The sequence below is a fragment of the Ascaphus truei genome, chromosome 8 (assembly GCF_040206685.1).
Source record: "Ascaphus truei isolate aAscTru1 chromosome 8, aAscTru1.hap1, whole genome shotgun sequence".
Taxonomy (NCBI): Eukaryota; Metazoa; Chordata; class Amphibia; order Anura; family Ascaphidae; genus Ascaphus; species Ascaphus truei.
In genome coordinates this window covers 25601594-25745772 of record NC_134490.1, presented here as the reverse complement: position 1 = coordinate 25745772, position 144179 = coordinate 25601594, and the positions used below count along the sequence as shown (strand labels likewise).

General features: G+C 42.9%; 1 protein-coding gene and 1 long non-coding RNA gene across 2 annotated transcripts; one reads left to right on the top strand and one right to left on the bottom strand.

Moving 5' to 3' along the window:
- The first annotated feature begins 48213 nt into the window (after positions 1 to 48213).
- On the top strand, positions 48214 to 122074 carry COMP (cartilage oligomeric matrix protein). The gene is made up of 19 exons (XM_075610875.1): positions 48214 to 48419; positions 60557 to 60642; positions 64707 to 64758; positions 76674 to 76849; positions 78027 to 78164; positions 93518 to 93592; positions 94276 to 94431; positions 95924 to 96028; positions 96737 to 96844; positions 98988 to 99147; positions 107881 to 107999; positions 110411 to 110463; positions 111611 to 111804; positions 111905 to 112083; positions 116323 to 116371; positions 117218 to 117414; positions 118767 to 118939; positions 119422 to 119561; positions 120626 to 122074. The coding sequence occupies exons 1-19, from the start codon at positions 48350 to 48352 to the stop codon at positions 120670 to 120672; spliced, it is 2277 nt and encodes a 758-aa protein (XP_075466990.1). The 5' UTR covers positions 48214 to 48349; the 3' UTR covers positions 120673 to 122074.
- Positions 111324 to 117796, bottom strand: LOC142501250 (uncharacterized). The gene is made up of 3 exons (XR_012803449.1): positions 116969 to 117796; positions 115810 to 116003; positions 111324 to 112090 (listed from the first exon to the last, which is right to left on the bottom strand). It is a non-coding gene; the product is annotated as an uncharacterized LOC142501250 (long non-coding RNA).
- Positions 122075 to 144179: the final 22105 nt, after the last annotated feature.

The following is a 144179-nucleotide window of genomic DNA, read 5'->3' as shown; positions in this document are numbered from 1 at the left end:
CCTGGACGCGCGTGCAGGGGGCGCACGCTCCCGAAGACGCGTGACCGCGCGTCTATGACGCGCGGCACGCCGAGGGGCGGCCTCTAGCAAGCCGGGAAATCTCCCGGCTTGCGGATCTGGCCGCAGTGTAATAAACTGTGTCGCCAGTGTATATATATATATATATATACTGTATATATCTCTCTCTCTCTCTCTGTATATATATATACAGTATATATATATAGTTGCATGATGAAGCCACTGTACAAATTCATGGGTGAAGGGTGGGTTTCGGGCCAGTGTGGCTTAACCCCTTAATCACCTTTGCGGTTATTATCTGATAAGGTGTTTAAGGGGTTAATTGATATCTGAATGTACTTGCAATGTATTGGCTTTGTATTTGCTATGTATGTTGTGGGCAAGACAAGGATGTTGCTGGTGACGGACACTTCGTATTGATGAGGTAAGTAGTACTTTATTTATTTGAATATGCTAGTTAATGTTTTTAATAATGGAAATTAATCTATTATCTATATCTGGACAATAGTTATTTTCCACATTATTGTACTGTAGGTGTTGGGGGGGAGGATGTATGTATTGAAGGTATAGGCCAGGTTTATTTTTTTTACATTCAGGGTTGGTTCCGTGGTTCTGCGTGGGACCTCTGGAGACCACCTGTGGCTATCCTCGGGTATCCCAACGGTATCAGGCTGGTGGTTCCACGGGTGACACATGCGGGGATGATGATGTGTGGTCCCACTTCTGTGGGGGCACCGCGGACCCGTAGTCTGCGGGGATGACGATGTGTGGTCCCACTTCTGTGGGGGCACCGCCGACCCATAGGTGCGGGGATGATGATGTGTGGTCCCACTTCGCGTGGGGCTGCGTTATGAACCCTATATGTAAAAGGATAAATCTTGTATTTATGGGGGGGCATAGGGGGTGGGTAATGTATTTAATAAATATAATGCTGTTTATTGTGGGTCACTGTACTGTTTTTATTGTGGGTACTGGTCGTGGGGGGGGGTGCCCCAACGGTATGTGGGTAGGCCTTCCTTGTGGGTACTGGGTGGTTAGGCCTCACAGGGGGGGGTTAGTGTGGGAGGGTATGTAGGCATCCCGAGTGGTGGGTGAGGGTGGGTTAACCCCTTAATGACTGTAGCGGTTAATAACCGCTATGGTGATTAAGGGGTTAGGGGACATTACTTTGTATGTTTTAATTTTTGTCTCTTTTTTGCAGCAGCGGAGGGGCCATGTGCAGGTGGGAAGTGGGTAGTGGGTGTGGGTGTGGTTATTTACACGGGATCCCCCTCCCCACATTTACATACAGTACACTGCACTCACAGAAAACACAGGCCAGGCAGATTTAACTGACACAATAGGGGGAGGGGGGCTTACACAGATTAGTCAAAGCAGGGAAGTTTAGCAGACACAATAGGGGAGGGGTTTTTACATAGATTACAGTGAAGGCAGGGAGGTTTAAAACACACAATAGGGGGAGGTTTTTTTACATAGATTACAGTGAAGGCAGGGAGGTTTAAAACACACATTAAAAATATGTATGTAATGTATTTATTGTTTATTCTGCCTTAACCCTTCATTGCCTTAGCGGCTATACGCTATGGTAATGAAGCAGCATTTCTGTATTTTTAATAAAATTGTGCAGGAGCAGGGGGTTCCCTGAGCATTAATTTCTGGCTCAGGGAACCCCCTGCTCACTGTACAATATTATTAAAATACAGAAATGCTGCTTCATTACCATAGCACATAGCCGCTAAGGTAAAGAACGAGTGTTTATTTATATATGTGTTTTATTTATACTGTACATGTGCAGAGGGTCTCCGGAGCAGAACCGCTGTGGTTTTAGGTCCGGGGACCCCCTGCTCCCCGAGATACAGGCCCCTTTAGGGGGTGCCGGTATCCCTCTGCATGGTTTACAGGTCGCGGTCACGTGATCGGGACCTTTAAACGCAGAGGGATACCGGCACCTCATAAAGGGGGCTGTATCTCGGGGAGCAGGGGGTCCCCCGACCTGAAACCAACGTGGTTCAGCTCCGGAGACCCCCTGCACATCTACACTATAAATAAAAATGTATTTCAAATGTATTTATTTATAATCATTTATTTATTTAGATTTATTTATTTATTTTTTGGGCGGCTGCTGTGTGTGATTTTTTTTATTGTGGGTAGCGGGAGTGGGTGAAGGGGGTATTAGCCCCAATGGTGGTTGTTTAGGGCTTGCGGGGGGTAGCGGGAGGGCTTAACCCCTTCATGACCGTAGCGGTATTAACTGCTACGGCCGTGAAGGGGTTAAGTGCACCCGCAACCCCACCGCAAATCCTAAACTCACACCAAGGACCAAATACCCCCTTCACCCACCCCCGCTACCCACAATAAAGCGGGCACGGTGAGTTAACCCCTTCATTGCCTTAGCGGCTATACGCTATGGTAATGAAGCAGCATTTCTGTATTTTTAATAATATTGTGCAGGAGCAGGGGGTCCCCTGAGCATTAATTTCTGGCTCAGGGAACCCCCTGCTCACTGTACAATATTATTAAAATACAGAAATGCTGTTTCGTTACCATAGCACATAGCCGCTAAGGTAAGGAACGAGTGTTTATTTATATATGTTTTTTATTCATACTGTAGATGTGCAGAGGGTCTCCGGAGCAGAACCGCTGTGGTTTTAGGTCCGGGGACCCCTGCTCCCAGAGATACAGGCCCCTTTAGGGGGTGCTGGTATCCCTCTGCTTGGTTTACAGGTTGCGGTCATGTGATCGGGACCTTTAAACGCAGAGGGATACCGGCACCTCATAAAAGGGGCTGTATCTCTGGGAGCAGGGGGTCCCCTGACCTGAAACCAATGCGGTTCAGCTCCGGAGACCCCCTGCACATGTACACTATGAATAAAAATGTACAGTACTGTATGTTAGGGTTTATAGGGGACGGCTTTAAAGACAACAGCTCGCAAACGCCCCCATGCGTTTTTACACGGCATTGCAGTATTGCAGCCAGCGGGAACAAAATGCTTAAATCACAGCCGTGAAAATAACGATATATACCCCGGAGAAAACGACACAAAACCGCACATCAACGGGATCTTCCGAAATACGCGGAGCTAGCCAAGTAAGAATAAAGTTGGTCGCCAGTGTATGTATATTTTGGGCACCTTTTTTCCCTAGCCTGAAAGGGAATCCCTCATGGTCAGTAGGACCGAGACGCTTTCCTAGGAGGCGGAGTCTGGATGGAATCAATGTAGCAGTGACCCGCTGTTTTTGGGTACTGGCGTTTCAACGCCGCCAGACAATGACAGCCGTCCATCACATTGAAGGTCTCCAACCAGACGTGCTTGTTACATTATTTGAACTTGATTTATGTCTCGTATCATGGGATCTGGTCTATAAAAGGAAAAAAAGAAGAAATGACTGTTAATGAATACATGCTGTTGCAGGATTCACAGTGGAATAGGTGCCACCACATATCCTAAAGTCTAGTGTGTGCACGGCCGACGGCCCAGCCGCAATCATGTCTCATGCTTCCTATGCTAGACTGACACAGGAAGGCCATGCTTCAACAGTCAAATATTCCTTACTTCTACAGCAGGGCACTCGTCATTCTGGAAGTGGGGTGGATGTAATGAGCACAAATGAATTATCTAATAAGTGCAAAACAAAAATTAAACAAATAAGTGATGTCTGGTGCAGCTCTCAAATAGACAAAGTTCCTTTTGTCTATGTGAAACAGAGAAAAAACAGATTTTGGGAGCGCAAACAAACGTCTGGTATGTGTATATATGTGATTTAATACGTGAATAAAAATGGAAGAATGGCTTACATAATAAAGTTTTGGCATTCTGGATCCACAAATCTGCATAGACTGGCAAAAAAGGGGGGGAAAGAAGACAATAGTGTGATACCATCAAACAACAAAGATTGTATTGAGAAGAAATGGCAACTCACAAACGAAGAATAAATAACAGCATCAAGGTATTGTGATCCAGGAGAGGTATGGATTTGAATCCCTCCTGGCCCTTGGTATGGATGTCGGTCGAAATCCGCAATGTTTTCTGGCTTCCCGCCAGAGTTTCACAGCTGTTTCTTGCCAGTCGGTCCTGTGTCTCTCCGTGTTCAGAGAACCTCCTCCGCTCTGCTCCACTCCTCCAGACAGGCCGCCTGGGAACGTGACGTCGATGCGTTGTGTCATTTGGAACTCGGGTGGTACTCGTGCAGTGCAGGAGGACAGACAGAAGGTACACAGGGCTGCAGGACACCATGGGACCAAATATTGCTGACACCAAGCCAACGCGTTTCACTCAGTGATTGAGCTTCCTCAGGGATTATGGGATGTCGTGTTGTGCTTCTTTATGTACCCATTACCTTATGATGTCACAAGTCCATCTCCAATATTATGACTTTAAATAACAGCTTAACACAATCAATATTAACATTAGAAACATAATGAAAACCTTTGATAGATATAGTAAAATAGTTGATACTCAGAAAAAAATCACACACCAAAATGTATTAAAAGTTTGTAGATTATATGTACACTTGATGTAATTGGTCAAAATGCCACAAGATGGAAGTGGAGAGCAATAGTAACTAATTAAGGAACTCCAATGCAAATACAGTACCAATACATATAATGCCAATGCATATAATTGTATACATCAGTACATATCTCAATGTATATATTAATGAGAGAAGAGAAAAAAAATGTAATTAATGAAATAATTGACATCAATGTCTATATTTAATCCCTTTTTGGATGTAAGGTATTTAGATTGTATATCCAAAAGGACTCCCTCCGTGAGAGATTAGAAGTTCTGTTACCTCCTCTCCAATTCGGAGACACCAACTTTATCCCGATGTATGTAAGGCCTTTTGGATCCGATTTGTGACATATTTTTTTAAATGTGAAAGAAACATTGTGAGTTTCCAAACTCATGATTATATTGCGAATATGTTCCAATATTCTTACCCTTAATGGTCGTGTGGTTCTGTCCACATATTGTAGACCACAGGGACATAGGAGTAAATAAACCACATGGTCAGATTTGCAATTAATGAATGGTTTCACTTTAAATAGTTTTTTTTGTAACATTCGAACAGAAAATATCTGTCTTACTCTTGCAGAACTGACAGGCTTTACATTTTTTTTTGTTTAAAATAGTTTTATTAGGCAATTATACAGCATGAACACATCTTACAAAATATACAGCCTAATACAAAAACATTTTTGTTTTTAGGGGAAAAGAGTGACAACCATAATTGTCATAAAGAAGAGGCCTTCAAGGAGAGAAGGCTAGGAAGGAAAGGATATAGGGGAGGGGAGGGGGGGGGGGGAGAGAATAACTTTATTATTTTTAAGAGCTGTTGATGCTAATTTTATATTTTAAATTGTTTGCCTTTGAAAAGATAATCTGCAGATTTTTCGGTATGAATTCTTTGAGAAAGTCGTCATTCTGTAGTATATGCCAATATTTTCTGATCATTCGTTTAATACTATGAGATTGTTTATTACATTTGGTTATAAAAGGGTTAAAATTGTCTGGAGTTTTATTTTTATGTCTTAAAATTCCATTTCTTTCGGTACCTAAAATTTAGAGTTGTGCCGATTTTGACTAATGATTCAGGATATTTCTTTTCCAGAAGCCTGTTCCTTGTAAATGTTTATATCTGTACAATTTCTCATCCGTCTGCCTACTCATAGAATTCACCGGTCACATGGCTCGCCTGTGAATAGAGCAAGAAGGTACATTCCAGGGAGGTAAGAACACTTAGGCTAAGATTATACTTACCACGTCGCGCACGCCTGCCGCTCCAGCGATTTGTGAACTGTAGGTTCAGGCGATGGGGAGGTGTGGTAGAGCCGTGGCCGTGATGTCACGAAGCTGGTTCGCCCTCATTGGCTAAACTGCTTCGCGTGACGCAGCCGTCGCTTGGAAAGAATATTTTGTCTTTCCAAAACGTAGTCGCGCTGTTGCGCCTCATCGTACGCGCACAATGGGCGGCCTCATAAGATTGAGACATGTTGTTCGTGATGCGCGTGTACGCACATGCGCCGTCGCGGCAACTATAATCACGGCCTTACTCTGGAGACCTGCTCATGTCATACAGAAAGCAAAATGATACATGATACAATGAGACACAGTTAGTGAGTATAAGGCTAATATTTCTATTTGTTTATTACTGTTTGTTTAGTTCTAGGTGACAAAAAGGACAACAGCATACACAGTGTACTTATTCTTGTTCTGACCATCCTTTGAACGTTTGTCCTAACTGTTGCGTGATTCCAGATGCAATCGAGTATTACCTGGATAGCCCCTCGCTGCAGCGACCTCTGCATCCTCAATGCTGGACATCTTCTCGTGCACATCTCATCCAGGAACATAGAAAGAAATAAAGAAATGACAACAATAGTGCAACACTATGGGTCAATCTGAAACAGGTTTAGATTCATCTTTAAATGTTAGACTCACGTGTTCCACGTGACAAACAGGCAGTTCGGTTATATAGAGTAACCAACTCCGAAATCATCCAGGTAAAGTGCATGAATCGCTCCCTAGGATCTTCTCAATCAACGTTGCTCCCTTCTTCCGTTAGCACACGAGAACACTTATCTGCTCCCGGGATAACAAGCCTAGGTTTGTGATCAGAAGCGGCAGTCATGGTCAGCCCCTAGAAAACAAGTAAATGGCCATGATATACGTCACTCGTTATAAGGGAATCTGGGCTGGCACTTTTCATGGCATGCACTGTACGTCATCGGGGCACTTGAGAGGTTAAGCATATGATTGAAATAGTAAAATAAAGCAGGCGTAATTGCAGTCGGTACTATGGGAAAGCGAGACAGGCATGGCGCCCTTTGATTTTTTTAAACCGCATTTCACATTTTGGCTCATGTGTTGCTATACATTATGACTGCCACATGGTGGTGCTGTGGTTAAACACTATTGCGCATGCGTGCCTTTTGTTAATGGCGGTGGGTAGTACACACGTTTATAGATACAGTTGTGTAGGTGGGCGCCTATCTTATCTGTGCAGCAGGAGTGCACATGAACGAACACTTTCACCCTACCTTTACAATCCTTGCGCATGCGTCAGTTTTGTCTGTACAATTCAAGCATGTTACAATTAGAGCAAACCCATGTAGGAGCACTCCCATTGTTTTACAATTAGAGCCTGCTACAGTTAGAGAATGCGAATGACAAAACACTCACGTGCCTGTAAAATTAGACTCCATACAACAGAGCGGTTTAAAAACTAGTGTAGCGCTGCTTCCCTCCTCTCCCCTCCCCCTCTGGGAGATCTTGCCTAAGCTACAGGTCTGTGTGGTGCTTGTTACCTGTGAGGGTCCAGGAGAGATGAGCGTCCGCTATGGTAAGGGGAAACAGGACAGGCTTTTTGTGATCCTTCAGGTTCTTTTCGTGGTGTCAGCGCCCTGATGAAGAAACCATGAGGTTTCGAAACGCGTTGGAAAGGCTTTTTGAAGTATACTCTATTGAACTCCTCACCCCACGGCTGTGGGTTCACCCGGTTGCTGGAGATAAGATCGACGCGAGCTGCAGTGTCGCTTCCTAGTGACGTCATAGACCCGGAAGTGAAGGATCGGAGGGCTGTGAGCTTGCACCCAGCCGCTGGAAGGACTTACCCGATATAACGACTCGATCACGGGTCTGCTGGACTCTCTATCCACAGGAATTGGACTATCCAGGATTCCTATAGTTTGGCTTGGGACTGAGAGATCCAGAGACGGGGAACTGCTTATACCACCACTGATGACATCCCATCTGGCGATCTGTCTGGTGCATGGGTAACATTAACCCCTGACATGCTTGTTTATTTTCGTTTTGATGTACGCTCAATACTTACCTTTTATATCTGGTATTATTAATATATCTTTTAATGCACTATGAGCGTTGTGCACTGTGTTTTTGTGTATTCTGTCTAAACTTTTAGGGGGTGTCTTGAGCCATCCCTGGCTTCACAGCTGCAGACGCTCCACTACTCCAGTGTCCACAAGGTCACGTAATTAATTTAATTACCACTGTTTATCACTTCATGCTTGTGTATTGAGTGTAGTTGCGCACTTTATTTCACTTTCTTTCACAAAACACTCACGTGCCTGTAAAATTAGACTCCATACAACAGAGCGGTTTTAAAACTAGTGTAGCTCTGCTTCCCTCCTCAAAACCCTCCCCCCCCCCCTCTGGGAGATCTTGCCTAAGCTACAGGTCTGTGTGGTGCTTGTTACCTGTGAGGGTCCAGGAGAGATGAGCGTCCGCTATGGTAAGGGGAAACAGGACAGGCTTTTTGTGATCCTTCAGGTTCTTTTCGTGGTGTCAGCGCCCCCAGTCATAGCAGGCTCCAGGGTTCCTGGAGACAGTCCCCACCATGACAGACTTCTCTCATACCCGTACCCAATAGACTGTTGGGCAGGGGTATATAAAAAGGGTTCTTTATTGAAGCAGCCACTGCAGTTGGTATTACAGCGCATGCATCATATTTTAGAATGGGTCCCAGACCTCTGGATGGTGCTGGCCTTCTTGCAATATTGAGGCCTTGTGCTCTGCACAGATCTTGGGCTGCACTCAGCTCCAGGAGCTGAAGGCATGTCTCAAACCCAGGAGGGGCTGAGCTGGACTGAATACAAAGGCACAAAGAGGAGGGCACAGTCTGCACCTTGATTGGCTGTACACAGACTCAGTTCACCTCCACCACCGTCACTCAGAGAGGCAGTATGATGGGGGGATAAACACACAGGATAGCCTGTCACTGCCTGTAGCTACTTGGGCTTACGTGACTGGGAGGCAGAAAGATAGCCAGGACCAGCCATGGCAATAATAGTTTGAAAGTATTATAAAGAATACTGTATAGTTTATTCACTGATACAGCTTCTACGGTCCCGCTTGTGTGTGCAGTATTTTACATACAGTATAGTATGTCACTAATATATTTTATTGTTGTACATAGGTAAATCTTTTCTGTAAAAAAAAAAAGTGTGTGCCGAGCACGCGCATTTTAAGTGAATTTTCTTTGTGTTTTGTCACTGTTTTGTCACAGAAATTGTATTTGTGATGGTGATGTTTTTAATAAAAAATCAAAACAACATTTCAGTGCCAAAATGCAAAGAAGTTTGACTTAGAACGTGTGTTTTAGCTATTTGCACTTCTATATTTATAGTAACTGTGAATTCCTTGTGTGTGTGTGTGTGTGTGTGTGTCAGTGTTTCAGTCAGTGTGTGTGTGTGTCAGTCAGTGTCTGTGTGTCAGTCAGTGTGTGTGTGTCAGTCAGTGTGTGTGGTCAGTCTCCATGTCCAGCTGCTGGTGCGCCGGTGCCTTCTGCGCAGGCGCGCCCATCCAAAGCCAGCGCCTACTGCGCAGGCACGCCCAGCCGTCGGCAACGGCTCCTGCACATGCGTGCCGAGCGCGGGAGGCCTTCGCATACACGCTGAGCTGGCGACACTGACGGCCTCTTCTGCTAGCAGCGACGCCACTTCCGGGGCTGCACTTCCGTCACCATGAAGGTGATTTACTCCAAGGCAAATTTTCATTTGGTAGGTGCCAGCATAGAAGTTTCACTTCAACAATAAACAATATAATGCAAAAAAACATTTTTAAAATACATCTACGTTTCTAAAATACATAAAGATAGGAGTCTCCTACATAATGTCAGTAAGCGACTTTCTATTTAATCAGAAGTTTATTAAAACATGTATACAACAAACGACAGAGAAGCCCAATGCTACATCCAATATGCCAAAAATTCACAGTAAAATACTTATACATTCTCTTGAAAAAGGGTCATTCAGTTTAACCCTTTGGCCAAAGCGTTGTAAGCTTGCGAGCCACGACAAGGCAGACACCCGTTTGCAAGTCCTAACACTACCAGATAAAATACTAATATACCTCTAATAGGATTAAAATTCTCATTTACCTCTATTAGGAGGGAGAAAGACCACATTGAATCTGAGTCCAGTAGAATGAAAGGACCTACTCACTTGGGAAGTGGGGAGGGGCGGGGTTAAAACCTGGGAGGGAGGAGCCACTAACCTCCAACAGCTGAGACAGCTGAAAATAAGCTAAACCACACATAGAACCCCAGCAAGCTCTTTTAGGGAACCCCTGAGCCCCCACAAAATATATATGTATATGTGTCAAAAAGGAGAGCTATTGAGCGTGGCGATTGTATACAACAAGCGACAGAGAAGCCCAATGCTACATCCAATATGACAGAAATACACAGTAAAATACTTATATATTCTCTTGAAAAAGGGTGATTTAGTTTAACCCTTTGGCCAAAGCGTTGTAAGCTAGCGAGCCACGTCAAGGCAGACACCTGTTCGCAAGTCCTAACACTACCAGATAAAATACTAATATATCTCTATTAGTCCTGGGTCCCAGGAAATCTGTCGGCTGCCCTGCATCCATCCATACATTTCTGCAATTTCTCTATTTCAGACATGTCTCTAAACCGCCTGTTTTTTCCAATGCTCTAGAATCAGATGCAGGAACCTCTTGATCTTCTAGATCTGGCTCTACTGTATGTTGTATATAGTAGTAGAGTACCCCGCTACAGCAATGTGGTTTGAAAAATATTGTAATGGGAGTGGTGCCTTGGGTAGGGGTATAACCGTATGTACAAACAAGAAAACTAGAAACCCAATTAGGCACTCAATTCCCAAAAACTGAGTGTTATATGATTGAATTAAAAGAAATTTTATTTATTCATCAACTTAAAAGAATGGGGGTTAAAATCCACTAAAGGACACACGCATAACAATCCAATGTCGAGTACTGGGTGTACTCTGGATTGAACAAGAAACAAAACAATTTGAGGCACGCGCACGGTCGGCATCAGCGTGGCAGCATCTAGTGTCGCATAGCGGTCAGCTGCTAGACCATGCGAGTGTAAGCACTTGACCTCAAAGAGATCCAGGTGTCCATTCTTCTTCACAGTGAGTACACACACTGCTGAGTGTATTTTGTATCCCTGTTGTATGTGGCTCTGTCCATTTTTCATATGGACTTAGACATATCTCCAGCAACTCTGTGAACCTCAGTAGGGCTTATTGCTCTCTAGGTTAACAACTACTCTATTAGGTTATACACCTCCGATAGCATTGGAACTCTAACACGGGCGGGTAACCCATTCATTAATATGGGCTTAGGTATTCACAAACCAAACCGAATCTCCAGTGTTTTGGCAACCATTGCCTTTTGAGTTTATCACACATTTGACAGGTACTGTAGTCCTTACCACTTGACTTAGACCATAGGTTTGCATACATGCAGCAACTATACATCTCATTGATTGGTTGATTTGCATAGATCATACAGTAGGTGTGCATATTTATGCATTAACTATGCTACTCACAGATTGGCTGTTTTTCAGTATATACTGCTAGTGATAATCTGCACTTTTCCTATGTGGTCACAGGATTTTATTACCCTAGTGGTTTAACTATTTATATGGGCTCCTACATCTACACTCAGTGTTTGTGTGTATCTCACTGTTGAAGTAACACCTTTAATTAGGTTAACTGAATACCAGTACCTCATTCGAAACATTGATCTAATCCTACTCATATTGTTTCGTTTCTTGCTCAATCCAGAGTACACCCAGTACTCGACATTGGATTGTTATTCGTGTGTCCTTTAGTGGATTTTAACCCCCATTCTTTTAAGTTGATGAATAAATAAAATTTCTTTTAATTCAATCATATAACACTCAGTTTTTGGGAATTGAGTGCCTTATTGGATTTCTAGTTCTCTTGTTTGTATCTACTGTATGTTGTCTGTCAAATCAGCAGTGATTGCTATGTTGTGAAGAATACAACAATCAATCATTTTCTCAGGACTACACTGTTGCACACTGCAAAATTATCTAAACACCTGCTGTGACTTTTTAACACTCACAATGGCTTCTCTATTACAGAACACGTAGATATGTGTGCCTCATTATACTGTTGTTCTGCTGGAGCCGAAGGATTAGCAAGGGGGGTAAGAACTAGGAAGCCAAGTCTGCCATCCATATCCCATGTCACCTGGGGGGAAAATACAAAAAAATTTTTTAAAAAAAGGTACAAATTATTCCAACATCACAAGTTTTTAACTCCACAGGTAACTCCACTGTCAAGATGTGCTGGCGCTCTGGTCTTCATTCTAAATAATATTTAGGTTTAGTTTTGGTTCTTAAAATCAAGGTTTTGATTTTGGTTTAGGAATGTATGGTTCTGGTAAGTTCTAATTTCACACACCCGGTTTTACCCATTTCTGATAGAGATGTGAAACATTTCAAAGAAAAAAAAATGTAAGATACTGTTTTTTCCATTTTCTTCGTGGTATCAATCAGCAACATTAAATATGTCACAGTCCTTCGCTCACTAGATCTAGACAGGACTATCTTTTTTAAATGTAGTTCTTTCCTCCCTAATTCCTTCTCTCTGTATTAGCCATTCGACCATTCTGCTCATCAATACTGTAATTTAATTGGTCTTACCGTGTTATCCTACAATTCCCTAGGATAGACAAATATGCAGTTTCTAAGGAAAAGCTTACAGATGCAGCCATAAGTATTCTAACACTTGCCTTGGAAAATCTGGGGCAATCTCCCAGTAATGCTGCAACATTTCTGTGACATTTCTGCAGACAAATTAATGGCCCATCGGATTAACACAGCGGGGGTCCCTGGCAGTCCCATTCAAACTGACCAGGGATCCCAGCTGTGTTAATCCGATGGGCCATTAGTCTTTCTGCAAACATTTCAGAGAAATGTTGCAACATTACTGGGAGATTGCCCCAGATTTTTCAAAGCAGTGTTAGAATACTCGCAGCTGCACCTGTACTCTTTCACAATGCTGCACACATGAGTGAAAGAGCTTTACTGCAACTATTGCTAGAACTAAGGAGTTGAACATTCTGTGACATCACAGTGGCCGTGATACATGAGTTCGACATCAGAGCATCAAACTGGCAGTTGATCTATTTCCATGGATATCAGATGAAGATTACAGCTAATCTTACATTGCGCATATCAGGGGCAGCCAACGCCAGTCCTCAAGAACCACCAGGACAAGTTTTAAGGCTAGCCCTGTTTCAGCACAGATGGCTGTCGTTGACTGAGCCACCTGTGCTGAAGCAGGGATATCCTTAAAACCTGACCTGCTGGTGGCAGGAATGGAGTTGGCTACTCCTGGTGTATATGAAATGACATATTGAACAATATAAGAATTTTCTAAGAACAAGATAGAAGACAGCTATACAAAAATATGTAACAATATAATACTGTGCAATTCGAATTATACCAGTTTCTCCAGAATGTTACCAGAATTTCACAACATTTTGCAAAAAATGTAAGTAAATAACAGTTTATAAAGTATATGACCTCGCACACTGACTTTGATGTTTGGCGAATTATTTTTGTGAAGCTTCCTGTTTTTGCCAAACTTTTGCGAATAAAAAATGATTTGCAAACTTAAGTGAATGTGCACCCTCTTTACCCGGGAGACTTTGATAAATGACCCCCTATGTATCAACATGTACAATTCAAAACATGTCAACCAGATATAACACAGAAAAAGTCTATTGGCTGCAAAACGGAGGCAAAAAAGCCGTGGGAATGTCATCTTTAATAAATCTAGTGCAGCGTTTTTCACCTAGGAGACTTTGAAGCATGGGGCATTTGTATCAAGGCACAAGTGGAGAAATTATTGGGCAAAATATCTGCACCTTACAGTATGTACCAAGTAGAAAAGTCCCTTTTGTCTTTCATACACATGGTGCAGTTATGTTGCCACCAAATTACCCCACTTTCCCCTTGATACAAAGCCCCATGACCCCCAATGCTGTTGCCTTAATAATTCTTGCCGATTTTGCTCCAGTGCAGGGGGTGGGCAACTCCAGTCCTCAAGAACCACCAACAAGGTCAGGGTTTTAGGATATCCTTGCTTCAGCACAGGTGGCTCAATCAGTGGCTCAGTTGAAGACACCTGTGCTGAAGCAGGGATATCCTGAAAACCTGACCTTGTTGGTCGCGTTTGAGGACTGGAGTCGGCCACCCCCTGCCCTAGACTTACAGCGAAATATTTTGAGGGTGGTTCACTAAAATCTCTAGTCCATGCTACAAAACTGGGGACAGTGCAAAGAACGGCCCTACGATTTATAAAGGAAAAGGAAGCCTAGATTTGTTTTCTTTAAAAATGTCAGTGCAATTCTTCTGTGCCGGTTTAGCTCTAGTTTGGCAGCTGAGAGACTTTAGTAAATAAACCCGTGTACTTATTTTATGTCACCTTAAAAGGGTCATTTATCAAGGTCAAAGGGCTGCCAAACTGGGGGGCATATGGCAGCCATTTTTAATATGTGCCACAGAAAAGGGGTTGCAACAGTAACTCTCCAAAACAGCAAAGTATTGAGTCATTTCAAGAAAAATAGGATACAAAATGTAAGTTAATGCAACTTGTAAATAGTTTTTTTTTTTTTAAATTATTAATAATTTAAATAATGCACTGCAGGGTGTTGATTACCATTTGATGGCATATAGAAATGCAGCTTGTTACAACAAACTCTGTACCGAAGGAGTTAATTGTAACATAACAGAAATGGTTTTACCTTTTCCTCTTCCTGGAATTGACTTTATATTCTTGGAGGAATTCCCTGAAACTTCGTGTTTGCTTCTGAAAATGTTCTGCACGCAATGTCCCTGCAGATAATATCAGGGGATTATGTTGTACAAGTAGGTTGTTATTCTGTATAAATTCCCTCTACATCGTTTTACTGCGCACCGCTTAACTACTGGAATTGGTACTTAACTTGGGTGGTGCTGCGTGTGAAAGGGAATTGGAAGACAAATGGCCTAAGGCAAAATGGTTTGTAGGCATGAAGTATCCCCACTCCCTGGCCATTTCCCTGTGTGACATCAAGATAAAGGATGATGCACTGTATCGATATAGAGCACAAGTGTGAAGGGAGCTGTAATTCGCGTGGCACCGACCATCGGCAACCGATTTCGGACTGATGACATTGAGAACGGGGGACAGTCCTCCCCCCAGCACTCCAAACAGGAATTGATGCTGAACTGGCGCTAACTCTTAATGATACAAACATTGTCAGCCGATAAGAACTTGCCCATTTTCCTATCGTTTGTAGAACCTTAGACCCTATTTTGGGGATGCTCCATTCCGGTCCTCAAGTCCCCCCCCCCCCCCCAACATGTCAGGTTTTCATGATATCCCTGCTTCCGTACAGGGACTGAGCCTCTGATTGAGCCACCTGTGCTGAAGCTGGGATATCTTGAAGACCTGATGGGGGGGCTTGAGAATGGGGGTTGGCTACCCCTGCACCATTTGATCGTTGACCTTTTATAAATATTCTTTCAGATTTCTTGCACCTTGGTATACTGCTTTTGAACATTTCAATAATATCCCCCGTCTCTCGTCCCAGGTGCACGTATATGGCCACAATTGAATAAGTTTGGCAAAAATATTTTGCGGCAAACATGTTTGAATGTTGTTAAAATATTGATGAATGTTTCAACACAAACAGAAAAAATAAGATACCATAGAATTTACCACTCTAACGAACATTACAGTGCAACCATAAAGCCATGCTTAAAGCAAAGATACATGGCTGCCGATCAAGTGTTTATCTGCTCTTATCTGCCCTGTTTTTAGCCGAGAACCAATAAAAGTGATGGGGAAGAGCGGGAGGGAGAGGGTGAAGTGTGGGAAGAGGGGGAGGGGGGGGGGGTAATTTGTCTGGGAAAACTCTTGTTCAGCACATAGTAATGTCACACAAAATAGAGTGGCCAGAGGAAATCAAACCTTGCCCAACTAACCATATGTACAGACTAACATTTTGGCCCCAGTAGTATGGATGTACCGAGTACCCGGAATTACCCGGTACCCGGCGTTACCCAGCACATTTTCAGCTACCCGGACATTATCCGGACCCGGCAAATGATAAGTGGGCTCGGCGCCGGGTAATTCCCGGCGTTGGGTAATGTTAGGGTAGCTGAACATCTTATTACTTACCTTTCAGCCAGCGTGGGAGGTGGAGCGGAGGAGGAGCGGGCGGGAACAGAGATGGAGCAGAGTTGGGGGGAGCGGAAGAGGTGCACTGCAGAGGTGGAGTGGAGGAGGAGCGGAGGTGGGGCGAGCGGAAGAGGAGGAGAGGTTGGGAGGAAGCGGAGGAGGAGCATGCGGGAACGGAGGTGGAGCAGAGTTAGGGGGAGCGGAAGAGGTGCAGAAGCGGGGATGTAGGGGTCACCGCAGGGATTTCGGGGTTACTGTGGGTTTGTCAGGGTCACAGCTGGGATTTCGGGGTCCCAGCAGCGATGTCGTGGTCACAGAGGGGATGTTGGGGTCACTGTGGGATAGAGGATATTTGGACTGGGGCGCTCCCTGGATTTCGTGGCTTAAAAAGTTGTTGTAACGCCTTACTCTGTTAAAATTAATAAAATATACAAATATGGTTTTGTGTTTGTGGTGCAAAAGAGTATATAAGAAAACATATACTGGCCCTTTTTGCTGATTTTTGTGGTTGCTGCTTGACCTTGGAGAAGGGAATCCCGTATCCTTCTCAGCGTGGCAATAGTGGTGTGAAGATGGTCAGCGCGAACCTCGTGGACCTCACGAATATGGTGGATCCGGATGAAGTATCAATGGAAAAATAAATGAGAATAAAACACAATATTAGTGTATCGTGTCCACATGTGGGGGATGGGGGGATGGGGAGTGGGGGGGGGGAGGGGGAGTGGTGGGGTGAGGGAGGAGTGGACGATGGAAGGATTGATAGTGGGTTCCCACTAACTAATCACAGAATACATAGAGTATATGGATTCAGTGACTCACACGGGCTTGTGTGGTGTCTCTCCCTCAACGCTGACTGGAGTGGGTTAATACAGACTCATATGCTGGAGTCTCAATATACATAAAACTCACACGGCCTGATGTGAGTCCTTGCCCTCAGAGGGTGATGTCCTTTATGGATGGTGTTTTGTTGTTTCTGCAGAGTTGTCCCCCGATGGGTGTGGTGTGTGGGTGTCTCCTCTCCCCGTATCCCAAATGACCAAAAAAGGAGGTGTGCAAACCAAAATATATTAAAGGTCTTTAATGGGTTAACAGTGAAGACATGTGCATACACTATGCATACATGTTGTGGTGCTTTAAAAGGTATAAAACAATATAGGACACAATGACACAATGAACTAGACAGTAGATGATACACTGAAGCAAACACAAAGAATAGACACTCACACTAAACAAATTTACTTGCCCAGCATCAACCGCTCTAGACACTCCTGCACGATTTCCTCCTCCGTTCTTGCTCCCACTGGCGCGTCCGGCAGCGGAACCGGAAAGGGAGATCTGTACCGGATGTCCTGCAGTGTGCTGGGTCCCTCTGTCAATGAGCTCCGGCAGGGAACTACGCGTTTCGCAATAAGCTTCGTCAGGTTCCTGCCGGATGCTCATTGTGTGCTGCATTTATAGGTGCCCCCATTAGTTAATTGGAGAATCACCTGCATCTAATTAAATGTTTTAAAATTGAACGGATATACATCTCTTTATAGGAGCTGCCTTTGAAAGCCCCTAGATGGTATCGGTCTCCCAATTGTTCATGAACAAGTTGGCATAACTTGGTGCGAATTTCGTACCCATCGCTGTGCCACATTTTTGTAGGAAATATGTTCCATCGAAATTAAAGAGGTTATGCTTTAGAATAAAATTGATACTTTCTAAAATGAAGCGTCTCTGTACACGGAGCTACTCAGAGATTCCCAATCTCGCAAAGAACACAATCAAATTCTAAGTACAACCCACTTTTATCAACCATAGAATGCTTCTAGAACTATTACATTGATTATTTTTAGGATTATTGCTTCAATTGTTTTAATTTGTTTTAAAGTGTATTGATTTTAATATATACTGTTCGAACCCATCATGTGTATGTAAAGGCACATTCCATTATCCCTGACACTAGGGGCTTTCAAAGGCAGCTCCTATAAAGAGATGTATATCCGTTCAATTTTAAAACATTTAATTAGATCCAGGTGATTCTCCAATTAACTAATGGGGGCACCTATAAATGCAGCACACAATGAGCATCCGGCAGGAACCTGACGAAGCTTATTGCGAAACGCGTAGTTCCCTGCCGGAGCTCATTGACAGAGGGACCCAGCACACTGCAGGACATCCGGTACAGATCTCCCTTTCCGGTTCCGCTGCCGGACGCGCCAGTGGGAGCAAGAACGGAGGAGGAAATCGTGCAGGAGTGTCTAGAGCGGTTGATGCTGGGCAAGTAAATTTGTTTAGTGTGAGTGTCTATTCTTTGTGTTTGCTTCAGTGTATCATCTACTGTCTAGTTCATTGTGTCATTGTGTCCTATATTGTTTTATACCTTTTAAAGCACCACAACATGTATGCATAGTGTATGCACATGTCTTCACTGTTAACCCATTAAAGACCTTTAATATATTTTGGTTTGCACACCTCCTTTTTTGGTCATTTGGGATACGGGGAGAGGAGACACCCACACACCACACCCATCGGGGGACAACTCTGCAGAAACAACAAAACACCATCCATAAAGGACATCACCCTCTGAGGGCAAGGACTCACATCAGGCCGTGTGAGTTTTATGTATATTGAGACTCCAGCATATGAGTCTGTATTAACCCACTCCAGTCAGCGTTGAGGGAGAGACACCACACAAGCCAGTGTGAGTCACTGAATCCATATACTCTATGTATTCTGTGATTAGTTAGTGGGAACCCACTATCAATCCTTCCATCGTCCACTCCTCCCTCACCCCCCCACTCCCCCTCCCCCCCCCACTCCCCATCCCCCCATCCCCCACATGTGGACACGATACACTAATATTGTGTTTTATTCTCATTTATTTTTCCATTGATACTTCATCCGGATCCACCATATTCGTCACTGTGGGATGTCAGGGTCACAGCATCATCGGTTCACCAGGGGAGAGGTGAGAAATTCTGCCAGAGGTGAAGCGGAGGTGAGGAGGTGGGGCGGGCGGAGGTCAGGATTGAGCGGAGGTCTGCGGGAGCGGATGTGGGGCGAGCGGCACAGGTGGAGCGGAGGTGAGGCAAGTGGAGGTCGGGATGGAGCGGAGGTCGGGCGGGAGCGGAGGTGGGGCGAGCGGCAGAGGTGGAGCGGAGGTGAGGAGAAGCAGAGGTGGGGAAAGCCGAGGTCGGGCGGGAGTGGAGGTGGAGTGAGTGGAAGAGGTACAGAGGAGGTGAGGAGGAGCAGAGGTGGGGTGAGCAGAAGAGGAGCGGAGGTTGGGAGGGAGCAGAGGTCGGGTGGATGCGAAGTTGGGTCGGGCAGGAGCAGAAGAGGAGCAGAGGTCGGGCGGAAGAGGAGCAGAGTTGCGGAGGTGGGGCGGGCAGGAGCGGAGGCTCAGTGTTGGGGCGGCCGCTGATGACACCTTCAATGCTGCCAGAGGATCGCTGCTGCTTGTCCAAGATGTCGCCGCCACCCTGCAGGTAAGTGTCAAACCGGGTAGCCGGGCACCCGGCCGGGTAGAACCATTGATTTTGGTCGGGTACCCGTTACCCATTTTTTTTTAAATCACTACCCGTTACAACACTACCCAGTAGGGCCTGCACTTTTTAAAGGAGCATTCTTTAATATGGATGTTCATCATTTCAAATTATTCATCAATATAATATACATTTATTATCTTTATTATTATCACACTGTATTAATTATAAAATTTTATATTTTATACATTCATTATTATATTGTATAAGCTTTATAATTTCTGTATCAATTATATATTTTATTACACTGTATTAGTTATGTGTTTTGTATATCATGTCCCTTATGGATTTGTATTTGTTTATATGTTGTTGTTTGTTGATTTTTGTATTATGGACTATTATGTTATGTAGCTGTTTGTATTAGCATTGTACGTTTTGACAATGCGCTAATTGGTTGACTTAATAGTAATATCCTGGTATGTTCCTGATTGGCAAGAAGGCATGAGCCTTCTGGTACTTAAACCCCGCCTCAGGATTCTATAGTCCACCCCCTGATTAGGCGCAATCAACGCGCGAAACGCGAAGGTGTGACGTCATTACGTAGCACGTAAACCCGTGACGACAGAGAACCGAAAGCTGCTGTTTACCCGCTTCCACGATCCCAGGGGGATCCCATGAAGAAATCACTTTGTGTGAAGAAACACGTAGGGTAACACTGTGCTGCTGAGCAAAGGCGTTTACATGCAGTTACCTATTGTAGGAGCATAGGACATCCGCTGTTCCATTAAATTAGTTCCCTGCCCGGAACTAAACCACACCGGAGGTTGGTTTCCGGAGGACCTTTCTGACGGCTGTTTTGCACTGTGGGTTCCTGCTGGACGGTGGCGCAGAGTAAACAGTCCGGATGAGCAGAGCGGAGGAACAGGGGAGCGGAGTTCCAGCGACCTGACTGGGGCATGAATATATATCTCATATAACGCCTTCATATTAATTTTGTTTGTGAGTTTGAATTTGTGAAGCTTTGGAATTTATTACATTTATCTTTTAGACAGAATGCACTAGGATCGGGCGCTTTTTCTCTGATGTTTTAATGCAGGTTTTGGCAAGGAAAGTCGTTGGGTCAATATAGAAGGCTGCCAGTATCCTGTTTAAAGCATTCAACAATTGTAAACACTTAATCAGTGGTCTCAAAAGCATATGGTTTTTCATTTTGGATTTTCTTATATTCGAGAGATACTGATTTTTTTTATTTTTCACTCATCCAATTGCATTTTTATTTTTTTATTTTTTCCATTTTTTCACAATTTTATATTTTTTCAACCATTTTTTTCATTTGGGTTTTTATTATATTGTCACAAACATTGTATTTTTGTTATCAGCAACACATTGTTTTGCATCATTTTAGTCATTTTTTTCTATCAGTAATTATAAGACCTACAGTATATTATAATTTAATTTGTTAGTGTAATATATCAGCCCAGTTATAAGCGGCTTTAGACTATAATAACAACAATCATATCTTATCACCAAGCGCAGTCTTTTTTTCTGTTAGTATATGTGTATATATATAAAATCAAAAGTGAATAGACGATGCCGTTCTGTGGCTAACTAAATGCTTTTATTTGTGCGAGCTTTCGAGATACACTGATCTCTTCTTCCGGCGGTGTTACATTGAATAAAGCGAGCAAGGGTTTTACTTAAAAACATTATCATACAGACAACCTCATAATCTCAAGAAAATGATGGTGAGAAGTAAAATATTCAACAGTACAACTGAATGCGGGACAAGACCGTGCCAGGACGCAAGATGCAAAACCTGCGCAATGCTCCACACAGTGGGCACAATACAAATACCACACAGGAATCTGTAGTACAAAATCAGAGGAAGGTTCACCTGTTCCTCCAGAAATGTCGTGTACCTCATCATGAGCATGAATTGCCCAGGGGGCTGCTACTACATAGGTGCGACTAGACAGGGGCTAAAGAAGAGAATGAATCTACATCGCTAGAGCATCACACGCGGAACAAGAGACAGTCCTGTCGGCGAACATTTCTCTGACTCTGGCCATAAGATGAATGACCAGAAGGTGGCCAAAGGTAATCTTAGAACACCGAAAGAGAGACGGCTGCATGAATACAAATTTATGCAACTCTTCGGGACACTTAGCGGTGGCCTAAACCGAGACTGCAGTTTCATGAGTCACTACTGTCATAAGAGAACTCTCTTCCCAATGAGTGCTAAAGGCCATGTCTATACATAGAAAAAACTGTCTATACATACTGTGTTATATGAATGTACACACAGCTGTCTCTTACACATACAAATACACAATGTAATTCAATCCCTATATACCAATAGGGACCACATAGTATCTACACACACTGTTAGGAATGCAACAACCTCTTACATTTCCACACCTACCCACACCATTGATATTTACTCCCACTCCACACACACCTTTTGTAAAGCGCTGTATACATACACACACACACACACACACACACACACACACACACACACACACACACACACACACACACACACACACACATTTACTTCACTAACATTCAGGGACTATTTAACACCTCAAGTCATAAATCGCATACTACACAGGGGTGAGGGATAGGTTTCAGTCACAGATAACATTCCAAGCTGCACTGTTTTTAAGTAAAACTCTTGCTCGCTTTATTCAATGTAACACCGCCAGAAGAAGAGATCAGTGTATCTTGAAAGTTCTCACAAATAAAACCATTTTGGTTAGCAATACAAAAATACTAAAACAAGAGCTAGACCTAAAATCAAACAGTGCAGTGCACAAATGTGAGCAGCCTGGTAATCTACTAAGGAATATCTCAAAATAAACCCAAAATACAATATAAAAATACAAATATAGAATCAAAACCTGGCGCGTGTGTATATATAAATGAATAACTGTATATATAGTCCAATAAAGGATATAAGTGATGATGTGAGTTAAGTACTTATTCTTTCAAACTTGAGTGGTTAGCCGATGAGAGATAGACTCAAACTTCACAGTTCACAGAGCAAACAGTCCTCTTCACAATGTAATGCTACCCTGTAGATATGAGACAGAAAGCAGGGAAAAAAAACATTGCGCAGTATTGTTTTACAGCCAAATGCACCCTTAATCTTGAAACTCAACAAATTGCCTACTTACTAGAAGGTAGGTAGGTCGCATACAGGGGAGAGAAACTGTGTTTGGAGTCTTTCAAGTCCAAGGAGCTTTGGGTATAGCACGAACCCCACGTGGTGTCCCCAACTTCAATGGATGTAAGAAGGATCTCCCTCTCAGGAAAAGATGTCTCCTGAGCCTGTCTTCGGATTCCTGTATCTTATTCTCCAGCAAGGGATGAAAGAAGAACAGAGGATTGCGCAATAATAAAAACTTTAATGACGCCTCCAAACCTAAAACAGTAAAATACTCACAATGGGACGTGAGTTTAAAATCAAATTAGAAGTGCCCGACCCAGCACACCCAGCAGCAGTGTTCAGCCACCGAATGTCCTTTCCGGTATCGCGTGTACCTCGCGTTGTTCCGGCGCGGATAGGATGACGTCACCGTCTCCGTTCTTGACTGGCAGCTGGATTAGTGTCTACGGCAGTACCTCCTTAGGCTCATCCCTATGCGTTTCGTGACGGGGAACGTCACTTCGTCAGGGGATTGTGGAGCCTCAGCAATCCTGTGTGTGTTTTATAGCCCCATGTTAACCCCTTATGTGAAGGAACCACATGAGACTAACAATAGCAAAGTGAATCTACTGATCCTGATGGCTGGCACCAGTGGGGTTAAAGTAGCCACTTCTGAAGTGAACAAACGGTTCAATTAGGAACACATTAAATTCACATATAAAATAAAATATAAATTACATCAATTGAGACATAAATTGACAGATTTAGAGAAAATGGTAAAAATGGAAAAATGATAGAACAAAAGGCAGCGAACCAAGAACAGTATTTGTAAATGTGAGCAAAACAGGGCCTCTTTAGAGAAAAGATGCTAGATCGAAATCAATATTAAGCCCTTTGGGGGAGAGGGTTTTTAAAGTATAGATCCAGAAGGTCTCTTGTTGAGAGACCCTCTGTAGTCTATCTCCCCCTCTGGCGCCAACTTTGGGGCAATCTATGCCAATACAAGTAAGTCCCTCGGGTGACATATTGTGATGTGTCTTAAAATGGTTGGATACACTATGTGTCTCCAAACCATTCTTAATGTTGTACACATGTTCAGCGAATCTTCTTTTCAGTGGTCTCCCTGTTCTGCCCACATACTGTAACTTACAAGGACATTCTAAAAGGTAAACACAAAAGTTTGATTTACAATTAATGAATGTACGAATTTCAAAGCTTTTACCGGTAACATTGGACCTAAAATCTTTGCATTTAGATACATAGCTGCAACCAATACATTTCTTACAAGGGCAATAACCTTTAAGGTCTTTTAACCACATGGTTTGACCCAACCCCTGATGTTTCTTAGGGCAGCTAGGGGCCAGTTGTGATTTCAAGTTTTGAGCTTTTTTATACAAAATTTGTGGTTTCTTAGGTAATATTGATTGGAGAATAGGATCTCTTTGTAGGATCCCCCAGTGTTTATTAAACACCCTAGAGATATCCTTAGACATCCCATTGAATTGTGTGATAAAGGGGAGGAATACCTTATTTGTATCCACATTCACTTTTTTAACTGGATTAATTAAGGATGCTCTTTCCGTATTGTTTGCCTGATCAATGGCATTTTTAACAAGCCTCCCATTATATTTCCTGTCCTTAAATTTATTACCCAAATCCTCAATCTGTTCTTTATATACTTCTACTTGTGAACAGTTTCTTCTTACTCTTAGAGCTTGCCCTTTAGGAATGTTCTTGATCCATTGAGGATGGTGATGACTGGATGCTAGAACATAGGAGTTGGCATTCACCTCCTTATAGTATGTTTTGGTCTGTATCTCGTTGTCAGCTATATACAGAGTTAAATCTAGGAAGTTAATAGACTGCGGACTAGTGCTAAATGTAAATTTAATATTGTATTCGTTAGTATTCAAATGCCTCCTGAAGGCCTCTAATTCCTCATTGGTGCCCCTCCAGACGCACAGCACATCATCGATATAGCGTTTCCAGAGCACCAGGTTTGCACCATATGGGTTGTGGTTCCAGATGTAATTTTCTTCCCACATGCCCATAAATATGTTAGCATAACTAGGTGCAAACCTGGTACCCATCGCAGTGCCGCACGTCTGGAGGTAATAACAGCCATCATGTGTAAAATAATTGTGGGTGAGTATATAACTTATGGCCTCTATAAGAAAATTTCTAACTGAGGGTTCCATGTTAGCATCTTTACTCAAAACCCACTCTATGGCCTTCAGACCCATTGAATGGTCTATAATGGTATAAAGAGATACCACGTCGCATGTGACCCAGACAAGACCCTCCTCCCATGTGAGGTCCTGAATGGTCTGCAACACATGCGACGTGTCCTTGAGGTGCGATGGTATTTCTACCACATACTTTTGTAACAGATGATCCACAAATTGAGATAAATTCGATGACAGGGACCCAATTCCCGAGATGATGGGTCTACCCGGTGGTCTCAAGGGATTTTTGTGTATCTTCGGGATGAAGTAAAAGAGTGGTATCTTAGGCTGTTCTATTATCAAAAATTCCAACTCTTTTTTACTAATGATCCCTTCATCATACCCTTTTTCCAACCATTTAGATAACATAATTCCATATTCGTTAGTAGGGTTGCCTTTTAACGTAATGTAGGTATCCCTGTCACCAAGTATTCTTTGGGATTCTTCCTGATAGTAGTCCTTATTCATGACTACTATCCCACCCCCTTTATCCGCTGGCTTTATCACTATCTGGTTATTATTTGATAATGATTTAACAGCCTCTTTTTCAACTGTAGTCATATTCTGTTTTTTACATTTAAAATCTTGGCTCAAGGTTTCTAAATCTCCTATAACCATTTCTGCAAATGTATCAATAAACTTGCCTTTGCACATCTTGGGATAAAAAGTAGAACGATTTTTAAATGCAGTCAGTGGAGTTTTCCCTGTACTTGTACTTATAGTACTCATATTTGCAGCTCTAGTGACAGCATCCTTAACGAAATACTTCTTGAGTGTTAGCTTTCTAACATATTTATGCGACCTACCTATTTCTAGTAAGTAGGCAATTTGTTGAGTTTCAAAATTAAGGGGGCATTTGGCTGTAAAACAATACTGCGCAATGTTTTTTTCCCTGCTTTCTGTCTCATATCTACAGGGTAGCATTACATTGTGAAGAGGACTGTTTGCTCTGTGAACTGTGAAGTTTGAGTCTATTTCTCATCGGCTAATCACTCAAGTTTGAAAGAATAAGGACTTAACTCACATCATCACTTATATCCTTTATTGGACTATATATACTGTTATTCATTTATATATACACACGCGCCAGGTTTTGATTCTATATTTGTATTTTTATATCATTTTGGTTAGCCACAGAACGGTATCGTCTATTAATTTTTTATTATTAAAGCTCGGCTAACACGGTACAGATACCTCTACATATATATTTATATATATACACACACACACATACATATATACATATATATATATATATAACTATATATATATATATATATACTGTACACACATACATATATATGTAGCAGGCTTCCAAGAACGGGGACCCCCGTGGTATGTCGGGGAGCTGCGGGGGCAATTGCGTCACCGATGAGTTTGTGCATGCGCGGAGGTTCGTGCGTGCGCAGAAGAGTTGCGCCGGCCATTATAGTGAGCACGAAGGGGCAGAGATGGCACTCCGTAGGTCGCGCATGTGCAGAAGAGAGCAGTGGCGGCCATTACAGCATTGCGCACACGCAGCAGACATAGCGCACACGGCCCCAATAATAGAAAGGCTCTCCAGGGACTACAGTTCCCAGCAGCCCCGGGGGCTGGAGCCCAGGTGACACAAGGGAGCTAATGTAAGAGTGAGATTCTCCTGAGCAGAGAGATATACATTGTTGCGAGCAGTGAGAGTGTCAGTAGGAGCTGGGACACAGAGAGGGGAGGGTGTGTTTGTGCATGGAGGAAAGTAGCCTCCTGCACTACGCCAGAAGTATTCCCCATAGGCCCCAGCTAGGCCCACTCACCCCCAGCTTGTGGTTACTGCAGGGGCTCACCTGAGATAGGGACAGGGTCTTGTAGAACCTAGACAAGTGAGGGTCCAGCCAGGAAACGTAACTATCCTGGAAATTGCTGTGAAGGTGAATTGCTGTGAAGGCGAATTGCTGTGAAGGCATAACATCCTCTGCGTTAGCAGAGATAATAGACATTATCAAGGTGGATCACTCCATGCGGGAGTTCATTGTAACATCGCCAGAAGAAGAGATCAGTGTATCTCGAAAGCTCGCACAAATAAAAGCATTTCGTTAGCCACAGAACGGTATCATCTATTTATTTTTTGATTATATATATATATATATATATATATATATATATATATATATATATTTATACTTAGGTAAGTTATGGTGGGTAAAAAATTGACAACAACCCTCCACAGCAAAGCATATAGCAAATGGAAATATTACTGTATGCTCATTTGCATGTTTACCTGTCTTTCACCATTATCACCCAGCTTCCACTGGAGCAAGGGATTCTGGGAAATGACATGCAAATTCGCTTCAAATTTGCTTCAAAACCATATACATGGACAAAGACATGCAAATGAGCATACAGTAATATTTCCATTTGCTATATATATATATATATATATATATATATATATATATATATATATATATATATATATATATATATATATATATATAAACCATACGATACCGTTTGAAGCACGAGATCAGGAGACAGCACTCTGGTAAGTTTGATCACAAGTTTTTGTATTGAAAAAGACACATAAACCGACGTTTCGGTCCCCCAGTGGGACCTTTCTCAAGGTGGTGCAATGAATGCAGTGCAGAGTACATATATATAGCCCAAAACCCCAGTGCTGCTGAAAAACACCAATCAAAGAAAATTAGCATCACCTGCCTGTGTGCCTTACAAGCAACCTATCACAGGGAGAACGGTGGTCATCTTGAATATATTAAACTGGTAAGTAGCACTAATGTATTAATGAGCATGCGTATAGTTAATGACCCATGTGAAATAACTGTTCGCGGCGAACAGGCTGATGGGCTGAATGGCTGGCAGGGAAGCAATTACCGTCGAACACCTAATGTGCTCACCAAAATAGTGCAGAGAATCGTGTAGGGATAAAAAATATATATACAAGGATGACGTGGCTGTATGGAATTACTTGTGCGCTGAATCCATCAAGTATTGGGCATGCAATAGCTAACAGTGTGTAAAAGAAATTGCAATATGTATCAGTAAAGCCCACAAACACAGCTCCAAAGGTCTTAATTGGGGATAGTGCACACCATATAAATAATGGCACAATTTGATACATTTAGAACCAATGGGGTGTATAAATAAGTGATATGGGACACAAATAATGCAGTGTCATCACACATATAGTAAGGCATTGCCCAAAAGATATTCTGAAATAGTCTAAAAGCATGAGTCCAGAGTTGCTGTTGAAGATTAAGAGTGTAGCAAATAGAGATAACGGTAATCAACCACTGACCAAACAAAATGATATGCCTATGCCTATTGTCAAGATCAGATAGGTGCAAGTAAGAATAAATTGCATATTAGCAGTTGTACATATCAGACCTAATAAAGCCCAGAGAGTGCATTGGTCTGTTAAGGTGCAGATAGTGGCCAATGTCACACAGCACCCAATAAAAGTCTGCCAGGTAAAACATCCATCGAAGGAATGTGCTTAGTCTGCTGTGGTAAAGATTCCTAGCATCAGCGGGCCAATCTTGGGACAGGTATACCTTTATAGGAAGCAACTGAGTTAAAAGTCCTCATTTAGGCCTCGAGGGCTCAGAGTACCCAGGCTGTGAATCAGTCTTGCTTCCAGTTGCAACAATGCTCTGTTGCGGTTACCTCCTCTTCCAGAGGTCCGAACCTGGGCGATTGGCATGCAGCGCAAGGTGGATAATCCATGCTTCTTCTCTTTGAAGTGCCTGGCCACAGGTTGGTGTGTCAAATACTCCTTATCTTCAGTGTCGGCCAGTGCCTTCCGGATGGCCGACCGATGGAGGCACAGTCGCTCTTTCAACATCCTCATTGTCTTGCCCACGTAATATAGGCCACATGGGCATCGAATGAAATACACTACATATTTCGATTCACAGTTCATTATGTCCTTGATCTTTAGCCGATTTCCATTATGCGGATGTGGATATGCATTTCCCAGTATCATATACTGGCAATTTATGCAACCGCGGCATTTGTATACTCCTGCTGGTCTCGTCAGCCACGTTGGTTTTACTGCATACTTGCCTGTGGGGTCTGCCTTCATAAGGTAGTCCCCCAGGTTCCGGCCTCTACGGTAGCAGGATCTGGGTGGTTTGGTAAAATCTTTGCCAATAGCCTTGTCGTTGGTCAGAATATGGCTGTGTTTCTGAATGCTCCTCTTAATGAAACCAGAGGCTGTGCTAAAGGTGCTTCTGATGTTAAACCGGTTATCGTCTGTTTTTTTGTCTTTGTCTGAGCAGAAGAATTGACTTACTACATCACAATACATTGTGTAACATTTACAAACGGTGCGAATGGATCAATTTGATGACGTGGCTGGAATCTTTTCTAATTTGTCTGAGACTGTAAGCTACAGTGACGCTGAAATTTCTAAAATTCGGTAGACTGAGGACATTGATGCTGTATTTGGACCTGATAAAGCAGTAGATGTATTTAATGATCTGATTAAATTAAAGAAAAAGGAGGTTGATGTTTATCTACATGGTGTGACCTTATTCCATTACCACAGAGAAAAATTATTGCCTGGGGGTTTTCATATTAAAAACCAACCATTGGCAGAGGGGACCCTGAATTTCTTAAAAAATGGATAGGTATACTGAACAAATGTTCGTTTGATTTGGTCATTTTAGTAATAGAACAATCCAGCAAGGAGCTTGCAAAAATTAAACTCGAAATAGACACTATTACCAGCAAACACGGTGACATTCTCAGTACAGACACATCCACTGAGTGGGTTGACAAAATTCAGACGAACATTGACGCATACCACGAGAACATTATTAAATATAAAAAAGAAAAACTGAAGATTGTTAAGACAGATTACAAAGAAAGGCGGGTGTATAGGTGGTTACTAGGGATCAGTGATACCTCACAGACCAAACCATATAACAGACGCTACTTTAATAAATCCAAAAAAGCAGGTGCAACTCACAGCATATATAATACCAGCGATACAGATCACTCTGACAATTCTGATAATACATCAGCGGTGCCTTTTTTAGGGCAGGGCAAGCCCCCACATTCCACACGTCCACCAAAACACCCAGACACAGAGGGGAGATCAGGAGAGGGGGGAGGAAGCAGCAGATATCCCTTACGACAAACAATAGAGGGGAGCAAAGGCAAGACGTAGATACTGTAATATTCAACATGTCCGACTATGTCCTTAATCCTGCTGAAATAAGTCTTTTGAATAAAGGCCTTTCATTTGTCCCCACCCACAAACAGGACCCCTTCTGGTGGGAGGTAGACCTGTACAGGCTTAACCGCCAGCTTAAACTAAAGGACTTTTTCAGCAGGTCTTCAGGGTCTGACAATATTGCTATGGTGAATACTGACACATCCAGCATATTCAGACCGCCTAGTATTTTCGATCCACAAACACACAACCACAATATCCTCACCTTTATGAATTTAGTTGAAAATGAGACCAGACCTAAGATAAAAATTTATCCCACCAGTTTCTCAAATCTGACAAAAGAGGAACATTTGGCATTAAAGTCCCTACAGGGCAATAATGATATTATCATTAGGTCAGCAGATAAAGGGGGGGTTATTGTGGCTATGCCATATACCTATTATAGGGGTGAAATACTCAGGCAACTATGCATGACTTCTCAGTACAAGCGTTTGATGTCGGACCCCACGATAAACTTTAAAAAGGAAATTGATTCAGTTATAGATCTAGGTATCACCAACAGGTGGATCACGGAGACAACAGGGAATTTCTTAAAACAGCCATTTCCCATCATCCCCGTTATCTATATTTTACCCAAGATACATAAATCCACTTCCGCACCACCAGGCAGACCAATAATATCGGCACGAGGCTCACTGATACATTCCATTTTGCAGTACATCGATTATTTTTTACAGCCTATGGTCACCAGAATGCAGTCTTTTGTAAAAGACACTACTGATTTTATTAATCAAATCAGCACCCTATCGGGCATAACGGACGACACCATTCTGGTGACCATGGACGTGGCTAGCCTATACACAAATATCGCCATGAGGAAGGAATTGAGGCTAGCAGATGTCATTTTGAACAATTCACCAATCACCAGGGTCCCCCTCCCGATTTCTTATTATTAATGCACATTATTCTTAATAAAAATTATTTCAAATTTGAAAATCAGTTTTATTTACAGCTAATGGGAACAGTGATGGGGTCCAACATGGCCCCATCATATGCCAACTTATACATGGACTCATATGAGCAGAAGTATATTATGAATAATAATGCATTTAATGTTAACATCACCAAATATCTACACTATATAGATGACCTGTTCCTGATCTGGGATGGCTCAGAGAATGACCTGCTTTTGTTTGTGGACCAACTTAATGCAATACCTTCCATGATACGCTTTACTGTCAATTTCAGTAATAAAGAGGTGTCTTTCCTTGACAAAATAGTCTATAAGCACAACGGGACACTAGCTACGAGACTTTACAAAAAACCCACCGACAAAAATACCCTTCTATTGGCCACCAGCCATCATCCGGCGGCACTGAAAAAAGGCTTACCATATTCGCAATTTTTGCGTGTAATACGGATTACCAGTGATCCATTACAGCTGGACCAGGCCTTGATTGAGATGAAGGATCGGTTCCTGATGCAAGGATACGGCTACAATGATGTCTCTATGGCCCTGGAACAGGCCAAAAGCGTTGAAAGAAGCAGGTTGCTGATACCAAAAGACAAAAAAACAGACGATAACCGGTTTAACATCAGAAGCACCTTTAGCACAGCCTCTGGTTTCATTAAGAGGAGCATTCAGAAACACAGCCATATTCTGACCAACGACAAGGCTATTGGCAAAGATTTTACCAAACCACCCAGATTCTGCTACCGTAGAGGCCGGAACCTGGGGGACTACCTTATGAAGGCAGACCCCACAGCCAAGTATGCAGTAAAACCAACGTGGCTGACGAGACCAGCAGGAGTATACAAATGCCGCGGTTGCATAAATTGCCAGTATATGATACTGGGAAATGCATATCCACATCCGCATAATGGAAATCGGCTAAAGATCAAGGACATAATGAACTGTGAATCGAAATATGTAGTGTATTTCATTCGATGCCCATGTGGCCTATATTACGTGGGCAAGACAATGAGGATGTTGAAAGAGCGACTGTGCCTCCATCGGTCGGCCATCCGGAAGGCACTGGCCGACACTGAAGATAAGGAGGATTTGACACACCAACCTGTGGCCAGGCACTTCAAAGAGAAGAAGCATGGATTATCCACCTTGCGCTGCATGCCAATCGCCCAGGTTCGGACCTCTGGAAGAGGAGGTAACCGCAACAGAGCATTGTTGCAACTGGATGCAAGACTGATTCACAGCCTGGGTACTCTGAGCCCTCGAGGCCTAAACGAGGACTTTAAACTCAGTTGCTTCCTATAAAGGTATACCTGTCCCAAGATTGGCCCGCTGATACTAGGAATCTTTACCACAGCAGACTAAGCACATTCCTTCGATGGATGTTTTACCTGGCAGACTTTTATTGGGTGCTGTGTGACATTGGCCACTATCTGCACCTTAACAGACCAATGCACTCTCTGGGCTTTATTAGGTCTGATATGTACAACTGCTAATATGCAATTTATTCTTACTTGCACCTATCTGATCTTGACAATAGGCATAGGCATATCATTTTGTTTGGTCAGTGGTTGATTACCGATTTCTCTATTTGCTACACTCTTAATCTTCAACAGCAACTCTGGACTCATGCTTTTAGACTATTTCAGAATATCTTTTGGGCAATGCCTTACTATATGTGTAATGACACTGTATTATTTGTGCTCCATATCACTTATTTATACACCCCATTGGTTCTAAATGTATCAAATTGTGCCATTATTTATATGGTGTGCACTATCCCAAATTAAGACCTTTGGAGCTGTGTTTGTGGGCTTTACTGATACATATTGCAATTTGTTTTACACACTGTTAGCTATTGCATGCCCAATACTTGATGGATTCAGCGCACAAGTCATTCCATACAGCCACGTCATCCTTGTATATATATTTTTTATCCCTACACGATTCTCTGCACTATTTTGGTGAGCACATTAGGTGTTCCACGGTAATTGCTTCCCTGCCAGCCATTCTGCCCATCAGCCTGTTCGTGCGAACAGTTAATTCACATGGGTCATTAACTATGCGCATGCTCATTAATACATTAGTACTACTTACCAGTTTAATATATTCAAGATGGCCACCGTTCTCCCTGTGATAGGTTGCTTGTAGGGCACACAGGCAGGTGATGCTAATTTTCTGTGATTTGTGTTTTTTAGCAGCACTGGGGTTTTGGGCTATATATATATGTACTCTGCACTGCATTCATTGCACCACCTTGAGAAAGGTCCCACTGGGGGACCGAAACGTCGGTTTATGTGTCTTTTTCAATACAAAAACTTGTGATCAAACTTACCAGAGTACTGTCTCCTGATCTCGTGCTTCAAACGGTATCGTATGGTTTATTATTGCTTTATGGGACAAGCACACAATTTTTTCTACTTGCAAGTGGAGTGCCGGCTGCTTCTGTGGATTCTATATATATATATATATATATATATATATACAAATACAACTGTATGCTCATCTGCATGTCTTAGGCAGGTCTGCAACCCCGCCTTTCCCCATTATCACCCAGCATACAGCACTTCCACTGCAGCAAGGGATTCTGGGAAATGACATGCAAATGAGCACACAGTGTCACTTTTTGCCTCAAAAACCATTTTTAACATGGTTCCCTATAGGCTTAAGCTTGCTGCATGGTCACAGCTCTGAGCACAGCTCAAAGCTGTGACCATGCAGCAAGCTTAAGCCTATAGGAACCATGTTAAAAATGGTTTTTGAGGCAAAAAGTAACACTGTGTGCTCATTTGCATGTCATTTCCCAAAATCCCTTGCTGCAGTGGAAGTGCTGTATGCTGGGTGATAATGGGGAAAGGCGGGGTTGCAGACCTGCCTAAGACATGCAGATGAGCATACAGTTGTATTTGCATATTTGCTTTCCTGTGGAGGGTTTTTGTCACTTTTTTACTCACCATAACTTAACTCAGTATTATGGTATGTATATATACATATATATACATACATACATACATACATACATACATACATACATACATACATACATACATACATACATACATACATACATACATACATACATACATACATACATACATACATACATACATACATACATACATACATACATACTGTGACAGAAACCAGGGGATGGTAATAAATTCCGTATATAGGGCTCCCAGGATACTAGACAGTTTCTATCCTGTTTGGCCTGGGAGTGCAGCCTTATAATACATACACTCCATCCCACAGTTTGGCAAGCGCTGGAACTGAGGGATGAGAGATCCAGACCAGAGTTTGTCTGCTGCCTGATTTCTGTCACCTGTCATGCTAATTAGGAATCAGGTATGAAAGACTGATTTCCTGTTTGCTCTGGTCTCCCCACAAGAGCCAGGAGGCTGGAAGGCTGCTGAACTACAGAGGGGAGAAGCCTCTTCCCCAAACAGGTTCAATCTTTCTGTTCATTTGTGTAAGACTGCAAAAGTACCGTGTTTTGATGTTGGAAGTGGAAAAGCCACTTCCAACCCTGAGTCAGGGATATCTAAGTTAAGTTATCGCTCAGGTGAGCAGCTTTTGTTTTGATCTGTTTTCTGTTGTATGCACTGTGGCAGTCTCAGTGCCTGGGACTGAATAAACCAGGCATAGCCTGTTTAAAGGAACAGTACGTGACGCCTCATCATTTAACCTACCCTAAAAGACCGTGTTCTAAACAGTCCCGGACAAACGACGGAGCCCCGGAGTAAGCCGTTTGTCACATATGGTGGAGAATGCGGGCAGAGCACTAGGGGGTCTGCAGGTTGAAGAACTTTGAAAAAAAAAAAAAAAGTTTTTTTCCTCCTCTGCAAACAAGATGGAAGACGTGGTGGGTGCACTGGTACGCAATGTCGCTGCCCAGAAAGACACGAATGAAACCCAGCAACAGCTGTTAATAGCCCAGCAAGAAACTAATGCAAACCAGCAGCAGACGAATGCAGCCCAGCAACAGCTGCTAATAGCCCAGCAAGAGATTAATGCCAACCAGCAACAGGTGAATGCCAACCAGCAACAGGCGAATGCAAACCAGCAACAGACGAATGAAGCCCTGCAAAACGCGAATGCAAACCAGCAAGAGACAAACCGCTTGCTGAGAGAGGAGCAACAGCGGTTCGCTCAGGGCTTACAGCAGGAACTCGAGATCCTGAGGGGGACTATCAGTAACCTTCCACTGGCAGTGGCAGCCCCAGTTCCGAAAATGACCAGGGCAAGCCACTACCTTCAGAAGATGGGACCCTCGGATGATGTGGAAGCCTATCTTCTCACGTTTGAACGCACGGCACAGAGAGAGGGATGGCCAGAAGCTGAGTGGGCTGGTCTAATCGCACCCTTCCTAAGCGGCGAACCCCAGAAGGCTTACTTTGATCTAGAGCCAGCCGAAGCTAACGTCTATGCAAAATTGAAGTTCGAGATCCTCGCCCGCCTCGGCGTAACCATGGCTGTTCGCGCCCAAAGGTTTCACGCATGGTCCTTCACGATGGATAAAGCCACCCGAAGCCAGATGTATGACCTCATCCACATCGCCCGGAAGTGGCTACAACCCGAGATCAACTCAGCCAGCCACATCGTGGAACGGTTGGTCATGGACCAGTTCTTGAGGAAACTTCCCTCTGCCTTACGCCGTTGGGTCAGTCGGAGTGACCCCCACAATGCGGATGAGCTTGTGGCCCTCGTAGAAAGGTACAATGCAGCAGAAGAGCACCCGCAACCCACAGTCGTGGAGCAACCCCACTACCCGAGGTTCCAGGACTCTTCCAGAGACGGTAAAAGGGTACCGGGGTTAAGGGGCGCTGAAGAGCGGCGACCACCTTCACGCAGCACCAGCAACAGTGGTCCGCACACTAAGGGCAATAGCCAACATGGGGAGCCGGGAAAAGGCTCTAAGTGGGACACAGACTATGTACCTAAATGTGTAAATTGTCATGAGAGGGGCCACACAGCAAAAATCTGCCCACTAAATGATGAGCCCATGCAATGCAACAGCGTGGAACCTTATTCGCTGTTGTCCCAATGTATGGGCCCTAGCCCAGAGGACCCCTTGAATAACCATCTGTGGGCATTTGTAAAGGTTAATGGTAAGAGGGTTCGGGCACTTCTTGACTCTGGGAGCATGGTCACACTAGTGTCCGAATACCTCTTGCCCATTAAGAAGAAACAGGGAAACAGTTCACAAAGAGTGGCAATTTGTTGTATACATGGGGATAATCATGAATATTCCACTGTTGATGTTTTTTTTGAAACAGAGTTTGGTTCTTTAGATTTCAAGGTGGGTATTGTACCCAAACTGGCACATGATGTGTTAATAGGGACCGACTTTCCCCATTTTCTAAAAATGTGGTCCCCCGCTCAGAATAGCGCCCAGAGTTCAATAGCGGACCATAACGAAGTATTAGAAGAAACAAATCCTTTCCCTTTTTCAGAAATGGAGGTTGACGAGGGCCCAAATAAGAAGGGGGAAAAGGAGGAGTGCTGTAAAATTCCCTTCCCCATCACTACTTTGGTAGGGAATACCCCAAATCAAGATGTTGAGCAGACACTTACCAACCCAGAACCCGATAAGACCCTCGCTGACCTAGAGGTCAGTCCTGGGAGTTTTAAGAAGGCCCAGTGGGAGGACCCCACATTAGCGGTAGCAAGGGGAAATATACGGGACCAGAATAGTACTCCTGGCCAACCAGATAGGTCACTTGCTTACCCCTACTTCGAGGTAGAGAACGACCTAGTATATCGGGTTGATAAAAGGAAATCAGTTACAACTAAACAATTGTTGGTACCACGGACATTCCGTAACGTAGAATTACACCTCGCACATAGTCATCCATTGGGGGGACACCTAGGGGTGGAAAAGACAAAAGAAAAGGTTCTCCGAAGCTTCTATTGGCCTGGGGTTCTGGCAGAAATTACGAATTATTGTTCCTCATGCCCAGAATGTCAGATCACCGCCCCGTTCAAGGCGTACCGCAGCCCATTGGTACCCCTTCCCATAATAGAGGTACCATTTGACCGGATTGCTATGGATCTAGTAGGACCCCTAATAAAGTCTGCTAGGGGACATCAGCATATATTGGTAATATTAGATTATGCCACCCGATATCCGGAGGCAGTTCCCCTACGTAGCACCTCAGCTAAAAACATAGCAAAAGAGTTAGTAGTTCTGTTTTCCCGGGTCGGGATTCCTAAAGAGATTCTATCTGACCAGGGAACACCATTTATGTCCCAAGTAACGAAAGAGCTATGTAAACTCCTAAAAATCAAGCATCTCAGAACCTCAGTCTATCATCCACAAACAGATGGTTTAGTGGAAAGGTTCAATAAAACCTTAAAGAGCATGTTACGGCGGGCGGTTGATAAAGATGGGAAAAACTGGGATTGTTTGTTACCGTACCTGTTATTTGCCATTAGGGAAGTTCCCCAATCATCCACAGGCTTCTCCCCGTTTGAACTATTGTATGGCTGACACCCAAGGGGCTTACTGGATATAGCCAAAGAGACTTGGGAACACGAGGTTACCCCTTACAGAAGTGTAATAGAGCATGTTGCCCAGATGCAGGACCGCATTGCTGCAGTCCTACCCATAGTGAGGGAACACATGGAGAAAGCTCAAGAAGCACAGAGGAATACATATAATAAGGGTGCTAGGGTCAGAACTTTTTCTCCAGGTGATAGGGTACTAGTTCTGGTTCCCACCGTGGAGAGTAAATTCCTTGCTAAATGGCATGGGCCATATGAGGTCTTGGAAAGAGTGGGAGAAGTAAATTATAAGGTAAGACAGCCAGGTAGGAGGAAACCTGAGCAAATTTACCATATAAACCTACTCAAGCCCTGGAAAGATAGAGAAGTCTTGTTAACCCTAGTACCCCCAGGTCCGTCAGAGAATCAAGAAACTGACCCAGAGGTTAGCATAGCTGAAACCCTGTCTGTTCATCAGAAACGAGAGGTTCAGAATTTAGTGAAAAGAAACAAAGAAATCTTCTCTATACGGCCAGGTAGAACTAGCGTAATTGAACATGACCTAGTCTCTGAACCGGGGGTCCGAGTTAACCTTAAACCGTACCGAATCCCAGAGGCCAAAAGAAAGGCTATAAGTTTAGAGGTTAAAAAAATGCTAAAACTAGGTGTAATTGAGGAATCCCAAAGTGGGTGGAACAGCCCTATAGTCTTAGTCCCAAAGCCAGATAGTACAACAAGGTTTTGTAATGACTACCGGAAACTAAACGCGGTGTCAAAATTTGATACTTATCCTATGCCCAGGGTAGATGAACTTGTAGAGAGACTGGGCAAAGCCCGATATCTCACAACCCTAGACCTAACAAAAGGGTACTGGCAGGTTCCCCTCACAGAAAGGGCAAAAGAAAAGACAGCCTTCTCAACCCCAGACGGCCTCTTTCAGTATAAGGTGTTGCCTTTTGGCTTACATGGAGCTCCCGCCACATTCCAAAGAATGATGGATAAAATTTTAAAACCACATGCTCGGTACGCTGCCGCCTACCTGGATGATGTGGTAATCCATAGTGAAGATTGGCAATCCCACCTTCCAAAGGTCCAAGCTGTGCTTGACGCAGTCCGGTCTGCTGGACTAACTGCTAACCCCGCTAAATGCACTATTGGTCTGGAGGAGGCCAAGTATCTGGGATATTCTATTGGCAGAGGTTTACTCAAACCCCAAACACTCAAAGTGGAGGCGATACAAAATTGGCCAAGGCCAGTTACAAAAAAACAAGTAAGGACCTTTTTGGGGTTAATTGGGTACTATAGACGGTTTATTCCCAATTTTGCAACTAAGGCAACCCCACTAACTGACCTCACAAAAGCAAGAGGACCGCTAATGGTAAAGTGGTCCCCCGAAACCGAACAGGCCTTTAGAAGCCTGAAAGAAGCTCTCTGTGCCCAACCAGTGTTGGTCACACCTGACTTCTCCAAAGAGTTCGTAGTCCAAACCGACGCATCTGAGGTAGGGCTGGGGGCGGTACTCTCCCAGGAGTCTCAAGGTGAGGAGCACCCCATCCTTTATTTAAGTAGGAAACTAAATCCCCAGGAGAAAAATTACTCCATAGTAGAGAAAGAGTGTCTCGCAATAAAGTGGGCTGTAGAGACGCTCAAATACTACCTGTTGGGGAGAAAATTCCGGTTGGTCACAGATCATGCACCCCTTACCTGGATGTGTCAAAACAGGGAAAAGAATGCTAGAGTGACCAGGTGGTTCCTAAGCCTACAACCCTTTAAATTTTCTGTGGAACACAGGTCAGGGCACAAACATGGCAATGCTGACGGGTTGTCAAGGATGCACTCCCTAATATCCATGGTCGCTCATCCCTCGAGGTCTGAGCTGGGGGGGAGGATATGTGACAGAAACCAGGGGATGGTAATAAATTCCGTATATAGGGCTCCCAGGATACTAGACAGTTTCTATCCTGTTTGGCCTGGGAGTGCAGCCTTATAATACATACACTCCATCCCACAGTTTGGCAAGCGCTGGAACTGAGGGATGAGAGATCCAGACCAGAGTTTGTCTGCTGCCTGATTTCTGTCACCTGTCATGCTAATTAGGAATCAGGTATGAAAGACTGATTTCCTGTTTGCTCTGGTCTCCCCACAAGAGCCAGGAGGCTGGAAGGCTGCTGAACTACAGAGGGGAGAAGCCTCTTCCCCAAACAGGTTCAATCTTTCTGTTCATTTGTGTAAGACTGCAAAAGTACCGTGTTTTGATGTTGGAAGTGGAAAAGCCACTTCCAACCCTGAGTCAGGGATATCTAAGTTAAGTTATCGCTCAGGTGAGCAGCTTTTGTTTTGATCTGTTTTCTGTTGTATGCACTGTGGCAGTCTCAGTGCCTGGGACTGAATAAACCAGGCATAGCCTGTTTAAAGGAACAGTACGTGACGCCTCATCATTTAACCTACCCTAAAAGACCGTGTTCTAAACAGTCCCGGACAAACGACGGAGCCCCGGAGTAAGCCGTTTGTCACAATACATACATACATACATACATACATACATACACATACATACATACATACATACATATACAGTATATATATTTTTTTTTTTAAAGCGTAGTCACAAGGAGTGCAGCTTTGGCCATTGGGGAAGAACCATCTAATTGTTTGTTTTTTCCCTCGTATCTCAACAAACCTACTTGATTAAATGAGTTTACAGTACTTCACTGTATTGCATGTGATACATATACACACAGACATGAAACAAGGGATCAGTATATAAACACATATGAACACCACATTGAAAGGAAGCTTCCACAGTCTGTGTAAACAGGGCAGGCTTGTAACACTTCAGCATGGGTACAGAGAGATATAAAAGCGTTCCAAGGAAAATAAGTAGACGAAATGATCTCATCCTTTCCGAACAAGTCGTCCTCTGTGTGCCCCAGAGAGCTAAGAAACTATTTCCCCAATTTCATTTGGAGAAGTAAGTGTGATAATAACAACCTTTGCAGAATGCATTGAAGAAATTCTCATTGCTGCCAGAGGGAAGCGTGACAAATTGTGAAGGGGTTTAGCACCTTGATGTATTGAAGGTTAAAGACGTATGTTTTAAATACTTCTCTAAATGTCATTTTTACGGATTCTTTTTTAAAATGAGTCTCATTATATAGAGCTCCCTCTGTATCTTTGGGGATGTATTTTCTCCTTTTATGCTGAGACAGAAGCTCAGCCAGGTCGGGGGCGAAAAAAACCTCCCTTGGTTACAATCTAACAAGCGTTTCACATTTGAGGCAACATGGGAATGTTCTTTAAAGGTGCAGTTCCCCCTTGCTGATTTTTATTTTATTGAACAAGGCCCGAAGCCTGCAGTAGAGTGTTTACATGGCAACTCCCGCTGTGTATTCTCACTTACTTCACTCCACTCCACCTGACCGCACAGAGCTGTTTTCAATGCAGAAATGAGAAGGTCTTATCAGAAAAAAAATGGCTTATCTCAAAATTCTCAAATAAGGTTTACTAATGTTATTAAGTGAGCCGCCGTATTCATTTGGGTTTTGTGCTCACTTTTTGGGAATAAAATATACAGTTTAAAAAAAATAATAGTCAGTGAGCATATAAGAGACAATACAGCATCGTGTTTGATAGTATTGAGAAGAATTCTCAAATAAAAAAACTCAACATGCAGGAATAACCACTGAAATAAATCAATTAAAGCTAAATTCTCTTTGCTCGGCCCACAAATTAAGCATCCCAATAGCCTGGGCTCATGGCTCTGTCCCTCACCCCCAGTCACTCCTACCACCCATTGTGGCCAAGCACTGCCACCTACAGCACTTATTCCCTCACCTGCTATCTCTGTAAGTTTCCCATCAAACCTTAGAGTGTAAGCTCTTCGGGGCAGGGATTTCCTTTCCTATGTCTGATTTTGCTGCACTTATTGTATTATTATAATTCCCTTTTGGCGCTATATAAATAAAGATAAACATACATACATACATGCTTAGCTTTCAGGTAAGTGTCAACTAGATAAGAATCTCCTCTAGCGTTCACAGAAATGTTCTGTCACTTCCTTGTGTCTCATTATTTTTAGGTGTTTGAGGCTTTATATATATTTTTATATTGTAATCTCCATCAATCACACCTCAGTATGGGCACGCAGCCTCCCATTACAGCACGGGGGCCAATTATGTGAATGGAAGTTCACATTTAATATGTTTTACGTATGAGACGGGTTTTCATTCTTTTCCACGCACTCGTCAGTTGCAAATTTAATTGGAAAATCCTATTTCTCATGGTAGATTCATGTATTTTTTTTATTCTGAAACGAAGAAGCACCGGTATTTACATCAGGATATATAATATATATGAGGATATATATATATATATATATATATATATATATATATATATATATATATATATATACTGAGTTAAGTTATGGTGAGTAAAAAAAGTGACAAAAACCCTCCATAGGAAAGCAAATATGCAAATATAACTGTATGCTCATCTGCATGTCTTAGGCAGGTCTGCAACCCCGCCTTTCCCCATTATCACCCAGCATACAGCACTTCCACTGCAGCAAGAGATTCTGGGAAATGACATGCAAATGAGCACACAGTGTCACTTTTTGCGGTTATTGAGGCAAAAAGTGACACTGTGTGCTCATTTGCATGTCATTTCCCAGAATCCCTTGCTGCAGTGGAAGTGCTGTATGCTGGGTGATAATGGGGAAAGGCGGGGTTGCAGACCTGCCTAAGACATGCAGATGAGCATACAGTTATATTTGCATATATATATATATATATATATATATATATATGTATATATCCATATAGAATAACTAAGTGCGCAATTAAAACACTGTAATCAGACAATGTACCATTATATGCTGCCAATGTGTTAATATTATACACAATAGTAATGGAAATATAGACAGAAGAGAAAAAACACAGGCGCAAATAGTGATAAGTGAAAACTGTTGCAAAGTATCAGGGAAGAATTAATAGCATACGGACGAAACCAATGAAGATGAATCTGAAATAATAAAAAAGAAGCAAAATATGGTGAAATATGCTTGTATTCTTCAGAATGCGCAAAAGACAAAAGGCTACTTACAAAGTAGCAGATAAAACAGGCATGTAGGATATCAAGATCCTCTCCTCACTGCTGATCTGTATGGCGGCTAGTTGGTTCTGGCTCCACCTGGAACGCCGAGACTCCGCACAGGCTCAGATGTGTCTGCAGCTGATAAAGTCTTTTTCAAGACGATACGCGCAGGGTGGAGGCTGGAATAGCATTTCCTTAAGGTCTCCCTGACTCTCTGAGTTCTTAGCTCTATCTGGCAATATTGGTCTAGTATTAGCTGGACAGTGTATGCCGATTCCTCCCTTCAACGGATACAACAACGCGCTGACGTCATACTCGCAATCCCGCGAGACTGGAGGGATAGCCAGGACAACGCTGGAGGCAGCTGCAGACACATCTGAGCCTGTGCGGAGTCTCTGTGTTCTAGGTGGAGCCAGAACCAACTTGCCGCCATACAGATCAGCAGTGAGGAGAGGATCTTGATATCCTACATGCCTGTTTTATCTGCTACTTTGTAAGTAGCCTTTTGTCTTTTGCGCATTCTGAAGAATACAAGCATATTTCACCATATTTTGCTTCTTTTTTATTATTTCAGATTCATCTTCATTGGTTTCGTCCGTATGCTATTAATTCTTCCCTGATACTTTGCAACAGTTTTCACTTATCACTGTTTGCGCCTGTGTTTTTTCTCTCCTATATATATATCCATATATATAATATATTATATGTAGATTATAGTAAATCAAACAGAATATATTTAGACATGTTTGTGTGTGTTCTTTTCTTTAGACAATGTATTAACATTGGCAACACGGCCTATGTAATAATATGTCTTGTGCTCTCACTATATTCATTATATGTCACAGAATATAATTAAGTCTGCATTTACTAGTCTATTTGTAAACTTGATATAAGCGCAGTGCATTTTCCTACAGTATTTACTATAAAAGATGTCTTGACTAAACGTTTGAACGCTAAAACTCCCTCTAAGTAAATAGCCCTCTTAATTAGCTTTGATGAAGGAGGACAAACTTCAACCTCAGAGGTAAAGAACTGCCAAATTCTTGAAGGTGCAGGACAGGAACTATTATAAAGTGCTGACAAACATTGACACATGCAATGGCAGAAAAATGTCAAACCTTTCCTGGACTGCAGACACTCAGACCCAGCATCCTGATGTGTTTCTCACTGAATCCTAGACGTTCATTCAAAGGATACAACTTATCAGATGATTAAGTAACATCCTGTGATTGAGCAAAAAAACAAAAATCCTATTATTTTCTATGGGATTTTTTTTCATTGGTATACAGTACTAGCTGAGAGACCCGGCGTTGCCTGGGAGTACAATTTCCCACTCCCCCCTCTCTCTCCACTCCCCTGTCTGTTTCTCCGCTCCCCCCTCTCTGTTTGTGTTCCCCCTCCCCTGCACAGCTCCTTTCCCCCCCCACAGTGTTCCACACACACACACAGTCCCCCCCCACACACACACTGTTCCCCCCCCCCACACACACACACTGTCGTCGTCGTCCCCACACACACACACTGTGCCTCCCCCACACACACTGTGCCCCCCCCCACACACACACACTGCCCCCCCCACACACACACACTGTCGTCGTCCCCACACACACACACACTGTCCCCCCCACACACACTGTCCCCCCCACACACTGTCCCCCCCCACACACACACTGTCCCCCCCCACACACACTGCCCCCCCCACACACACTGTCCCCCCCCACACACACACTGTCCCCCCCCACACACACTGCCCCCCCCCCCACACACACACACACTGTCGTCCCCCCACACACACACACTGTCCCCCCCCCACACACACACACACTGTCCCCCCCCCCACACACACACCCTGTCCCCCCCACACACACACCCTGTCCCGTCCCCCCACACACACACACACTGTCCCCCCCCCCCACACACACGGTCACCCCCATACACACACACACTGTCCCCCGTCCCCCCTCCACACACACACTGTCCCCACCCCACACATACACTGTCCCCCCCCCCACACACAAAGCCCCCTCCCGTGTTACAGGAGTCACAGCACCGCTCCTCTCTCCCGCGCTACTCCGATTGTCGCGCGCCTAGCCCTTCTCTGCTCTCCCTCCTCCCGTCCGGGGAGCGCTGCGCACGCGCCCCCTCTCTGCACCTGTGAGCGCGAGCCACCGGGAAACGTGCAGCAGGGAAGGTGCGGGGCCTGTCCTCCTGAGGGGGGAGAGTGACGGCCACCAGGAGGGGAGAAGGTGCGGGGCCTGTCCGGCTGAGGCGGGAGAGTGACGGCCACTGGGAGGGGGGAAGGTGCGGGGCCTGTCCGGCTGACGGGGGAGAGTGACGACCACCGGGAGGGGGGAAGGTGCGGGGCCTGTCCGGCTGACGGGGGAGAGTGACGGCCACCGGGAGAGGGGACGGTGAGCTGCGGTCCGGCTGACGGGGGAGAGTGACGGCCACCGGGAGGGGGGGGAGGGTGGTGTGTGTGTGGTGTTGGTCAGAGGCGCACGTGGTTACGGTGTGAGGAGTGTGTGCGTGTGTGTCTCTTCTCCCTGCCTGGCTCCTCCCTGCCTGGCCCGCAGGCCAATGAGCTGTCCAGCAGACATACACACAAATATTATATGAGACTTATATATATAGATCTAACTAATCATACTTGCATACATACACATACACACATACACATACACACACACACATACACACACACATACATACACATAATCCCTTTTCTGTATTCTGTTTCTTCTTGCCCTTGTCCCAATTGATCTCGTGGTCTCTTCAAATGTGGATCGTAGTTAAGTAATAATCCCAGAAGAACAGGGCATTATTGGCCAGTAATGCCCTGTTCTGAGGGGATTATTACTATTATAGGCTGTGTAGAGAATGTGAGTTATGTATTAAATAATACTTTTAAAATAAAAAAATTTAATAAAAATAATTTTTATTTATTTAACTTTGACACACACGCATACTCACACGCACACGCACACGCACACGCACACACAGACACACACACACACAGACACACACACATATGCATACATTACAGCGCCGGTAGCAGCGCGAAATCATTCATTTCCTCATCTTCTCCCTCGTCGGTCCGCTCCCATCTCCCTGCCGTGCTCATGCGGCCCTATTATAGAATGGCTGGCTATACTCAGCCAACTAAAACTGACGCGCGCGCGCACTATAGAACCAGCCTTACACTGCATTGCACCACTTGGTAAATGTGACCTGCTAGTACTAATTAAAATGCATTATAAAGTACAATGTGTGTTATGTTAAAGTCTCCCGGATGCAAATACCAGGGTAAAGGAATTGTGCTACATTTTTCAAAGGAAAAAAACTCCAATAGAGTAAATAATAAATAAATAATATACCACATAATTCCTAAATATCATTAATTAGTTGATTTAGAGTCTTGAGGCCAATATACTGTATGTCAAGGTGAAAGTGGGGCAATTCTGGGGCTAAAAACTGCAGCAGATGTATCTAATAATGTTTTTTGCATATCTCTAGTCAGGGCCATCTCACAATATTTAGGGCCATACAGGTATGTTTCAGGCAAAACCGGAGCAGATGTACAAACCTTTCACATGATGTCGCAAACCATGCAGTATTGGCTCTTTTTCTGTCCCCAAAAAAGCAGAGGCTCAGCGCTAGGACATTTGGCAACATTTTGCCGCGACCAAGTTACCGCCGGCGTTTAGTTGCCACTCATCTCGTCGCACAGACATCTCGCCGCCGGCCGTTTCGCCACTAAGGTAAGCCTCTAATCTTATCCCTTACCCTAAAACCCCCAAATCCTAACCCCTAATACAAAAGCTACCCTCTACCCTAAAATCTTTAACCCCTTAGCCTAATTCCCTACCCATAAAACCCTTTAACCTAATTCCCTACCCTATAAACCTTAACCCCTTACCATAAAACCCCTTACCCTAATTCCCTACCCTAAAAACCTTAACCCCTTACCTTAAAAACCTATTACCCTAATTCCATACCCAAAAAACCTTAACCCTTTACCCTAATTCCCTACGCATAAAACCCTTTAACCTAATTCCCTACCCTAAAAAACTGAACCCCTTAACCTAAAACCTATTACCCTAATTCCCTACCCTAAAAACTTGACCCCTTACCATAAAACCCATTACCTTAATTCCCCACGCTAAAAACTTGATATCCTCACCCTAAAACCCCTATCCTTAACCCCCTACCCCAACCGCTAAAACCCTTTAAATGCAGCTTCCCTTATTGGCGAAATAGCCAGGGGCTTTGTGTCCAGTGGTGAAGGGTTCATCGGCGGCAAAACGCCAGCGCCAACTCGGTCCCGGCAAAATGGCAGCGGCCAAATGTCCGAATCCGGAGGCTCAGTCAGAGGGCTATTTACTTAGAACCAGTATTAGCATTTACACCTATACAGCTGTAGACACGCCCCCTTTAAATACCCTGATGTTGCTAGAAGCGCTACCTGACACGGCGCGGAACGCAGAAGTCAGTGCAATAGGGTGAGTCCCCAGTCAGCACTGTGGCATGCGCACCCGGCGGGTGGGGGGGGGGGAGCGGCGCGTGCACAGCGCTACACCGCGATCTGAGGGGAGAGGGAACGTTTGCGACGGGAGGGGGCATGGCGGTGGGTTTGCGGGGGCGTGGCCATCATGTCCCTCGTCTGGTTCGCCCTCATTGGCTGAACCGTCGGCGGGGGCGTGGCCACTCCTCCGTCTCAAACTTTGAGTTTAAATTTCACAGCCTGCCTGAAAACCTGTCGCGCAACGCTGGGGAAAGGTGACAAGGACCGGCCTGACTGGGGGGCGGAGGTTGAACGCACAGCGCACGCCAAGGCCTGCGCTGTAGCAGTCACTGGGACCGCAGCCTTAAAAGCAGCTTCACACATGCCGGTCTGCGGCTGCACAAGGTATTGTACGGGTTTGTATATAGTCCCCAGGGTTCGCAGGCAATTCGTAGCGCGTTAAGTCAATGGGGGCTATTCCCTAAAACTTGACTTCAGCGTTCACACCTATATGCTGACACATGCTTTTTTACTTAATTAGCATGATCAAACGGTTTCTGTTCAAACGTTATCCAAAAGTGTGAGCATTGCTTTATAAATCGCCTGCTTAGCAAGATTAGTGCGAAGATAACCTATTGAAGAATATTGACCCTCTACGAGGTGGCGGTTACAAAACGGGCAAAGCAGAGCTGCCAACGTTAACTAATTAGATAAGTAATCTTTACTGCTTCACCAGACAAAACTAGGGTTGCCAGGTGTCCAGTAAACAAGCCAGTCACACCAGCCAGTGGGAGTTGCCGTGTGGACAATTAAAAATAAAAATAAAATAAAAAACCACTAGGAAAAAAATAAATAAAGTTGGTTAATCTGGGAATCACATGGAACTCACTTATGAAATAGGGCATATTGGGTGGGAACAGCCCCTTTAAAAGAGCTATTAAACCTATAAGGACCAAAATTGTTGATGTTTGTGTTCTGGACCAAACAGGTGACATTTTATAACACAGTATTGAGCAGTGTGACTATTGAAATGAATGAGATGCTGATGCTACAGAGCAGCGAGACGAACTCCAAAGCAGTGAGGCTCACAAAAAATGAGTGAGAGGTGACGTCTGCTTTAAGCATTGTAGCCAAACTTGTCTTCCATCCAACTCACTATGAAAGTTCATCAGGGGAATGAATGTAACCTTATAAACACTCAGCATCAATCAGGCAGAGGGCAGAACAGGGACTCTTAAAGAAGCCTCTGAACACTGTGCTAAGGGAGCATTTCAATATGTTTTTGGTAGTGTTCGTCCTAAGTTGCAATATATTTTTCGGATCATGCCAGTTGTTATCCGGAAGAGGTAAGTTCATTTATAAATTAACAATATACAGTAAGCTGAATTGCATGTACACCAAAAACGCATGATTATAAATATTGTTATTATTACTCTATTAGATGTGATGGTGTATTCTAATATACAATATATAATATATTATATTACATAGTATTATATTACATTATATTTAATAATATTATATTTCAGTATATTGCAATATATTTAACATTATATCATGGTATACTACAGTATATTACAGTATATTACAATATATTATAATATATTTAATAATGTTATATTTCAGTATATTATCAGATATTTTACATTATATCATAATACTGTAAATTATATTACATGGTATTATAATATACTACAGTATATTACACAATGTTTCATTATACCATACTATATTACATTATTTTATCATATACTAGTTTATATTAAATTATTATTTGGTCAACTGTCAAATTCAGGAATCTAACCATGAATAAAGTCACATCATGTGTATCTTCATCAGCACAGAGCATCCTTCTATGGGATAATTGATGATGCTTTGTTTTCAGTTCATTATTTATCTTGTGGTGAATAAGAAAGTGATTAGACATACAGATTGAACCCAAACATTCCACTTGCAAGTTCGTGTAAATAATGAATTAATAACAAGCATTCTGGCAGCAAAGGGGTTTAAAGAGCACAGTAACATATCTTTTGAGGTCTCTGGGTTCTATTTCTCAAAGACTCCCATCTGCACAACATCAGCATCAGATACATTACGGGGGGAACGCCCCATTACTTTCGATCTGATATCTCTTGTTTGATAAAGCTGATGCTGTTGTGTTTGGACCGGTTTTGCTGACGTGAAACCTTGATAAAGGACCATCTGTGCGGGCAATATGTCAACATCAAGGGAAGTTGTTGTTTTGACATATTGCTCATATTGATTCAATGTAGAGCTTTTCTTACATGACACGCCAATCGTTATCCAGAACATGTCCCTTCACTTCAGACCCGGCAAAGTTTTTTGGACGCAAATAAAAAATTACGGCGATACAGAGTTAGATCATCTCATTATAATCTGTGACAGGTAACATACATGGCGCAAAGCTTGGAACAAAGACCTTTCTACGTTAACGAAAAGAGACGCAAGATAAAAATGATACATCCCCTTCAGAATGTCATTATAATCTGAACCTCGTGTAGCTAAATGCACAGTGGGCAAAAATTGGAGCATAAACCTAGATACATTGGGGTATATGTATCACGGCAAAAGCGGAGCAATTTGGGGGTAAAAACATTGCGCAGGGTGTATGAAAGAAACAAATCCTATTGATTTCAATGGGATTTTTTCATTTGATTAACGTACTGATTTCATTGCACCACTTTTGCCTTGATACATATAGTCCATAGATGGAAAGAGACGCAAGATGAAAACGGTGAGAGAGATGTATCAATGTAAAGAGTGTGAATAGAAGTTTGTTTTGACGCACCGCTCCATTTTCTGTTTGCGTTGTGTCTGAGACGCATAGCTGGACACTTCCGCCATTTATAATCTGCACGTAACTTCTCCCTAACACCGCCTATTGACTCTCCCCATATTGCAAGCTGACACACATGGAACAACATCTTGCTATAGGGTCGCAAAGAGACACAACATGAAAATGACACCGTACATGTCAGTTTTGATCGAAATTTGCCTTGATACATCACCCTCTTTTTGTGCACCACTTAAATATAAGAAATCCCCATTGACAAAATAGAATAGCTGCTTTAGCTCCAGAATTTCCTTATTTTTAGTGGATGACAATTTAGGCAAATCTGGGGCAAAATTGACACACAGAAAGCGATGTATCAAGGAGTAAGAGTAGCACATGTTGCGTCAGTTTCATCTTGCCACTCTGTGCAAACTGTAACAAGGTATTTTCTTCACGTTTTGCACCGCGTGCATCAGCCTGTGTTTTGGGAGTGTAAAAAGGAAGCAGTTGCATGGCATCCGACTTGATGTCTCTGCGCGTCACTTTTTTTAAATCTTGTTTTAGGGATCAAAAAAATCCACCAGGTCTGAGGTGGTGTGACGGAGCGGCCTTGTAGGTAGGGTCAGGAAGGAGCTCACCCACCACTTTCTAGGAATGATAGTCCTTTATTCCCCGTGTCAGGGGCTGCAATAATCGGGTAACAAAAACAGAATAGTCTTTAGAGTATACAGCATCAGTCTGCAAAATAACAGGACAGTCCTTAATCGTCGGTATCCCAAAGGGAGTTCAGGTTCTCCCCCTCACAGGCTCTCTGCAACCTGTTCCCTCACAGATAAAGAGTAAAGGAAGAAATCTGCTGTCTGCCCTTTTAAACCTCCCCTTTCCAATCAGCTAGCAGACCTACAGTACAAGCTAGTGTGTGCTATTTTGTGGTCTGCTCAAGTGAGAGTTTTTAACCTCTTATATACTCCCTCGCAGGTGGCGAAAAGTTTTGGGTAAGAATTTGCATCACATGTAGGAAACGCTCTTACATTTGACGTAAACGCGAGCAGAAAATGCGTTAAAACAAACTTTCTTTTGCACTCTCTTTACTTTGAAAGTTTTAGTGCCATTTATTTGAAGGAGGGTAAAATCTTCCCTGACACGGAGAAGACAACTTCACAGCATATTATGTAGGGACAAAAACAGCAAATTCAAGCGCAAATAACAGTAAACGTTGAAAAAAAAATGTAGAAAAGGAGTATTAATAAATGAATCAGAATAGTGAAACAAATCAGTGAAAAAATTTGGTGAAAACACAGTGAGCAAAAAATATCCACAATATAGAAAAATACAACCATATGGAATAGTGCAGCTCCAAACGTCTTAGATACACATAGAGCATGGTATACTCAACGCAAATAGTCCCAAGGTATATATGCAATAAAGAAAAGCAGGGCAATATAGTGCAACAATGTAAAAAATTAATTAGTGAAACCACAATAAACATAGGTCTTCCCACTCATGGTATCTGGATAAATGAAGCAGATTGAGGATGTAAGAAAAAACAGAACCCATGAGTTCCAATGTCAGTGCTCTAGACTCTAGAGTGCACTAAAGAATTGTCCATAGTAATTTAAATGTAATGCATATGGAGTATATATCACTAATGTATTAGCTTTTAGGTTGTTGATGGTATAGTCATACTCATATGTATATGCAAGAAGAAGTCACAATTACTTCAATTGTGAGGAGAGGTAACAATGTCAGTACCCGGAAGGGATATCTGCGGAACCCACAAGGGTGGAGAACCCAGACCCCCTCAATAACTGAAGAAAACTCTCCCCTGGAGTTAGACTAATGTCCATGAATATCCTTATAGAAAATGGTACTCACGACCTCGTTTATTGGAAGCCCGAAGTCCGTGTGCTCCTAGCCTGGAAAAAGTTACAGGAAGTGGCATCCGATGGGGGATAGGTTAGGCGGTGCACTGCATTCAGAAAAAGATGAGGACGGAGGTTGGATCGCTCAGGAGATAGAAAAAACTGTTTACTAAATCTTCCGCAACATTGTAGCAGCAAACGAAGAACTTGAAAGGAAACTCTGACGCGTTTCGCACATGCGTGCGCTTTGACAAAGATTGAGGATATAACCTCCTAACCAGTAAGAAGATTGTCAGTAGGTGATTCGCTTTCAAGAGATAAAACCTCTGCTCATAAAGACAGAAGAGAACAAGACAGTGCAAAATTGCTTTATACTGAATAAGCACAAGGTAAAATAAATAAGTATTAGACTCACAAACGGTGAATAAAAGCAAGCATTTAGGCCACCATGGCTTAAATTGAAATACTGGAACTATTCTGTGACAAACACCGCCCCCCTTCTTTCCTCCGAAACAACCACGATGTCACTTCCAGAAGAGACGTCACTCATGGACCTGTGGTAGAAGATCTCTTTTATTGGGTAAAGTTCAGAAGTCTAGAATTTGACTGCACATTGGTTCCCTACGCGTTTCGCTCATCACAAGCTTCCTCAGGGGATATGACTCATCAAAGGGTCAACCCTTCTTTAAATAGTCTCAACATATGATGTCATGGCGCAATTCAAAATATAAATCTTACATATAACATAATATTTAATCAATTGACATGAACACTATAAATAAAATAAAAGAAAAACAATTAGTATAAATACACAGTACCAGTTTCTTGTTTAATATATGGAATTTAAATGTCTGCTACTGGATCCTTAATAGCATCTTATATCCAGATGTGATTATATTAGAAGCGCATCATAAATGGTAATTCCAATACTAAAGTGATATTAGAATCTAAATGCCAAGTACAAAATGCAAGAAAAATGATCTCAAAATGGATCTCATAATGGAATTAAACATTCTTGTTTAGAGAATCTTGTTTCAAATATTGATTTGAGCTACTTAATATTATACTATAAAATGTTTACAGAACGACTAAACAGGGTCAGAGACCAGCTGATATAAAATAAATATGTATAATTGTCAAATTGGAAAAAACAAATGGATGTAGTAGGAAATTAACTTAAAATAAGCCCGCAGGTTAGGTTTTCAGGATATCCCTGATTCAGCACAGGTGGCTCAATCAGTCCCTGCTTCAGCACAGATGGCTCAATCAGAGGCCTAGTCTCTGACTGAGCCACCTGTGCTGAAGCTGGACTATCCTGAAAACTTGACCTGTTGGGAGGGGGCTTGAGAACTGGAGTTCAGTACCCTAGCATAGAGGGCAATCTCCCTCTATTTTAACTATGCACCTGAAGGGTGAATGCTGATTGCCCCCTATGCCTATAGATGCTGATTGCCTCCTATGCCTATAGATGCTGATTGCCCCCTATGCCTATAGATGCTGATTGCCCCTTATGCCTTATTTTAAGTTAAGTTCCAACTTAATCCAATTGTTGATCAAAGGGATCCCATTGAAAGCCACTGGACCTTTTCCTTTGATAAATCTGGTGCCATTGTTTTGCACTGGTTCTGCCCAGCTTGCAGCCAAGAGACTTGAGTAAAAAGACCCCTATGTGCCACTTTCCTCAGCTGTTTTAGAATCATGTAAACCAGGGGTGCGCAAACGTTTCCCCCTGCGCCCCACTGCCTGCACCCCCCCCCCCCCTGCTCGCTCCCCCCTCCTTACCTTGTCTCCGGCGTCATTTGCCGCCATGGTGACGCGTTGTCAAAGACAAGGTAAGGGAAGTTGCAGAGGCCTCACGCGATCCCCCAAGGCATTTTAATGGCATTTAATTTAAATGCCTTGGGGAAGAGCGCTGGGCCTCTGCAACCACCGTGCCCCCCCTCCCCCCCTGGAAAATCTAAACCACTGTATTTGAACTGGCACGATCCCTGCTTCTGTCAAAAGTATGCACCATTAATTACATACAGGGAATATTAAATACATGTCAGAGACTGGCGCAGTCTGCTTTTTACATAGCCACCTGAATGTCTCGATGAACCATAATTATGATTAACTCTGCCCTTCCAGGTATAATTTCCCGCTTTGCCCACACAGATTTACAGTGCATGTATTTAATTGCTGCCAGTAGTTAAAACCACCAGTTGAAGGTTAACGGTCCAATCGAGTTGTCTGTAAATTATTCTGTGAATATGTTATGATAAAATAGACTACCCTCAGTAGACAATGTTGTATCTTCATTTAAGATATGAAAGTAGTGGGTGCTCCAACAGTCCTGGAATTATTGTTATTAATTATTTTCCATCAATGAATCATAGAAATGTGGCTTTACTATGGAGTGGCTATACTACTAGGTGAGTGGTTAAAGTCTAGTACTTCTTAAGCTTCTTGAAGGTAACAGAAAAAAATGATACTCTCACTTCGCTGCACCTCGTTGGAGACAATAAAAGGCCAAAAACTCACCAAAACTTGTTGTAATTCTTGTACTCTATTTTAAGTGAAATAATTCTTCAGAATATCTTACCCACTCCTGGAGCCAGCTAAATTCTTTGAAGGCGTATTCAGCCGCAGATACAGGTCCAAACAGCAACAAGACATGCAAAAAAAATGCGCAAATGCACATTTTTTGCATTTCTTGTTGCATCTTCATTTAACCTCTTCTAGCACAAATCACAGTGACTTTAAAGGAGGCAGTTTCCTGTAATATGTGTATTTTGAAAGTGAGTTCTATAATGCCCCCACAGGCAATGCTAGTCGCATGTTAAAAAAAAATTAGATATTTTTTGTTTTAGTATATGCAGCCTTTGATTGCCTTTATTGAAAAGGAATTACCTACTGTAAGCTGCCGATCGATGAGTTCTCCCGTGGTCGATCGCAAAGATCCTGTTTCCCTGGGTACATTAAATGTCTCCCTTTCAGTTTCAATCAATTCTTTAAGCAGCAATACGGATTAGCTTTAAAAAAAAATTATATATATATATATATATAATTATATTATTACGTTTGAAGCAGGGGGTCTCCTGAGATGATCCCCATTAATTTAAGCTCTGGGACCCCCTGAGAAACTGGCACCTCCTACGAAGGTGTGTATCTCTGGAAGCAGGGGTTCCCTGGAGTTGTAATGAACAGGGTTCAGCTTCGGAGACCCCCTGCTTCAATTATGTAATACAAAATAAATATATATTTTTTAATACTAAACTATGTTGCTGCTTTTAGTCAGTGTAACTCAACAGCTACAATGTATTCTTATATTACTAAGGTAACATTATCTATTGTTACAGTTTGCAGCTGAAACTGCTGGGAATATTGGCAACAAATGATCACAAACAGGAAAGTGTTACAAAGATCTTGCACTGCTGGGGAAGTGTGCTAAAACCTGCTATAGAAATCAAAGGATGCTCAGTATATTGAAACTCATAAAAAATGGCATTAAAAGTTTAATTTAAAAAAAAGTAGTATTTCTTATCTAATACTACAGAATTTATTTATTTAAAAAAAACACATATGTAGGATATTGCATGAATTGCACCTTTAAAGCAGATTACAAACATTATTGACATTTTTATTTTTTATTTTATTGCTTTTTTTGGCATTTGGCTTGAAGCAGGGGATCTCCGGAGTTGAACCGCAATCATTTCAGCTCCAGGGACCCCATGCTCACCAAGATACATACATCAGAAGGAGATGTCGGTATCTCTGTGCAGTTTAAATGCCCCACATCACGTGGGCCAATAGGAAGCAAGGGATGGCGTCACGGCTTCCTATTGGCCCACTGGACATGGGACATTTAAAGTCGCCCTTTCGATTGCCCAGACTAGCCCAATCTGGGCTAATACTGGCACCCTCTTCCGAGCTAAGTATTTCGGGAAGCAGGGGATCCCTGGGGCAGAAATGAATGTGGTTCAGCTCCAGCGACCTCCTGCTTCAAACTATTTTTTTTTATAAGGCCGAAGCCTTGAGTAGAGTGTTCACATGACAACTCCTGCTGTTTATTTTCACTTGCTCCACCCCACAAGGCAGCACAGAGCTGTTTTCTATGCAGACTACCAAGGATATTATGAGAAGAAAATGCCTTATCTTAATCTTCTCATATAAAGTTCTGTGCAGTCTATTGAGAGAGGCTTAGCAGGCATATGAATTGAGTTTTTGGGCTATTTTGTTTAGGAATAAAACACAGTTTACAAAATCCGTGAGCAGGGAAGAAACTTGAGAAATGAAAACACACCCCACTGTACAACATTTAGACAAAATCTTTAATAATGAAACATGAAGGGGGAAACCTCCCTACATTTATTAACACAATTTTGCATACAAACCAGACAAGTGTGTTTAAGTCATTTTTTAACTTTTAATGTTGTCATAGTAACCAAATACTGTGGTGAGTTTATACAATCTTCACATCATCTCTTTTGCGATATAACACCGTTTGCAATTCTATTATCTAAAATTGGTTCTTCTGAATGTCTTTAATCTAATCGCGCTTTCCAGAAAGTAGTCTCACAAGGCATTATTCTATTTTTTTGCATTTTATTGCAGAAATCTGGACGCACTAGATTGCAATAAAATGCAAAAAAAAAGGAAAAGAATAATGTCTGGTGAGACTACTTTCGGAAAAGTGGGGTTACTTAAGACTTCAGTTGTTATGCCGATTTGAAATGATGGAGTGGAAGTTTTAGCCATACTTCCAACACCGGCTCCGGCTGATAATAAAGAAGACCTACTATCATCTAAGAAGTGCAGAAAGACCATATATACATTAATGCCTTTAACCAGGCATGCCACAAGCCGCACGATGTAGTAAGTACAGTATGCCACGACCTATGAGCGTTTGCTAGGAGACATCGCGTTCGGAATGCTATCTAAATGGAAGAGATTTTGCCTCTTGAGTTCTTCACATTAATGATATTGCCATCATGGGATTACCTTGGAGGAGGAACCGCATGATGGTGACATGCAGGCAAGGGCGCTGGCTCCACGGTCACCCTCTGGCATTCAAAGTGTTAAAGGTGCTTCCCACCTGGAAGTATAGTAAACTAATAACAGTACAGGAGTCCATGTATCAACTTGCAGATAATAATGTTTTGACGCAGTGCTCCGGTTGTTGGAGCATTTTCTCACATCTGATGTGCAATTTTAGACTTACGCCATGTCAGATATGGCGGATTTGGGCAAATATAAAGGGAAAAGAATAACGCAGAGACGCAGAATGTGATAGATTCTTATTATGACTTGCGCAACATGTAACGCCTTCCAACTCCTCCTACTGACTCTCACCAAGGTGCAACCTGGGGCAGAGAGACAGAGACTGTGATACATCTCATTATAATATGTGCGCTGTGTAACTCCCAACTCCTCCTACTGACTCTCCCCCAGGTGCAAGCTGGGGCACAGAGACGCAGACTGTGATACATCTCATTATAATCTGTGCACCGTGTAACTCCTCCCCCAATTCCTCCTACTGACTCTCCCCAAGGTGCAAGCTGGGGCAGAGACGCAGACTGTGATACATCTCATTATAATCTGTGCACTGTGTAACTCCTCCCCCAACTCCTCCTACCGACTCTCCCCAAGGTGCAAGCTGGGGCAGAGACGCAGACTGTGATACATCTCATTATAATCTGTGCACTGTGTAACTCCTCTCCCAACTCCTCCTACTGACTCTACCCAAGGTGCAAGCTGGGGCACAGAGACGCAGACTTTGATACATCTCATTATAATCTGTGCACTGTGTAACTCCTCCCCAACTCCTCCTACTGACTCTCCCCAAGGTGCAAGCTGGGGCAGAGACGCAGAATGTGATACATCTCATTATAATCTGTCCTGCGTGTAACTCCTCCCAAACTCCATCTACCGGTAGTGACTCTCCCCAAGGTGCAAGCTAGAGTAGACAGGGCAAAATAATAGCAAAATACTTTGATACATAGTTGTAGGATGAAAATGCCATGGTTTCCTCCAAAATTGCATTAATACATAGACCCCAAATGTTTTAACTTTCAATGTTTCAATGGTCACCAAATGCTTTTTTGGGGGAGGAGTTTGCAATATTTACCTTTTCTCATTTATGATAATACCCTTTGATGGACCTTGTGAAAATTGCCAGTCTTCACTTTCTATTTTGTTCTTTGCTGACAATAATTAGAATGCCGTATTTAGGCAAAGCTAAGCGCAGAAGAAGATATATGTCTATGACAAAAATACATTTCATAGGATCCAGTAAAAATAAAACATATTCATTTGTCACAGGACACAAAGTACAGTTTTCATTTGAATGGTGATTGAATCTTTCTAAGGGAGTGGTTCTCAACTCCAGTCCTCAAGACCCGCCAACAGGTCTGGTTTTCAGGATATCCCTGCTTCAGCACAGGTGGCTCCATCAGTCTTGGACTGGGCCACCTGTGCTGAAGCTGGGATATCCTTGAAACCTGACCTGTTGGAGGGTCTTGAGGACTGGAGTTGAGAACCCCTGTTCTAAGGGACACAAGTACAGTGATACGGCAAAAACAACATAACATATATTCGTGTATTCTAAACTACAGTATGCTTTTAAAGATACTCACGAGGAAATGGCTGTTTGATTATATATTATGTTGCAACCAGTTTCACAACAGAAGAGTGTTTCCTAACCTAACCTTAGGAATAATACCAGAGTAGCAATTATCCTGATAACTAAATTACAGGTTGAATTTGCGCTATCGCATGAAATTACTGCCTGTGTGAAAGTACTCTCAGTAGATTATCTGCAACATTCCATTACTCGTTACTGAGAGCTGGTATAGAAAGTAGCGGATGACCTTTACTGTACGTTCAGGGGTAATCGGTAGCTATGTCACTTGGCTTCCTACAGTCATATTTGAACAAATATTGTACAGAATCAGGTATCATGTAAGGATCAACAATGCTGCACTTGGCAATATTAGGGGATATGGGATCATCTATCCCAGCTGTGTAACTAGAGTAAGAAAGCTCCAACAAATATATCAAGGAAAGATATTCCCACTGAAACCACTAATAATAATAATAATAATAATAATATTTTCCTCTAGAGATTGTACATAAAGTTAATTGCAGACACGGGTCCCAGCCACGAAGGGTTTACAATCGTACAATCTTATTCCTGGCTCCAGAGACACAGAGAGATAAAGCGACTTGTGCAAGGTTGCCAGGACAACTGGCACACTGAGATTCGAAGCAGCTTCACCCACTTCAAAGACAGCATTCTTACCGCTAAGTTTTTTAATCAAACAGATTGTTGTATTCTCTGACTGTAAATAAAAAAAAAGGTAGTAATTTATACTCGAGATGTGCAAAAACGATCAAAAATGCAATCCACATTTTTAGCGGTTTTTCTAACGTGATTTTGCAAAGCGTTTCAGAAAAACTCAAATGACCCCCATTATTCTCAGATCATTATAACTTTCCCAACTTTTTTTAACCCCTTGCTTCTTGCAACGCATTTTACCTTAAGGTGACTTCCAGCAGTGGAAGGTGTATTATGGAATAGCACAAGTATGGGCCACTATCTTCCCAACAGGGGATATTGCTGCTTTAAGTCCAAATGTAGTTCTAGCTAATTCACATCCATAATTGGAACCTCTGAGCTCTTTTTTTGTTCACTGTCAATTTTATACTGGACCGCTTGAGATAATATTCTTTCAGTTATCCTCTGATATTCAAGGAAGTCAAAACCACAGCCCGTAAACTGTAACTGTCAAACTGAAATAATGTATCGAAGTAAATCGCCGCAATCTGCTAACTATAGTAGTAACAACTCCGATCTTTCTATACAAAAGATGTTATTTATTAATAAAACCTACAATTTCAATTTTTTCAGTAAGCAGAAAATTCGAAGAGTAAAGCTAAAAAAAATCATGATAGCATGAATTCCTTGTATTAGATATATCACAAGGGGCATTTATAGGGATCTCAGAGCTAGTGGCCTGTCCGTTTGTGAAGAAACGTTTTTACAGACTTTGGCTCATATTTGCTAAGCTCTCTTCTACCACAAGGCAACTTCCAGTGCTGGAAGATATCTTGCAGCCCATTTGAGTTAATGGTCTGTAAGGTGTTTTACCAGTGCCGGAAGGTACCTTGTATCAGAAGACTTGGTAAATGTGATCATGTATCCGTTTCCATGGATGTAGATCTGCAGCACCCAAGTACCATGGACCTTCCTGCAACACAACCATGTGATTACGTGTGTAGCGATCACAGGGTTGCTACACGTTCCCTAATGTCTAATGCCATCCTCTTACATACTGATCATGTCCACAGCTCCCTGGGAGCCAAGGATACGATCTCCCCCATAGAAGGAACAACAATGTGATGTCCACTGAACATCACAAGGGCCAACTCTTGTATCACTAGTGCAGGGGTGGCTAACTCCAGTCCTCAAGAGCCACCACCAGGTCAGGTTTGAAGGATATCCCTGCTTCAGCAAAGGTGGCTCAATCAGTGGCTCAGTCATTGACGACTGGAGTTGGCTGCCCCTGCACTAGGGCACTCAGTCATCCAAGGTGTTAAAGTTCATACAAGCAGGGGGATCAAATCAATTAAGAGTTATTGTATAGACTTAGTCAAAGTTCCTTCAAGCTTTACCTTACGGGCATAGAAGACGTCTCTATTATTTAGTGCTTTCTGTACAAGATTTCCTCATAAACGAGACTGTTTGCTACATATATAAGGTGATAACTGAATGTGTATTACTGGCTGCGCATTGAGATAAGCGTGTGCATTTGAAGCCGTTATTCACTATATTATATACTTGTTTTAGGAGGCGATGTGGCACCGCAAATTCTTTCAGAGATAAGGGAAACCAACCTTGTTTTGAAGGAAGTTCGAGATCTCCTGAAACAACAGGTAATTGTCATGATCATGCAATGTAATAACCCGAGTTCCAACTATAATCCATTCTCAGAAAATGAAGAGATATTGGGCCAAAAGATGTGTTACTTTATAAGACACTTCCATGCTAGAGGACACGTAATGGCCAATTCAAGTGAATGGGCCATATAGGGCCACAATTACTAAGGGGCGTTACTCCATAAGACAGTATGGCACCCCGCTGCCACTCCCAACCGGCGTTGGCTCGTGTCACTACAGTATGTGTGTATTTCAGTGTGTATCTGTGACACACTGACACACACATTCTCACACACAAACTCTCTTACACAGACACACACACTGACACTCTCACACAGATACACACACTTACACTAACTCACACAGACTCTCACACACGCTCTTACACAGACACTGACTCTCACAGACACACTGATGCTCTCTCGCACAGACACACACAGTTATAATCTCTCATACAAACACTGATATTCTCTCACACACCCACATACACTTACACTCTCTGAAACTGACACAGATACTCTCTCACACAGACACACACACACACACATACTCTCACACACACTGAATCTCTCAGACACATACTGACATTGTCTCTCACACACACACTTACACACTCTCACACAGACACACACAAACACTCATACATACACACACACACACACACACACACTCTCTCTCTCTCTCTCTCACATGGCTGCTGCAAGGGTTTTTGGCGCCCTTGGTGAACCTTCAGTATTTCCTCCTCCCTCATCTCTCCCGTCCTCCCTTATTCTCTCCTCCTGCCTTATTCTCTCTACCCCAACCCCCCCTCATTCTCTCCCCCCCCAACCCTCTCTCATTCTCTCCCCCCGACCCTCCCTCATTCTCTCCCCCCGACCCTCCCTCATTCTATCCCCCCCTGACCCTCCCTCATTCTCTCCCCCCCTGACCCTCCCTCATTCTCTCCCCCCTGACCCTCCCTCATTCTCTCCCCCTGACCCTCCCTCATTCTCTCCCCCCCAACCCTCCCTCATTCTCTCCCCCCCAACCCTCCCTCATTCTCTCCCCCCCGACCCTCCCTCATTCTCTCCCCCCGACCCTCCCTCATTCTCTCCCCCCGACCCTCCCTCATTCTCTCCCCCCGACCCTCCCTCATTTTCTCCCCCCTCAACCCTCCCTCATTTTCTCCCCCTCTCTCATTTTCTCCCCCCACTCTCTCATTTTCACCCCGCTCCCTCATTATCTCCCCCTCCCTCATTCTCTCCCTCCCTTCCCACATTCTTTCCCTCCCCTCCCTCATTCTCTCCCCCCTTCTCTCATCCCTCCCCGCTCTCCCTCACCCCTCCCTCATTCCTTCCCCCTCAATCCACCCCCACCCCTCATTCCCTCCCCCTCAATCCACCCCCCCTCCCTCATTCCCTCCCCCTCAATCCACCCCCCTCCCTTATTCTCTCCACACCACCCTCCCTCATTCTCTCCCCACCGCCCCTCCCTCATTCTCTCCCCACCGCCCCTCCCTCATTCTCTCCCCTTATCTATGTAGTAGATAAGAAGAATCTCTTCTCCACACAAACACAATTTAACTGGACACTATATTTGCACCATTTTATGCTTTATTGCAGAAAAACATGGATATCTTTAACAGTTAATATGTAAACGCAAAGTATATTCAAATGATTTATATTAGCATATTTCCCAGGTATCTCAGGTGTGTCCAGTTCTGTGAATAGGTGTCTTTCCACATGTTGTATGAAGGAGTGTTTGGGGAGGTATTTAAGTCACTTGGAACTGTACAAAAACAGGACCCTGTCTCTTTCCCCCTTCCTCCAATCCCCTCCCCCAAAGGGGGAAGGGACCCGCCCTCCCCCAAAGGGGGAAGGGACCCGCCCTCCCCCTCATAAAAATAGCACTTCCTCTCTGTCCCATTTAAATTAGTAAAACTGGGTTAACTTCCTGTTATTGGATAAGCGTTTCTATTAACCTAATGTTCATTTAGGTCAGCGTGTCACTGAAAAGCCTCATGGAGCTCAGTGTATCTGGGTGTTTGTGCCGCCAGAAGACATCCTCCTATGGCCTATTCAAGCCAATGGGTCGTAAGGTGTCTTACGGAGTAGCACTGCTTAATAAATAAGGCCCTACACAGTAATGTACGTGTAAAAAAATAAGACCTTTGCTGTGCATACCTTGGTTAGAAATATGAACAATCCCTACATATTAAGTTGAATATTTGACCAACTGTGCAAGTGCCACTGCCATAAATTTCAAAAAACATTGTCAACGCAACTACGTTTCCAGGAATGTACGAAAAAAGGAGACGCCGAGGTAAATATGATTCATCATTTAATATTCATATTTGCTCCAGGATATTATTCCTTAATTCCCAGAGATTACTGGACAAAGCAGGGGGGCCTGGAAACCTGGCAAACGTCTACATGTATTACCAGGCTTATTACTTACTCATCTGGATGAACCAGATTTTGACTCGGAAAGTAAGAGGTTTGTGTATCAAAGCAAGAGTGGTGCAATTTTGGGGAATAACATCTGCACAGAATGTATCACAGGAGAAATGCCATCGAAAGCGATACTTTAAAAAAAAATTTTTTTTACTCCTGATACATTGGGAGCTGTATTTTGCCCGGGGTATCGGGCTAGTCCCGGTGTTAACTCCAATAGGCTTCAGTGGTATTTACTGCCGGAACTGGTACAACGGTAACCCGTACTCGCACCTGATAAATGTACCCATTGACCTCTAAGTCTTACTCTTACCCCACAAAAAAAAAAACACAAATTAAAGTCAGGTTTTTTTTTATTTTTTTCAAAATCTTTATTTTTTTGGTAGATTTTTTTCCACTGGCATCAGCTGTTGCTATGGCAACAATTGTTGCCCAAGCTGGTGGCAGGAGCCATTTTAGCCTTTCATGGAAGACAACTTTCAGCAACTGGTATCTGGTAAAAAAAAAAAAAAAAAAAAAGATCGCCAAAAGGTCTTTGCAATGGTAAAAATAAAGGGGACATTTATTTTTGTATGGTGAGTAGGGCAAATTGCTGCTTTAACATAAAACCGCATTATAAAATGGCAGCTGCTGAGTATTATTGTACTAATTTGCAGAAGTGTTAATTTCCCATTGAAAATCACTTGAAAATAGATTAAATCTGGGTAGAAAATGACTTCAAAGGGGCAGTCCCTTCTATGACAAAAGTGAACCGAGATCAGATGCATATTTATTTGGTGACATTAAGCTTATCTTAAAAATGAGACAAGTATGATTATTTTGAAATAACAGTTTAAACTTTTACCTTTTTTCAATGCCCTGGAGGATTTTTTCAATCTTTTATCTAATGTTTTGTTGATAAGACTGTTTGTCAATTCCCCCCTATAAAAATAGTACTTTATAAAAGAATTTGTCAATTCTCAAATCCACAGGTCAGTTGTTTTTTTGTTTGTTCCTTGTTTGCAAAGGGATTATGATGCCTTCTTTAGTCAGATAAACATTGCTGGTACTTGAATTCAGTGTTTCCGGAAAAAGAAAAACTTACATTTTTCACAAGATACAAATAAGTAAAACAGTTACTTTAAAGGTGTTTGAACCTTTCCGAGGAAGCTGAATACACTAAGAAAAATATTATCGATGTTATTAATATTTATTTAAAAATGCGCCAGCATGGTTGTGGTGATCTTGCATTGAAGAGGTTAAAATGTAAACCTGGATTAGGACACTGCGGCCTGCAATGAGCTGGCTGTTCTCAACTCGTTTAAGGAGTTTGGTTGAAACCGCTGGCAGAGAGGGTGTTACCTAAGTATGGGAGAGCGGAGATAAAAATCCAATCGCCTCAGGACTCCCACGACCAAGTGGAACAGAACGCAGCTCGTATTTATGGGCCTCTATATACAAGGCAGAAACGAACCAAAATCTAATTTCTGCATCTGGCTTGGGATCCCCGTTTTCTACCCTGGAGCAGCGTATGCAATAACGGCTGTAACATTTGTGTATGAAACTGCTGTACATTTCTTCATATATTTATATACTGAATTTTATAGAAGCTTAAAATGTACCATATGATTTTCTTTAAATTATTTCTAGGTTAAGGAAATAACATTCTTGAAAAATACGGTCATGGAGTGTGATGCCTGTGGTAAGTTGCTGCTTTAAAATCCTTTTAATGGCAATAATTGCTGCATTACTTTGAATGACTATTTTGAACATATATTTCTAGATATGTGCTACATTATTGTTATAAGGGACGCAGGTGGGTAAATAGCAAAGTTGGGGAGACAGAAAGAGAAGTGAATAGTATGGGCGGAACTAGTAGGGTGAGGTGATGGAGTGTAGGGGGCAGAGTGCATGGCATTGACAGTGGGTAATTGTTGCACTGGCAGACAAGGAGAGCAGAGACTGGGTAGCAAAGTAAAAGCTACAGAAAGAAAAAGATTGAACATGAGAGGGATAGGGACTAGAGAGACTCAGGAACTGATCCATAGAGCTATGGTAGCTGCATCAGATCCCTCCCACCCTCCCACCACCAATTACTTCATTGAGATTAAGTTGCACTGTAGGTAAGGCAGGAGGGAGATATGATAGGAAGGACTAAATAATAGATAAACAAGGTAAAATAGACAACATAAACATGCAAATCATTCAAACAGCGCCAATGTATGATGCTATAAAGGGTGCAGAGGGAGACAATGTGATATCAGCTTGGCTCCCTCCGCACCCTTGTATAACATTATACATTGGCGCTGTTTGAATGATTTGCATACTTATGCGGTCTATTTTATCTGGTTTATCCATTTATATCTGATCTCTGCGCTTCCCACTTCATTTCCATCAACTCCTGTGAGGATCCTGGAAAGATCCTATATTGGGTTGAGCAGCATATACTGGACGTTACTGCACTTCATGTGCGCGTGAGGGTCCATTATCATGGTATTACACACCCCCACTACCCCCCTGGTCAAGAGATAGCGCCTTAGTATTTTCCTTTACCAGGACTTTGTAATACCATGAAGGGCATACTGTACATAAAACAAACAGGGAAGCATTTTGGGGGAAGGAGAAATGCTAGAAGAAGATGTCAGGGGAAATGTGAAGAAGTTCTTCACTGATAGAATGGAACTCATGAGCCTCTTAGAGGAAGTGCTGGAGGCTGATGCAGTAAAGGAATTAAAAAATGCTTGGTATAGACACAAGGATATCGTAAATATGGAAATGGAGATCAGATGGGATCATAGTCTTGACAATAGATTCGGACAATGGTCAGACTAAGTGACCCATGTTCTGCCCAAACTTTCTGTTTTTATATATTGCCGAAACTGACAAGTTTTTACAGGTTGTGATACTTTTTAATGGACCAAATAAGAGTCCATCACATACGGTATGATCTATGACAGTGGTTTTCAACCTGTGATTTACGGAACCCTGGGGTCCACAAGAGGTTACCAGAGGTTCTCCGGGACCAAATGAGGTATTGGCTAAAATGTTACTCTTTAAGACCCAATCATTTTATTTTGTCCTATAGAAGAAAGTGATTTGGAACTGCTTACTTTGCAGTGAGCTTCCATGGAGCATGGAGACCCAACAAAATAAAACCAATAAAGCAGTGGGGAGGGATAGAGGGTCGGTTATATTAGGAGTTGTTTCACCAGTAAAAGGAAGGAGGTCGTGATTGAAAAGGAGATGGTTATTTCCTCTTTTAATTGAATGACATGAGAGTAATATAATCACTGTTATAAGGATTATTTTATGCTGAGAACAAAGTTCCAGATTTACTACATGATTAATGGGCCATACGGTGTCATCATTTAGCACTGCTTAGTAAATATGAGCCAACATTTCTGTGGCACTCTGGCACCCCAAATCCGGCACATCAGCTCCCATTCATTTTCTGTGAGACTCACTGATTTGGAGTCAGTTTCACTTTTTTTTTTTGCATCAGCGTCTCACAATGTAGATTTATATGGAGTCTCACTGATAAAAAAAACCCAGTTCTTTTCCATTAAAATGTCTTTTTTGACACAGAACCCCGAATCTCATGGATTTTGATCCTTGAAAGTTGACAACTCTGCAACCATATCTGCAAAACTTTTGGGGCCCTCATAGGTTAAAAGCATAGCAAATATTTAAAAAATCTTAGGGGATTTGATGGAGATGGAGTAGGTGGTATGATAACTTTTATTGGACCAATATATAGTTGTTGTTAGAAGCTTTCGAACCTCACAGGGTCCTTCGTCAGGTACCTGCTACTTTTTAACATCTGTTCATCAACTGACACGGAGATAAAAAAAAAAAAAAACAACATTTGTGGAAATGTTGTGACTGGAACAGAAACAAAGAAAGAGACCATGGCAAGGAAAAACCAATTAGAAGCACAACCAAACAGGAAATCAAAAGTGAAATTGGATGGAGTGACCAGAGCTGATGTGTCTACATTACAGCTGCCCTCTGGACAAGAAAATGCTCTACAGTCGCAAATTATATTAATTCTTTCCCTATGCTAAATATCTTTAATTTTCCATCCACTGCAAGTGATGCCAAGACAAAGTAATGTGATTGCCTAAGTCAGCCAAAGCTATCTCTCCCCTGCCAGGCGGAGAGACAGAAAACAAGTTACGTCCCTCGATACCCATTCTCACATTCTCACCACAGCCAAAAAGGCAGACCGAGACTGGTTTCCAGATTAGAAAAACAAGGCTTGTTATTAGCCACTGAATGGATGATAGGGAAAATAATATGGGCATTAAGGAAACAGGGTTTATGTTGTACATGGTCATAGGTAGAATGCATATCCGATGCAAAGAGAGGAATACTGTAAATCTTCTATGGGTTAGTGAGGTTAAGTATGCATTCCTACCTACCAAAGTGGAGTCACGACAGTAACAAGCTTAGAAGTGCAGTTAAATAGTACCAACATGCTCGTATACTGTTACACATAGATTTAATGCAGGCGTGGCCAACTCCAGTCCTCAAGGGCCACCAACAGGTCAGGTTTTAAGGATATCCCTGCTTCAGCACAGGTGGCTAATCAGTGACTCAGTCAAAGAGCCACCTGTGCTGAAGCAGAGACTGATTGAGCCACTTGTGCTGAAGCATGGATATCCTTAAAACCTGACCTGTTGGTGGCGATTGAGGACTGGAGTTGGACACTCCTGATTTAATGTAATTGATTCCTAATTCTAAAAGTATTTTTTTTTTTAAATTGAATCATTTAATCTGTTCTTTGGTTTCCATTTATATTAGAGGCAATTTTGCTTATCTGAGTCTGACATCAACATGTTTTTGGAATCGTTCTATGACATGGGCCTACGCAGGAGAGAGAACCACTGAAGGGAGAGATAAGGCTGAGATAATATACTTACATTCGTCTGATTTTTTTTCTCTAAAAATACCATTACTCGGTTTTGAGTAATTACAACATTTTCTATGAGTTTCCTTTGGCTCTACAGAGAATTGCATCTTTAAGTAGTTACATCTTGGTGAGATATATATATATATATATATATATATATATATATATATATATATATATATATATATATATATATATATATATATTGTAGTCCCATCGCTGTCCTCTAGGGGCTGAATAGGGCAGCTATTGGACTTTTGCACCACAGAGAGTTAATTTAATCCTGCCTAGAGAAAAGCAGCAGCTGAAGCTAATCTGCCTACTCCGAATAATCAGGAACTGCTTTAAGAGTATGGAAGCTACAGGGAGACAGTTTTCCCCAGAGAAGGGGGGAGACAGAGGAGCTCCCCAGCTAACGGAGGCTGGCTAAAGAAGTGTGAGAGACACTGCTGAGAGAGCTGTGCTGAAGCAGTGATGAAGCAGTGACGGCTGGTTACAGAGGAACACAGGAGTTTCCCTGAGCTCCCGTGGGGTTGAATCCCAAAGAGAAGAAGGAAGGACGATAGACTGTCCTGAAGCAGGAACATCGCCAGATGGACTAAGATAAGCAAAACCCTTTCTATTGTTTACAAAGACTGTGCTGTTACTGTATTGCCTATGCCAGGGCATGTTTTTGGGCTGACAACCGGCTTAGCTGGCGGCCCTGATAGTAAGGGCCTGAGAAGTCAGTTAGTTCCCTGAATAGGGATAGGATTTTATTTGGTTTTCTTAAAGGGACGGTGGGCCTATTAATGTTATTTATCCCTGTAAATAAACCCAAAGTATAGAGAAATACAATGTTTCCTGCCTCATTTGGGACAAAAGAGACTGCAATGTGGTGTCGGCATCACAATATATATATACACAAAAGAAAACAGCGCACAACGCCAAATAGTGAAGCAAATTCAACAATATATTATAGAATTAAAAAGGGGGTAATATATCTGCGTACATGAAAAAAGTTGGTAAAAGGCATGTAGTGTGTATCACACTGTTTACCACTCGGCAGCTGTTAACTGTAGAATCGGGTGCTTGCTTCCCTCTGCTGATGCAGCTCAGTTGATTCTGGGGCAGGACGTCAGTCTTTCACTCCCAAGGGGATTTCCCTTCATGCAGCCAGGTTCAGCAGCTGGTACTGGGGCTCGGTGAAATCGCTCCTGCTTCCTGGCCGATATGAAGCATAAATGCTATGCAAGTCAATGTCCCATCACATCTCCTACTGTTGATGTACTGTATAAAGATGCTTTGCATCATCGTAGGTCTGCTTGTGTCAGAGTGGTGGGTTGTGATAGGAGGAGGGAGAGTTACATAGAAAATGATAAGAATAAGAAAAATGCATCCAGCATTAAAATTAGCATCACATGAAGCTGTTTTTATTTCTTAGTGTTGATTAAATCCATATAAAAGGAGGAAGGTACAGAGAGAGTAACCTTAACAAGAACCTATTTGCACTCGCTATCTCAAATAAATGGTTAGGAACAATTTAATCCTTGGGTGGATCCCATACACCATTTACAAATAAATTTAAAACATTTTATTTAACATCTATGCAAAGACACATAACAATTGGTAAGATAAAAATTGATCAGGGGGTGGGTTTGGGATGGAGGGTAACGTATTGGGTGCCTCTTATGCGCACCTGCAGTGATATCACACAGATAAGCTAATGGAACAAACGAAAGGAGTCTGGTCGATATGACACTATATCTATTCCCTCAATGGGACATGTGTGACTCCCTATTGCTCACATGAAGCGTAGGAGCGAGCATGTAGTATCTACTGCTGCTCATGCATACATAGCATACGGAAACACATCTAACCTGTTACAGGGTACAGACACAGTGCAAAACCTATCAGTCATCAGGTAATCCTGTAAATGCTACCATGCAATATTGTTTACCAACGGATAGTTATGCTGTCCACTTTGGCACATGCCTTGTACTCAGTGTGTATTTGGTATGTGCAGATGTAATCCCTGATCCCTAATTTGCTATGAGGCAGGGAAACAGACCTCCTCCATGCAGCTATATGCAGCTAGTTGCGCCAACCTGTATTAGCAATACACAATCCAGTCTCAGGTTAAGCCTTCTATAGGCTCGATCGCAAGCTTACGGTTCTCCTGGGAGGTGGCACAGCCTGGTATCGCCGTCTACTGTGGAGCAGGAAAACTAGCCGCCTCCATGCAGCTGTATATAACTTGCTGCTAAACTAGCCGCCTCCATGCAGCTGTATGTAACTAGCTGCGCCAAACTGTACTAACACCGCACAGCCCACTCTTAGTATAAGCCTTCTATCGGCTCAATCGTAGGCTTGCGGTCCTGCAGGGGAGGTAATCATACAACCTGATTTCGCCGTCTATCTGTTACCACTCCGACCCCGCGTCACCTGATGACGTCATCGTTGAGACATCTTAAAAGAAACCGACGTACGTTTCGCGCCACCTACTGCTTTCTCAAGGTAATGCAGGCACTGCTGAAGCATCATTTCCCTGGTATTTTATCTTGGTTGGCTAGGGGTACGCCTTTCAAAGAAGCCAATTTAGAGGTTGCATATTTTACTTATTTTTCCACCTCACTAACTGGTGTTTACTGGGTTAATTATACAGTAGATAGTAGTAGTTGCGCACTTAATATTTTTGTTTATTAATCATCTCAGACCTGATGGATTTAATCAACATATGTGTATATAACAAAATGTAATGCCGCTCTCCACCAGTGATGTGTGGTGTGGAGAATAGGGTGCATACGGGATAATATAGTACATATAAAAGGAGGAAGGTACAGAGAGAGTAACCTTAACAAGAACCTATTTGCACTCGCTATCTCAAATAAATGGTTAGGAACAATTTAATCCTTGGGTGGAGCCCATACACCATTTACAAATAAATGTAATAAAGTTAATTCTACGAAACTAGTTGGATGTAACATTCTATTGCCTTATATCTGCCTACATTGGCCTTTGTCTATGTATTGGCCTGTCCTGTTTTTATTCCATCCTGTGTGCTGTTTTGGACACTTGTGAGAGACTTTGTAAGACTGTTCAAACTTCCCTATTGAATCCACCACTGCTGTGTAGACAGTGACGTCACTACACAGCGTCCCGCGACGGAGCGGCATCGTGGCACGCTGAGGGCACCCCAGCAAGCTGCGTTTTAACCTCTGTGCAGAGGATACACCTGCCGAGGTACAAGAGCAGCTTCATATCGGCCAGGAAGCAGGAGCGATTTCACCGAGCCCCAGTACCAGCTGCTGAACCTGGCTGCATGAAGGGAAATCCCCTTGGGAGTGAAAGACTGACGTCCTGCCCCAGAATCAACTGAGCTGCATCAGCAGAGGGAAGCAAGCACCCGATTCTACAGTTAACAGCTGCCGAGTGGTAAACGGTGTGATACACACTACATGCCTTTTACCAACTTTTTTCATGTACGCAGATATATTACCCCCTTTTTAATTCTATAATATATTGTTGAATTTGCTTCACTATTTGGCGTTGTGCGCTGATTTCTTTTGTTTCCATTCTCTTAGTGTGTGTGGGGTGCTGAGCCACCCCTGCGTTTACAGCTGCAGACGCCATTATCCCCAACACGGTTATGTGGCACTTATTATTTAATGTATAATTATCTCACTGTGGGAGTTGTGGTTTAATTTAAAAAAAAAAAATTATCACTAAATTGATGGTATAGTCACTGCACTGAATATATTTATACATTTACACTTTATAGGTAGTTAGGTAGTAGCGCACAGTTTTGTTTTTTGTTATATATATACACAGTAATTTTTTTTTTTTTTTAATGGACCAATGTCATTCATTTTATATTTCTTATAATTGAAACAGATCTCTTATGTTTGGAGATTAACATCATCTCAGACCTGAAAAAAAGAAACAAACGCATTGGATAAACTTTAGCCCGATTTGCTACTTTTATTCATTATCTGTGTGCCTGCCAAGCCCTTGTACTTGCGTGGAGCCGGTTACTGTAGGCATTTTCCCGCGATTGTGTAAGTGCGGTAAAAAATCCACACTTTACGGCCGTCTTCACTTTGCGGCCGGTCGCACAGGACATACGGGACACTCGAGGTATCAGCTTGCCGGAGAAGCTGTTAACCTTCATCCTTGACGGCGCCCTGCAAGGCGGTTAGGAGAGCTGAACGGAGCCTCCCAACGCACAGCTCTACAAAGACTCTTTCAACCCCATAACGGATGCGAACGGAGGCTTTTCTTCAATTGCGGGGGTTTGCCTTGATGCAGTAAAGAAAATTCCCTGATGGTTGGCGGCAGCTGTATGACTTCTACTCACCCATGTTTATGTACATGAAATGCTGGTAACTTTAATCTGATGTACGCAGATATCTTACCCTAACAATGTATATATATTTACTTTGCACACTTCACTATGTGCGTCTGCGCTTTTGTTTCTTTTTTTCAGTTGCTCTAGGGGTTCCTCTACCCTTATCATTTCAGCTGCAGACGCCAGTTTTTCAATTTAGAGGTTGCGTATTTTACTTATATGGGATAAGCGTCTCTTACAACGCGAATGCCAGTATATATTCACCTTCCAGACCCTTCAGCCACATGGACTTAATGAGGGATATATTTACTCTCCGTTTCTTTAGAACTATACGACTATATCCCCCCACTAGCATATGTTTAGCATATTGGACCGGCATATACACAGACAACTGAATGTATCTGGGGCTCGGGGTATACAGCATGAGTATTAAACTCACTATAGCCGTATTGACTGCTAGAGGCGGCAATTTTAAGATCATACATTCCTACATGCGTACAATACGATGTACATGCTCTCATTTATGTTTTTGACTCTTGGGGCTCGGGGTATACAGTTGGAGTTTTTAAAACTCCCTTCGGCCGTTTTGACTATTAGAGGCGGCCGTGTAAGGTTCACACATTCCTACAACCCTAACATCCCACTATAAATCGCGGGAAAATGCCTACAGTAACAGGCTCCACGCAAGTACAAGGGCTTGGCAGGCACACAGATTAAAAAGGGGGTAATATATCTGCGTACATGAAAAAAGTTTGGTAAAAGGCATGTAGTGTGTATCACACCGTTTACCACTCGGCAGCTGTTAACTGTAGAATCGGGTGCTTGCTTCCCTCTGCTGATGCAGCTCAGTTGATTCTGGGGCAGGACGTCAGTCTTTCACTCCCAAGGGGATTTCCCTTCATGCAGCCAGGTTCAGCAGCTGGTACTGGGGCTCGGTGAAATCGCTCCTGCTTCCTGGCCGATATGAAGCTGCTCTTGTACCTCGGCAGGTGTATCCTCTGCACAGAGGTAAAAACGCAGCTTGCTGGGGTGCCCTCAGCGTGCCACGATGCCGCTCCGTCGCGGGACGCTGTGTAGTGACGTCACTGTCTACACAGCAGTGGTGGATTCAATAGGGAAGTTTGAACAGTCTTACAAAGTCTCTCACAAGTGTCCAAAACAGCACACAGGATGGAATAAAAACAGGACAGGCCAATACATAGACAAAGGCCAATGTAGGCAGATATAAGGCAATAGAATGTTACATCCAACTAGTTTCGTAGAATTAACTTTATTAAATTTATTTGTAAATGGTGTATGGGCTCCACCCAAGGATTAAATTGTTCCTAACCATTTATTTGAGATAGCGAGTGCAAATAGGTTCTTGTTAAGGTTACTCTCTCTGTACCTTCCTCCTTTTATATGTACTATATTATCCCGTATGCACCCTATTCTCCACACCACACATCACTGGTGGAGAGCGGCATTACATTTTGTTATATACACATATGTTGATTAAATCCATCAGGTCTGAGATGATTAGTAAACAAAAATATTAAGTGCGCAACTACTACTATCTACTGTATAATTAACCCAGTAAACACCAGTTAGTGAGGTGGAAAAATAAGTAAAATATGCAACCTCTAAATTGGCTTCTTTGAAAGGCGTACCCCTAGCCAACCAAGATAAAATACCAGGGAAATGATGCTTCAGCAGTGCCTGCATTACCTTGAGAAAGCAGTAGGTGGCGCGAAACGTACGTCGGTTTCTTTTAAGATGTCTCAACGATGACGTCATCAGGTGACGCGGGGTCGGAGTGGTAACAGATAGACGGCGAAATCAGGTTGTATGATTACCTCCCCTGCAGGACCGCAAGCCTACGATCGAGCCGATAGAAGGCTTATACTAAGAGTGGGCTGTGCGGTGTTAGTACAGTTTGGCGCAGCTAGTTACATACAGCTGCATGGAGGCGGCTAGTTTAGCAGCAAGTTATATACAGCTGCATGGAGGCGGCTAGTTTTCCTGCTCCACAGTAGACGGCGATACCAGGCTGTGCCACCTCCCAGGAGAACCGTAAGCTTGCGATCGAGCCTATAGAAGGCTTAACCTGAGACTGGATTGTGTATTGCTAATACAGGTTGGCGCAACTAGCTGCATATAGCTGCATGGAGGAGGTCTGTTTCCCTGCCTCATAGCAAATTAGGGATCAGGGATTACATCTGCACATACCAAATACACACTGAGTACAAGGCATGTGCCAAAGTGGACAGCATAACTATCCGTTGGTAAACAATATTGCATGGTAGCATTTACAGGATTACCTGATGACTGATAGGTTTTGCACTGTGTCTGTACCCTGTAACAGGTTAGATGTGTTTCCGTATGCTATGTATGCATGAGCAGCAGTAGATACTACATGCTCGCTCCTACGCTTCATGTGAGCAATAGGGAGTCACACATGTCCCATTGAGGGAATAGATATAGTGTCATATCGACCAGACTCCTTTCGTTTGTTCCATTAGCTTATCTGTGTGATATCACTGCAGGTGCGCATAAGAGGCACCCAATACGTTACCCTCCATCCCAAACCCACCCCCTGATCAATTTTTATCTTACCAATTGTTATGTGTCTTTGCATAGATCTTAAATAAAATGTTTTAAATTTATTTGTAAATGGTGTATGGGCTCCACCCAAGGATTAAATTGTTCCTAACCATTTATTTGAGATAGCGAGTGCAAATAGGTTCTTGTTAAGGTTACTCTCTCTGTACCTTCCTCCTTTTATATGGATTTAATCAACACTAAGAAATAAAAACAGCTTCATGTGATGCTAATTTTAATGCTGGATGCATTTTTCTTATTCTTATCATTTTCTATGTAACTCTCCCTCCTCCTATCACAACCCACCACTCTGACACAAGCAGACCTACGATGATGCAAAGCATCTTTATACAGTACATCAACAGTAGGAGATGTGATGGGACATTTACTTGCATAGCATTTACTGAAAAGGGGCCACCGTGTAGCAGTGACCTGTTAGGGGATACTGTATATCTGGGTGTCAGTCTTCGAGTGCGCCACTGATTGAGCTCCCTGTGCTGAAGCAGGGATATCCTGAAAACCTGACCTGTTGGTGGCCCTTGAGGACTGGAGCTGACCTCCCCGGGTCTAAGGGTAAAGAAAACACTTGATTGACAAACACTTCCATTCAGAGGCCCATAAATACAATTTTTGAATCACTTTCCAAAGAGACATTAAAGTAAAATATTTGATTTTAGCACATTTAGATTTAGGTTTAAGAATGCCAATTAGGATGTTAACTTGTTTGCAAAAAGGTTGTTTGTTTACTGGCTGCATGGAAGTGCACTTTTAACAGCAAAACAGCAGTTTCTAGTACTTGATACAGAACATATCTTTGCCTTCTTCCTGAAACTGGTTAATGACACTGCGCAAATGCACAGTCCACACACATTACACCAAATGTGTATTCAACCAGGCAAAGAACAAAGGTTCACATTCACAATCAAGTGGTAATGACCTAGCAGGGATCCAAGAATGTACCAAAGCAATGGGGATGCTAGAGTATTGGTTCCATTGGAAATGGTTTCTCCTCATTATGCATTTGGAGTCAGTTCTGGAAACTCCATAGAGTTTTATGACTATAACACAACCACAGAGCATTGGGATTATTTATTTAAAGCTGCAGTTCAGGCAATATCCTGCATGTGTGTTTTTTTTTTAATAAATCAGTTCTGTAGTAAGAAAAAATACTTTTAGCATTTTCTGTTTAAAAAACAACAACTTTGAAAGACCAATTTTCTTGTATTCTATTTTAACAAGCATGCTTGTTCCTATAGCAACGATTTACATTCCCCATATTTAAAGATGTCGCCAAACTTTGCCGATCAATAGACGGAGAACGAATTGACCGGCAGCTATGCAGTTCTTTAGGTAATTAGAGATTGCCCACATGAAACTATTGAAGTAAAAAAAAAAAAAAAAAAATAAAGACTGAACTTCAGCTTTAAGTATCCCTGCCGCAAAACTGGGGAAAAAAACAAGTGCAAAAGAATGACATCAGAGTTTTATCAAAGAAAAAACTCCAGTTGCTTTTAATGGGATCACATTTCTTTGTTACTGTATATTTGGTGCTGTGTTTTGCACCAGCTTTTGCCCCAGTTTTGGAGAAAGGAGATTGTTGTAACAGACCCCAAAGACTGAAGTCTCATGATGACATACAGCCAGTCTGGCAGCACTGCGGAGATAAGACTGAAGTATATTTAGGGGGAAATAGACATTTGGATTTACTGGGTGCACCAAATATACTATATATTTTTTGTTCTTAGGATGGGCACTAAATATATTTACCTGCCTTATCTTGTCTGTTCTTCTCTTTAAGGCATGAACCCCAGTGCCACTGGTCAAGGAATCAGTGTAACAGCTTATCGCAGCAAATGTGTCCCCAACCCCTGCTCCTCTGGAGTTACCTGCACAGAGACAGGTACTGGTTTCCGATGTGGTCCATGTCCCCTTGGATTTTCTGGAAATGGAACTCACTGCACTGACATCAATGAGGTACGGAGAAGGCTCATTAATATGCTGCCTGCATGGCCACAATGAAATGCTCCTGTAGACCTGCTCAACTCTCCTAATATAGAGAAACCCTAGCTGAAAATGTATAACTTTGCTACTGTTACAATAACTTACTCAGATATTCTAGTGGGTCATTCATTAAAGTGTGATAGTGCAGATCGAGGCACTATTCCATATAATCTCCCATTGACATCAATGGAAGTTTCCATATGACAATGCCCTACGCGCACTATAAGCGCAGCCTTAGTTTTACTAGCTAAGTAAATAGAGCAATTCGTAACATGTTTAGATACAACTATTCAGTCTAACAGAGCTGTCGGTATCTATCCCTAGCCACCTCTAACAGACATATGCAGAAGCAGTGTAGCTATATGATGATACTGTTTCGTGGGAGCAAGTGAAACCAATTACAAAATGTACCACAGTGATCCAAATTCTGATCTCTGTTAGTGGTTGCCTCGTGGGCCCTCAACTTAATTAGCTGACTGACTAAAATGGACCAAATAGTAACATGTGTATTGACTCTGTGAAAGAGACCTGTAGGTCCTGATAACTTCAACACGATACAGTTGCAATTTAGTATCCAGAGATATTGCCACAATGTTAACTATCTCTATTCACTTCAAAACAATTATATACATACTTGAATGCAGTGTAGCTGTACGGAGATGCAGACTTGGTGCAGGAGTAAGTAAAACCTGTTAAGTGATTTGCCCCTAAAGTCTAATCTATCTGCTAGTGGCTGCCTTGTCGGCCCACATCATGAGAGGAGAAGACCTTAAACATGGGAAAGATGTCGATCCAGGGAGAAATCTCATTGCCATTACTGGAGTCAGGGAGGAATATATTTTTACATCTTCCCCCTATGAGACAATGGCAAATGTTTCACTTTTTGTTATGGATCAATATAACTATACATATAGGATACATATCTAAGCCAATTGAATGTAACATACGTTGAACTCAATTGTTTTTTTTTTCTTTAACGTCATCTACTCTGTAACTATGTAATAACGAGAAATCAGAGCTGAGATAGAATGAGAGGCACAGCAATGTTGAAATTTGAGGAGAGAATGTTGTAGTTGATATGGAATTTAATGGGAAGCCATTAGCAACAACAGTGATCCCACCCAAAAAAATGATTTATATCTCTTTGCAGTGCACAGTGAATCCTTGTTTTCCCCGAGTGCGTTGTGTCAACAAGACTCCTGGTTTCCACTGTAGTCCCTGCCCTATTGGTTACATAGGGAAAAGGGTTGAAGGAATTGGATTGGAATTTGCCGGAGCTAATAAACAGGTAATGATATTAAGGGGGGAAAGTACCAAAACCTCGGTCCATTAGTTAGCAATAAATGGCCGAATAAAATACATCTCATTATAATCTGTGTGGCATATCACGTCTCCTTATGACACTCCCCAAATTACAAAAAGGAGCAAATACCGTGATAGCATTACTTTCGCTTTGCGGTCATTTCTCTGCTACATAGTGGACAAAAAGGCTTAGCCCATAGACCCCAGTCTTTGATATGCTGTATGAGTCTTTAAAGTCTTCAAAATTTGAAACAAAAGGGACCCCATTTAATAGCACCCCTTTTGCCATCATACATAGGGTTTATTTACTAAAGATTCTTGGCTGCAATAAGTGGGGCACACTCAGTGCAAAATAATTACATCAGATTTATCAACGGAAAAAAATAAATTCATTTTCTTTGATAAATATGGTGTAGTCTTATGTTAAATATGATATATTTATGATAAATATGTTATGCAGTCGGGAGCAGCGCTAGAGCGGAGCAGGAAGGCGCTGGTACACAGTTCCGGTAATTACAGTAACAGCAGAAAGGGAGAACATCACTTCCTCAGAGGTGGGGAAAAAAGGACCAGGCAGAAGAGTTAGGGGGTGGGACAGAGGAGCAGTGAAAACCAATCAGAAGAGAAGGTGGATAGCAGGGCAATTGAGGGTTAAGGTAGGACCAATCAGAGGAGGAGCAGGGCGGGACAGAGGAGAAGTGGAGAGTAACAAAGGCCAAACAGCCTTAAGGCAACTAGAGTTACTGACAGACAGACAGGGGGGCACAGAGAGAGACAGACAGGGGGGCACAGAGAGAGACAGACAGGGGGGCACAGAGAGAGACAGACAGGGGGGCACACAGAGAGAGACAGACAGGGGGGCACAGAGAGAGACAGACAGGGGGCACAGAGAGAGACAGACAGGGGGGCACAGAGAGAGACAGACAGGGGGGCACAGAGAGAGACAGACAGGGGGGCACAGAGAGAGACAGACAGGGGAGCACAGAGAGAGACCGACAGGGGGGCACAGAGAGAGACAGACAGGGGGGCACAGAGAGAGACAGACAGGGGGGCACACAGAGAGAGACAGACAGGGGGGCACACAGAGAGAGACAGACAGGGGGGCACACAGAGAGACACAGACAGGGGGGCACACAGAGAGAGACAGACAGGGGGCACAGAGAGAGACAGACAGGGGGGCACAGAGAGAGGCAGACAGGGGGGCACAGAGAGAGGCAGACAGGGGGGCACAGAGAGAGACAGACAGGGGGGCACAGAGAGAGACAGACAGGGGGGCACAGAGAGAGACAGACAGGGGGCACAGAGAGAGACAGACAGGGGGGCACAGAGAGAAACAGACAGGGGGGCACAGAGAGCGACAGACAGGGGGCACAGAGAGACAGACAGGGGGGCACAGAGAGACAGACAGGGGGGCACAGAGAGACAGACAGGGGGGCACAGAGAGACAGACAGGGGGGCACAGAGAGACAGACAGGGGGGCACAGAGAGACAGACAGGGGGGCACAGACAGACAGACAGGGGGGCACAGACAGACAGACAGGGGGGCACAGACAGACAGACAGGGGGGCACAGAGAGACAGACAGGGGGGCACAGAGAGACACACAGGGGGGCACAGAGAGAGACACAGGGGGGCACAGAGAGACAGACAGGGGGGCACAGAGAGACAGACAGGGGGGCACAGAGAGACAGACAGGGGGGCACAGAGAGACAGACAGGGGGGCACAGAGAGACAGACAGGGGGGCACAGAGAGACAGACAGGGGGGCACAGAGAGACAGACGGGGCACAGAGAGAGACACAGGGGGCACAGAGAGAGACAGACAGGGGGCAGAGAGAGAGAGAGACAGACAGGGGGCAGAGAGAGAGAGACAGACAGACAGACAGATAGGAGCCACAGAGAGAGAGAGAGACAGACAGGAGGCAGAGAGAGAGACAGACAGACAGGAGGCAGAGAGAGAGACAGACAGATAGGGGGCATAGAGAGAGAGAGACAGATAGGGGGCACAGACAGAGAGAGAGGCGAGGTGGGGGAAAGAGAGAGAAAGTAAAACAGTTTCTGCATTTTGGACTCTAGCACTGGTCAGGAGACTTTAGTAAATAACCCCTAAAAACCCATGGTTGCCACCTCTCTGGGTTTGACCCGGAGACTCCGGGTTTCGGGCACTTACCTCCGGGCTATGGGTTTAGCCTGTCAATCTCCAGTGGCGGCGTGTGGAGTGCTGTGGCGGCGTCTCCAGTATTCTCCTGCAATTCCCCCTCCAACTGCAGTGAACATGGCTGCGTGGCATCAAAATGACGCCACGTTGCCATGACAATGTGACGCTACGTGACATCATGACACTGCGAGGCATAACGTTGGAATGGAGTTGCAGCAGGATGCCGGGAGGCGCCACCGCACAATACCGCACAATACCGCACAATACCGCACAATAGCGCATGAAGTAAGGGGATTTAAAAAAAAAAAAAAAAACATTATCTCCGGGTTTGTCAGTAGAAGGTGGCATCTCTGTATAAACCCCGTATCTCAAAGCTCACATGGCAGGCAGAATCTACCATTTTTTGTTGTGATAGATTACCCCCTATATAAGATTGCAACAGTTATTCTAATGATGTTTTATGTACTTGTGAGCTTTTAAACTGGAGAAACAATCAGTATCAGAAAATAATTACGCTTAGTATATAAAGAATACTATCTGGGGGATGGCGCTAAAATAATTTTTTTCTGTTCTGGCTGCCACACTATAAAGATGGTAGTCTTTTCTCTAACTCTGCACTCTTTACACTAATCTATCTGACATTGTACTGAATTGTATTCCTGTCACACTATGCAATGTAACCACTAGATGGCAGGCTGCAAACAGCTGTTGGTGAGTCCTGTATTCAGAGGCTATTCTGCTCTTATGAGTAATTTTATGTATAAAATGTTTTACCAGGACGTAATCCATTTAAAGTCTCGTTTTCAAGTATGTCCTGGGCATAGAGTTATGGTTACATTAAGTGAAAAACAGAGGTTACACATTATATTTAGACATTGCATGAACAGTTAAAGATAATATATGTAATAGGTGTATGTAACCATTACAGACCAGATTAAAATATGAGACAGCTTTAATTTTTGAAAGAATTTAGGCTGGTGGTGTCTTTGAGAGTCTCAGATAGGTTGTTCCAGTTGTGGGATGCACGGGAAGAGAAGGAGGAGCCCCGGATGGCTGTCATATTAATTCTAATTTTGACCGTGCTGGAATAATATATAGTCTTTATCTTACCAAGGTCAAGATACACAGCGTTCCGTTAAGTGACATAATGTGGCGTTCACCTAAATTAATGTCACGTTATGTCTTAAAGTGCATCTTCAAAGCTATATAACATATACAGTAGTTCAGTCATGTTTTGTCAGGAAAGGGCATTTTGTATGTACTGTATATCTTTATTTATATAGCGCTTAACAGCAATAATACACGTGACATAATAATATAACACATAATGGGAATAAGCGCGTGGGATATAAAAGTAACATTAGATAAAGGAGTCTATGCCCCGAACAGCTTACTATCTAATTGGTAAGTGGGAAGAACATACAGAGACAGTAGGAGGGCGTTCTTGTATATGCGCCTGAAAGGGGCCAAGGTCGATGTATGAGGTGTATAGTATCATCCACGGAGCTACCCATATGCTTCTTTAAAGCAAAGTTAGGCCGCGTCCACAGCAGGGGAAGCTGCACCCCTGCATCCTCAAAGAGGATGTCTTTAGAGGGGGCTCCCGCGAGCGCCCGCAGGCGTGCTGAGGCACAGGGATTTTCAGCCTACAGCAGAACCTGTTTCTGAGCGCGCTGTCGGCTGAAAACCTCCAATCAGAGCGAAGCAGCGTCAACGTCACGGCGCCGTGACGTTGATGTCGGTGCTTTGCGGGCTATTGACCCAGTGTCGTCAATGCCCCGCCTCCCCCCGCCTCCCGATCGGGCACACTGGCTCGTCTGCTAGTTCATGCAATCGCTCCTGATTGCGCAGACGAGCCTCAGCGTCCGCACGGCTCAGCGCGGCTCCCCCCCCCCTCTATGGACGTAGCCTTAGTGTCAGAGGGCACAAATCGGAAAGGACTCATAGTTCATGTGAAATGAAAAGTGGAAAAGGAAGGAGAGATGGAGATTTGTGAATGGAGTTAGAGGAATAATGAGGCTGGTAAAATCCTTCTGAAAATATCCTTCTTTCCAGCGCAGTTCAAATTCAGTATCCAGAGCCAATAGGTGTTCTGTTGTCTACCTGTTCCACTTCTGTTGAACTCCACTGTAGGCCACTAAAAAAAGGGCCACTTTACATGTTGGCTGCTGCCCCTGCACGGCTGTTAGTGACAATTATATGCAAAAGAGACATTCCCCCTAAAAATGCCTATCCACATGGGTCCATTAAGGTTAACCCAGGGATTTAACCTGACGTTAGTTAAGTCATACATAAAGGTGGCGTTACTCCCATCCACACCCTGAAATACAGAGTTTGCTGGAAAGGGAGAGGAAGGGTGAAGAGGAGGAGGAGGGGGGAGGGAGAGAGTTTAACAACAGCCGTTGTTTTTGCATATCATTAGCTTTGTGAATATGCGTTAACATCAGGGAAAATGTACGTCCGTTGCAGAATTTGGTAACATCATGTTCTGATCCCTGAGTTAACAGAGATCTGTGGATCTGGTCCCATAGTGTGTTAGAAGCTTTTATCTATTATTGATGTGTTTATGCCTTAAGGCTTCAGAGACAGGTGGTCTTGTGATGCCCTGGCCCTTAATGCCCTCAAGGATAATTACCTACTAATTAAGAATACAAATGTATAGATTAAAAATAATAAGGCCGGGAGATTTATATCTCTGACCTGCTGAATTAGCTCATGCTCCAAAATATTAATGACAAGGGCTTCACCTATCAGCTTCATTATAATGCGCACGGTCAGAGGACGTTATTCCTCTATAAAATTGCACTGTGAATCTATCAGGATGTAGAGAACCCTCAGAGATAACCTATAAACCCACAAAAGACAGGAGACCGAAATACGTCAAAACAGGCAGGGTTTATGGAGCAATAAAATTAATAAAACAGGGAAAACAAAATGAAGTGTGCAAAGTGTGCAGAGCTTCAAGCAAAAGGCTAAGGTAGCAAAGGGAGCAATCAAAAGGCAGGGGGCACTCACTAAGTACTAAAGGAACTAACAAAGCACACTTAAGCTACATACAAAAAGCAGTGGTAACAGGGGGCAAATAATGCGCAGGGGCAAATAATGCGCAGGGAATACAAGGCAACAAACACGAAGAAACCTGTGGTACTGGATGCCTGTTAAAAGAAAGGAACCAGGAACAGGGAAAGATGCAGCGCTAGGGAACAAAGAATAAGCCGACTCCTGACCTGAAAACAAAAGGTGTGACAAGCAAATAACTAAGACTGGGTGGGGTTTTATACCCAAACTAGAGCATCTGGCCTCATAGACTGTTCTAGTTCTTACCAGTTCTGGTCCTGAATTTGACTCTTCTGTGTTCTTCTGTGTTTTTAACATTTTTTTTTTTTTTCTGGTAGCACTATACTTTGGGATTATTTACAAAAGTTACCCAGCTAGAAAACTGAAAGCCTTACTTAAAATAAGCCCAAAAATATGTTGCTTTCAGAATTTATTTGATGAATATGGTACTGTTTAATGCCTTCTTTCCAAACCTTTAGTAATACACAATGCATGTACATTAAGAGATATACATTGTATTGGAAATGTGTAGTACTGAACCTTCATTCTTCACTCAAACAAAAAAAAACCATGGTTATCCACCATACTGAATAAGGCGTACTGATGTATCAAAGCAATTTTGGTGCAAAATTGGCCATTTTATTGTCTCTTTGCATCAATATATTAAGCACTAATACTTTACTCCAAAGTTTCCTTGTAAGCATTAGCTTGTGATTTGGGAAGTTTTCGATAAGAGATTTTTCAAAGTGTGTGTGTGTGTGTGTGTGTGTGTGTGTGTGTGTGTGTGTGTGTGTGTGTGTGTGTGTGTGTGTGTGTGTGTGTATATGTATATTGTGATACAATCACTGTCTCTGTATAGGCTGGAGTGTTGCAGCTAGTGTGCTTTCCAGCCTACAGGGAGTTAATCTCCCATAGAGAAACTAGTTTCAGCTGCAGCTAATCAGGCTTGACTCCTGAAGGAAGTGTTTTAAGGCAGATACAGAGAGCTGTCATTCTGAGAGAGACTGCTTTTCCTCAGACAAGGGGGGAGAGCGACAAACGTCTCCCCAGCAAGGTGAAGCTGGATGATACAGTCCCCTAGGCTCACTGGACGGTGGTCGCGGAGCCTGCTGGGACTACCTGGGTTGTTAATCCCAGGAAGAGGAAGAACGGACGCGAGACAGCGCTGAAGCAGGGACGTCCTATCCATAACCTTTGAACTACAGAGGAGGGATTCTCTGAACTCTCACAGGGACCAGAGGGAATTACCTGGAGCCCTAACAGTAACAGACTAAGAACTAAATGATATATTGATGTACATAAGACTGTTCATATGGGGTGCATATGATAGGGCATGTTTTAGACTGGGAACCAGTTTAGTTGGACAGCGCCAATTAGAAAGGGCTGGAGTATGTTTAGTTAGTTAGTTCTCCCAAAGGGAATAGGTGTTATTTGTATGATTTGTTTTGACTTAAAGGGAATGTGGGCCTGTTGGTATATAATTTAACCCTGTAAATAAACTCAGTGTAGAGAAATACCTTATTCTAGGACTAAAAGATACTGCAACGTGGTGTGGGCATCACTATATATATATATATATATATATATATATATATATATATATATATATATATATGTATATATATATATATGTATATATATATATATGTATATATATATATATATATATATATATATATATATATATATATATGAAAGAAAAAAGAAAAAAACAGGCGCACACCTAGTGCATTAAAGTATAACAATAATTTTATGGAACATTAAAAACAGACAAATGCCCACTCACAAGTATATCGGTATTAAAATGCAGTTATGAGATAGGCCCTCATAAGCCAGTGGTAGCGTCCGGGCCAGCAATGGTGTCCTATCATGCGCGGTCTCCTTCTACCGGAAGTGACGTTCACCTGGTCTGGTGTCCCGCAAAACGGAAGTCCCTCCAGGAAACCGAGCCCACTCTTGCCTGCTTCTGGCTGCTGCACCACCAAGGGAACCAAAGATGTATCCACTGTTCTGTTCGGCTGAGCCTCTCAAAATCTGCGTTTCTCTCAATCCGCAATGTAGCTCTCAGTGGGAATAGTGCCTCCTCTGCTTTAGCCACACCCTACGTGTTTCGTCATCTATGATGACTTCTTCAAGGGAACCCATTGGTTGTAACCCCACAGTATTTATAACAAAGTTCATTTGCAAATACAATTAAAAACAATAAAAGAATTAGGACATTAATGACACACTTTAAACTAGTCCATTGATTCAATTTCTGGTACTAAACCGATCGCAATGGACAAGTTATGAGGACCACACTGTATTTTTAAAGAATTTTGGAAAACACATATGATAATAAAAAAGGGGAATATAAATGTATTGTAATTACGTTTCAATTGATATACCTATTTGTTCAGTAATTAGAGGAAATTAAATAATTTATTGGATCAACATGTGATACTATAAACAATTATGTTTGTAAATTAAAATGGAAAGTTTTTTACTATCTAGATTAGATCAACCATTATCTATTGACATTATTTTTATAAAACATGATTAGCAATATAATACAAAATTTAATTGAGAAATCTCAAGAATTGGAGAGTACTGATGACACTAAATACTACCTACCCAATTAACCCCCTTCATCTATGGTCAGCAAACAATTAGCTACACAATATATTGAAACCAGGTTTTAGGGTATCATATATTACCTGTTGGTAATCCATCAGTGATAGATTTGTAACTTAGATTACAATTGGAGTCAGAGGTGGAGAAAAGGTTGTTGTTAACCAAGGACAGAAGAATCCTCAGAAATGACCGCAGTACCTGTGTGATTAACTAATGAAAATAAGTGTGCTTGTGTGGTGTATATAAAAATAGCTCTAATGTATATGTATGTGATGGTGTAATGATAATAGTAAAGGAATAAATTGATTTTGACTTAAAGGGAATGTGGGCCTGTTGGTATATAATTTAACCCTGTAAATAAACTCAGTGTAGAGAAATACCTTATTCTAGGACAAAAAGATACTGCAACGTGGTGTGGGCATCACAATATATATATATATAAAGGGAAACTGAGAGCGCGATTATGTCACGAAGACACTGCGCACGCGCCTGAGGCCATACCCAGCGCGGGAAGAACACAGCGGCCATTTCGGAAGTGGAGAGCTGAATTGGGGCAGCAAATAAACGGTGTAACGGCGTCCCTGGTATCCGGTTGGCGGCTATCCTGATCAGCGGTCGGGAAGTGACTTTGCCCAGCAGAACCGGATGGTGGTGATATTATTCACAAACTGCCTTTTATAATTTTATATCTTGTGAGTTTGATTCCCCCCCCCCCGTTCCTTCCCTTATTTTAAAATAAACATACAGTGTTATGCTATGGGGCGTGCGCTCTCTCTCTTTTTCTGTTTGTAGGTATCCGTGGAGGTGGTTTATCCCATTTGAGAGCAGCCGAAGACCCCCTTGTACACATCTATACCTCCCAATATGGACTGACTATTGAAGGACTGGTTGGACTTTGATATTTTTCATGTTTTCACTTTTTGTATTTTTTGTAATATTTTTCACATTTATTTATAAATTATCTATTATTGCACATTTGAAGTTTAGGTACACTTTAAGAATCATATGCACTTTATTTATATAGCAATCACTACAGTTGATTCACTTATAGTTCACCCTAGTACTACTCTGGCGCCACACTTTTTTGTTCTTTCATATATATATGTATATATATGTATATATATATGTATATATATATATATATATATATATATATATATATATATATATATATATATATATATATGTATATATATATATATATGTATATGTATTTATTTAAATAAAGATATACATACATATGTATTATAATGGGATGTATCAAATTATGCTTCTATAAGTTTTACTTCCATTTTTCTGCACCAACAAGTGTGCTACTGTAAATCTGAGGAGGATGTATAAACCTCCCTAGTTAATATTCTGCATCAAATGTGTAACCTGCCCAGCTCCTAGGGAGAATAAATCAGGGGTGTATTATATGGCTACTCCCAATGTGTTACCTTGGTTCAGGGGCCGGATTCAGGCGGCTGGCGATGAGGTAGCAAGGTTGTAGAATAATGGGCACCTGGAACCTTTGAAGTACGACAGTCATTTATTTGTGTCCCCATAAACAGGGACCGCTCATACACGTTAACAATGTTGCACTGTATTTTGTAACAGACATACATGAATGCAGTTCTTCCATCAGTACCCAATCTTAGCACTTCAATGAAGGTACTTTGACTTAGTTGCTCTGAGTAAATGTAGGACTCTGCCCCCCTTGTTGCTTCGGAATAATTATCAGTATGAATCCGATTACTCTGGGTCCCTACTGGAATCCTGATGGTCTTTTCTTACTTGACCAAATACCCTTGACCTGTTTGGGAACTGTCACTTCCTCACAGACTGATGAGGAATATAAGTGCCGATCCGCGGTTAGATCTAATACCCCAGCATCTGGGAAACATCTTTCATGAGGCCCTCTATGGAGTGCCATATTGCTTTCTATTACCTATTCTGGATGCCATTCCTTCTATCAAGGATCCTAACTAACGAATCCTGAGCATGCGTGTACTGATTGATCTGTGTGGTTGATTGAAGTGCTGGTTGGTTAAAGTGTGTGCAGTTAGAACCAGAAGCAGTTTGAACAAGGAAGGGGTTAAACAAGGTATAGTTTATTGAAGTACAGTGTACTGTTAGTACTTCTAAACTTCATAGTTGCTAGAATGAGCAGGATTGAAAATGCCACTCAATGCACATCTTGCCACATGTATGTGCACTTGGAGCAGCTGTTCCAAGGAGCATACCGCTATGAAAAGTGTGAGGGGGTGGTCTCTTTAGAATCAGAGATTGCTGATCTGAAGAGGCAACTTGCAATATTGAGGGACATTGGCAATCTTGAAAGGGAATTAGAGCTCACTGAGCAGGCCCTTGCTTCGACTAGTGGTGCAGATGGTGGCGCTGTTAGTGAGGAGCAGGTAGGTAGCTTAGTTGCTGTTAGTGAGGAGCAGGTAGGTAGCAGGGTGACAGTTAGAAGGGGAAGCAGGGGCAATAGGGAGAGGAAGGTCGCTTCTGAGCTGACACATCCCAATAGATTTGCCATGTTGAGTGAAGATATTGGGAATGTTGGGGCAGAAATGGCAAGGCTGGGGGAGACTAATTCATCTAGCAGCCAGGGGAATAGTTCCTCCAGCACAGTGGGGACCCAGGATGCTCAGATACAAAGAAATATTGTGGTGGTAGGGGACTCCATTATTAGGATGGTAGATAGGGCAATCTGTTGCCAGGACCACATGAACCGAACAGTTTGTTGTCTCCCGGGTGCTCGGGTTCGGCACATTGCGGATCGGGTAGATAGATTGTTGGGGGGGGGGGTGCTGGGATTGATCCGGCGGTCTTGGTACATGTTGGCACCAATGACAAAGTTAGAGAAAGATGGAGGGTCCTAAAAAATGATTACAGGGATCTAGGCCAAAAGCTTAAGGCAAGGACCTCCAAGGTAGTATTTTCTGAAATACTACCAGTGCCATGCGCTACCGCAGGGAGACAGTCAGAGATCAGGGAGGTTAATGCATGGCTAAGAAAGTGGTGCAGAAAGGTGGGGTTTGGGTTTTTAGAGCACTGGGACTCCTTTTCTGAGAGGTGCCATCTATATTCTAGGGACGGATTGCACCTCAATGAAGTAGGGGGGAGAATGCTAAAAAGGTTGGAGGAGATTTTAAACTAGGATGGAGGGGGGAGGGAAATGAAACAGATAATGAACTAAATGGAATAGATGAGGATACAAGGTGGTATGGAGGTAGAATGGGGGCAAGTGCAAGTGCAAGTTTGACAAGCAGTGATATACCCATAGTAAATAGAGATAATACTAGAAAACTTCTAAAGACTATACAAGTGGGAGCAGAAATGAAGGAGCAGATAAGATAATAGTACAGGCTGAAAAGAAACTTAAATGCATGCTTGCTAATGCAAGAAGCCTGACAGATAAAATGGGGGAGCTTGAATTAATAGCTACATGGGAGCAGTATGATATCATAGGCATTACTGAAACATGGTGGGATGAAACTCATGACTGGACAGTTAATTTAGAGGGTTATTCTCTTTTCGGAAGGATCGAACAAATAGAAGGGGAGGTGGAGTATGTCTATATGTTAAACCGGATCTAAAACTTATTATAAGGGATGATGTCTATGAAGGGAATGATGAAAATGTAGAGACCTTATGGATAGAAATTAGCAGTGGAGGTAAAAGTATAAAGAAAATGTTTGTGGGAATATGCTATAAACCACCAAATATCTGTGAGATTGAGGAAGCTAAAATACTTTTGCAAATGGAGAAGGCATCAAAACTGGGTCATGTTTGCATAATGGGGGATTTTAATTATCCAGACATAGACTGGGGCAATGAGATTAGCGTTACAACAAAAGGAAATAGGTTTTTGGGGGTGCTTAAAGATAATTATATGATCCAAATTATTGAGGAACCAACCAGGAGAGGGGCAGTTCTGGATTTGGTCATATCAAACAATGTAGAAGTAATAACAAATATTCAAGTCCTGGAACATTTGGGTAGCAGTGATCATAACATGGTCTCATTTGAAATAAATGATCAAAAAACAGATTACTTGGGTTCAACAAAGACTTTAAACTTTAGAAAGGCAGATTTTAATAAACTGAGGTCTAATCTAGTAGTAATACAATGGGATGATGTTTTTGCAGGGAAAAATGTAGAAGATAAATGGGCATTCTTTAAAACATTGTTAGAAAAGCACACTTATAAGTGTATACCCTTGGGTAATAAGTATAAAAGAAATAAGTAAAAACCAATGTGGCTAAATAAACAGGTAGGGGAGGAAATGGACAAGAAGAGGAAGGCGTTTAGATTCTTTAAGTCAGAAGGGACAGAGACATCGTATCAGAATTATAAGGAATGTAACAAAAATTGCGAAAGGGCCCTAAAATTAGCAAAAATGGATAATGAAAAAAGGATTGCAATAGAAAGTAAGGTCAACCCTAAAAAGTTCTTTAAGTACCTTAATAACAAAAAAATGAGAAAAGAAAATATAGGACCCTTTCAGTGTGAGATGGGTAGGCAGATAATTGGAGATAAGGAAAAAGCAGAGGTATTAAACAAATTCATTGCCTCTGTGTTTACCAGGGAAGAATCAAGTTCAATAGTAGCGCTACAGGAGGAAGCCACAACCTCCATATTAATGAACAATTGGTTAACTGAGGAAGAAGTTCATAAGCGACTTGAAAAAATTAAAGTAAATAAGGCACCTGGCCCCGATGGCATACATCCAAGAGTTATCAAGGAGTTAATCTCAGTAATAGCAAAACCATTATATTTAACATTCAAGGACTCCATTTCCACAGGCTCAGTACCACAAGATTGGCGTAAAGCAGATGTGGTGCCTATATTTAAAAAGGGAGCTAGATCACACCCGGGGAATTACAGACCTGTAAGCTTGACTTCAATAGTAGGGAAACTACTTGAAGGTTTAATACGGGATAATATTCAGGAATACCTAATGGAAAACAAAATTATTAGTAATAGTCAGCATGGATTTATGAAGGATAGATCTTGCCAAACTAACCTTATTTGTTTCTTTGAGGAGGTAAGTAGGAATTTAGACCAGGGTAATGCAGTTGATGTGGTCTACTTAGATTTTGCAAAGGCTTTTGATACGGTTTCACACAAGAGGTTGGTGTACAAAATAAAGAAAATTGGACTCAGTAATAATATATGCACCTGAATTGAAAACTGGTTAAAGGACAGACAACAGAGGGTTGTCATAAATGGAACTTTTTCAGGTTGGGCTAAAGTCGTGAGTGGAGTACCTCAAGGATCGGTACTGGGACCCCTGCTTTTTAACTTGTTTATTAATGACCTTGAGGTTGGGATCGAGAGCAAAGTCTCCATCTTTGCTGATGATACTAAATTGTGTAAGGTAATAGAATCAGAGCAGGATGTAATTTCTCTTCAGAAGGACTTGGAGAGACTGGAAACGTGGGCAGGTAAATGGCAAATGAGGTTTAATACAGATAAATGTAAGGTTATGCATTTGGGATGCAAGAATAAAAAGGCGACTTACAAATTAAATGGAGATATATTGGGGGAATCCTTGATGGAGAAGGATTTAGGAGTGCTTGTAGACTGCAGGCTTAGCAATAGTGCCCAATGTCATGCAGTAGCTGCAAAGGCAAACAAGATCTTATCTTGCATCAAACGGGCAATGGATGGAAGGGAAGTAAACATAATTATGCCCCTTTACAAAGCATTAGTAAGACCACACCTTGAATATGGAGTACGATTTTGGGCACCAATCCTAAGAAAATACATTATGGAACTAGAGAGAGTGCAGAGAAGAGCCACCAAATTAATAAAGGGGATGGACATTCTAACTTCTGAGGAGAGGCTAGCTAAATTAGATTTATTTACATTAGAAAAGAGGCGTCTAAGAGGGGATATGATAACTATATACAAATATATTCAGGGACAATACAAGGAGCTTTCAAAAGAACTATTCATCCCACGGGCAGTACAAAGGACTCGGGGCCATCCCTTAAGGTTGGAGGAAAGGAAATTTCACCAGCAACAAAGGAAAGGGTTCTTTACAGTAAGGGCAGTTAAAATGTGGAATTCATTACCCATGGAGACTGTGATGGCAGATACAATAGATTTGTTCAAAAAAAGGTTGGACATCTTTTTAGATGGGAAAGGTATACAGGGATATACCAAATACTGCACCGACACACTTTATTCGAGCAAATACCCGGTATGTACCTGGCAGATACCTGGAATGCGCCGCTCCTCACCTATGACAAGCCCCGTTGCATATGCCTTCCCAGCCTGGGTTCATGCCTTCTGACGGGCGGCTGATCTGTTAAATGATAATGATTAGGATTTAATAGGCTGCAATGCTTCGCGTGTCTACCAGATGGCATAAATTCATGAATTGTAATGCAGTATATATATATGTACTGTGCAGTATTGCAGCCAACGGGAATAAAATGCTTCAATCCCTGCCGGAAAATAACTCAATGCACTCGGGCAGAAAACAGTCACAAACCTCAATACACCCGGGTATACCCGAATTCGTGGGACTAGCCGAGCTCGAATAAAGTGTGTCGCCAGTGTAAGTATACATGGGAAGGATGTTGATCCAGGGATTAATCCGATTGCCAATTCTTGGAGTCAGGAAGGAATTAATTTTTCCCCTTAATGGGGTTTTTTGTTTGCCTTCCTCTGGATAAATAAGTAAGTATCGATATAGGATAAAGTATCTGTTGTCTAAATTTAGCATAGGTTGAACTTGATGGATGTACGTCTTTTTTCAACCTCATCTACTATGTAACTATGTAACAATGTAACTTAATGGGTATTAACAACATAATACACGGGGAGGCCTGGGCTATACTATTACTTTAGAAACATTACTTATCTACTCTCCCCGAGACTCCTCTCCTCATGTCATCCTGGAACCTAACCTTCTAGATTGGTCCCTCCTCTTTAAATACCCCTGAGTGACAAAACTGGATTCCCATAGCAACCCTCAGTGGGGACCAGCATACAATAGCCATGTTGGTAACCCTTTCGGAGGGAGCTTACAAATGTAAAAGATCTAATGGATAGGCTTATTCTATGTGGCACATCTGTCAAGAAAAAAAGGTGTTGAATCAAAGCATGGATATATAGATGACATTTGGTTTTTGAGTCTGAACTGTGGTTCCACAGCTCACTTTCCAGGAGAGCAGATCTAAGGTGCTAAAGATACTAATGAAGCTGAGAGATGTCTTGCTATTAAAATTACAGTAGGCACAGACAATAAAATAGGTTATTACTAGAGACGTGAGTTAAACAAAAGCTAAAAAGCTTGCAGCAAAAATGACCAATTTGTACTAAATGGTTTCCCATGGGAGTCTTTGTTATATATAGGTGTAGCCCGAATAATAATTCCCAGTGCCATGGCAAAAAAAACAACTTACCATTTCTCCAGTTAAGCACTGTTTTGTTAAAATATATATATATATATATATATATATATATATATATATATATACATATTTACTGTATAATTGTCCTTTTCCTTCAGGTGTGTGAGGATATTAATGAATGTGAAGGTGGAAATAAACCATGTCCTGCAAACTCAATCTGCACCAACACAAAGGTAAATATTTTAACCATCATTTATACCAGGAGTGGCCAACTCCAGTCCTTAAGTGCCACCAACAGGTCAGGTTCTAAGGATATCCCTACATCAACACAGGTGGCTCAAATCAGTGGCTCAGTCAACGATTGATCAATCAACTCAACTCAAAGATGATTATATCCCCCAATTAGAATTTAACAAAGGTTGAAATGAATGGACATATCTTTTTTTCAACCTAATTTGCTATGTTACTACAGTAAGTTACCTTACGGCACCATAAGACACCCAGTTTTGTACCTGGGAGACTTTGGCAAATAGTTCTCCTTAAGGGATCTCAAAATCAAACCACAAATATTTGAGTTCATAAAAGGAATTTATTTTTCTTTACCCCATGATGATACTACTTTTGTGGCTGTGAATAAGGCTTGGTGAGCTTAATAATTCAATCATTTCTTGATGAGCCTAGAAATACGGTGATCAACGTGCATCATACTGTAACAATGTCCCCCCATATTAATTGGCCCATGACACTGCCTGCAGGGTTTTTTTCAGAGAAGACTGCATGTTTCAGATCAGCTGAAACAATAATATATTTTTTTTGGGGTGTGCAGGTAAAAACTGATAAACATGTTGTTCTGTGCCTGCTGACATGACATGAATACTTATTGTTTTTTTTTTTTTTTTTTTTTTTTTTACAAAAGGGTTCATACAAATGTAGTAGTCCTTGTAAAGCAGGGCAAGGAGGAGATCAAACCTCAGCGTGCAGAATGGAAAGAAGATGTCCGAATGGAGAGATCAGCAAATGCCACGAGAAAGCCGACTGTGTCATTGAACGGGATGGGACCATCGCTTGTGTGGTAAGATTGTGCCATTTTTATACCAGTTCATGGTTCTTTGTTACTTAGTTGTCCTATATTTAAAAAAAATCTTGTGGTCCCACTGTCCACAGTGAAACAGGATCGTATAAAGTTGAGAACCACTACTCCCAGGATCCAATCCTAAAGTAGGGAATCGGTGTAGAAATCAGTTCACTGTAGAGCAGTGTTTTGGTGTATGGTTTATGTGGTTGGAAAATAAGCATTATTGACCATTAACACAAACCTGTTTATCTTCTTGGTCATCTTGGAGAGGTTAGATCTTGTAGGGTGTGATCCGGTTATTCAGTACCTTGTTGTCCTTATCTGCTCACCTTCTAACTAGCTTATTCATTAAGCTGCAATAGTGCCAATCAGGGCACTATGATATGGAAACTCCCATTCACGTCAATGGGAGTTTCCATGGCGTAGTGCCCTAATTGGAACTATCTCAGTTTAATGAATAACCCTTTAAATCTTACAACCCTTGTTAAGTTATAAAATGGGTCTAAACATTACTTGGAGACATTGCATTTATTGATATAAATGCATGTATGACAGAATAGATTTTTTTTTCCTTTACCCAGAACTTCACTTTTCAGTCATTGCTGTAGGGCTTGACCTGTGGCAAATTGAATGTACGTAGTGGCTTTCTTCACAATTGACAGCTTTTAACTGCTAGTCAACCGATGGTCATCCCAATTTCATCGACTCCTGACAGTCAGACAGGTCCAATGTTCCAGAGTGGCTGAGAAAACCTTGAAGAGAATCTGGAGTGGAGATGTGCGAAGCTTTTGCCTGACGTCACAAACCATGCGAATGTTTCCCTTTTTGAGTCGTGAAAAAAGCCGCGGCCCCGGCAGAGTTTGCAAGTGATTCGCCAGCTTTAAGTCAATGTGCAATGCAATTTCGTTTAATATGCTGATTTACGAAATTCTCTCAAATCCTAACGCTTTTATGTCCGTTATTACCTTATAACTAGCACGGACCATCTTTTCTCCCGGTGATGTCCTTGATCAATAGTCTGGGAATATTTCATGACGGAGTGAAATTATTATTGGTTCTGAACATCTTTGGATTGATGGCTACCTGTTGGTAGCCCTTGAGGACTGGAGTTGACCACCCCTGCACTATACAATTTGAAGGTTAAAAACCTGCCTGACACTAATTTGGTGCCTCAAAACGTCAATGCTAAAAGTAAAACAAACCATCAAAACATGCGCATCATATGTAGGACGACTTGATACATATGACGCATAATTTGTTGTTTAAAATGATTTTTGATGCATCCCTCGTGTGAGGCAGGAAGTCCAGATAGCAAAAGGTTGCAGTAGTTAAGATGGGAAAGAATGAGGTACTGGATTAGCGTTACGGCTGTAGGGTGACCGGAAACGACACGTCCTAGCAATGCCGCGGAGGAAGAAACAACAATGTTTATTAACAGCTTTGCATTTGGAGTGACAGATACTATATTTCTGCCTTTCTTTTCCCACAGTGTGCAGTGGGGTGGGCTGGGAACGGATTAATCTGCGGGAAGGACACTGACATTGATGGATTCCCAGATGAAAAATTGAGATGCTCTGATGCGAAATGCAAAAAGGTAAAAAAAGAATAGCAAGGCCTGTAATTACTACACTACAAATGATTTGGTACACGGACAAGGAAATGTTTGCACACAGGTGCTGGTCACACAGAATCAAATTAGGAAAGCCCCGTGTTTGATCTCATCACAACACAGCAGGGGGTAGATTTGCTTTGTCTCTTTTGTATCTTGCCTATGAATTTAAAACATTTCATATGCATCATCTATAGCGTATTTCAGATTCGCGGCATTTTATTGCATGAAGATATAATCGGTTCAGTCTTTTAAAAAGTCAGCGCGAATATCTTTGTCCTGTGTGCGCGTAATGATATTTGCTCCACTACATTAAAGAAAAGTCGTGGTACTCTTCCTGTGTTTATTAAACTCTGAATCTGTTAAACATGGTCACATTCTATTTTTCATAGAAATTGCACAAATATTTACAAAATGTTTTTTTGGTCAGCTGCCAGGGATTGCACCTTCATGATAGTTTAATTAAAATAATGCATGACAAAAGCAGACCAGTCAATTCTCACAGCTTTTCTGCGAGTCTCGCTGATTTTCAGCACCGACAGTCTCATAAACTTCAATAGAGTTTCAATGATAAAAATGAGCACTTCTCCATTAAAATGCTAATTTACAGCCCAGACCCCTTACATCTCACTGATTTCAGTCCTTGGAGGTTAACATCTCAGTCAACGGAATCTGCATTTTTGCCCATTTCAGGATAACTGTGTAACGGTGCCGAACTCAGGTCAGGAAGATGCTGATAAAGATGGAATAGGAGATGCTTGTGACGATGATGCTGATGGAGATGGTATATCCAATATACAGGTTTGGAAGTTTTTAATGTTGTAACTTGCAATTAAATGCAGACTACAGCGAATAAATAAGAACATTCACGTCACGTAATCGCTTTGTGTGTTCTCATATCAAGAATATCATTTTTGGCATTACCTGTGACAAAGATAATTTGGTCACACCAGGAGGAAGTGTCTGAGAAGTGTGATTTTATTAAAGTTTTATTTGAACTTAGTGATGTATCCCCAGTGTTAGAAGTATCTACTCTGATAGATAATTTAGTAACAGTCATTGTATCTCTTTCACCTATGTTGAGTTGAATGTGACAATGACATTGATGTCTATGGTGCCTGCAACTTCCTGACAATCACCAAATGGACAACATGATGACTTAATATCTTGTCAGTGATTGGCAGATAGAATAAACCGCTCTTTCCGGAGGGATCTGAAAATGACCAGCAGCAGACACTCCTCAGTGGAAAATAAAATGGGCTTTTTCTGTTCAGTGTAGGTCTTAGTAATGTACAGTAGGAGTTTCAGTAAATCTTTCTTTGCCAGTTTTCATCTAAACAGAAATCTGCTGGGTTTCACAATTTAGTGAGCCTAATTTTGACGGCATTAAAAGTTTGCATTATACGATGCTGTGTATTGCCAAGTACTTATTAGGCCTGGTCCATAGTGCCTTCGCCCGTGCGGAGGCGTGTGCTGCCGTGACGTCACCCGCTTCAAGCGGGTACGTTTTTTGGCCACGGTACGCGCGCCGTCCATAGGCGTGTCTGGGGGCGTGCCAGTGACGTCACAGAGCTGGTTCGCCCTCATAGGGTGAACCGCTCACGTGACCTGTCTGTCGTGCTGAGAAATCAGGTTAACACGCGCTTCAACGCAGACGCACCCGCACGCCACATGGACGCGAACACTGCCTTAAGGCAGTCTGTTCGCTCAGCGTGCGGACGCCTCCGCACGGTCTGCGGTACCATGGCCCCAGCCTTACACTAGTCGGGATACATTTTAAAATGATAGAGAATCTACCGAAAAATCCTAACTGAAGGTGCACAGCATATGTTTTTATTTATTTCAGTATTTCGGCAAAACTGTTAAGGCTAAGTTAGGACAGTTTATGAAAGGAGTCTATCTAAGTAGGAAATACCTGCTAAGTCACTTGAGTGTGACACAGTCCTGCTTTTGTATTCTCTTTGTTGGTCTTTTAGTAACTGTGGTATAAATTAGATCGTTATCGGATTATTGACTTACACGGGGGACTGGAGGTTCAAAGCAGCAATCCATACTGCTCGTTCTCCTTAAATACATTAAAATAATGACCTTATTTGAAACTAGAGCTTCCCCAGAGCTGAACCGCGTCACTGCCAGCTACAGGGATCCCTGGCTCCTAAGATATTTCATTTTAAATTCCCTTACAAGAATTCTTGTCAGAGAGAAACAATATGGCCCCTTGAGGCAGTCAATAGAAAGCTGTGACATCATTGTGAGATGACATTGCAGCTTTGGATTGGGTGACCCTGCAGCCATCTTTATGTACTAGGAAAATGTAAAAATAAATAAATCCCCTATACTCATCAACCCAGCATGAGGTTCTAGAACTCAAGGTCCCATCCAGGGGCGCCCAGTGGGGCATAGTAATAAGCTCAACTGCTGGGCATGTCTTACTCCATTCTCAATTACTTACCAGTGCAAAGAGAGAGGACAAGAGCAGGAATGGCCAACTCCAGGCCTCAAGAGCCAGCAACAGGTCAGGTTTTCAGGATAACTCTGCTTCAGCTCCGGTGGCTCAGTCAGAAGGACAGAGCCACTGATTGCGCCAGCTGTGCTGAAGCAGGGATAGCCCTAATACCTGGCCTGTCGCTGGCCCTTGAGGACTGGAGTTCGCCACCACCATACAAGAGCACCTTATGTCTGGAAGTCGTGTGGTTGCGGTACCACTTTTGTGATGCAGATTTATGGGACTTTGTGGTGCATGGTGGACAGAGGCAGGACAGGGGTGGCATCCAGGCAAGCTCAATCATTTTTCTTATCAGCCCTTGTCCGATCAAGCCCTGCTATTGCTACGCCACCAGGTCCAAACCTATCTAACCTAATAAAGGTGTTTGATAAAGCTCCTTGCTGACCAGAGCATCAAAGGCGTCCTGGATACTAGCATGTGTTCTTTTTATTGGTACAGGATAACTGTGTTTATGTTCCTAATGTGGACCAGAAAAATAGCGATCAGGATAACTTTGGAGATGCCTGTGATAACTGTCGCAATGCCAAGAACGATGACCAGAAAGACACCGATCGAGATGGGAAGGGAGATGTATGTGACGATGACATGGACGGAGACAGTAAGTTTCTGTGGTATAATTATTAGAGGCTACAAATCTGTGGCAGAACCAATGCACAAAGAAATGACATTTTTTTTTTCACATAAATCTGGTCATTAAGAGAAATTTGAGTTTTTTCTTCATAATCCTGGTGCAATTGTTTTGCCCCAGTTTTGAAGCCAGGAGACCTACGTAAATAACCGAATATGTATCAGGAAGGTTTATCTGGATAAAGACAATTTACATTCAGCAATCCGTTGGATTCCTAATAGTCCGCCAACTGATTGCCAAATCCGCAGATTGGATTCTACGAATTCGTATACGGATTGCGGAATCCGCGCAGTGTTTTTCTGCTTCGAAACTTGAGTAAATATTCCCATTGCAGTTAAGAGGTGCTGAATAACAATGCCTCTCTATTAACATTTTAACACGTTATATATAGGGATATGCAGGGCAGCCAACAGAATTTTTGCAGTCCAGGACAAATTTCAAGAATTGGGCCCCTGCAAATGTTACAACATAATCACATTCGGTCTACTTTGCCCCCTCATGTCTCTCCTTTTTCCCCTAGTGTCTTTCTCTCTTGCAGCCTTTGTCATTCCATCTTTTCCCCTCCTCTCGTAGTTTCCTCCTTTCCCTCCTCAGGTCTTACTCTCCTCTCTCTCTCTCTCTCTCTCTCAGCATCTCTCTCCTCTTACCTCAGCATCTCTCTCCTTTCCCTCAGCATGTCTCTCTCCTCTGACCTCAGCATCTCTCTCCTCTCCCTCAGCATGTCTCTCTCCTCTGACCTCAGCATGTCTCTCTCCTCTGACCTCAGCATGTCTCTTGTCTCCCTCAGCATCTCTCTCGTCTCCCTCAGCATCTCTCTCGTCTCCCTCAGCATCTCTCTCGTCTCCCTCAGCATCTCTCTCGTCTCCCTCAGCATCTCTCTCGTCTCCCTCAGCATCTCTCTCGTCTCCCTCATCATCTCTCTCGTCTCTCACATCTCTCTCAGCATCTCTCTCGTCTCCCTCAGCATCTCTCTCGTCTCCCTCAGCGTGTCTCTCTCTCGTCTCCCTCAGCATCTCTCTCTCGTCTCCCTCAGCGTGTCTCTCTCTCGTCTCCCTCAGCGTGTCTCTCTCTTCTCCCTCAGCGTGTCTCTCTCCTCTGACCTCAGCGTGTCTCTCTCGTCTCCCTCAGCACATCTCTCCCCTCTGACCTCAGCGTGTCTCTCTCCTCTGACCTCAGCGTGTCTCTCTCCTCTGACCTCAGCGTGTCTCTCTCGTCTCCCTCAGCACGTCTATCTCCTCTCCCTCAGTGTGTCTCTCTCCTCTCCCTCAGCGTGTCTCTCTCCTCTCCCTCAGCGTGTCTCTCTCCTCTCCCTCAGCGTCTCCCTCCTCTCCCTCAGCGTATCTCTCCTCTCCCTCAGCGTGTCTCTCTTCTCCCTCAGCGTGTCTCTCTTCTCCCTCAGCGTGTCTCTCTCCTCTGACCTCAGCATGTCTCTCTCGTCTCCCTCAGCACGTCTATCTCCTCTCCCCACCCCAGTACAGTCTACGACATTTGTCTGTGGCCGTTTCGCTGCGACCAAATGACCGCCGGTGCCTCGCCACGACTCCCACCACCGGCCACTTTGCCGCTATGCTAAGTGCCTACACCCCCTACCCTAAGCTCTTACCCTTAAATCCCCTACTCTAAGCCCTTACCCTTAATCCCCCAGCAGTAAAACCATTAAATTATCCCCCCACCCTAAACAGTAATAAAACTTAGTTTAGAAGGGTCCGGTGAAACGGCCGCGGTGAAACGGCCGCAACCAAATGTTCCATTCCGCCCCAGCATGTCTTTCGGTCACCTCTATCCCCACCCATCTTTTTCTCTCCTCTCCCTCTCCCCCAGCCTGTCTCTCTCTCCTCTCCCCCAGCATGTCTTTCTCTCCTCTTCGACTCCAGCCTGTCTCTCTCTCTCCGTCTCTCTCTCTCCGCTTCCCCCCCAAGCATGTCTTTATCTCCCTCCCCCCCTGTCAGTTGCCTTGGGGATATGTGTCAAACATTAAAATTGGAGCAGATGTGGAGCATTGTTTTTAAAAAGGATGGAAATTGCACCATTTTGACTACATCAGGGAGGTTTTGGAGCAATTAGGGGAGGAATGGCTTGGAGGAATAGTGTAATGAGATGTATAAAATTTTGCATTAATATGATCGAGCAGAGTTCAGTCAATTCAACCCAACAGAGGTGGAGTTAACCTCAAAAGGTCAGCACTGGATGTAAGAAACATAAAAAATGCTAATTTTGTAATATAAATTCTTGAAATCTTATACTGTGAATAATTAATCATGACAAGGCAAGAACAGAGAATCCATTAGAGTCAGATCCCTCTTTCCGTATGTATACTGGTGTGAGATGTTTCTTTGAAAACATCTCACCACACATTGAATGGTATTTTCATGATAGAATATCTCTCCATCACAGGGGCGCAACCAAACATTCATATTGGGGGGTGCAATGCTGGCCCTCGTCTCACAACATTGTGTCATCATGACGTTGCTGCGTCACGTGATGGGACGTGTCATGGCGCTGCATCACCATGACGCCAATGGAGGAGGGCTGCTCTCTTACTGAGGCCCCACCCTCTCCCCCGGCAATCGGTTTCATTGCTGTGGGAGGGAGTGTGGAGCCTCTGTAACCGCAATGCAATTCTTAAGGGGTGCAAATGCACCCTTGCACCCCCCTGTTGTGCGACTGCTCTATTACATCCTCATTCTTTTCTGCTTGTGGGAGGTGAATAATGCATAGGGGTCTTTGTATCAATGCAAATATGAAGCAAAACCGGGGCATATTCCCTCTCCACCTGTGTATCATGGTATTTTGCTCCAAATTTGCACGTCTGCCCTAACTTGCACTTTGGGGAGTGTCCGTGAGAGGAGTTACATGGTGCACATATTATGAGATGTACAGTATCACAGTCTCTGTCTCTCTACCCCAGCTTGCACCTTGGGGAGAGTCAGTAGGAGGAGTTGGGGGAGGAGTTACACGGTGCACATATTATAATGAGATGTATCACAGTCTGCGTCTCTGCCCCAGCTTGCACCTTGGGGAGAGTCAGTAGGAGGAATTGGGGGAGAAGTTACACAGTGCACATATTATAATGAGATGTATCACATTCTGCGTCTCTGTGCGCCATTCTTTTTGCCTTTTATTTGCGCTACAAATCCTCCTCATCTGAAGTGGCGCAAATGTAACATTCTGCATCAGATGTGAGAAACTGTTCCGACATAAACCGCAGCTCTGCTTCAAAACACGGAGCAGTGCGTCTAAACACACTTTTCTCTACGTTGATACACAGACCCCATATTGTGGACTATGTTAAACCATGAATAGTGGATACTGAGGGAGAACCAGAGTTATATCTGTAATGGGGTCTCGTTAAAGGCACAGTGTTTTATATTAAGCAGCAATTCTACGTCATTTCCTTTTTATATCTCACCTGAATTGAGGAGTCCCACGGAGCTCATCCTTGGGTCCCCGTAGTTTAGGAACATTGGAGCCTGGGGTGGACCGACTGTCCACCTGGCAAATTGCAGAAACAAGTCTTGCTCACCTGGCCATTAGCAAAGCCACAGCATCACCTCTTTGTAGTGCTGACACGGCAGCCATGTTTTCCCTATTTGTCAGGTTTTTGTTTGTCTCAAAACCAGCATACAAAAGCTACAAATATATCCGGAACCTGGGGGTTCTTGGACACCGTTGGAGCTTTCAGTATTTCTGTTTTAAGAGCAGTTTAGCATGAACATTAAATACACCAATAACCTACTCTATATTATGCACATTAACACAAATTATATGCAGCCCCCTTTCCCCGTAACTATAAATCGTTCTCATGTGAACTTAGCTAGGCAGATTAACCCCTTAGAGGTAGAGTCCACTTGTGAAATATAATAAGGGATACTGTCCCCCCAATGACACAAAGCAGAATTAGTTTACTCAATCTCTCCTCTTAGTAGCAGCTCAGTAGCAGTGCAGGGGATCTGGGATGTCTATGAGATGTCTCAAGATCAAGGCAGTGGATATCGGCTGTCCATGAGATGTCACAGGGTCAGTGCAGTGGATCTGAGATGTCCATGAGATGTCACAGGGTCAATGCAGTGGAACGGAGATGTCCAGGAGATGTCTCAGGGTCATGGCAGTGGATATGGGATGTCCAGGAGATGTCTCAGGGTCATGGCAGTGGATATAGGATGTCCAGGAGATGTCTCTGGGTTAGTGCAGTGAATCTGGGATGTTCAAAATATGTTTTAGGGTCAGTACCATGGTTCTGGGATGTCCAGAAGATATCTAAAAATTAGTGCATAGTCTGACAGTCTCTTAGCAGATGGAGGAGCTGGTGAATCACTGATATATTTATTACCTGAAGCAACTTTACCCTTAGAGGATGAGCATAGTGCTCTAATCCTGTCCTAACTGTCACTATACTTTACTATCTGAAGCCTACAGTAAGCTGGATACCTCAGTGAGATGTACAGATGAGTCTGGCTGGTGCAGAGAGGGTCTCACATCTCCCCCATGGAAACAGATCTCCTCGCTCACACATATATCAAGGAAGAAGTCCCTTTCTCTCTCTCTCTCTCTCTCTCTCTCTCTCTCTATCTCTCTATCTCTCAGTCTCTCTCTCTCTCAGTCTCTCTCTCTCTCAGTCTCTCTCTCTATCAGTCTCTCTGTCTGTCTGTCTCTCTGTCTCTCTCTCAGTCTCTCTCAGTCTCTCTCAGTCTCTCTCTCTCAGTCTCTCTCTCTCAGTCTCTCTCTCTCAGTCTCTCTCTCTCTCTCAGTATCTCTCTCTCTCTCTCTCTCTCAAAGTCTCTCTCTCTCTCTCTCTCTCTCTCTGTCTCTCTCTCTATCTCTCTCTCTCTGTCTCTCTCTCAGTCTCTCTCTCTCTCTCTCTCTCAAAGTCTCTCTCTCTCTCTCAAAGTCTCTCTATCTCTCTCAAAGTCTCTCTCTCTCTCTCTCTCTCTCTCTCTCTCTCTCTCTCAAAGTCTCTCTCTTTCTCTCTCTCTCAAAGTCTCTCTCTTTCTCTCTCTCTCAAAGTCTCTCTCTCTCAAAGTCTCTCTCTCTCTCTCAAAGTCTCTCTCACAAAGTCTCTCTCTCTCTCTCTCTCTCTCTCTCTCTCTCTCTCTCTCTCAAAGTCTCTCTCTCTCTCTCTCTCTCTCTCTCTCTCTCTCAGTCTCTCTCTCTCTCTCTCTCTCAAAGTCTCTCTCTCTCTCTGTCTCTCTCTCTCTCTGTCTCTCTCTCTCTCTGTCTCTCTCTCAAAGTCTCTCTCTCTCTCTCTCAAAATCTCTCTCTCTCAAAGTCTCTCTTTCTCTCTCAGTCTCTCTCTCTCTCTCTCTCTCTCTCTCTCAAAGTCTCTCTCTCTCTCTCTCTCAATGTCTCTCTCTCTCTCTCTCTCTCTCTCTCAAAGTCTCTATCTCTCTCTCTCAAAGTCTCTCTCTCTCAAAGTCTCTCTCTCTCTCTCTCTCTCTCTCTCTCTCAAAGTCTCTCTCTCAAAGTCTCTCTCTCTCTCAAAATCTCTCTCTCTCAAAGTCTCTCTCTCTCTCTCAGTCTCTCTCTCTCAAAGTCTCTCTCTCTCTCTGTCTCTCTCTCTCTCAAAATCTTTCTCTCTCTCAAAGTCTCTCTCTCTCTCAAAGTCTCTCTCTCTCTCTCTCTCTCTCTCTCAGTCTCTCTCTCTCAAAGTCTCTCTCTCTCTCTCAAAGTCTCTCCCTCTCTCTCTCTCTCAAAGTCTCTCTCTCTCTCTCTCAAAGTCTCTCTCTCTCTCTCTCTCTCTTTCTCTCTCAAAGTCCCAGTCTCTTTCTCTCTCAAAGTCTCTCTCTCAAAGTCTCTCTCTAAGTTCTTCACTATTCTTGAACCTAGAGACATGTCCGCAAAGCCACATTCTTTACAAATGACAGTTTCCATTAGAAGGGGGTGGGTGTTCTGTTAAAGTCCATGGATTCTTTGTAATCCATTTATCACTTAAGGCACACCTTTTGAGCATGTGACGTGTATATGGGACACAGGCTAATACACACAGCTTTTTGTTGTTTTTTTTTTTTACCTTTCTCTTTGTACTGTATAGACCCTCAAATTACTCTCCTTGCAGTCCAGGAAAATATGTGCACTTGTAATCCGCAAAACAAATAGTTACAATGCAGTTCCCAAATGCACCAGCACAGAATGATAATATGGTAGTACATATTTGAGGATACTACACTTGTATTAGACAGAAAGGCACAACAAAGAACATTAAACACGTTTGTTTCATTTCCCCTTATTTATTATCGTTAAAGAGGTGGTTTAAATGCAAGAAACAAACTACTTGTACCTGACACAGCCTTAACAGAAAAGTAATGTAAGAGTTGCAGTGTGTCAAGGCAAGCTTTTATCACCGCTGATTCACACAGAAGCAGATGTACCAAGTTCTGCAACGCAGAAGCCAGTGGAACACTTTATTTATTGTTTGTTCTTGCACAACATATTCATGGTGCAAAGTTCAAATTCAAATGCACTCTCTTACATTCCAAAGAGACTTTATTGTAAACTGTAAACTAGCAGTGTTATCCTGATTTGCTTGCTAAGAATGAAAATAATAATAGTAATAATAATAAGGGAAACATTATAAGAGGCATTATGCCAGTGATTCAGAGCAGCCTAAAAACATCTTAGATCAAGATTATTTCAACATTCCTCGTGTATATTGGACGTTTTATGTGACTTGTTGGGGCCTGGTAGCTTCAGCAACTGCTCTTTGGGGACTTTACGGAACTATAGGTCTAGATCAGGGCCAACTCCAGTCCTCAAGGTCCACCAACAGGCCAGGTATTAGGGATATCCCTGCTTTAGCACAGGTGGTTAAGTCAATGACTGAGCCACTAATTGAGTCACCTGTGCTGAAGCAGGGCTACCCATAAAACCTGACCTGTTGGTGGCCCATGAGGACTGGACTTGGCCACCCTTGGTGCAGAGGGAAAAAACAAGACCAAAATACAATTGAAAACAAAAATGTCTCTTTTTCTTATAAACCTTGTTCCGGTGCAGTATTACCCTAGTTTGGGAGCAGGAAGTCTTGAATAAATAGCTCCCTACTGTATGGCTCTCATTTAGTATGCAGTGGACATATCTTTCTGTATGCTGGAAAAGAGATAAGCTCCATTCAAATGGGTGGGACTAACCGCTGCGAGAAGACTGCTTCATTGCCTATTGAATAGGCACCTATAGAACAACCTTTGTTAAATACTACCGAAGAGATTCCCACGAGATCCATTTGGAGCCAAGGAACCAAGTTAATTTAATCCAAAAAGAAGGTACACAGTAACATACAGGTAGACCAAATGATCCTCTAACGCGTTTGACAAAGCGCTGCACAAGCGCGAAACGCGTTAGAGGATCACTTGGTCTACCTGTATGTTACTGTGTAGCTTCTTTTTGGATTAAATTACGTTGTTTTATAGCACATCATGGTTTGGTCCCCACTTTTTGTGCTCTTCTGGTTCCTTGGCTCCAGCTGGATCCGTAGGAATCTCTCTGGTTCCATACCTCTGCAGGAGACGCATGCAATCTTGAGCTTACACAGATGGTCACACCCAGTGAGTACTATTTATATTATAACAATCGATTCACTATCCTGGTATCTTGGACTGTATTATTGGGCTTATGATTGCCAACAGGACTGAGAAGTGTATAACATTGTGTGCTGTGCTAATATACAGGAACTTGTGTTATAAGGAGTCAGTGCCAACTGATGTTACCATCAAGACTTTACCAGCACTTATATACTCACAAGCAACATATGACCATTTTTTTGTTCTGTCTAACAGCATTTAATACCACATGGAAGGTCTCTGCTGTAATGTGGTTTGAGCACTAGTGGAGACTAAGTGGTCCCTTGTTCATTTTTGTTTAATACTAATTGGGCGAGATACTTATCCATTATTGATAGTTTTAAAAACCCCAAAAGAAACATCTGCCTAATATGTCCCATTAGGGAGAAAATCCTTCCTGACCACAGTAATGGCAGTCAGAGTTCACCCTGGATCAACACCCTTCCTGTGTTTAACTTAGTCAGCATCTCCCTGTATACTGTACCATAACTTTGTCAAAATAAAAGATATTTAACCTTTTGTTAAACATATCTACAGTATCTGCCTTCACAGAATATGAATAGTAAATGATATATTTTGGCTGTTGAAAGAGGGGACACTACCTCAAATGCGTTCCAAAAAACACTCCCAATCTACAGTTCTAGTCTTTAAGACTGCAGCAGACAGTATTTAGGGAGATTACGGGGTTGCTATTTCATCTCCCAGAATCCTCTGCTTGTCTCATCCTTACTGTTTGCGAGGGTAGTCACATCATCAGACTGGATTGAAAGCTTAATCTGATTCTATCTGCCATGTTGTCTTATCCCTGGCATTTTCAGAGGGACTTCTCCTACAAAGGTCAAAGAGCCTGAACAAATGTAGATGGGTGCTCTTTAATGTAGCCTCCCAAACCCTGCAGAAGCCTACAGTACAGGAGTTTAACTCTTATAATCTTAGTATCTTGTCACCTGAGTATTTTCTACTAATTTTTCATCAGACTTCAGATATAAAAATAGAGTTGCAACGGGCAAGACCAGATCTCTTAAAGTTAAAAATAAAATGCAAAACCAAATGGCGCTCAGCATAGACTGCTGCTGGAAAACCAGATAACATTAAAGTCTCCAAAGTATCTTATACATTTGCGCACACAACTGATAGAATGTGTTACTTGTAGGAATTAAAAATACCGTGGACAATTGCAAGACAGTCCCCAACCCTGACCAGAAGGACAGCGATGGTGATGGTGTAGGAGATGTGTGCGATAGCTGTCCCACCATTAGGAATCCCGACCAGGTAAGTAAGGACATTACAGGTACAATCACTAAGCAGTCACACAATGTAAAGAACTAGCCAGTGTAGTGGACTTCCTTAACCACCACCTCACTCTTTACATGAACATGCCACTTCTTGGTGTAATTTCAAAATCAAAGATGATTTTCTTTTCAATTGGAATACTATATAGATATATTGTAGGTTGTGATACTTTTTAGCAGACCAACACAAAAATTCTTCAAAGATGAAATGACAGTGTAGAGAGATTTCAAAACCTCAGTCTCTTCTTCTTCGGGTGTACATTTGAACAGTGGGGACATCCTCCAATGGCAGGTATATGGCTTATGATGTCATCATAGTTGTAAAGACAATAACATGAATCATTTGGGGCTGGCAATTATATGAGAAAGTAGAGGTTCCATGGGCAGACTAATAATAAATACGATAAAGTAAAGATAATAGAACCCTAGTGGTCCATTTTTTTTAACCACAATTCATGGGAATTTGGGTCAGAAAATTAACCAAATGGCCACTTTGGAGTATATAGATTTATCCGCTAAACATTTAAAAACAATATTCATTAAAAATGTGAAAACAAAATAAAAAAATATTTGAATGTATCATTCTATTTATGCAGCGCTAACCATGTACTCTATGCTTTACCTTACAATAGCGGGGAAATAATGTGCATTATAAACAATAGGAATAAGTACACCAGTTAAATTACAACATAAGGAAGAGCTTACAATCTAAGTTTTATGTTGGGAGGCTTACAGACACATTAGGAGTAAAAAGCGCATTATACGAAGTGCACACAATTCACAAGATGTAACCCATTGAACAGATCACAGCAATTGATTCACTTTGTCCTATAAGGAACCGTTCATACATAAAACTTTTCATCAATTTTATTGGACCTTCGGCAGGCCATTAATTGCCCCTCGTTGCGGAATAAGCTCATTGATGCACCTTCATTAAGCCATTAGTTGACCTTCATGAAGACTAGAACAATAATGCATTTTCTTAGGGACATAAAGTTGATAATGGATACTCATCGGTTATTAAGAGATCCTCATCAAGGTATGCACAGTGTCCACCTGATGAAGGTCCATTGAAAGGCTAAAGATTGGCACCTTATGTAACAATGAAATTAATATTGCTGTAATGTAGGTTGTGTCTAGAGCAGGTTTGTAACTATGCACAATTGTCTACAGTTACATAGAGCAGCTTTGCTGAGTGCCAAATTGCTTGTTATTTACAAAAGTCTCTCGCCTGCAAAACTGGGACAAAACCAGTGCAAAAAAAAAACATATTTATCACAGAAAATAAATCCTTTTGAAAGCAATTAATTTGTTTGCTTTGATCTGGTGCTGTTTTCTTGCATTGGTTTTGCACCAGTTTTTCAGGAAGGGGACTTTCTTTTTATTGTCATTGAATGATAATTATTCCACAGCGTGTTACAGTGTGGGGACAGTAGTTACATTAAGTAGAATGACATACAAATTACATACAAATAAGAACAAACAGATACAAAAGGTAGAGGGCCAAGCTCGTGTGAGCTTAAAATGTAGAGGAAACATGGAACACAGTTGAAACAAAAGGTATGATTAGAACAGGGGTGGCCAACTCCAGTCCTCAAGGGCCACCAACAGGTTTTTTTTAAGAATATCCCTGCTTCAGCACAGGTGGCTCAGTCAGTGGCCTGTTGGTTACCCTTGAGGACTGAAGTTTGCCACTCCTGCCTTAGGAGTTCTGTTTCGGATATGTTACGCTCTAGGTAGCAGTGGGACATCCAGTCAGAAAGTAGTGGAGAGACATTTAATGACACGAGAAAAAGGAGGGAAGAGTAAAGGTCAGGGGAGGAGAGAGTGTCATCAGCATAGGGATGATACTGAATTCCAAAAGAGAGTTTAGTTTGAGAATTCACTGGGAGAAAAAGTATACAGTAGGTTAGAATGAGGGCCTAGGACAGAAACTTGATGGACCTAACAGAACATTGGGAGTGGAGAGGAGATACCTGAGAAGGCAACACTGTAGGAGGGGATAGATAGGTAGGTCTCGAAACATGAGTGGGCTGAAATACGGACGCCAGTAGAGTGGAAAGTGTGCAGAAGGTGATCAGATGTGATCCTCTGATTTTAAAACATTCTCCATTTGGACAATAGATTCGTGAATTGAAGGCAGAATAAAAACTAGGGAATGAATAGGGACATTCGAGGGAGAATGAGCCATGGGGTTATATCGGCCCACGTGATTGGTGGCATGGGAATATACAATGGTTGACATGTGGGCATATGAAGGGGCATGGGGACTTTATGATGTGAGCTATTAGTAATTTATGGGTCCACGTTGAGTTTGCCATCCAGTCCATAATCTTCTAGCCAATCCCTTGAGGAATCGAATCTGAAAAGTGTGTTTTTTTTTATTCTTAGTCAGATGCTGATAACGACCTAGTAGGGGATCCATGTGATACCAACCAGGACCGGTAAGATTAAAAGAATTAAGAAACATAGACAAATGTATTGGCAATATGAAAATGTAATGTAAAGGATTGATATGAACACAAAAATGGGGACTAAACCCTATTTGTTTGCATTTCTAAAATGATGACAACTTTTTTATTATAGACATTAAGACGCACCAGCTAACCAAATATTTTGGACTAATATTTTAGATAATTTGCCTAGTAAATTGTCCCAGTGTGTAAAACAGAGATATCAAAGAAAATAAATCCCATTAAAGGAGAAGTCCCACCTGCCCCACCCCCTCCTCTTTTTTTTTTGTATAGAAGTGGGAAGAAGGGGGTCTCCATGGTTGAACCACGTTTATTTCAGCTCTGAGGACGCCCAGTTTTCTGGGATTCTTACCGGAGAAGGTGCTGCTGGTATTTTATGGAGGTTTAAAACCCCTGCGTCACACGGGCCAATAGCTTCCTTTTGACCCACGTGATGTGGGAGATTCAAACCTCCATTTTGTTTACCCTGGAGGTCTACTGTATCAGAGGCACTTTCTCCGGTATCCCGAGAACCAGAGGGTCTCCAGAGCTGAAATTAACTTGGGTCATCTCTGGAGACCCCCTGCTTCCTATCTATGTAAATTAAATGGTGAAAAATAAATCAGGGAAACTGCTCCCTTAAAGGCAATTGGCATTTTTCCTTTGGTGAAACATTTTGGCACTGGTTTTGCAGCCAGAAAACTTTAGTTATTAGCCCCTTGATTTATTTTATGTGGTTGCATTAAGCTAATGTTATGGTGTTTTGTCCCACTTCCTTATCTCACCATAATCTTATCATGTCTGGCTTGTAGCCTCTATCCAAGTACCCAGCACATACTTAAAAAAGAAAGGTAACTCTCAATGTAATATTTCCTGGTAAAACATTTTATAAATACATTTAAAAAAAAAAGTATATAACACTGAAAGTTATTGAGTCTAAAAATATAATATAATGTAAACCGGGCAGGAAGTGTGGTTAACATTAGAATTGTTTAGTAAATCAGGACCTTAGTGTGGCCATTGGCACACTTATAATCTTCATATTGGTAATTGAACATTTATGGGAAAACGACAGTCTTGGGGAATCCATTTGAGACATGGATGTTGTCTTGAGCGTTTTCCCTATTTTTATTGATAGAGATGGAGATGGCCATCAGGACTCACGAGACAACTGCCCTTCAGTGATTAACAGTTCACAACTAGACACCGACCGGGATGGCCAGGGAGATGAGTGTGATGACGATGATGATAATGATGGAATCCCAGACATCTCGCCACCTGGACCAGATAACTGCAGACTCGTTCCTAACCCAGACCAACAAGACTCAGATGGTACACACTACCTATCTTTGTGTCTTTTTAAAAACCAGGAACACGTCCGTAAATGTGAATGCTTTGCACGGCTCAAACCTTACTCGTCTGTATTTTTCAGGCAATGGTATTGGAAATGCTTGTGAAGGTGACTTTGACAAAGACATGGTGATTGACATCGTGGATGCTTGCCCAGAGAACGCTGAAATTACGCTGACAGATTTCAGAGCATTCCAAACAGTCGTTTTAGATCCGGAAGGTGATGCACAAATTGATCCAAACTGGATTATTCTTAACGAGGTATGATCTAGCAAAAAACGAATCAAATCAATCATTGAAAGTCATAGTATCTCACACTGGTTTCATTGCAAAAATATTCTTCTTTTATTAACTCCTTTAAGCAGTAAAAAAAAGACAGTTGTGCAAATGCTAAAAAATGGTGCAAATGTAAAACCCTGAGACATTTTGCTGGCGTTTTCCTACCAGAATTTACTTAAGATTTTACGTCATTATTTAGACCAGATCATGTACCCTGCTCTCCTCTGCACCAGCAGGTTTTTTTTATTTACATGCAAATGAACCAAGGGGACGTGTTTTATGCAAATGTAGTGGTCTTCCCCCGACACAACGATTAGGAGCGATTTATATATTGTATTTGTTTATACAAAGTGTGCAGGAGGGTTTTTATTGCGTGAAACGATAGGAGTTTGTATGATTTTTTACCACCAAGAATTAGAAGATCTACACCGTACAGCAAACTTCTCACGTGGCTTCCTCCGTAATCAGGATGGTAACTCAGGTCAGCGACCTAAAACCAGGACAAACCTGCAAAGCAATTAGCAAGAGAAATACAGGGCCAGCTTCTTTAACTATAATGCAATGCAATTTCTAAAACAATGTTTTGAATGCATTCTCTTCCTTTTCATGTATATTCTTGCTAATTGTTTCATGCAGCACATATAGTATATTTAATCTGTATAAGGTTTCCTAAATATAATATTACCCACTTTGATACCAGTTTGCATTGAAGGCTTAATAGCCAACGAAAAGGTAAACAATGTTACAGTTTATGAATTTCCATTCCCAGCCATTGGCTCTAATGACTAAATAATGTGACCTTGGTGAAGTTTAACATTTTGTGGGTTTTCTAGAGTTTTGTAGGACATTTCCTAACCCAAACCATAGCACCATCTTCCAGCCCCATGCTTATAGAATTAGGTGTATGCGGTGTCTGCTGCCATTATATAAACAAACTATGCAGCTGCTGAACATCAGCGAGTTCAAAAAGCATGCAAGTATAATTCAACTAAAGCAGCTATTCCCCAAATAAGCAAAGATGAGGCACTGTAATGCTGCAGATGAGCTTGAAGTAAATGTATGTCCATCAAGTTCAACCTTTTAAAACCTGTAACTAGGTAAGATACTCATCCTATATTTATAGATTTATTGAGCCAGAGAGAGGCAAATAAAAAAAAAAGTGTGTGTGTGCTGAGCACGTGCATTTTAAGTGAAACATCTTTGTCTTTTGTCACTGTTTTGTCACAGAAATTGTATTTGTGATGGTGATGTTTTTAATTGGTTGTATAGTGAACAAGAAAGTTCACAAATCCGGCGCTCAGAGAAATGCAAGGAAACTGCACAGCATCATAGAATATACAATGAAGAGGGGGGAGTGACCGAGCTATGGGCTAACCTCCAAGAGTATCAAACGTGAGATAGTTAATGTCTGTTTGTGATAGACTGGCAAGTATGCAATGAAGCATTTAAATCACAGAACTCACTGTTAGCAGGAGGGCCCAGCGGTATCCCCACAAAAGTCCAAGGGTTCTTCCGTTCTTTGCCAATTAGAAATCAAAACACATTTTCAGTGACAAAACACAAAGAAGTTTGAATTAGAACGCATGTGCTCAGCACACCCCCCCTCCTGTTTAGCTATGTGCACTTATATATTTATACTAACTGAATTCCTCGTCTGTGTCTGTGTCTGTGTGTGGTTGGTTGTGTGTGTCTCAGTGTGTGTGTGTGTTTGTGTGGTCTCCACCTCCCAAGTGTGGCAAGGTGGGCCCAGACTGCTTCAACAGAAAATCCTCCCATAGACTCACTTACAAGCGGTGATTTTGACTCTCTTTGGTTTTGATATCACAGTATTGATATCACAAATGGTGACATCAGTACTAACGGGAGAGCCAATAATTGCTGCCATTGGTACCTACAACTGACTAAAGGCTTCTAGGCTAATACAGCCATTAGTAATGCAGCATTGGGCAATATCTACAGTACCCCATAGCTGCATTGGCGGCTACTAGATACATGTGTCCTTGTATCACCGGGGACAATACTGTTGCTGCTCAGGGGTCCTGTTGCTTTTGTTATATGCAGCTGACTAAGGGCTCAATAGGATAATACAGCCAAGGCAGTGAAACAATTAGCAATCTCTACAGCTGCATTAGCTCAGCCTATAAACTGAATAGCATTCAAGCGCTGATCAAGGACAGAGCAGTATGGCGAACATACAAAGGGCAATCCACTTTTAAACCTTTTGAAGCGTCACTTGCGACATTCACGTCAGCCACTTGAGAAAGCCTCGACGTATATATTTTAATATTTGTTGCCATTAAAGTTGCGTTTGAATCACTTACACTTATCAGTCACATCACAGGGAATACAGAACAAAGACAGGTATAAAAGGCACACCACTGTTAATAAAAATAGAAAGAACATTTTGTGCTTGTAGTGCTCACCTCCTAATGATCCCGGCATCCCAAGGCTGGATCCAAAGACTGGCAAACAATGTAGAAAAGAAGAAGCACACACAAGGCTAATGGAGAGTTAAAGAAACGTCAAGCTGTATTAAATCATCACAGCTAATGAACAGGTAACGTTTCAGGAGTCAAGGTCCTTGCCTCAGACCCAACACCAGAGTCCTGAAACGTTACCTCTTCATTAGCTCTGATGATTTAATACAGCTTGACGTTTCTTTAACTCTCCATTAGCCTTGTGTGTGCTTCTTCTTTTCTACATTGTTTACACATCACAGGGAATGGAGTGCTTCCTATACTGGGATTCTTTGTTTCTCTTGGGTTGGTTGGCCCTTCAGATCTGGAGTTGCTCACCCCTGGCTTAGATGCTTCTTTTATAATGTAAAGGATCGTACTGTAATTGGGATAGCCTTACCTTCCATCTCCTTTATTCATTTGATGGCTCTTCTCCCTAACAAACTGCCTATATTGTACTTTTCATTTATTTATTTTAGCTTTTACTGAGTTTTCGCCTGTTTATTATGTCACTGGCATCAGCTGTTACCATGGCAACCTCTGTTGTTTTTAATGTGTGCGGAAGGCAGTGGCCATGATAATTTTCCCAGTAGGCAATCTTTAAGCAAATTATACAGCAACTCTAGTATGCAACTACAGAATAATAATAAAAAGGGTAGGATTGCTAAATATCAAAGCAAAAGCACAATGGGAGACAGAAAAGAAGACATGTATTTTTTATGGTGAGTAGAGGGGATTGCTTCTTTAAAGCTCGCCATTCTGAGGGCTCACTTACAAACATTTGAAATTAACTTCTAGAATATGTTAAATAATATTGAAGCAGAAATCTGTGCTGGTCATTTTCTTTTATATTCTTATTTATTTATTTTTACCTCATTTGAAGCAAGAGGTTCCCCAGAGTTTAACCACAGGCACTCCAAGCTGAAAATGTTTAATTGTTGATATTCCTTTGCAAGAATTCTGGTCTAGGAGAAACAATATGGCCACTAGGGTCTGACTTGTGGCCAATAGCAAACCGTGACATCATTGTGAGATGACACTGCAGCTTCCAATTGGGTGACTCTGCCGCCATCTTTGTACTGGCAAAAGTAAAAAATGAAATATCTGGGCAAAAAGATGTTTTGATTGCTATGTGTCAGGTCCGGTAGACCCCCCTGATTCATAGAAGGTAAGAAACGCCTTGTTTGGGAGGTGAGGGGAGGGGGGGGGAAGATAGCTGATTTTATGTTAATACCATCTCTTTCCTATTTACCTTTTAGCAGAAGTCTTCCTTACTTGGCCTAATCTACAGCCAAGCTTTCACCCCAGACTGCTTCAACAGAAAATACTATTGCTGTCATTGATCCTCCCTGCGGCCTCATGCTTCTCTTTGCCGCAGGAAAGTTGCAGGATGTCACATGACGGCACCTGCAGCCGCATCTCTGCAACTTCCTGTCATGGTCCTTCCTAGTCAAAGAGAACAAGAGAGCCAAGGGGAGCACGCGTTACAATAATTCCAGATCGGTGAATCCCTCTCCAGATGAGTTGTCTCTCTGTGGAACCCAAAAACCATTATTAGGACTTTGTGGAATGCCAACCCTTATGGAGTAGTACTGCTTAGTAAATAGGGACCCTGTGTCTTTTCCGAAATCTCTCCTGTTTCTGGGAGAGTCGACTAGTCTGGATCCTGAGTGCCCACCAGATGCCAGTGCCTGCTGAGGAATGCGGGTCACTCTGAGCCTGGCAAGAACATCAGTGTAATGCCCTTTACTTATGTATTTTGCAGGGAATGGAAATTGTCCAGACAATGAATAGTGACCCAGGACTTGCTGTTGGTGAGAAATATTTCCCCTTCTTCCATTGTACAAGTTTTGCAGATGGGAGACTTTGATAAATAGACCTCCCCAAAAGTCCTATTGCTAATTAGCCAAAGTCTTCCGGCTTGAAATGTATAGCAAACACTAGAATTTATTGAGCATTTTCCCTTGATAAATTTGCTATTTTTACTCTGGTTTTGGCTTTTGCAACCTAAAGACCCACTGGGTAGATATTTTCTAAAATATAAGGTGATATTTATAAAAGTCCTACTTGCAAAAAAATGTATGAGATAACTCTAATTTGCAGTTTGGAGACTGTTTAAATGAGGCTTCATTTAACTAAACGATTGCATAGGAGGATATTCCACAGTAATTTACTGGTACTAAAACTGTGGTCCATGGACCATTATCAAATGCCTTCATGATGGGCACCAAAACACACACACACACACACACACACACACACACACACACACACACACACACACACACACACACACACACACACACACAGTCCTCCAGATTTCCATTGACATTGCAGTGGTTACAGATAAAGACAAGTTTGAGACCTATTTCGAAAGTGAGGTCCACGGCCCTTTAAAGCAAACTAACAACGTTATTATTGGCGGCCATGTGTTCTCTTCGATTACATGGTCATGTCGCCAACCGACGATGGCTCCACTCTGACAAGCTCCTGGAAAACAAGCATTTTTACAATAAATCAGCGACAAAAATTTGAGATAAAAACGGACAGTATGGAGAAGAAATATATTTAAAAAAAAGTAAAACCTAAGCATGCAAGGGGAACTGCCTCTTTAATATCCGTAATCCATTAAATATAATACTTGTATTGTTTGTGCTAAGGTTACACCGCATTCAATGGAGTGGATTTTGAAGGGACTTTTCACGTCAACACTGAAACAGATGATGACTATGCTGGATTCATATTTGGCTACCAGGACAGTTCAAGTTTCTACTCGGTGATGTGGAAACAGATGGAACAAACATATTGGCAGGCGAATCCCTTCCGAGCAGTGGCGGAACCCGGAATTCAGCTCAAGGTAACACACAAAGGGAGCACAAAATCTGTTTCTGTGGTCGAAAAATTTCTGCTGCAGTACAAAAAGCGAAATCATTTACATTGATGAAAAACAAGGGTGTGCGCTTTCACTGGGGATTTGCGTTTGGATATTGTAAAAAAAATTGAGAAGAAAAATAAGCAGGAATGAAAGAAAAAAAAATTCACACTTTTTTTGAAAAGCCGTCTGTAACATGTGAGCACATTCGCACATACACCACGCCTTGGAGAGAGATACGGCACCATATTGTGTTCTTTATTTCCTGTCCGGACACGAATCGTTGAGCTCCCCTAAGGTACAAGATAACTGGTTTGAGAAAAAACGACAAACTGTTCTTTTAAGGGCTGTGAGCTGCATTTCCAACATTTATCTTTTTCACACAACAAATTTGTGTATTTATCACCGATTATTTTTCGATATTGCATGTGAAGCCACTATATTTGTTGCACATCTACATTTTATTGCATTCTATAAGAGCCAATCACGATTAATTACACTTTATGCCACTAATTAATAAGAGGATCGCCCATCACACGTTTGCTGGTGATGTCACTGACTGTATTTCGGAAAGAATACACACAATGCAAACTATCCCACTTCAAACACTGCATATTGGTCCTAGTGTGGACTCTGGTATAAAACATCAGGTGTTTTAGTAGGGACCTTTCCATGCGAAAATTGGTTATATCCTACGTAAATACACTCGTTAAACAGTTCTCATCCTGGGGAAGGTGATAGAGGAGGGGGAGAGAGTGTTGGTCCTTGAATTGCTATGGAAATGGAGAGCAGACAGGAAGAGAACATATGGAGGAAACAAGAGGAGTCCCTGAAGAAAGGATTTTAGCCCACTACTTAACCTTTCATAAATAACAGCAACATCGGTACTGAAAGAATAGCTTCGTGGTAATGTCACTAGTTTGAAACATATTACTGGTTCAAATCTCAGGCTTGGCTCTCCATGTGACCTTGGGCAAGTCTTTCTTTGTGCCTCTGCAGCCCAAATTAGGTTGCAAGCCCTCCATGCGAGGGGCTCATTGTATGGTGAGTGTAATATATATATATATATATATATATATATATATATATATATATATGAAATATGAATAATGCAAGAATAAAATATAAGCTATGGAATGTATGAATAGATCTAGTACAATATGGAGATTTTTGTACATACATATGTTTGCAAATATTTACCAATACAAATTGAGCTGTGGTTATAGAGCCATATAATCAGAATTAAAACCATATCTGGTATATTTATTAGATTAGATGTATGTGCTTCTATAAATTGGTATGATTATCAGAAGCCATAACTGTCTGTTTTGCTACAGGCTGTGAAATCGACAACAGGTCCCGGGGAACAGCTCCGGAATTCCCTGTGGCACACTGGCGACTCGGCCGGCCAAGTCAAACTGCTATGGAAAGATCCCAGGAACGTGGGATGGAAAGACAAGACATCATACCGCTGGTACTTACAGCACAGACCTCCAGTGGGATACATCAGGTACACATACTTTGTGCATGCATGCGTGTGTGTGTGTATACACATCAAGCACCGTTTTAAAACAGGAAGTGATCACCGCTTGGTTCTCTGCCAATTACATCTTAAATCAGTGAGACTCAGGGAAAATTAGTTTATTTAATTCTAAAATGTTTTATCAGGGAGTACTTCATTCAGCGTTACCTCTTGTTTTCAAGTATGTTCTAGACACAGAGTTATGATAATGAGATGACATGTCTGCTCTTCTTCATGTGTCACAGGTCTTCTTCATGGTAACATCTGATCCAGTTTAATATTAATCTACGTCTTTAAAATGCTTATAGTGGTCTGATTTTAAAAGCAAGGTGTTGATCTCCACGAGTTACCCATTAAACATTTCATCCAAATGCCATGATTATCTTAGGTTTTAAGAAATACAAAAAAAGGTTTCAACAGCATAATTCTGGCTCCTTTTTAATCTCATAAGTGTGGGTTTTATTTTCCAGGGCTAAGTTTTTTGAGGGTCCTGAACTGGTGGCAGATACTGGAGTCATTCTTGACACCACCATGAGAGGAGGGCGCCTTGGGGTCTTCTGCTTCTCCCAGGAGAACATTATCTGGTCAAACCTAAGATATCGCTGTAACGGTGAGATACACTTTGTTGTTGAAGGAACCCATTACATGGGAATATTTTATCTCTGTTCATTTAAAGAGCTTAAATCTAACTAATGCAAGGTCAAGCTGCCACCTGTGTGTTGAGGGGAACCCATGTCTTGATCTGACTTTTGAAACAATGGTTTAGCAGAATAGAGATTAAAACGAATGAGGAATGGGTCAATAAAGAAAGAGAAAAGGTCTTAAAGTGTCATTACCTCTGTTTAAAAAAAATAAATAAAAATATATATATATATATATATATAACTAGGTTTGAAGCAAAGGGTCTCCGGAGGTGAACCGTATTGATTTCAGCTCTGGGGACGTTTTGCTCCCCGAAATGGGTACATCGGAAGGGGCTGTCTGTAGCAGCCCAGACAGGGCACAGAAAATGTCTGTTTAAAAGTTCGGCATCTCTCTGGACAATAGGAAGCCACAACGTCATCCCTTGCGGCTTCCTATTAGCCCACGTGACGTGGGACCTTTTAAACAGCAGTGAGATACCATGACGGAGAGAAGAGAGGATGAGCAAGAGGAGGTCAAATAGAGCTCGAGATAGAGATGGTGGGACAGGAGGTATAACAAAAGAGAGAAGAGGCACGGGCGACATATTGTGGCATGGAAAAGAGGGAGGAAAGAAAGTGAAGCATAGGGGGAGGAGAGTGCGGGAGGAGACACGTGGGTGAGAAGATGGCATTGGGAATGTTTGGGGAAAGAAAGCGTAATGTAGGGTGCAAGAAGGGGACATGAGAAAAGACAACGGGAGGCTTATTAAACCCTTAACTGTTATTAACCGCCAACCCCAGTCCTCGAGGACTATCAACAGGTCAGGTTTTTAGGATATCCTTGCTAAAGTACAGGTGGCTCAATCAGTGGCTCCGTTTTTGACTGAGCCACCGGTGCTGAAGCCGGCATATCCTTAAAACCTGACCTGTTGGTGGCCCTTGAGGACTGGAGTTGGTCACCCCTGCTGTAGAGATTAATACATGTAAAACATAGGCAGAAGATATGATATTTTCAGTCTGGTCTGAATCGGCTTACTCTTTCTCCCCCCAGATACCATCCCTGATGATTATGAAACATTTAACGACCAGACATTTTAAGGCCTGAAGCTTCAATGTACTTCCAACAACTTACGACCATTTGTTTCTTAAATCAATGTATGCCAATGTAAATATGGATGCGATACTCTTACCACTGCTCTGTTGATTTGCATGCCACCATCAGACACCCACTCACAAGGTGCTAACATTTGTAGGATAAAACTTAACAAACGAGCAATATGTTTAATAGATTAAAATGAGGCAATGGTGGGCCAAGCCAACAAAGGCCACTTCTGCAGGACAACGCATGTCTACGTTACATTAATAATGAGTCCTAAATTAATTGGTTAGTTAGGAATCCATTACCAAAACCTTTAAAACCCCCATCTGCTGTTTGGTTGTGCTGGCTGAAGTTGGACGACCTTGAACTAGTTAATTGATACTTTAAATAAAAAATGCAAAATGTTAATTAGCCTGTCTTTTTTTGAGTCCATGTTGTCAGTGAAAACAAAGGAAGAAGTTCAGGCCTGATAAAAACACTGGTCTCTCAAAAAATATAATATGAATCACCTATGTTTTAACCTATTAAACATATCACTTGTTTATTCACATTGAATTGCCCTTGTACAATAGTGGTAAAGTCAGTTCAGTGAAGGGCTAGGCTGATTTCCATCCTTAAAAATATAATGGTTTATACTGCGGCATTTCTTGTGTGTAAGACTTACGCCTCAGTTCCTATATTAGAAGCATACTGTAGCTGTTAGACAGGTGTAAGCATGCTCATATGTTGGTTTGTATTGATACACATGGGGAAATGTGATAACAGAAGACACAGTACTTATTGATACAGTACTTCCATTATAATATGTGCATCAAGGCCAACATTACTAAACCCTAAATCCCATTATATCACATTTTCCCGTACTCCTGCTATTGTTCCATACTGCCATTATCCTTATGGCTTACTATTGCAAGCTGAGAAAGCAAAATGTTAATGGATTAATGCGTTCATTCCCCTTTTCAATAGAGTGAGATGCCGGGTAACACAATGATGCAATCATTTCCATTCAAGAGAATGGAAGTTACTACATCATTAGCTGTGCATTACCTGACCTTTCACCAGAATTAATAAGCAGGCTAGTGTCAATACAATGTAAAAACTGCAGTTATTGGCGCTGATCCCTAAAGTGATTTGAATTGGTTTTAGGCCGAGACTTAAAAATAAAAAAAAGATACATTTTAGGAGTGATTTCAATAATCCTCTACGGAAACCTTGCAGTGCAATACGAGATACAAGTGTACTGAATATATACAATGTTTTATTAATAAAATGCATCTAGAAGGATATTAGTATTTTTATCATGGTACCTTTTTTAAATATTCATTTAGATGAAGGAATTACATTGTATTAACAATACAGTTACAATGCACTTTAGGTGCCTTAAAGCTACTGTTGAATAAATATGACTTGTATTTGTATCCTGCTTCCTGTATCTTGTGATTGTGAGCTGTTGGGTCACGTATCAGTCCTACCTGTGAGTTTTGTATATAGAGAACTTCTGTTACATGTACAATAACAAAAACAGTCCCATTTATTCCCCCCAGGTGACCAAATTTCTCTGTGGTTAGGGACACAAGCAGTCAAAAAAGTAGCAGTCCAATAATATAAGAAGGGTGTAATGTCCTTGGCAGCAAGAAGGTAACTAGCTACAGTACTTTGATTAGGGATTTTTCAGTGGAGTGAGCAGTGCAGAAACCAGATTGTAGAGGGTCTAGGATAGGAGTTAAGAAAATGTAGCAAGTGAGAGTGTGCAGGGAGTTTGGAGGGAAGAGAGAGATAGGTGCAATAGAGAAGCAGGTAGGGTCAAGGGTGTTACTTTTGAGGATGGGTGTAACTATTGCAGGGAGGAGGAGTTGAAACTGTAGACATGTGTAGGGATTCGAGTGGAAGCAAGAGATATGAGGAGATGGCAGGGAATGGGATCAAATGGGCAGGTTGTAGAGGTTGAGGAGGAGAGCGACAACAACACTTCCTTTTCCGTTGAAGAGTCAAGGGAGCCAGGAGGAGAGTTACAGTAGGAAGAGGAGGTACACAGTGAGAGGAGGTTACAGAGGGGATGCCTTGGTAAAGGGAATCCACCTTTGCCATTCTTCTTCCACTACACCGCAAGACTTTGCTGGCTAGTTAAGGCTGAGTTAAGATTTATGTGATAAATAATGATCTTTAAAATTACAGCCTTGTTCTTTTTGACCTGCTGTATGATCTAACTACAAACGAACACAGCTCATAGCACTCTTTTGAACAGCCTTAAAAATACTGGATCTCGAAGCAATAATTCATTGTGTGATCTTGGCCATCAAGATACTTCCCCCACCTTAAAGTTAAATCTAACACACCTTTTGAATGCAGCATTTCAAAGGGCCAATCCATCCTAGGACAAAAGTGTTCCAGTAGCAGTTACACTGGCGACACACTTTATTCGAGCTGGGCTAGTCCCACGAATTCGGGTATACCCGGGTGTATTGAGGTTTGTGACTGTTTTCTGCCCGAGTGCATTGAGGTATTTTCCAAGCAGGGATTGAAGCATTTTATTCCCGCTGGCTGCAATACTGCACAGTATATATATATATACTGCATTACAATTCATGAATTTATGCCATCTGGTAGACATGCGAAGCATTGCAGCCTATTAAATCCTAATCATTATCATTTAACAGATCAGCCGCCCGTCAGCCAGGCATGAACCCAGGCTGGGAAGGCAAACACAACGGGGCTTGTCAGAGGTGAGGAGCGGCGCATTCCAGGTATCTGCCAGGTACATACCGGGTATTTGCTCGAATAAAGTGTGTCGGTGCAGTACATGTGTAACCCATCGACCCCCACCCAATCGCAGATCAGGTCCCCTAAGGTGTTCTATGGTCTGGCTACATGTCTCGGTGTGGTGCATACCTGCTGGCAACAGGAGGGCCTGAGTCTCCCGCGATGACATGGGGGACAACAGGACAGGCTTCTGGGGTGAATGCCTTTGTTCTTCTAATGGTGCAGCGCCTCCATCTGCAGTAAGCCCCAGGGATACGGGGTGGAATCCCTACCGCAGAATCCCCTCCCAGGGATGAGATTCCAGTCTCACACAATAGCTCTTTTTCCAATTAGCAGCAGTTCTTTATTTCTCTTACTCTCCACAGCATACAATCAGGTATGGCTTAGGAACCAGCAGCCAGCTATACTCCTGTAGGATGTCCCTGCCTCCACTCTGGACCTAGGGCCATCCAGAGTGGGGCTAGCTCTTCCCTTACCCTCTAAGCAGGGTAAGAGGTATTTGGTCCACCTCACTATCAGCTCTACTCATAGGCTGCTCACTCTCCTCTCTAGCTAACTACCAGACATCTGTGTCATCCACACGTGTGTATCTAAATAGGAAGTGTCACTGCTCTTTGTAGCTTCCAGTAGGCACTGCCCCTGTGTCTCTTGATTGGACACAGGATCAGGTGACCTACCTTCACTAACTCAGTACAGTGTCAGAAGTAGGGAAAATCCATGATTACTCCTGGCAACCTGCCCTTAAAAGGGATTTCACACAGGAGGAGGATAAAAATATAGTCCCTAATCTTACCAGGGCTACACATGTATAAGGGTTCATATCTGGAGGGTTGATGCATTGTAAACATGATGAGCTGAGATTTGGGAGGGGTTTGATTTCCTCTGTTTGCTCCCTTTTGTCTGTGTGCATCAAAAGGGTTTGCGCTGGCAAATCTCATCTCTCTACCCCTCCCCTTAGGCTCTCAGATAAGCACTGGGTGGGCGAAGGGTAAAGAAAACACCTAATTGAAAAACACTCCCCCATTTAGAGGCCCTGAAGAAATTCAACGTGTAATGACTTTCCACAATAGTGAAAGCAGCCACATCCTTGCTATTAACGTAGTTAAATTGTTTAGGAAAGTCAATTAGTCTGTTACGTACTATTATGCAGAATTTCAACTAGATAGTCTGGACTCATAACTACTTCTCCCAAGCCAAAGAGGCTTTTACTGTACCAACCATCCACTGCACTACACCTTCTATTGTCTATGTTAGTCTACCAACATCCTACTTATAATGTAAGCTAACATGAGCCTGGATTCCTTTTCCTATTGGGTTTTTCTGCTTCATGTGTTATAACTCACAGTATTGTTTCACAAATAGACATTACATGTTGTTGGGACTACACAGTGTGCAAAATGGTTTAAAGTGGTGGTAATATGCCGTGTGGTGGTATACCCACACATTCCCACTACAAATACTGTAAGTGCATACATGTGTGCTTGGTAATTCATTGGTTATCTATAAACTGGTCTTTGTGGGTTTCCCTGCAGATAGGTGTGAGAAACAATTAGTTAATTAATAGGTCAGTCCCATGTAGAACAAAATTGACCTAATTGCAGTGATCCCCCAGGAGTTAAAAGGGTACATGCAGGACACCAGAAGTGAGAAGTGGACTTAAGTCTTGGGGGGGAGGGGGGAAAGAGTCTCTACTTTGGACTAGTTTCACTGGTGTAGCGATGCCACCTCTGGCTACTAATCTGCCCTTGTACTGGCAGTAAGTCCTGGTAAGAGCAGGTCTTGCCAGCTGTAATCATGGGGTTTGCCCACTCTTTAGAGCTGCACTTGATTGACAGTGGGAGGCGGTGACATCAGGCCTGAGCATGCCCAATCATGGGACAGACCTGATGCCCTCCTCCTTACTGTACTTAAGGGCAGTGCCACCCCAAATTCAGTAGTGTACCTCTCCCCACAGAGAGGCAAGGTTGCACACAGGGAGCCTGAGATTGGGGCCTTCCTATTCCTCTTCGGGGATAGTGAGTGTAGACCTACTGATAGGGGAGTCAGGAAGAGCTTGGACAGCTGCAGGGGCGCTGACCTGTAGTAGTTGTCCAGGGACCATCATCCAGTGGATAGCTGACCTGAGAAGCTGTGATTGGGCAGACCACGGCTGTGTTGTGGTTTATTCAATAAGGACCGTTCCTATTTGCATATACCTCCTGCCTGGTGTGTGATCTTACTGGGAGGAGAGGGAGATCTCCAATAGGAGATCGCCTCCATTCATCTTGGAGCCTGTGGCAGATGGAGGCGCTACACTGCTAGAGAACCATGTGGGTAATGTACCCCAGAAACCTGATCCTGTGTCCCCACTACCATTGGCAGACAGCTCAGCTCTCTTGTTACCAGCAGGTATCATGCACCACATGACCTGTAATGGCCAAATCGCCTACTGAGTGGTGGAAACACTATAACACAGGCAATAGGGGAAAACCGCTGGCACTGAGGAAACTTCCACTGGAGTTTTCATGCGATAGTGCCTGATAGGTATTATCAATGTTTAATTAATACTGTAATACCATAGTGACTTATAAATACATTAAAACTGCAGCACAAAAATACACACACACACACACACACACACAAACATCAGCTCACAAATACACACACACACTGACACAAATGCATACCAATACTCAGACCTCAGAACACCAATACATACATATACACTAACCTTAGTGCACTAATATACACACAGGGCTGCCTACAGAGGAGGCTTCAGTGGTCATGATTAACAGGGCCCTCTTGGTAAATATCTTGACCCCCTCTCGATCAACAACTCTGCGTTTCGCCACTCAAAAACCTCGTCTGGGGCTCTGGTCATTGCACACACATCCGCACACAATGCTTCAATGGGACTCAATCAGTAACTCAAATTGTATCTATATTCCTTGTAAAGTTTCATTAGTGTTAGCTAGGAGAGGCTTAGTGGTAGCACTCCATATGAAGTGGATGTACGTTCTCCCTGTGTCAAGTTGGCTTGTGACCTTTATCTCGAGGTACAACCAATAGTTGCAGACGTCTCTCCTTACCTTTCAGGAGTACAGTAGGTACAATAGCTACAGCTAGTATTTAATACCACCATCCCACCATTCTCTGCTCTCGCTAGTAAAATAGCAATTAATAAATTCCAGTAGGGTTTACACGCTTTGTTTATCTGTTGGGTATTGTATTACATCAGGTGAGCAGATAGATACCACGATATCTACTCTTTCTAGTAGTACACTGTTTAAATACTTGGAGAAAAAGAGAACTATTTGAAGCCGTTAATACCGACTGGCTATAGATTACTTCAGATGTCCACTCTCCAGTGTCTGCTCTGGAATATTAAAAAATATTGATCACCGCTGTCAGCATTGTAAATAACTGTTGCAGGAGGCTCCTGCCAATTTTTTTTGAGAACCTGGTACTCATTAAAATGAACTAGAGCACCTTTGATGAATATCGTCAATTTGAAAAGGAACATTTTGTGGTTGATTCCAGTAGGGATGATGTCAAGAGAGAGGGGATTTGGCCCGGGATTAAAGGGGTTACACCCCATTTGGCCACCCCCTACTCTCACCTGAGAAGCAAGGGGTTAACTGGACTGTGGTCCAGTAATGTGTTTTTACCTTGCTTCAGCATCCTAATGTATATTCCCCTGTAAAAATGTATTGTTTCTGTTCCAGTATTTGCACCAACACATACACTGGGATTGATGCGGGAGGCTTAAGGGGTTAATGAGCTGCAGTTTAGGAAAATACAAATATGTGTGGTGTCTTTTCAGAAATATCTGGGCTTCAACAGGCTTGATTGAAGTTGGGTGTGAAAAGTACAGAGGGTGTAGTGTACAGTATGTTAATACCTAATTGGCAGACCAAGGGTATATTGCTGGTAGAGACAGCTAGGCCCATGTCTGGAGCATTGGGTGTGAAATCTATCACCTGTGACAAATGTTCTCTACACACGAGTCCCTGCTTCAAAGGATTTATTGACAAGGGGTTATGGGGGCCAGGGGTGCGGTTACCCAAGGAGATATCAGAATGAGTGACCTTATTAAATATAAGAATATTATGAGATGTCCTCGGCTTAACGTGCTAAAAGCTACATATGTGTATTCGTGGGACTGATTCGCACATAAGGATTACAGACACATGATGTCTAGCAGGTACTAAGAGACAGATATTAATATCTCTCTTAATTTTAGTATTACACGGTAATATTTAGTCTTATTGGGAGCGTCATGCGTGCCAGAATGTATTAATATGTCTTGCGTGCCAGTAAGAACTACTGAACTGAAGTTATGAAGTTATTTAGATAGGAAAAGCAGTTTTTAAACGTCCTTGGGTGGGAGGAGTTTTACTCTGGGGTAAGCCTGTCAACCTCACCACTGATTTATGAGAGGGACTGGGTTTAGGTTGTGTTCAATGGGAAATAATTGTATATAAACAAGGCCCAGCCTATGGTTATTGTCTTTTCATGTCTTGGTGATTTTGAAGATTGCTGTGTGAACTGCCAGTCAAGATTTGACTGTTTCATCATTCCATCTTAAGTAAGGGTCTATATTTTGTTTGTTATTTGTATATCTTGTGTGTTCACCTTTTTCAAGGAATAAATGATATTTTATCATATCTACGCCTCGTTCAGTTCAACCCAGTTATATTTTTGGTGTGTATTATTAATAGCCTGTCACAAAGTTACCGTCACAGGCTTATTAATAAAACTGGTGGCAGCGGCGGGACTGAACTGGACCTGTATTACAGTGTACTTAGGGACTCTGTAATATAGTGGGAACTCGAGAGTAATTGCGAGTTCCTGGGACTAAAGATATTGAACACACAGTGTACAACATATAACACAAGATATGGCACCTCCTCACTGTTCCCCTACTTGTGAGAAGCATTGCCTCCAGAACCAAAGTGCCGGCCATCCATGTGACTGGAGCCGAGCACCGAGACCGGAGGAGTGCATCAAGTCGGCGCAGGGACCAGCAGCCGGCAAGGCTGAGAGAGAGGCAGCGATCGGTGAGCATGAAACCCGGCAGGCTGAGCAAAGATCCACAGCTGCAGCCGCTGTAACCACCAAACCGCCCGGAGAGCAGGGAATGGACCCAGCTCCGGGACGGCAGAGACTTGTGGAGGGAGCAGGTGATCGCGGAGACCCAGAGAGTTTTACAGCTGGAGAGGTAATGGCCATTGCGGCGGCCAGCCCATTTTCCCTGGAAGAGCTTTCACTGTTGTTTGCGTGGGGAGGGATGTGGTCCCAGGCGGAGCGGAACGAGCTCCTGAAGCTGGCGTTGTCCCAACCCACTTACCCCCTCCCTGAGCCCGGCGCTCAAGCAACTCCGCCCTGGACTCAGCAGCCTCTTGCGGGGGGTAGTCCACCGGCGGCGGAGAAGCTCCGGCAGAAGTGGCGGTGTTACCACTGCCACAAAGCGGGCCACAATAAAGCCCAATGCCCGGACCATGCGCGGCCGGGCGAAGAAGCCCCTCAGGGCCAGCGCTCACGAGCTGCGGAAGAGATGACCCCGTTAGCGGTGGAGAGCGGCGGCCATCCATCAGATCCCGGCGGCAAACTGGCGGCAGAGAAGAAGCCGCCATTCCGGCCTCCTGCCGGCGGCAATTTTATTTGGGGTGAGGGTTGGGGTGTGCGGGAGGTGGGTGTTTCACATTGTTTGGCGGAGTCGGCGATTCCCAGCGATGACCTGAGCCCCACAATCCACGCCGGCAACTCTGTACCAAAGCCGGGTACTGTTGCGGCAGCTACCCGGGTCTCACCCATGGCGGCGACGGCACCGGAAGAGCCGCGATTCCGGCAAAGTGCCGGCGCCCTTTCTGAGTGGGGGGAGGGACAGGGATTGCGGGAGGGGGTTATTTTACCTGGTCTGGCGGGAGCCGTGTTACTCCACAAAGACCTGGGACCCTTGTCCTGCACCGTTTTACCTGTACCGAGCCCGGGCGCTGTTGCGGCAGCGGCCCATTGCTGCCCGGCCCAGATGATGCCGGCGGCGGCCACTCCAGTCCCCCTGCAATCGGGACCAACGAAGGCGGCGGTCTCTGCGGGGACCAGCAAGGTAAGCCAGACCAAGTCGCAGACTGACCCTGACTTATTTTTTCCTATGACTGTACCCTGTTGTTTCACTATAGGGGTGACCGGGGGGTGGCAGGAGATAGGGGTACCAGGGGAGGGGAAGGAAGGGCAGCTTGTAGGGCAGCTAGGCGTCCCCATTACCCTGGCGGAGCAGCAAGGGGACTCTCAGTTAAGAGCCCCACTGTTGCAGCCTTGCTATGGGCTGGAGGTATCCGGGGCAGTGACACAGTTAGACCACCCCAGGATCACCTACCAGCCAGGAGCTAAGGTGGGTGCATCTGCACCAGCAACCCTGAACTCATCCCCGGTAATGGGGAGGCAGTGTCAGGGAGATGGCCTCACTCAGGTGTCCCTAGGATCCAGGTTAGGATTAGCTAGGGAGAAGCGGAGTGAGGGAAGGCTGCAGGTAGGTAGCCTGCATCAGATCTCAGTGGGAGAAGAAGGGCTAGTGGTAGCCGGGGAGGGCAAGCAGCAGGTATGGCAGCTAGAGTTCCCCATTACCCTGGCAGAGCCTCAGGGGGTTCTCAGATCAGCAACCCCCTGTTGCAGCCTGGCTATGGGCTGGGGGTATCACGGACAGTGGCAAGCTTGTGCCACCCCAGGGATACCTGCCAGCCAAGAGCTAAGGCGGTTGCATCTGGAGTGGTGCCCCTGAGCTCATCCCTGGTAAGGGGGAGACAAGGTCAGGGAGGTAGGTACACTCAGGTAGTTCCAGTGTCTGGGTTAGGATTGCCCAGGGGGGAGAGGAGTGCAGGTGGGCTGCAGGGAGGTAAGCAGCAGGAGTCATCAGCAGGGGCTGAGGTGCTGGGCCTAGGGGAGGCTAGGCAGGGAGACACTGTGGAGCAGGGGGAAATAGGAGGTCAGTGGGGTGTCAGGCAGCTGGCAGAAGCTAGGGATGGGCCAGGTAGGCAGGAGGTCCCTTGAGCTGACTTACCCGGAGTGACCCCCCTGACAGATTCCCCAGGGTTCCCAGAGGAGGGGCTGTGGGTAGATAGACAGCGAGAGAGGAGAGTCAAGGGTATAGCGGAGCAGCTACAGGTGGGCACAGGACCAGGGCAGGTAGGGTACCTACAGGATAGTGATATAGCTCTTTCCCAGACTTGGTTGACAGGAAAGCGACGGTCTGTGCTTGATAGCTGGTCTCTCGCTGGTGCAGAGACATGCCAGTCTTTGGGCAGTATGCAGCCTGGTCTGCAGAGGTGCCCCTTCACAATGGACTTGGTTCACCAGGCACGGGGTGGGGGGCAGAGGGAGGCAAAGGAGAATGCCTGGCGGCCACGGTGGAGCCCTGCTCAGCAGGATCTGGACTTCCCTGTTCACTGTGGCCAGGACAATGTACTGGGCAATGCCGGAGGACAATTTTGCCAGGCCAATCCCTCAGGACTTATTGAGTGCTTCAAGGGTGCCAGTGGTGTCCCAGTGCCAGGGAAAGCAGCTGGGTCACCAGGCACCCATTGAGCAGGGGAGGTGTCAAGAGAGAGGGGATTTGGCCCGGGATTAAAGGGATTACACCCCATTTGGCCACCCCCTACTCTCACCTGGGAAGCAAGGGGTTAACTGGACTATGGTCCAGTAATGTGTTTTTACCTTGCTTCAGCATCCTAATGTATATTCCCCTGTAAAAATGTATTGTTTCTGTTCCAGTATTTGCACCAACACATACTCTGGGATTGATGCGGGAGTCTTAAGGGGTTAATGAGCTGCAGTTTAGGAAAATACAAATATGTGTGGTGTCTTTTCAGAAATATCTGGGCTTCAACAGGCTTGATTGAAGTTGGGTGTGAAAAGTACAGAGGGGGTGTAGTGTTAATACCTAATTGGCAGACCAAGGGTATATTGCTGGTAGAGACAGCTAGGCCCATGTCTGGAGCATTGAGTGTGAAATCTAGCACCTGTGACAAATGTTCTCTACACACGAGTCCCTGCTTCAAAGGATTTATTGACAAGGGGTTATGGGGGCCAGGGGTGCGGTTACCCAAGGAGATATCAGAATGAGTGACCTTATTAAATATAAGAATATTATGAGATGTCCTCAGCTAAAAGTCACATATGTGAATTCGTGGGACTGATTTGCACATAAGGATTACAGACACATGATGTCTAGCAGGTACTAAGAGACAGATATTAATATCTCCCTTAATTTTAGTATTACACGGTAATATTTAGTCTTATTGGGGGCGTCATGCGTGCCGGAATGTATTAATATGTCTCGCATGCCAGTAAGAATAGCTGAACTGAAGTTATGAAGTTACAGGTAAACCCCGTTATAGCGCGACCCGTTATAGCACGACCCGTTATAACTCGGTTTTCACGTGGCTCCCGTTTAAAAAAAAAAAATTACATTTTTTTTCACACTGCACACTCTCTCACTTCACACACTCTGCACACTGCACACACTCCCAGCACACTGCTCACAGCACACACTCTCACTGCACACACACTGCACACTGGTCACTGCACACACGCTCACTGCACACACTCTCACTGCACACTGCTCACAGCACACTGCTCACAGCACTCACAGCACACTCTCACAGCACTCACAACACACTCTCACAGCACTCACAGCACACTACACCACACCTCCCACTCCCCCTCCCTACCTTTGGTGTCGGCTGCTGAGATCGGAGCGGAGCTGGCATCAGGAGGAGGGGGGGGTGTCGGGAGGAGGGGGGAGAGTGAGGAGCAGGCTGGGACTCGGAGGGCCGCGTGGGCTATGCCGCAGAGGGCCGGTAGGTGTGGGGGCCTGGGGGGGGGAGGAAATGGATGCTGGTGGTGGGAGGTAAGGAGCAGGTTGCGGCTCGACTCGCCGTTGCTAGGGGACGTGTAGGGCTTCCGGCCACCTCTTCCTTCCTTCCTTCCCTCCTCACTCCTTTCCTCCCTCCCGATCAGGCACGCGGCGGCCATTTTTTAAAAAATTAGCGCGACCCCGGGTCTAGCGCGGTCGGATCGGATGGCCCCCGAGGACCGCGCTATAACGGGGTTTACCTGTATTTAGATAGGAAAAGCAGTTTTAAAACGTCCTTGGGTGGGAGGAGTTTTACTCTGGGGTAAGCCTGTCAACCTCACCACTGATTTATGAGAGGGGCTGGGTTTAGGTTGTGTTCAATGGGAAATAATTGTATATAAACAAGGCCAAGCCTATGGCTATTGTCTTTTCGTGTCTTGGTGATTTTGAAGATTGCTGTATGAACTGCCAGTCAAGATTTGACTGTTTCATCATTCCATCTTAAGTAAGGGTCTATATTTTGTTTGTTATTTGTATAATCTCGTGTGTTCACCTTTTTCAAGGAATAACTTATATTTTATCATATCTACGCCTCGTTCAGTTCAACCCAGTTATATTTTTGGTGTGTATTATTAATAGCCTGTCACAAAGTTACCGTCACAGATGAGTCTATATTACTGTAGGTAATGACAATGCTGGAAGATGATCAAGATGAGGAAGATGAACCATAAAGCAAAACTGTACCCCTTGGCATCAATAATCATTCACAGTATTGAGATGATAGACATAGGTAGATGTACATATACTGTAATTATCAACCACAATATTGTTATCACTTTTGATAAATAGATTGTAAATGACAAATACGAAGCGAAAAAGTGCTCCAGATTACATGATCATTTTTTTCCTCTAATTTAGCCTTTCCCCGTAATCCAAACCCAAGAGACTTTAGGAAAAAAAACAGAACAGGAATTTTTTTTATAGGCAAAATAAGAACACGGGGTCAAGTGAGCAACTGTATTTTATTTTTTATTTTTAAACCATCTCTTATGTGAAACTGATTTGTAAGGAAATAAAACCCCTGGATTATTATTATTATTTTATGCTAATCCGATTGTCTCCTCTCCTTGTTGCCATGGTTGCTAGAAGAGAGATAAAAGGCAGACTTTCTTTTTATTTTTTTTATCTTACATTGTCAACAGAGCCAGAGGGCAAATATTTGTTAGGCGCACATTATTAACCCACTCACTGCCAGCAACAGTGCAGGGCAATCGAACATGAAAGATTGCTGGCGTATCTGCAGGTGAAAGGGTTAACGGTGCCCTCTGCCATTTAAAGCTGCTGACCCCTAATGCCAGCACATGATGCTCTTTAACCTCCGCGCACACACGCGTGCTTACTATATTTTGGGACTCAGCCACAAAACGATAGGATCTATTACTGAGCAATAATAGCGCCATTATGTGGACGTGGACGTGGCCGCTATTGTACACAAATAAAACATTTGGAACATGAAACATCCCGATTCCTATTACATTGGTGCACACAGTCATTCACCTCATCCTCTCAGGTTACATGCACACTCAGTGACCTAATGACACTGTGACAAGCAGGCACACAGGGACAGACCAGCAGAGTGACACACAAAGTGATGGGGAGACACACACACACTCAACGTGACATACATACACAATGGCAAACTTATTATACACCAACCTGGTGCTGGAACCTGGATAGGAAGCCCCTCAGCTGCTGTTAAACTGCAATACATGGCTGGCCATGGGGGGTGGGGCAGCAGGAGGCATGGTCAGGGTCAGATGCCCGTGGGAGGAAACAAGCCTCAGGGAGAGCTGGAGAGCTGCGAGAGAGGACTAGGTTCTGGCAGAACCATGGAAACAGGGCCTGAGAAGACAGAACATACGACCCATTGGAGAATCCCCCAGGGAGGGAAAGCTCATACTGTACCTGTGGAAAGGAAACTCTGCGATCCCCAGGAGGAGGCCGGAGGAACAGGTAAACCAGCAGTTCTCAACCTTTTTATACATTGTTCCCCTGCTAGAAAATATTTGTTCTGCAACCCCCTAATTAATAAACCTTATAGCCTACTCATCAAACTATTGCTAAAAAAAAAGTGTAACCGATCACAGGCTGTATAGTGGGCAGGGGACACAATTAAGGCCCCAAACTGCAGTGTGACCCATCGGCTTGGGTGGTATAAGGGTCAATTCCAGCTGGAGCTTCCAAAGTCATGTCCCACCAAGCCTTGCTGCTGTGGATGCAAAGCATTGTGCGGAGTGACTTTGGAAGCTCCTGCTGTAATTGACAGCTATACCACCCACGCTAAAGGTACAGAAACCCATTATTCTTGTGATCCCCCATTACATGGTTTTTTTTGGTTTGTTTTTTTACAAACCTCTTGAAGACAACTTGAGAACCAGCTGTTGGGAAGAAAGGTAGAGCGAACGGGGTCAGAGGCTCAGAGCTGCCATGGTGGATTAAGACCTTCGGGGGCCCATAGGCACCAAGACTGTAAGGGCCCTTTCTCGTAGTTTGTTTATAAAATAAAAGTATATATACACACTGTATATGGTATACAATGACCCTTTCCCACAATAACCCAATTCCCCAATACCTAGAATAACCCTCCACCAATACATACAATGACCCCATCCCCCAATACATATAAATACAATGACCCAACACTTACCTTCCTCATTGTGGAGACTGCTGGACTGGGAAGGCCTCGGGCCCCCACAGCGGGGGAGAGTCCAGGCTAGGAGAGGCCAGGCCTGGGAGGGACAGCTGTCCCCGCTCTCCTCACTTGTCGGTGGCCCTACCATGCAGCAGTTCGGCACGGCAAGCAAATTTAGATGCACAGCACCTCTACGGTAATGGGCGGTGGGGTGGGGCCAGATGCGAGTCATTGATGAGATTAGGAAACGGCATAGTGAGCGGTTCATAGATTGCTGCATTCGGAGGTGCCACTTTTATGGTTTCATTGATGATTGACAGTTCACAGCCAACCCTCAGAAAGGAGGAAAGTTATTTACTTTGGATCCTCTGCAGCCCGTTTCCAGCTTCTCCTCACTGTTACGTTGCACCCAGGGGGACCTCATTGTGTTGCCTTGCAGGATTACCAACCTTCCTTTTATTGATTTTTCCTAGATGTTTTTGATTTTAGTTTAATTTGTATTTAAAAAGGCCCAAAGTCTCCAGTAGTGTCCACATGGCAACTTCTGGTATTTATATTCGCTTTCTCCACCCCAGCAGTCCTTACAGACATCATCTGTCTCATCCCAAGTTTCCCTGAGGAATCCTCTTGAAGTCAAATGATGTTGCAAAGTGGGAAAGGCTTAACACCTACAGATGAAGCATGATTTATGTTTAACAGCCGCGCAAAAGTGTGCACCTCGCCGCACTGAGCCTGCACAGACATAGTTTGGGTCAGACGGCATTATTTGTGTTGTTGCAGTTCAGTGCGTGTCCGGCAGGTGGCGCACTGAATATCTTTGCCTATGATACTCAATGTTAGTGTCTCAAGAGAAGATAAAATGTACACGTCTCTGTCTAATTACCTTGTATTTCTCGACCGTTGCAGTTTCACACTTTATTTTAACAAAATACTATGTATTAATGGAATCATTCTTATAACTTTCGTACTGTGCATGGCACGGGACATGGCGCTTACTCCTTGCGGCACACGATGGGCTAGCAGTTATGTAAATATGATATATTGCGGGACAGAAAGGAGTACAACTCTATCTGAGATCTAGGAGTATATCGTTAAGACGTACCCCATACTACAGCAAAAAAACAAAAAACAAAACAAAGAAGGAAGAATTCTATTTCACACAACTTAAGCATGAATGATTACTTTATTAGAACACCGCATCCCGGCAAGAAGGGCGGGTGCTTGGCACTGCACACATCGTAGATGGGTATGCTCGATGATGGCAACTTTCGAAGGAGAGATTAGTCGGGTCCAAGAGATTGAATAATAGACCTTCCCGAACCAGTCCCTCCAATATGCCTCCACCCAAGTGCCTGCCCCAATACCATCACCCGTACAGACCAACCAACTCCGAAAATGAGATAAACCTACATCCCAACTTCGTGTCTCCACCCGAGTACCGGTCCCAATACCATTACCAGTATGGACCAACCAACTCCGAAAATGAGATGAACCTACATCCCAACTACATGATCAACTCAAACATCTACGTACAGCACACCCCTTGTATCAACAATGGGTCACTGCCACTCAATTTTCAAGGTAGCTAATCAAGGTAAATATAAATTTACATAAGTTTATATACAGGACTGTACAGTAGACAGAACTGTTAGTCCAAAATTACCTGCACATGCGTTAAATAGACCAGCGGTGCGCAAACTGGGGGGCGCGACCCCCAGGGGGGCGCGAGACTGCCGACGGGGGGGCACGGGGTTTACGGAGGCCCCACACGATTCCCCAAGGCACTTAAATTAAGTGCCGGGGGAGCTGCACGGCCTCTGAAAACCTAACTTACCTGGCTTCCTTCCTGCGTCGCCATGGCAACGCGGCTTCAAAATGACGCTGCAAGGTCATGTGACGTCACGTTGCTATGGCAACATGACGTCATGATGCCGGAGCGCGGGTAAGTGGGGGTTGGGGGGTGGGGGCGCGGGAGGGAGGGGACCACCGGCAGGGGGGCGCATGTGCCTACATTAAAAGACCCACATATGCGTTCCATAGACCAGATGCCCCGCGTTCTTCCCCAATGCAATTAAAATTAAATGCCAAGGGATCACACAGGGCCTCTGCAACTTCACTTACCTTGTCTGCAGCGCTGCATCGCCATGGCAAAGCGGCGTGAAATGACGCAGTGGAGTCATATATTGTCGCGTTGCCATGGCAACATGACCCCACAGCGTTATTTTACATTGGAGACGTGGTAAGAAGGGGGGCGCGAGCAGGGGGGGGGGAGTGCAGACAGGGCGGTGCAAGGCGGGAAAGTTTGCGCACCCCTGCTATAGACCATGCATGCGCATACTGTACTTTAAGCATTTATTAGGTCTTATTTATTAATAGAGTACAGTAAATAATCGCAAATTATTTTACAGAAGTCAAGCCGTCAAATCAACAGCTAGAAGATGTCAACTGAAATCTAAAAACTATTATAATTTTCAACCATTTTTAATACTGTTGAAATATATAGTATTATTTTAACTGTAGTAGCACATAGAGATATACTGTATACATTATTAGAGACATATACATTATTGACACACTTTTTTTTACTTGGGGAGTTCCACTGAATAAAGACGTGGCTACCAAAAAAGCATTAAAAAATGCAATGCACAGTGACTCCTTGCAATACAGGGGTTTCTACTTTTGTATGTATTTGTATATTTTAATCGTAGTGGGCACATAGAGATATACTGTATACATTATTGCACTTTTATACTACTGTGTTTAACAATAATAAAAACCATGTAACCGCAAAACATTGCAAATGCAAAGCGACTTGTTTTTTCTGTAATATGTACAGGTCCAGTATTCCGTGTTCACATTAGTGCTGTGGGATTTGGCACTATCAACTGGATGCATGCATAGAACAGACTAAGCAGTTTCCCTTCCCCCACTTCGTTTCAACCGAGCGGAAACATTTCTTCCAGGCGAAATACCAGTGGGCAAGGTCCCTTCTCACTTATTCTCTGCCTTTACCTCATGTGTAGAGGAACTAAAAGCCCAAACAAATTGCATGGCCACACTCACTGATCGTGATCAGAACCAACTTGTTCTCTTGCGCTTTCAGATGCTGTATGTTGTGCTTAACAATGGAACGATCCAGCTGCTATGAATGCAAGAACCTGCTTGTTGCTGTTGCTGTCCCAGCCAAAATGATTAGAAAGCAAAAGATGCCAGCTGTACCGTAGCCCCCCAAAAACAAAAAAATCAGAAATGTGGAAAGAAAACCAAGCAACATCCCAAACTCCTAAAGTGAAGAATCCGGTAACGGCGTAGAGAAAGAAGAGGATGGCCAAACCATTTCCACTCAAGTCTTTTGGGCCTGGGTACCTGGTTCTGCACCCCCGGCAGTCCCATCGCTCCCAGCTCCAGACGCTGCTCATCTTGCCCTGGATCCAGCACAGCCAAAGCTAGTTCCAGCTCACCTTGCACCAGACCCAGCAGTCAGATGCATGTTGGAGCTGTCGGGTGAATTTGGAACACCTGTCCCAACACAGCAAATCAGGCACAGGGTGGAAGCAGAGTTGGACCTCATTTTGGAGAGGATGGAGAGAGACATCGCAGGTCTCTCTTGCATTCCACCCCCACAGCAGCAGGAGAGAGCAAGACATCTGGAGGAACCCTTCCCACCCCTGCAGGAAACCCTCCAGGTTTCGCTGGCTGACGACAATGTGTTCATGCAAGTACTATAATTCATGCATCTACAGTATTTTCTAATCTCACAATCAATCTCACAATTAGTTAACATTTGAACTTGTAAAAGAAACAGCAATAAGTTGGCAGTTGAAGAAGATTGTATCATTGTATTATTTCAAAAGTGTAAAAATTCACATTGTAATGTAATTCTTGTTTTCATTCATGTTTTGCAGGTTTGGCAGGCTGCTGAGCATCAAATCCATGTTGGTGCAGGAAACACATCTAGTGATACTGTCAGGTAATGTTATATAATTCATGTATCTATTTTTTCTTTTTGACAACACCCCGAAGTTTAATGACACATATATTCGTTTCAACCAGATTTCATAAAAGCACTCGCATACAATGTAATTTGTGCCCTACACTACTGAATTTCTTCTTGATTATTTATATACAACATATTCTCTTTACAGGTGAAAATGTCCACGAGCTAGCCAGCACGAAGAAGATGCCGATTGAAGAATATTGTACATTCGGAAGAGCGAAGAAATTTGTATTAATTTGATTTTTCTCTAAAGTCATTGGCTGTAATCCAATAAAAATTATTTAATGCTACGGTACTTTAGTCATCTGAAGTTTTTAGGGGAATAAGTGGTGGGTCACATTTAAATACCATTTCATATAATGTATTGTATGAAATGAACGAGAATAAGGAACAGGTTTACATTGCATTTAGATTTCGAAGACACACCAGAACCTACTATCATTTGTGGAGTATTGCAACCAACACTAAAACTCAATTTTCCCGGTATCTGCTGCGACCAGCCAAAAAATGATCGGGAGTGCATACTCTATCTGCGAGACAAATGTGCCAGTAAATGACGCTATATCTGTTATCCAGTATGTGTTAACTTCAGTTTCAGGCTTTAAAAAAAAATAGAAATAAAACAATTTAAAAATCAGTGAGCTGAGGAAAAAAACACGAGCGTATGAGGAAAATATGTTAAAAATAAAATAAGCCTGAGGGAGGGGAACTGAAAGATAGAGGTAAAGGTAAATTGAGATATCATCTCCATGCTGTGTTAGGAGATGCTTCACTGATTAATGTACCCGCTGAAGCATTTTCGTCATGAGCACATTATCGTTCATCGCACCCAAGAATAAATGTAAGTGCCACAGTTCAGAAATCCTCTCCGTCTTCCGCCGTTTCCATGAAGATGAGAGAAGTCTCATGCTGCTTCTCACCCCCGTATTCTTACGTATACAATGAGAATTATTTCGCATGTGTGGGAATGTGAGGAGGAAGGCCAGCTCGGGCTGTGCGTCTTGAATACTTAACCCCTTCGAAACCAGCAGGGACTGCAACACATTGCGAAGCAGAGGAGTTAAAGGCTGGCTTGAAACTAGATTGATTGTAGTAGGAGTCAGGGCCCCCCGACAGGAGGACCACTGCAGGAGAACTGTCCCGGGCTAAGAAATTCAGCCAGCCAGAAGTCGGGTCTAACTTCAGCTACCGCCTGCCTGGTCCTCTACTTCACCGCTGACCCTTAGAGAAGAAACCATTTGGAGCATCAGCATCTCATAAGCTTCACTTACACAAGTCAAACATTTACCATACCTTTTTTTGGTTCAGAATCCTCAAATCTCATTGATTTTGACTTTTGGAGACTAACCTCCTTGAGTATCAATTATTTTATTAAATGTCAGTGTACTACTGCTTTTTTATTTACACTCTTATGGCGACCCTTTGATTTGAAAGAAAAGAGGACTTTTTTTTCCCCTTAAAGCCTTTCTTCATTCTGTTTTTAGTACATAAAAATAGTAACTACAGACAGTGGCAGGCTATCCTGTGAGGTTTACCCCCCTCATGCTGCGTGAAGTGAACTGGGTCTGTGTGCAGCCAATCATGGTGCAGATTTTGTGCCCTCCCCCTCTGCCTTAGGGAGGAATTGTTCTAAATTATATGCAGCCCAGGTCTCCCCCTCCTGGGGTAGAGACATGCAGTTTCAGCTCTCTCTCTATCCTGAGGCTGACTGCAGCCAAAGATCTGAACAGAGTGCCAGGCCTCAAGACTGCAAGAAGGCGAGTACCATCCAGAGGTCTGGGACCTATCCTAAAACCCTATGCATTCGCTGTAATAACTGCAGTGGCTGCTACAATAAAGGATCCAGTTTTATATACTGCTGCCTAAGTTACAGTCTATTGGGTAGAGGTATGCTTGGAGACTGTCATGGTGGGGACTGTCTCCAATACACCTGGAGCCCGCTATAACACCATGAGAGGAGCCTGAAGGATCACCAAAAGCTTGTGCTGTTTCCCCTTACCCTCATCTCTCCTGAACCCTCACAGGTAACAAGCACCATGACACCTTTATCAAGATCTCCCAGAGGGGGGGGGGGGTGAAGTTGGAGAAGCAGCGCTACATAAATATAGTACATTTTTCTTACCTGAACCAGGGGGGATCCCCCAAAGCAGCTTTTGTGTTTTCCCCGTCATCCAAGGATCCAACAATTCTCCTTTTCTAGCACTGGACAGACTATGAACCCGGCAGCCAATAGAAACAGGGTCAGGGCTCGGCAGCCAATAGAAGAGCTAAGAAGTCATCGGCTTTCTTTTGGTGACCACTTGGCTAAATTTGTAGGTTTTTTTTGGTGTCAAAACCAGCACAAAATAAAAAAGCTACAAATTTCTCTGCAACTGAGGAGACCCCAGATGTCAGGGGGCCATGGTTCAGCTCCAACACCCTAGTGTTCCTGGTATGACACGGGCCCTGGAATGCCAGAGGCCCTTATGATGCTCCTTGTACGTTATTGGCACATGCTCGTTTTCTAGTTGGTGATCAGGCTGACCCCACACCCCTCCAATCAAAATAGAAGTGGAGCCCCCTCGACTTCTGTTTATGAAGTATGGTACGGCCATGTGATCGCTCCAGGAGGGACAGCTGCTTTGTAGCAGACCCTACCTGTTCTTTTACTTCTATGTATGACCCCCACAGTTACCTCCTTGTTGATATCTTATGGAGTGCCTCAAAGACTTTCAGAGAGCGAGAGAGCCAGAACACTTTTATTAGGGGTATGCATATACATTATTCTGCACTGTTCTGTATAGTTATTGTGCCATCTATTTCTTGCAGCCTTCCCAAAACCCTAACGAACAGTATATGTATTGTGCTCAGACAGTAACATTGATGTTTGCCTGCCAGTTCTTTCTAACAGCATAAAGTGGCTTAATTGCTCATTGTTTGTCTTTAGCCATTAAGAACTCATTTCAAGCCTTTCTAAAATGACCATCTTATATTTGGCAGCCACTGGAGAGAGAAAAAAAAAACTGGCACAAATGTAAAAGCTAACACAAGACTCTCAGCGTAAAAGACTCTCAGTGGTATATGGAAAAAAAAGCAAACAAAGCAGACAATAGTGCAGAGGTGCTAAAAGCAAATATTCCAAATTTGTCAGACTTCCAAATCCCTACTCACATGGGGTAGGTTAAATCAAGCATGTCTCAGATAAATCTGATCAAAGGCTGTAGGTGGAATTAGGCTGGACTTCCCAATGTGTGTGTGTGGGTGGGGGGGGGGGGGGGTGGGGGGGGGGGGGGTGGGGCGTTTTATATATATATATATATATATATATATATATATATAAATAAAAAATAAGAGAGAGATGTACATGGTGCACATCTCTTCTTTTTTTTTAATAGTTAAGATAACATGAGCAGTGAGCTCCAAACAACTCACATGCTCCCAGAGATAGTAAAGCAGTATGACCACCCCAGAAGAAGCTCACACTTGGATCGAGTGAAACGCGTAAGGAGGTCCAAAACCTGCATGTTGTGGAGTGATTGCCGTTCGTTGTGGGTCCCCTGCTGTCGCTGAGCCACTGAAATCTCTCCGTTTTGTGCTCCTGCTGCCGACGCGTCTCGTATGGAAAGTGGCTTGTGGGGAGCGCAGATATCACCATATGTGGAAAAATATAAATGATAATATAGTGTAGTATATTCTACATAAATGACAACTAGGTATTTCACAGATGGGGACTCACAATTTCCCAATAGGATATCAGCAGTGGGTATATCTGTATGGTGTAGGTAATTCTCTCAGGTAGAAGGTAGCTGTTCTCAGCAGAGTTTTCCCTCGGTGACAAAGATGACACTTTTAGTGCAACATTGCATGTTCAATAAATATATATTTAAGCAATAAGAATTGCACTTACATTTGCACTATGTGCATAGACACATAAAACTATAGATGTGCAGCTTGTATGCCCACAGTCAGCCCTGCTGTTTAGGGTCGTGTCGCGTCACTTCCGGTAGTCCGTCGCGTCACTTACGGTTGCGATCGATCGGAGGTATGGAACAACTGGATCAGGGTAGTACTGGGGACCCTCGTGGCTTGCTGCAGTTCAACTCTACGCGTTTCGCTTGTCGCATAAGCTTCGTCAGGAGTCATCTGTTGCATCTTTACATCTAACTATATATATACCTCTAATACGCTCTAATTGGATGAGGAAATAATCTTGGGCTTCCCATTGGTTGAGCTATTACACTTCTGATTGGCCAGTGGGCGGGACTAACACTCGATCTATATAGCTTGCCATAGTTTAACAGTACATCATAATACAATAATAATAACTTTAATAACATATTCAGAATAAAATAAATATAGTAATTACAAACAATTCAATAAAAACTAGGCTTAAAACTTGTCTAATACCTAATTCATACTAATATATATATAAAACTGATTGCAATTCATCATTATAGCAACTGGTGGCTGGGTTAATAAGGTAATGTCACTCATATGGACATGGAACTGATGGGAAAAAATTGAAGAAGGAAAAAGGGTGAGAGAAAAATAAGATCAGTATTGTACTAAATAACATAAATCAATTCATACTACAGTAATAGATATATACATTAAAAAATATATATACATCAAAAAGTTAGTCATCGGAGATATAGGCACACACAGTGTCACATATATAAATATATCTGAATGAAAAAATATCTTATAAAAATACCTTGTAAAAGTATCTCTTCAGATAAAAACACCAATCTCTATATCCGCATTTAAACCTGCCGGACTCATCGTTTTTAGGCGGTGAATCCAAAAGGTTTCTCTTTTTATTCATTCCTTTGCGCGATCACCTCCTCTCCAGTTTAGAGGAATATGTTCAATACCTTTAATGGTTATATCTTTTGGATTGGATGAATGAAATTAAAATGTTTTGGAACACTGTGTCTATTTTTCTCCTTATGTTACCTATATGATCTAATGCTCTAACTTTCAGTGCACGTGTGGTCTGTCCTATGTATTGAAATCCGCAGGAGCATTCTAACAGATAAATTACAAAGTTTGTGTAACAATTTATGAATTGTTTTATTTTAAATTCATCCTTTGTAATATTTGATTTAAATGTATTTTTCACCCCATGGCAAAAAAAAATCACAGGCTTTACATTTACCACACGCAAAAAAAACCCTTTGGGAGTTTTAACCAGTTCGTATCCAGTGTGCCCTCTTTCTTAGTTTTGAGGACACTAGGCGCTAAT

Excerpts from the sequence above, each read along its gene's own strand:
- COMP (XM_075610875.1), top strand. The coding sequence starts at position 48,350 with ATGTTTTTGGTAGTGTTCGTCCTAAGTTGCAATATATTTTTCGGATCA. Across the intron at positions 96,845-98,987 it reads ATGGTATATCCAATATACAG|GATAACTGTGTTTATGTTCC; the intron begins GTTTGGAAGTTT and ends TTATTGGTACAG. Across the intron at positions 110,464-111,610 it reads TGTGATACCAACCAGGACCG|AGATGGAGATGGCCATCAGG; the intron begins GTAAGATTAAAA and ends TTTTATTGATAG.